At 40.6% G+C, this 144,179-nt stretch overlaps 4 protein-coding genes across 5 annotated transcripts; 2 read left to right on the top strand and 2 right to left on the bottom strand.

Annotated features, from left to right (window-relative positions):
- Positions 1-8,004: 8,004 nt before the first annotated feature.
- METTL9 (methyltransferase 9, His-X-His N1(pi)-histidine) lies at positions 8,005-55,351 on the bottom strand. Of its 2 annotated transcripts, none has more exons than XM_061153000.1 (5): positions 54,980-55,351; positions 43,054-43,244; positions 38,831-39,040; positions 30,817-31,001; positions 8,005-10,270 (listed from the first exon to the last, which is right to left on the bottom strand). In XM_061153000.1, the coding sequence occupies exons 1-5, from the start codon at positions 55,142-55,144 to the stop codon at positions 10,068-10,070; spliced, it is 954 nt and encodes a 317-aa protein (XP_061008983.1). In that variant the 5' UTR covers positions 55,145-55,351; the 3' UTR covers positions 8,005-10,067. The 2 variants fall into 2 exon arrangements, with proteins under 2 accessions (XP_061008983.1, XP_061008982.1); XM_061152999.1 differs by having other exon boundaries at positions 8,005-10,273; positions 54,980-55,296.
- On the top strand, positions 10,319-23,847 carry IGSF6 (immunoglobulin superfamily member 6). The gene is made up of 6 exons (XM_061153001.1): positions 10,319-12,820; positions 17,025-17,381; positions 19,444-19,550; positions 20,378-20,425; positions 20,780-20,860; positions 22,028-23,847. Exons 1-6 carry the CDS (start codon positions 12,754-12,756, stop codon positions 22,082-22,084), a joined length of 717 nt encoding a protein of 238 aa, XP_061008984.1. The 5' UTR covers positions 10,319-12,753; the 3' UTR covers positions 22,085-23,847.
- Positions 55,352-78,376: 23,025 nt separating the features above from the next.
- On the bottom strand, positions 78,377-117,507 carry LOC133063218 (transmembrane protein 180-like). The gene is made up of 7 exons (XM_061152340.1): positions 117,416-117,507; positions 111,942-112,116; positions 109,660-110,385; positions 103,722-103,876; positions 100,808-100,891; positions 96,715-96,837; positions 78,377-78,509 (listed from the first exon to the last, which is right to left on the bottom strand). The coding sequence occupies exons 2-7, from the start codon at positions 112,089-112,091 to the stop codon at positions 78,377-78,379; spliced, it is 1,371 nt and encodes a 456-aa protein (XP_061008323.1). The 5' UTR covers positions 112,092-112,116; positions 117,416-117,507.
- CDR2 (cerebellar degeneration related protein 2) lies at positions 116,876-141,321 on the top strand. Its single transcript, XM_061152998.1, has 5 exons — positions 116,876-117,056; positions 127,584-127,696; positions 137,766-137,914; positions 138,172-138,336; positions 139,392-141,321. Exons 1-5 carry the CDS (start codon positions 116,978-116,980, stop codon positions 140,254-140,256), a joined length of 1,371 nt encoding a protein of 456 aa, XP_061008981.1. The 5' UTR covers positions 116,876-116,977; the 3' UTR covers positions 140,257-141,321.
- Positions 141,322-144,179: the final 2,858 nt, after the last annotated feature.

Genomic DNA, 144,179 nt, shown 5'->3' with positions numbered 1-144,179 from the left:
TGATACTAGCTGCCTCCTGAGCAGAGGTTATTATTATCTATTTTCTTCTTTTTCATGTGTTTGGAATTTTCCATAATGCAACGGTAAAAAACAAACAGAAGAACTGTAAAGATATTCGGACACCTTGGTCAGTAAATGTGACCAAATTTATATAAAGGGGAAAAAAATCCTCAGAAGTAAAAAAAAGTTTGTGCACCAAAATATTTAATGCAGCAGCACTGCATGTAAATGCAAAAGGAGAGTCAGGTAGGAAAAGAGCCAACTCGTGTTCCCATTAAGGAAATGGTTACATGAACTATACTATATCAACTTCATGGATTATACAGCTATTTAAATGGGTATGAACAAAGACTGTGTAATAGACACACAAGGAAATAATTTTATATCTAAAAATGTCAAACATGAAGTCATATGTGTTTATGTAAGGGCTTCCCAGGTGGCTCAGTGATAATGAATCTGGCTGCCAATGCAGGAGACACAGGTTCCATCCCTGGGTTGGGTAGATCCCCTGGAGGAGGAAATGGCAACCCACTCCAGCAATCTTGCCTGGAAAATTCCATGGACAGAGGAGCCTGGAAGGCTACAGTCCATGGAGTTGCAAAGAGTCAGACATGACTGAGCATGCACACGTGCAACATATATGCATGTGTGCATAACTTGTATTAAAACAGGAAATACATTGAAGTGTTAGGTGTGCGTGGTGGAATTATGCATAACTATCTTTTCTATCTTTTCTAAGCTCTACACAGTCAACAAAAACAAGACCAGGAGCTGACAGTGGCTCAGATCTTGAACTCCTTATTACAAAATTCATACTTACACTGAAGAAAGTAGGGAAAACCACTAGGCCATTCAGGTATGGCCTAAATCAAATCCCTAACAATTATACAGTGGAAGTGACAAATAGATTCAAGGGATTAGATCTGATAGACCCAGTGCCTGAAGAGCTATGGACGGAAGTTCGTAACATTGTACAGGAGACAGTGATCAAAACCATCCCCAAGGAAAAGAAATGCACAAAAGCAAAATGGTTGTCTGAGGAGGGCTTACAAATAGCTGAGAAAAGAAGAGAAGTGAAAGCAAAGGAGAAAAGGAAAGATATACCCATCTGAATGCAGAGTTTCAAAGAATAGCAAGGAGAGATAAGAAAGCTTTCCTCAGTGATCAATGCGGGGGCGGGGGGGTGGGGGGACAATAGAATGGGCAAGACTAGAGATCTCGTCAAGAAAATTAGAGCTACCAAGGGAACATTTCATGCAAAGATGGATACAATAAAGGACAGAAACAGTATGGACCTAATAGAAGCAGAAGATATTAAGAAGAGGTGGCAAGAATACACAGAAGAACTATACAAAAAAGATCTTAATGACCCAGATAACCACATGGTGTGATAACTCATCTAGAACCAGACATCCTGGAATGCAAAGTCAAGTGGGCCTTAGGAAGCATCACTCCGAACAAAGCTAGTGGAGGTGATGGAATTCCAACTGAGCTATTTCAAATCCAAAGAAATGATGCTGTGAAAGTGCTGCCCTCAGTATGCCAGCAAATTTGGAAAACTCAGCAGTGGCCACAGGACTGGAAAAGATCAGTTTTCATTCCAATCACAAAGAAAGGCAATGCCAAAGAATGTTCAAACTACCACACAATTGCACTCATTTCACATGCTAGCAAAGTAATGCTCAAAATTCTCTAAGCCAGGCTTCAATAGTACATGAACTGAGAATTTCCTGATGTTCAAGCTGGATTCAGAAAAGACAGAGGAACCAGAAATCAAATCGCCAACATTCGTTGAATCACAGAAAAAGCAAGAGAATTCCAGAAAAACATCCACTTTTTCTTCATTGACTATGCTAAAGCCTTTGATTGTGTGGATCAAAACAAACTGTGGAAAATTAAAGAGACGGGAACAGCAGACCACCTTACCTGTCTGCTGTGAAACCTGTATGCAGGCCAAGAAGCAACAGTTAGAACTGGACATGGATCAACGGACGATTCCAAATTGGGAAAGGATAACATCAAGGCTGTATATTGAAACCCTGCTTATTTAACTTATATGCAGAGTACATGATGCGAAATGCTGGGCTGGATGAAGCACAAGCTGGAATCAACATTGCCAGGAGAAATACCAATCACCTCAGATATACAGATAACACCATCTTGATGGCAGAAAGTGAAGAGGAATTAAAGAGCCTCTTGATGAAGGTGCCTTTTCATACTGTTCATGGGATTCTCAAGGCAAGAATACTGAAGTGGTTTGGCATTCCCTTCGCCCATCACTTCATGGCAAATAGATGGGGAAACAGTGGAAATAGTGACAGACTTTATTTTTCGGGGCTCCAAAATCAGTGCAGATGGTTACTGCAGCCATGAAATTAAAAGATGCTTACTCCTTGGAAGAAAAGTTATGACCAACTGACTCATTTGAAAAGACCCTGATGCTAGGAAATATTGAAGTGGGAGAAGGGGACAATAGAGGATGAAATGGTTGGATGGCATCACCAACTCAATGGACATGAGTTTGAGTGAACCGGGAGTTGGTGATGGACAGGGAGGCCTGGCATGCTGCGGTTCATGGGGTCGCAAAGAGTTGGACATGACTCACCGACTGAACTGAACTGATGAAGGTGAAAGTGGAGAGTGAAAAAGCTGACTTAAAACTCAACATTCAGAAAACTAAGAGCACGGCATTCAGTCCCATCACTTCATGGCAAATAGGGAAATAATGGAAACAGTGACAGACTTTATTTTGTTTTGCTCCAAAATCACTGCAGATGGTGACTACATCCATGAAATTAAAAGATGCTTGCTCCTTGGAAGAAAAGCTATGACAAAACTAGACAGCATATTAAGAAGCGGAGACATTACTTTGCCAACAAAGGTCCGTCTAGTCAAAGGTATGGTTTTTCTAGTAGTCATGTATGGATGTGAGAGTTGGACCATAAAGAACGCTGAGCATTGAAGAATTGATGCTTTTGAACTCTGGTGTTGGAGAAGCCTCTTGAGAGTTCCTTGGACTGCAAAGAGATCAAAGCAGTCAATACTAACAGAAATCAGTCCTGAATATTAATTGGAAGGACTGATGCTAAAGCTGAAGCTCCAATACTTTGGCCACCTGATGCGAAGAACCGACTCACTGGAAAAGACCCTGATGCTCGGAACGATTGAAGGCAGGAGGAGAAGGGGATGACAGAGGACAAGATGGTTGGATGGCATCGCTGACTCAATGGACATGAGTTTGAGCAAGCTCCGGGAGTTGGTGATGGACAGGGAAGTCCCTGGGATCTGCAAAGAGTCGGACACAACCGAGCAATTGAACAAATCTTTTCTAATGAAAATATAATTGTGAACTCTAGAGATTTCCTCGCAATCCTTTACATTTAATGAAGCACATCTCAATGCCTGAAATGTTTTGAAAAACTGACATGTATAATGCTGACATTACTTTGTTGGTGGCAGAATTACATATACTCTTCAGAAATGACCGACTCTGCTGCTCTGTTGCTCAGTTGATGGTTATTTATAAAAATTTATTAAAGTTATTTATAAATAGTTATAATATTTGTCAGCATTCTCAAAAACATCCTTTTATTCCTAGGCTCCTGGTTTAATCCTTCAAACAAGAAGCTTACTCTCAAGCACTAGATGATAGAAAATGTCTTCCATCTTTTGTCAATTTTTGATTTAGAAAATAAGTGTCTATGAGTTTCACATGATTCATCTTGGAAGAATAAAAGTATCTTTTATTGTCAAAATTTTTAATGTTAAAAATTTATAAATACGTATGTGTGGGCACATACATGTATGTAAAATGTCCAGAAGGGTATATGCTGCTCCTGAGGCTGCTAAGTCGCTTCAGTCGTGTCCGACTCTGTGCGACCCCATAGACAGCAGCCCACCAGGCTCCCCCATCCCTGGAATTCTCCAGGCAAGAACACTGGAGTGGGCTGCCATTTCCTTCTCCAATGCATGAAAGTGAAAAGTGAAAGTGAAGTTGCTCAGTCATGTCCAACTCTTCGCGACCCCATGGACTGCAACCCACCAGGCTCCTCTGCCCATGGGATTTTCCAGGCAAGGGTACTGGAGTGGGTTGCCATTGCCTTCTCCAAGGGTATATACCAAAATGTTAATAGTGGTCCTCTAAGGGTTATGGTTCAGCTAAAATCTACTTGCATGCTCTTTACACCTGTCTGTATTTTCTACTTTTTCTGTAACAAATATGCTACTTATAATGCCCAACCCAGTAGTGCTTTATGATCAGTCACAGCCACCTTATAAATAATAAATAATAAAAACAAGGTGGTAAAATCAAGTGTAGGGAAAACTGTTTTGTTCTGCTCAGTATAAAATGGACTGCCAACATATTCTCAAACATTTCAACTCTACCATTTGAAAAGCATTGAGGGTTCCAAGTTTAAAACCAGTGTTCTGCATCTTGGTTCCTGGGTTTCCATACCAAAAAAAAATAACAAGAAAAATGACTTGAGAACAAACTTACGGTTGCCGGTACACAATGCTCTATATAAAATGGATAACCAACAAAGACCTACTGTATAGTACATGGAACTCAGCTCATTGCTATGTGGCAGCCTGGATGGGAGTTTGGGAGAGAACAGATACATGTATATGTGTGGCCGAGTCCCTCCACTGTTCACCTTAAACTAACACAACATTGTTCATCAGCTATTTGTTGCTGTTCAGTCGCTAAGTCATGTCTCTTTGTGACCCCATGGACTCCACGGCCTGCAACACACCAGGCTTCCTCATCCTTCATTATCTCTCAGTTTGCTCAAACTCATGTCCAGTGAGTCGGTGTATTGGCTATACCTGAATACAAAATAGTTTTAAAAAGTGAAAAAAGATGAAAATACAAAATAAAAGTACTATGCTGATTCCTGAAGAGGATAGAAGAAAACAGCATTTGGGCATCCTATCTGTTCTTAATTATTTTCCACAACTTAAGAAATGCAGGTGTATAAGACACTCCAGATTTACATGGTCATTTATTTGGGGGTGTAAAGAGGGGATCTTTATAGTTTTCATTTTATACTTACTGAAAGTAATTTTTAAATGGTCCTGCACAAAAAATAGACTAGTATTTAATTCATGTGAATACAGCATATTGACTCTAAAATTCAGAGGGAAATCTTAAGTTCTAGTTATGGAATAATGATTCTAATTCTCCAGAAGTATGAAATTTCATAATGAAAAAGTACTTTCGTATCAGTGTACACTGATTCCAATTCTTTGATATCAATATAGATAGCAAGCTATAAAGTACAGGTTACTACTAGTAAATGAAACCCAATGCCATACAAGTACTACAAAAACAAACCACCAAGAGAAATGCAAATCAAAACCACTGCATACCACCTCACATCTATTGAATGGCTACTATCAAGAAAAATACAAAAGAACAAATGTTAGGGAGGATGTGGAGAAATTAGAACCCTTGTGCACTGTTGGCGGGAATGTAAAATGGTGCAGCCACTGTGAAAAACAATATGGCAATTCCTCAAAAAATTAAACATAGAATGAGTGTCTGATCCAGAAATTCCACTTCTGGGTATAGACCCAGAAGTGAAAACAGCAACTCAAACAGATTATTCATTCACCCATGTTCATAGTCGCATTATTCTCAATAACAAAAGTAATGCAGGTGTCCATTGACAGATGAATGGATAAGCAAAACACACAAATTATTCAGGGTTAGAAAGGGAAGAAACTTTGACACATATTGTAACATGGATGAACTCTGAGATCATTGTGCTAAATGAAATAAGCCAGTCATAGAGAAAATAATGTTGTAAGATTCTACTTATATGAGGTACCTAGAATAGCCAAAGTCAAAGAAAGTAGAATGGTGATTGCCAGGACTGGGGGTGGGGGAAGGGGGAAAGGAACAGGGAGTTAGTGTTAATGGCTACAGAGTTTCAGTTTTGCAAAATGTGAAAACAGTAAAAATGGATTATAGTGATGGTTGCACAATTTGAATGTACTAAATACCATTGAATTGAACACCTAGAAGTGGTTAAGATGGTAAATTTCATATGATGTTACAATAAAAATTTGGAAGAAAAATATAAATAATGGTACTATGTCAATAAACAGTAAATAATTTTAAATGTAAGCAACTAAATGGGATGTAGTATGCTGAATTGGCTCCTAGAACAGAGGAAAAGGTCATTAATGGAAAAATGGGCAAAACTGCACTAGTCAGTAGTTTATTAATAGGGTATCGATGTTAATTTCTTAGTTTAGACAAACATAACATGGCTACTATGCAAGACAATGTTGGGGGGTTAAGGGTATACAGTAGCTCTCTGTACTATCTTTGCAAGGTTTCTCGAAGTCTGTTATTCCAAAATAAAAGTAACAACTAAAAAGAAATTAGAATCAACTCCTACGTAGAAGACAGGAGTGCATGTGCTCAGCAGTGTCTGACTCTTCACAACTGTATGGACTGTAGCCCCGCCAAGCTCCTCTGTCCATGGAACTTCCCAGGCAAGAGTACTGGAGTGGGTTGCCATTTCCTCCCGCAGGGGATCTTCCCGACCCAGGGATCGAAACCATGTCTCCTTCCTCTCCTGCATTGGCAGGTGGCTTCTTTACCACTGAGCCACCTGGGAAGCCCACATAGACCAAGACAATACAAATATATTAGAATTGATAAAGTAGACACCAAAATATGAACACCTATACAGATAGCTACAGGAGACGTGAAATCAGTTTTACTGTGTTGTTCACTATTGCCTAGCTACTGTCTTATCATACAATTGCAAAAGGGCAGGCTATTGAATTTTATATTGTGGTAATATTTCCTTCATGATACTGGGTGCATTTTCTCAATTAAATCTTGGCATGGATAGTGTGATCTTCCTTCTGCCAATTCATGATTTTATATCTTTGATAATTTGTTACTTGGTGAGCATCTTGGTTGTTTCAAGTCAATGATAAGCCCAGTTTTGTGCTCAGCGGATTCCTAGGCAGCACAACTCAGTCTGGACGGCCCTGGCTCAGGGCACTGGCTTCCAGCTGTAACACAGGTGCATTGGATATAAGCCTATTTGAGGAGAACTTAGGTATCTGCACAAACGTGCTAAGTCACTTTAGCCACTGGAAGCCCAAGTGGACGGACGGTACTGTAGCTTTTAGACAAAAAAAGATCATGAAATGCTTTTTTTTTTTTTCCATGAAATGCTTTTATCAGTAACTAAGCAGCAGCACGGTGAAGTCAATGGCACCCCACTCCAGTACTCTTGCCTGGAAAATCCCACGGACGGAGGAGCCTAATGGGCTGCAGTCCATGGGGTCGCTGAGTTGGACACGACTGAGTGACTTCATTTTCACTTTTCACTTTCATGCATTGGAGAAGGAAATGGCAACCCACTCCAGTGTTCTTGCCTGGAGAATCCCAGGGACAGCGGAGCCTGGTAGGCTGTCGTCTCTGGGGTCACACAGAGTCGGACATGACTGACACGACTTAGCAGCAGCAAGCAGTAGGAAACAACTGGTAAAAACATCTTGCTTCATTATGAGTCTGCTTGAATACTCTGCTCTGAAGAGTAGATTTCAAAGTTAATGAAACATGTTGGAGCAGAACTAAGTGAAAACAAAGCTTTACTCAGAAAGACAATTTGAAACAACTAAGTTTTATTTTATTTCCCAGCCCAGCTGCTTTTCTGTTAAAGGTCAATTATGTAAAAACTGATGTGACATAAGAGAAGGGTAGAAAATACACTGTCTCTCTTAACAGCTCTGCACAAGAGAGAAACGACTAAGGCTATTCTGTCTTCTTCTCTTCCATTCTCCGACATCAGTGGTCTCAACACTCCAGGGGCTTACAGCTGCAGGTGCAAAGAGCTTTGACCCACAGGTGCAGCTTGCATTTCCTTTCTCTGTGACCTTTAAGGTCAACTGGTTAGCTTGCTTTGACTGCAAATAGAGGTCTTCTTAATTCCTCCAGTACAACCTTAACTTGATATGAAACACTTACACAAGGAATGGTGCAGACAAGAAGGCAGTTTATTGTATCAATACTTTGGGGAGAAAAAAGAAAAAACATGATTCCATTTAAGAGGAAATAAACAGTCACTGACACTCAGTAAGCAACACTGCCATCTAGTGGAATGACGACATACCACCAAGACTTTCAAGACCAGGCATGAAATGTGAGTGGATTTGTCAGTTTAAATTTTCACCAAAAAAACGGCACTTTTGAGAAGATGATTTTCAGAGAACCTCAGATTTTGAGAAAGTATTTTCTTTAAAATGCACAAATGTATGTGCTTTCTGATTTGGGGGGTAAGAAGGAGGTTTGTTTCTTTTTTTTCCCAAATAGACTACCAAATTAATTCTCAATTTCAAACTAAATGAAACACTTTGGAGCAACCTGCCTCTTTAAGCATCTGTCACTCTTGCACTCTGGTTCAGCAGTCTAAACAGCAACCCCTGATGATGACAATTTATAAAGAAGCAAAACTCAACTGTACAAGAACTACATTAAGTTTACTCATTTCCTCTATTTTTACAATCTAAGGTGCTAAGTATTTGCACTTCACTTATTTGAATTCCTGGGGGGGGAAAAAGCATTAGAACGCACCAATAATGCTTTTGCATAAATCACATAACCCAACTCTTATTATGACTACACAATAACGGTGGAAGATACTGGTGTGAGGACGTGGGAATGCTGTTCTTAATGAATAATAAAGTCATTCTTCTCAAGGCTTTAATTCTCCTTTATAGCCAGGTGCTGTAGTAAATGTGATTTGATGACTTCTATGAGCATATAGATGAGAATATTTAATGAAACACCTGGCTGACAAAAGCAAGTTGTGAGAATAACATTGTTAATAGGCATGATCTCAAATTGGCACCTCTATGATTACTGATATTTTAGATTCTGGGTTAAGTGCTCTGCTCTTTGGAACATCCACAATGGTTATCGATCTTGGTAATGAGCTCCTCGTTGCAACATTTCTGGATATATGGTTGGAGGCACTCACGGATTCTAGAATGCATGAGTCTGATATGGTTTTCTTAAACCATACTCCTGGCAAACTATAAACTCAGTTAAGGATTTCGAGAAGAGCCAAGTTCTATGAAAGAGGTATACAAGGACAGGGTTAAGAAGCGGAATTAAAACAATTTTAGGTTGTGTTCTTGTCAGCAGACAAAACCGAATGTTCTAGTTCTGAGAACCTGAGATTCTCCAGAAAAGCAAAATTCTGAGTGTAGGACACAAGTTACCACAAAGTCAGAACCCAGTGCTCTGTATTTCAAAAAAAAAAAAAAATATATATATATATATATATATGTATGAGTTGGGGAGTGAGGGTAGTCCCTGAAGTACATCTGAACGAGGTGGTTCTTTTGAGAGTTAGTCTGGGTTGCCTGTGTTCACCACAATTTGCAATAATCACCCCACCCCAGTCTAAAGCCTTCCTTTACCATATATTCTAGTCTACTTCATCTTTCTTTCATATATGCTACTACTTGGGCACCCCTGAAGCAAAGCAATTAAAGATGCTTGGGAAGCCTTATAGTAACTCCAACATGATGCCAAAGTCACCTCCAAAAAAAGTTTATTAGCACGATTAAAAACATTTTCTGGAATAATGACAGAATTTCTAAACATGAAAGAGGATCAGTGGCTATACTTTATAACCAATATTTGCAACGGGAAAGACAGCTTTATGGCCCAGTCTTCATTTTATTACAAACAACCCCCATTTACTGGTTCCCTGTGAAGTCATGACTATTGCTTTGGGAATGAGGCCCTACTGCAATTAAGTATAAAAAATATCTTCCATAATTGGAGTGTGACCTGCATTATTGAGTAAACAGTTGATAAAAATCCTCGAAGAGTTGGTTTTTTTGTTTTTTAAAAAACATTCCTTTTACACACTACAAAGCAATAATTAGTATTTTGGCTTTTAAAATTCCTACATGATATTTAGAATGGCAGTCCCCAAAGGTCCTCCCTTCATATAACTGAACTCGCAGACCCTCTTCCGGAGTGTACATTCTTGGGGTGGACTCTGAAGACTTCAACATCCACATGTTTATACGGGTTTGAGAACAAAGACAGCATCATCCAGAACGTAGTAGTCATTATACATGTCGCCTTCACACAGGTATGGCAGTCTGGTGAAAGCTTCGATAACAAAACCAGCTTTTCTGAAAACTTCAGGCAGACTATTCACTTGTTCTTCCCAATTCTGTCCCTTGATTTCCAAAATTTCCGATGGTTTATCCCACTTGCCACCTACTAAAACAAAAACATGAAGTTAAATTCTTGAACAAGCAGATTATTCAAAAGAGGGAAGAGGGGAAGAACAATATTTGCTAAGGACTTGGTATGTGCCAAGCACTGGGTGCCTTGATGAATGATCTCCCAGGGGACCCAGCATTAGGACAAAGAGGAAGTAGAGGCTTAGGAAGACTGAGAACGTGCCCCAGCTTGCAAGGTTAATGAACACTGGGGCAGAAATGTAATCCCTCATTAAACCAGACCCAAAGCCCGCATTACTCCTTTCTCTGACAGTTTCTTGATATCACCCTCCCTTACACTGACTGGTGTGTAATGGTTAACAGGTTTGGAAAACTGCTTATTAAACACTGGAATATTGAAGCAGAGTGTAACAAAGTTTGAAAGAGTGCTTTGAATAAAGGTAAGAAAATGCCACTAGTGTAGTAAAATTATGCCACATATTAACTAAAGAGGTTTATCAGGCTGAAGTAAAAATAGGTTAACAGAGGGTTTTAATTTCTAACAACAGATCATTTGGTGTGCTTTTCAAGGGAGGTCAATCCACTCTAACTTTTCAGAAGAATTTCATACAAGTTAACCTCCAGAACCAGAAAGAGGATAACACACTAGAATGGATGAATCAACCTAGCATTTTTTGGAACAGTGACTGAAGTCTGTGTTACATTAGTCATTTCCAAACCCATGAGTGTCAGATGCCCAGGTACTGGAGGGCTAGAAAAAGTCTTCAGGTTTACATACATACCAAGCACTGACTACAGACACACACACACACACACATACAGTGGTATATATAAATCTGGGGGGTGCTTTCAGACGCAACAATGATGTAAAAAAAATTTAAAAATACACAGTAATGTTAAAAGTATTACTAAATACAGAGACTAACTTTCTGGAAATGACAAAATACATAATCAACAGGAGCCAAGCATACAAACAGTACAGAGGAGAGGCTTTTCATGGTTTCCGGCAGTGAGCACCCCTCTTCCCCGTGGAAGGCAAAGCCTAGGGAAGCAGCTTCCCCCTCCTCTTTCTTGCAGCTCAGGCAATGGCTCATGACCTAAGCTCAGAAACACTCGCCTGGGACCTGGAATGAGGAGCGAGTGGCCCAGAGAAGTGGGGACGTGAGGCTCCTTCTCTGGGAGCAGTGGCGTGAGTCCAAGCAGCTGGGGCAGCATGCAGGGGTACTCCTAACAGGCTATGGTCCACGCCAAGGCAGCAATGCTTGCCGGTGGCAGTGTGCTCTTCAGATCAGCTTTATAGCAGATTTCAGGGCAACGTGTTTTGCATGTAGACTCCAACACATGATTCTCCAGTCCTTCCAGGTACTCACTGAGCTATCCTCAAATCCTTTCAATAAACTCCCTTTGCTTACTAAGTCAGCCCAAGTCACTTTCTGCTGCTTACAAAGAACCTGACTGATGGCTCCCAAGGGACTAGGGTGGGGGTTCTGGATGACAGAGATTCCACACATTTATTTCACAATAAAAGCAGTCACACAAAACTGGGGCACAAGGGCTTCCCAGGTGACTTAGTGGTAAAGAATCTCCTGCCAATGCAGGAGATGCAGATTCGAACACTGGGTTGGGAAGATCCCCTAGAGAAGGAAATGGTAACACACTCCTGTATTCTTGCCTGGGAAATTCCAGGGACAGGGGAGCCTGGCAGGTTATAGTCCATGGGGTCACAAAGAGTTGGACATGACTTAGCGACTAAAAAAAACTGGGGTACAATTAGTTAATGGCACCCAACTTATTTATTCATTGTTCACTGATTTTTCGCTTGTCTCTACATGAAGATGGACTTCCCAAGTGGCGCTAGTGGTAAAGAACCCATCTGCCAATGCAGAAGATGGAAGAGATGTGAGTTCGATCCCTGGGTTGGGAAGAGCCCTTGGAGGTTGGGAAGAGCCCCTGGAGGAGGGCATGGCAACCCACTCCAGTATTCTTGCCTGGAGAATCCCATGGACAGAGGAGCCTGGTGGGTTACAGTCCACAGGGTCGCAGAAAGTCGGACACAACTGAAGTGACTTAGCACACTACATGAAGATATTTCCTTCTGCTTCTCCTCAATTTCCAGCAGTTATCAGTCCAGCACCAAGAACAAATTAGATGCCCAAGAGCAGAGACTGAACTGCTCTAGAAAATTTAAGTATGAGTTATCTGTCAAACAATACTTTCTAGGAATATGCACCAAGGTAAATAAAAAAATCTCACCCAAAGCATCTAACATCTTTGAGGATTTGTAAAACCCAAGAAAAATGTGACCATATTAACATTTAGAAATGTGCTCTAAGTTAAAATCTCAACTTTAAATGGTGAAACTGGATTACAAGCAATCTTTACACAATTTCAAAAAGTTCCCAATTATGGTTCCTCAATAAGAGTTCCTCTCTTTGGTTCTTCCTTTCTTAGAAAAAAAAAAAAAAGCCGAAACTCTCTTCAAATACACATTCCCACACCTCACACATACACACAGAAATGGAGACTGTGAACAGAGGCAAGATCATTCTCGGTCTGGAACTCAATCTGATTCTGTTTTATGTCGGTAAGGTTCTTTTTTTTTCCCTTCATTTAAATTAACTGCTACTTTTCATCTTAAAATTCATTTATATTTTAAGCCCCTACAGATTTTTAAATGTATAACATTATGGAAACTGTCTAGGCGACAAATTTCCTTTTTCTCAGAGAAATAGGTAATAAAAGAACAGCTGAGAAAAAAATTAATATTAACATTGAAAATTTCCTTTGCTATCATGCTGCTTTAGAGAAGAGTACTTCACCAAACAAAGGCTTGAAAATATTCATAAAATCACGTTAATCATCAACAATTCAGTTCCCATACAGGCAAACTGACTGTGCACTAAATACTTGAATATTTTTAAAGAACAGTGTTTCAGAAAAAGCTGAATTTCTATAAATTGAAGTACCTGTCATTTAAAAAAACTGCAATGGCTCCTTCCTTGAAAAATAACCATATCACAAATACATGGATATTTCTGCCTGTTTTTTCTCTATGAGAGAGTTTCCTATATCACAGTTCTAATAATTTCATCATCATTCTAGAAAATCTAATAATCTCAGATTTGCTCACAAAGTTTGGGTCATAGACCAGGAAAGGGAACAAAAGCTCTTATTTTTTTCTCATCTGTAAAGCAATATTTTTAAATGTTAACAGTGATTTGGTGGGGGCGGAGTGGTGAAAGGACTATGGGTGACTTTTTTGCTTCTACTTTCAGTAATAAGTTTATTTATTCCCTAGTAAGTATATATATTACTTTATAAGAGTATTCTAATTAATATTATTTTTAAAAAGAATTCTATCTTTCAAAGATATATACTGAAAGCTGTGCAGACAAATTATCTGGAATTTGCCCTAAAATAACACGAGAGTAAAGGCACAAGTAGGGAGAAGAGCTGAAACAAGACTGGGCTGCAGTCAGGTGATGGTGGAGAAGTTACTGTGCTGGTCAACTACTTCTGCATACGTTCGAAATTTTCCATAAAGCTGTTTTTTAGAAAGATTGAAAATTACTTTTCTATGGATTTTCTAGCTTGGTCTTCAAAAAGAGTAATCTTTTTTAATTCCCTCCACTAAGAAGATAAACTTTCAACCTTTTCAGAGGGTACTGTGTTTAAAAAGAAACCCTACAGAATTTGAGAGTTGTTAAAGCGCAGCTCTTCACAGGAGTGGGCTGCAGGCTGACACACTGTCCAGACTTCCCTTTCGCGCTCAGCTGCTGCCTCACTTCGGGGCGGGGGAGGGAGCAGCCGTCTCCTCACAGCCTGGGCTCTCCTCACAGCCTGGGCTCGCCTCACAGCCTGGGCTCGCCTCACAGCCTGGGCTCGCCTCACAGCCTGGGCTCGCCTCACAGCCTGGGCTCTCCTCACAGCCTGGGCTCTCCTCACAGCCTGGGCTCGCCTCACAGCCTGGGCTCGCCTCACAGCCTGGGCTCGCCTCACAGCCTGGGCTCTCCTCACAGCCTGGGCTCGCCTCACAGCCTGGGCTCTCCTCACAGCCTGGGCTCGCCTCACAGCCTGGGCTCGCCTCACAGCCTGGGCTCTCCTCACAGCCTGGGCTCTCCTCACAGCCTGGGCTCTCCTCACAGCCTGGGCTCTCCTCACAGCCTGGGCTCACCTCACAGCCTGGGCTCTCCTCACAGCCTGGGCTCTCCTCACAGCCTGGGCTCTCCTCACAGCCTGGGCTCGCCTCACAGCCTGGGCTCTCCTCACAGCCTGGGCTCTCCTCACAGCCTGGGCTCGCCTCACAGCCTGGGCTCGCCTCACAGCCTGGGCTCTCCTCACAGCCTGGGCTCTCCTCACAGCCTGGGCTCTCCTCACAGCCTGGGCTCGCCTCACAGCCTGGGCTCTCCTCACAGCCTGGGCTCTCCTCACAGCCTGGGCTCTCCTCACAGCCTGGGCTCACCTCACAGCCTGGGCTCTCCTCACAGCCTGGGCTCTCCTCACAGCCTGGGCTCGCCTCACAGCCTGGGCTCTCCTCACAGCCTGGGCTCTCACAGGAAACCACCGTGCGCGGGTCCCTCCCTTCTGAGGCAGTCAGGAGCAGAGATATGAAATTCCAAAGCTGCAACTATTTATTTTACCCTGGAACACTAGTTCTCCAAGAAAAACGTTAAAAGATAGCTTCCCTTTTAAAAACTACCTGAGGGAGGACTTGACACTGGGACTTTGCTGATTAACTTCATGACTCTGGCAGGCCTACTTCCACTTCAAGTTCCCACACTTAACAATCACTATACTTATAAAGCCGTTTCTCTACTTCTAAGGTGACGAAGTCTGGGTAGGAGACCTGCGGTCGCAGTTACCAGCCCTAGGAGTGAAGCAAAGTCCCTTGGCTGAAGACGCAGGAAGCCTGGTCTTCTCCAGTGACTTGACTTTACCCTCTAGTCTGGTTTATCTTTACTGGGTTGTTAAAAAGCTCCCAGTTCATCTCCAATTGTACAAATACAAAAATTACAACACAGTGAGAACAGATTTGGGTCACAAACACCATGATTCTAGTTTTAATTCTTCTGTTCTGGATCAGGACCTATAAGAAAAATGTTAAGTGACAAAAAGCCTGTATGAAACTTTTATCAGACAATTTGGATTATTTTTTAATTTTGTGTACAATAGCAAAGGGAAAAGTCAGACAAATAAGACCATGTGGAAACATATAACCACACAAAGTCAGAGTGAAAACAGGCACAAATTCCAATTTGCCTCAACCAAAAGTATTTCACAGAGCCTCCCTGCCCCCAAAACAGCTAAGGGCAGGTTTTCCCAGTAATAAATACCTGAGCAGCGTTCCAGCTTCACGAACCTGGGATTAGATAGGAGGCCACATGAGGACCCACCCCCCACGACAGGGAAGCAGCATGACGTGGTGGTGGAGAGAGCGCTGGATGGGGTGTCTAGTCTTGGCCCTGCTGACATGATACTGTGAAGTCAAGTGAAAGTCGCTCAGTCATGTCCGATTCTTTGTGACCCCATGGACTGTATAGTCCATGGAATTCTCCAGGCCAGAATACTGGAGTGGGTAGCCCTTTCCTTCTCCAGAGGATCTTCCCAACCCAGGGATCAAACTCAGGTCTCCCACATTACGGGTGGATTCTTTCCAAGCTGAGCCACAAGGGAAGCCCAAGAATACTGGAGTGGGTAGCCTATCCCTTCTTCAGCGGATTTTCCCAACCAAGGAATCGAACCAGGGTCTCTTGCATTACAGGCAGATTCTTTACCAGCTGAGCTATCAGGGATAGCTATCTCTATTTAGAGCTCTATTTAGAGCTATCTCTAAAATGGGCATATGATACTGTGGGGACAGGAGTAGCCATGGCAGTAGAAATAGTTCCTTTCATTAAATACTTACTAAGACCCAGGTAAGTAAATACTCCTTGTGCACTGATGGCCTCAATGAAACTTCCTGCTAACCTCATGATACTCACACTATCCCCCTTTTGCTAATGAGGAAACAGACCAGAGAGCTAGGAACTAGCAAGAGCTAGGATCCGAACTCAAACGTCTGCTCCTAATCACAATACTGCTCAAGTAAATTAGAGCTACAAGAGGCTACAAAGCAACGCACAAGAGCCAGGAAAGAAACTAACCTGCTGGGTAGTGGCATGGCCAGCTCATCAGGCCTCTGCTCAGCAGCGAAAGGCTGGCTAAGCCAGGGCTGCAATTTCCTAGAGGTACATCTTGCCTTTTATAATGTTTCCCTCTGGGACAACTAGACTCCCTGAAGAACAACTGTAAACTGTCATGAATTCCTAGCAATCACAACCTTAAAAGGACCCCGAACCTCTGACTCCCGACCTGCTGTCACCTCCAGTGATGGAGACCTCCACCCCAGCCCAGGGCTGCCCCTTAAGCACCAGACATCACCGCGCTCCAGAAGCCTGAGGTCAGGGAACTCAGAGGGTCAAGAAAAGTGAGGAACACCGGCGTCTACCTTTTTTTTAAGTCTCAATTTTTTGGATTGACATTAATGTACAAGTTAAAAAAAAGGTTACAGGTGTGCTGTAACTTTATAATAGTGATTCACAATTTTAAAGGTTATATTCCATTCATAGTTGTCATAAAATATTGGCACCAGTGTCTACTTTTATAGTCTTGTCCATGCTGAGTGAGGTAAAAACAAGAAAGTCATGGTTTTCAGTGGATTCTTCACCCCAAAATGTCAATAAAACCGGAGCAAAGGACAAAGGGAGGTGAGAAGCCCACTGAACAAGCTCATCTGCTTCCTCCTACAGGGGTCGCGGACGACTGCACCGTCTCAGTGTCTCAATTACCTGAACTTGAAGTGGACTACAGGCAAAAGGTCGTAACCTTGACCTGCTCCTTCTCCACCGTGGGGTGCCCTGCAGAGAAACCAACACGCCTGTGGTTTCGCTACGGGACTCACGAGCCTGAGAACCTGTGCTCGAATGGATGCAGCAGTGAGACAGACAAGTACACCCTTAAGTATCCAGCACAAAACCAGGTTTCCCTCACCGTGAACAGGCTGACTTTCAATGACAGTGCAATCTACATCTGTGGAATAGCCTTTCGCAGCTCAAAGCAACCGAGAGCTAAGCAAACGGGAGGAGGGACTGTGCTTGTGGTGAGAGGTCAGTCAAAGCTTTATTCCCATACACTGTGTTCTGCTTGGCCCCTTAAATGCATCACTTACTTCTATGCAGAGATTAGGAGATAAATCTGATAACTTAATAGCTGAGCCAATGAAAAGTGTGACCTACTCACTAGCCAACATGCAGTTTGGATTGAAGAACTACTCCAATCCCATCTTTCAGCCTCTGCAGACAGAGTCAGGGTTATGTCGGGTGCTATATTCTCTATGTCCAGACTTCTGGCAAAGGCTGACCAACTATGTCCTCCTTTCTCCATGTTACATGGATTGAAATATGATGTTTAACTGACAGCCTTGTTAGGATCTGGTCTGGTATGGCACCATCTAGAACAAAACACTGGAGAAGCATAAGCAATCAATAAATTGAACCCATTAAAAAAATATGCATTATGGAGAATAAACACAAATTTTAGGTAAAGCCACTGGGGGACCCCTGACCTTACCCCCTTGTGCATAGATAATGAACAGAAAAAGGGTCGGTGTGGTTGTGGTTTCCTGAGATTTCCTAAAATCCATGATAATTTCCTCACGTGAGTGAGGACACTGAGCCTAGCTAAGTCCTAATAAATTAAGACATTTCTGAGGAAAAGCTTCGCACACTTCTGGGGAAAGGAAGAGAAGAGCAGCAACTCCATGCTTCTCTCACACCTCTCCCCTTTAAAGAAACTCTACTATGATGAATTCTGAGATCATTAAAACATAAACTCAAATTGACCAGGCTTTTGGTTTTAAAACAGGACTTCAAGGAGTCCAGATTGCACTATATTACAATCCCTACTTTGGTGTTCTAATGAACTTTTGCTATTCCACCATCATTTAATATTAGTTAATACTCACCTGTAGGGGTAAATTATAAATGAGTTAATGCACATAAAGAACTTTTAATGGTTCCTGGTTTATAGCAAATAATTAATGTCAGCTAAGGATATCAACTCTGAATAGTCACTGGAAGGACTGATGCTAAAGCTCCAGTACTTTGGCCACCTGATGTGAAGAGGTGACTCACTGGAAATGACCCTGATGCTGGGAAAGATTGAGGGCAGGAGGAGAAGGGGGCAACAGAGGATGAGATGGCTGGATGGCATCACGGACTCAATGGACTTGAGTTGGAGCAAACTCCGGGAGATAGTGAAGGACAGGGAAGCCAGGCGCACTGCAGTCTATGAGATCGGAAAGGGTCAGACATGACTTAGCGACTAAACAACAACAGATATTAAAACACACACACAACAGCTGTGGCGATTTGTATCTCTCACTGCATGCATTTGTCTTCTATAAAAAATAACAGCCAGAAGAAAAACGGTTTGTACAAGTTATTCAGATAACAATTACAAATTTAATTGGATTCTGTACTTCAAATAATTGCGTACTTGAAGACGCAGTGTGTTACTTCATCACTACCTAGAGAACAGGACACTTCCTTCAGGAAGGGAGAAATTCAGAATGTACAAATGGATTCAATAATTCTACTTCCAGCTTTATTAGAAAGAAGAAACACACAACACCGCACATACAAGCGTGCAGTGAGCACCACAATCTCGGTGTATGGCCTTCTCAGGTTCTTCAAAGATTGCACTGTTTACCTATGTGTACAGTTCAAGGTTATAAACATATGTGGGAAAGAATTCTAACTCCATAGACTCTTGGTAACACTTGTTCAGTGTATCTACTAAAAGAAACTTAAAACACTCTTGAACAACCTGTCTTGAAATGTTTATGTCACTTTAGGCAACATTTTATATAAAAAGTGATTCTTAGCATCATGACAAATAATTAATTGAATTTACCAGAATTTTAAGTTTTAAAAATGAGTAACATTTCGGGCATAAATACACTTAAAGAACAAATGAACTGGCTTTAACTCTATCATATACTTGAGTGCCTTCTAAATCAAGAGCCCCTGAATAAATTTTTATATGTATAGCCAAAGAGCATAAGGTCATGTGTCCCCCTTAACATTTAGTTTCAATTACAGTTTATACATATATTTCCAATAATATGTTTCAGTAGTGACTGTGGCTCTTTCTCTGTAATTAACAAAGAGACGAAGGTTCTCAGCAAGGAACTGCAGTCCGTCCTGATAGCCCTCTTAGTCCTGTTCTCCATCTACATCATCAGTGTGCTCGTGATCCTCATCGTCCTCACTGAAGTAAGTCAAACGTCTTGCGTTAGATATCCCTATGGCCTTGAAAATTATCCTAAGGAAATAATTTCCATCTCTCCACATATTGGGAGCCTCAGAAATAGCTCACCTAATTAATGTCTCCCTTTGCATCTGCAGGAAATACCTACTGCAGAGGAGGTCTGCAGAAAAGAGCAAAAAGTTTCATCACTGAAAATTACTAACCAGAGTATACAATTTATATGGTTTTCTTTCCGTAAATGGAAATAAGAGATCCTTCTTTATAACCATCAGACACACGCTGCTTTTGCACTGGTGGGGGAGGTATGAAAGGCCTAAGAATGATCTTTAAGAGTAAAAAAGGTTAACGAAAAAGACCAAAGGAACTTTCCCGGTGATACAGTGGCTAGGACTCCATGTTCCCAATGCAGGGTGCCCGGATTCAATTCCTGATCAGGGAACTAGATCCCACACGATACTTCTAAAAGTCATGCATGATGCAATTAAGACCCAGAACAGCTAAACAAATATTTAAAAAGAGAGAGAGAGAGATTAGACACTGCCTTAAAATATCTTTAAGAGGCCTAAAGTTTTTGAGAAAGACTATACTTCTCATTGTACACATGCTATAAGAGGGGGAATGTATGTGTTATATTAAGATTACCATAAATCCTATTATCAATATCAGCTTGAGCTATTAATAAAAACATCTCAGAAGTGACATGAAAATTACTAACTCTTACTGCATATTACTTAAATATTAAGTTTGTTTAACCTTATTATGGTATGAGATATCTGCCATGATTGTTCTGAGTACATAACACGTCTTATGATTTTCCTTTTCTTCCTGACAGTTAAAATCTAACACTCAAAGAAAGAAAGAAACAGAAGAGTCACAAAAGGTACAGACCAATGCTGGTAAAACATCTTCAGAACTGTGGTTATTAACTATTTTACATTGAAAATAATTTACGAAATACAGAACATCACCATAGAACAACTTTCATACTGTTTCCTATTGTTGAGAAAAATTATACTCTCAAGTGGTAGAATATGTGGCAAATTGATAGTTCTCAATCATAAATTCTACTTAATATACTCAAAATACAAGAGTTAACTAACTTTACATACAGATGTGTTGGGTAGGATAGTTTCTAGGACTGGTGGCCAATGCAGAAAGAAAAGGCTCAGATAACGTGCAATAAGCATTGCTTTTAATCATAAGACAACTTTTTTTTTCTTATTTGTATTTATAGAAAAAGAGTGCTCGGCGTATTTTTCAGGAAATTGCTCAAGAGCTATATAATAAGAGACATGCGGAAACAAGCCAACCAACTGTAAGTGTAAAATATCAAAAAGATGTAAAACTAAAAAGCATGTTTAACTAAAAAGATATAAAACATGTTTAACTAAAAAAAACTTAGCTGCCAGCAAGCTGTCAATAATCAAGTTTTTCTTTAAAAAGCGTCTGAAAGAGAACTTTCATAAAATGCATTTGTTTTGATAAATACATAAGAAAGGACATCTGATGGAGTATCAAATAGACACCAGGTTGGCATCTTAGTGACATGAAATCTTTCTGAAACACACTGGATACAGGTAATGTTTTCAATACAGACAAGGATGCTTTTGTGGATTGAAGGCTTCTTTGGACTGTATCGTGCATCAGTAGTAACCATTAAGCAAATGTTGCAAACATCTGTGATCAAATTATACAGAAAACTTACTTGTTCACATTAGAAAAGACAGATAATAAGAATAAAAAATGAGTATTTCTTCAGCTTTTGATGTTTAGTGATAGGAAGAATGTATATGTTGACTATAATACATTCTGATAGTCCTTATACAGTCTTAAAGTCCTATAATAACAGGTTTTCCAAACAAAACATTGTTTTAGAGCTAGTAGAGCAGACAGTTTCCATGACACCTCATCAAACTGCTCAGATTTAGATTAAAATGTATGCAAAATAAAGAATTTAGACACTAGCAGAGATACCTTCCTCTTCAACAGCAGTCACGAGGGCAAACGAAACAGAATTCTGATACGAGATGTGGTTTTTCTAAATCTAATTTCTAAAAAGGATCTTCATCCAGGAAATAATATCATCTAAGTAGTCACTTCATTCTTCAATGTATATACAAATACATAAAGAAGTGGTTTAATTATAAATACCTAAGATGCCACTCTGAATAATTATAAATGCGTGTTCACACTCTTCTTTTATTGACACAGGCACCTTTTCAGCAAAGAGGCCAAATTAAACGGCTAGAAGACAAGCCTGGAAGTAGGAATTTTAAAGCCCTCAGTCAGGGCTTTGACAATGGCATGTAAATAAGAAAGTTATTCTTCAGTTCCCACATCTTACTCCAAATAAAGGGGAAGTAGAAACTAGACCTTTATGGTTACTGGGGAATGCAGGACAGCACTGTAATTAATATGTGGCTCTTAGTGTGGTGTTACTGGTTACAAAACTTAAAATGTGGCTTGTTATTTACTATTGCAGGAAAAAGACAACACTTATGAAAATAGAACAGCCCTTTCTAACTATGAAAGACCATAGAAGTCTTCTGACTTTCAATGAAGTCACCGAAAATCCAACTCCAGATGTTATGAAAGTATTAGTGGATATTCACCCATCAGGTTTTTTTTAGAAAACAATTTAAGGTAAATGGAATAGTCAACCAGCTACAAGAAGGACGCCAGAGAATACAAGGAAATTATTACTAATGAAAATTACCAAAATACTAAAACCTAACAAAATGCAACTGAAAAGTACTTTCCTAATTTGCTACGTAGGAGAATTCTAAGCAGTCAAGCATCTTCAAAAACTTCCGATTAAAGCATATGTCCTCCTGTATTTCCTCCATTTGACATAACCACACGATGACTGATACCCTGAAGATGATCTGAAGTCATACCAAGTGCCTCAGTCTTGCCTAGAAGAACTGTCTTTATGGTTTCTAGACGTGCTGGGCCAACTAGATCAAGTTGGCAGGGGAAGAGGAACGGAGGGAGGAAGGAATGTGTCAAAATCTGAGTTAGAAAAAAATCATCTTGAACAGTATTTTGCAGCAAATATTATTTCCTCTAGTATTGCAATGGGCCGGTGGTACAGTACACATTTTCCGGCCAGGGTATGCAAAATAACTTACATCATGCTACCAACAGAAAGTGAGAGCACAGTAGAATACAATAACATTTTGGTTATTGTAACATTTAATTATTTTAACAAAAAATCCAAAGCATAAGGTTCAGCCAGAGAAAACCTCAGAATAAATAAGCCACGATGGACTCTAGGTGTCAGTCTTGTACCAAATAACAGCACCAGGGAAGGCTTTGGCAAAGCATTGGAACTGATCAAGACTGCAATATTTTTTCTTCTCTTTTAGTAAGTCATTGCATTACACACACACATACACACAAAAATATACGTATGTACACACACGTTTATATAAACCTACACCTTATACATAGTTGGGGTCATACAGAGTATATAGTTTTGTATTATACATTGCAGTGTGATTTTTAACCAACTAAGGAGGGAAATGTCAGACAAGGGGCAGTGTACAGCAGGGAGGCTTATGGCACTTACTACCATCTCACTAAGAAAACATGTTATAGAATTGCTCTCTGAAAGTTACTTCTGTGTAACAAAAAATCTATTTGAAGTACCTGCAAGTATATATTTGCTATTAAATCTGAATTACAATCCATTATGTTTATTTAAAGTGTTTCTCTTAAACTGGTATAAAATGAGATGGATTCTTATTTTTAAAACCCAGATTAAATTTTCAAATATTTTAAGATCCCTTTAAAAGTATTTTGTACTGATGGCTTAAATCAGGGACCTCTAACCTTTCCATCTGGGTGGGGGAGGCACATAACCTCATTTTGTGTGTAAATACATGTGAAAACACATGTGAATACACATGTGCTTTGTGTAGTTTATGCATATACATGTACATGTATATATGTGTATACACAAAAGCAGAATTAAACAACAGGCGTTAAAAGCAATATAAATAAAAATGTTAACATTTCCCTCCTGTACCCCAACATAAAAAGTCTTGCATACTCCCTCAACTTTGAGAGCACTGGCCTGACTGAAATAAATGAACTTCTAAACCAGATGGCAGAAGAGGTAAGTACTACCACCATCTAGGTGAATAGAAGGGATCTAATCATTTCCTTTTGATTTCTGAAAGTCACTACCTTTTGGTCCTTTCAGGGCTGAAAATATGCCATTCTTCATGTAACTAATGAGGAAACAAGATCTCTAAGACAAACTTGTATTTGATTCAGAATAAACCTTTCCCAATACAAGCAAGGACTGTGTTTAAGAGACGAATTTTTAAGCTAAATTTTGGAACATACTTTCCCCCAAGTAGTTATATTCCTTGAGGTCATATATGAGTGCCTGATATATATAATATTCATTCTTTTATTCATCCAACAGGCCAATAATACTGACTGACCGCTATACTGTTATACAACCGAAGGCTTCTTTTGCATGCTACCCTTGGGTCTCACCGAAGTGGGAGCCCCAGCCGGGAACCACACCTTGTTCACATCTTATTGCTGTTGCACATGCTGCTTCCTCTGCTTGGTGAAACACTCCGTAGGTGCAAACACAGGTCAAATACCTCCACATGAAAACTTCCCTAACTCCTCCAGCAGTTAATGGAACTTTCCTTCTCTAAACTTACGGTACTTCATGTTTCTTTTCAGATTATCCTGCCACTGTCTGTTTACATCTTCTGAGCTATTCTCTAAGTATCTTAAAACTAGAAGCACATGTCTCATTTCTTTTTACTTCCACTGCTTAGCACTGCCTGGTACATAAGTCTTTTAAATACCCTTACATGAATGCAACTGAACGATGTTTCTACAGAACAATATTTTTTCGGCCCTTCAACTGAGATACGAAGCACAGTTCACTCCTTAGGCATTGACCCTCATGCCTTGTCATAAGGACCATTCACTGAATCCCTAACATTAATTTTCCTGCTATCTGAGCATCCAGAATTTCCACTGGAAAGGATTAAGCTATAGCTTTCTATTTAAATCTACACCTCCCAAGACAATCAGAAGAGAATAAATTGAAAATAACTTGAGGACGAAAAAGAACAGACATGGTTCTAGTGTCTATACTCTACCCTCTAGTCTAGAGCAGTGACACCACATACCAAAAGGTGTTAATGAAATTTTCAGAATAAGTCATGTCTTTCTCTCTACTATATAAGTGCTAAGAGAGTTTGAAACCCTGGGCTAATAGGCATATAGTTCAGTGTGTGTGAAGTCGAGTCACATAAACTGACTTTAAGGCACAGATTTTGAGACCAAGCTAAAATGCAAAAATATTGACAAATACTTCAAAGTGAAGGACTATGAACAAATCTGATCTAAGAAGTCACAAATAAAAATAAAGGAACAGAACAAGATGGAATGAAACAAACCTAACATGTATCAAACACCAACACTGAGACAGACATGGTTGGGCACTATCCTATACACTATATTATTTCATCTTCACAACAAACCTCAAGGTAAATATCGGTCCCATTTTTACAGATAAAACACTAAGCTTCATGACAGGCTCAGGCAATAAGGACTGACCCATATTTCAAAACAGGTTAGCCCTCAAAAGCCCATACTCTTTCCACAAAGCAGTCCTGCCAGAGTCTTGCTTATTTCTATTAAGACTGATGGGAGCTTTAAGACTGAACATGTCTAGTTTAACCCAAACAATCACCCTGGAAGAAAGTGAGAAAGTTGCCAAGGGCTACGCCTCAAAATGCACAGGTTTATTTAGCTGGTTTCAGAGAATTCTACCAAATATTCAAAAACAATAATCACAATGCTATTTAAACTGTTCCAGAGCATTAGAAGGAATTCAGAAATTATTTTTCACAAAATCAGCAGAACATGAGAAAGATAACATCTTCCAAATGAAAGATTAGATCAGACCATCATTTATCAATAATATTGTTAATATTTTTATTTAGAGTTTTTATAAATACAATCTAGTGATACATAGAAGAAGACTATCCTGCATAAGTGCAGAGATGTATGAGTGGATATGTATTAGAAAAGTGCCATTGATTTAATAAGACAATAGAGAAAAAACCCTGTCACCATAGAGGCTGAAAACAAAGGTGACAAAATTCAACATTGACCCCTGACTTTTTTACTCTTAATAAAATAGGATTTTTGAAAAATACTGTATCTCTAGCCAAACAGCCATCTCAGGCCAAAAGACAGAATCATATTTTTCATTGAAGTAAAAACCAAAGGTTTCCACCATTTTTTAAAACATTTTCTGGAAGTAACTACAAATTAACTTGGACCCAAAAAAAAAGGCTAAAAATAAGAAGTAGCAAAACCATCTGCAGATGTTATAACTGTGTTTTTTAAAAACCCCAAGAGAATCAATGGAGGAAACTACTGGAAACACTAAAATAATCCAATAAATAATTACAAAACTGGTACAAACACAAACACACACACACAAAATTGCTTTCCTTGTGTTATGCATAATATCCGGAGGGCCATTTGAGACAACATGGATAAAACCACAGGACATTATGCTACGTGAAATAAACCAGATACAGAAAAAGAAATACTACATGATCTCACTCACACTTGAAATTGAAACAAGTCAAACTAGTAGAACCAGAGAACAGAATGGTGGTTGCCAGGAACTGGTGGGTGGGGGAACTCAGATGTTAGTCAAAGGATACAAGCTTTCAGGTTTAAGAGAAACAAATTCTGAGGACCTAGTGTACAACCTGGTGGCTATAGTTAATAATGCTAAACTGTATACTTCAAATTTGCTAAAAGAATAGATCTTAAGCATTCTGCAGACACACACACAAAAGGTAACTAGGTAATGAATGTGCTGACTGCAGTCATCATTTTACAATGTATATGTATACTAAATCATCATGTTGAACACCTTAAATACAAAAAAAAACTTGTCAATTATATAAAGCAGGGAAGTTTTTATAGTTTACACAATGAAGAAAAATCCTATTTATAATATCACACACACCATTAGAATAAATCTAACAAAGCTTGGGCAGGATCTTTATGAAGAAAATTTTGTTATGAAAGAACATAACTGAGCAAATTAAAAGACATACTATTATCAGCTAGAAGACTCAATACTCCCTAAATTAACCTATAAATTTAATATAGGGGAACTAGGCAAGCTAGTGCTAAAATTGATCTGCTAAATAAATAAGCCAAGAAAAATCTAAAAGGAACTGATGAGGAAAGACTAGTGCTATGATATTAACATGCATGATATAGTTACAGTAATTAAAATAGTTTGGTATTGGCAATAAATTTTCAGAGAATAGAGACAAACGTAGGACTTCATGATAGAAGGGCTTCCCAGGTGGCACTGTGGTAAAGCACCTACCTGCCAACAGAGCAGACATAAGAGGCCTGCCAATGCAGCAGATGTAAGAGATGTAGGTTTGATCCCTGGGTCAGGAAGATCCCCTGGAGGAGGGCACAGCAACCCACTCCAGTATTCCTGCCTGGAGAATCCCATGGACAGAGGAGCATGGTGGGCTACAGTCCATAGGTCTCCAAGAGTCAGACACAACTGAAGTGACTTAACACACACAATACATGATAAAGGTGGCATTTCAAAGCATTAGGGAAAGATGAATCATTCAGTAAATGGTGTTAGGATCACAAAGTGGCTATTTGGAAAACTAACTCTTTAACAAAGAGTTCCACTCCTAGAAATGTATCATCCAGACAACCTTAAACATTACTTCCTTCAGTCTTTTCGCTACATCACCCTCTCAGTGAGGCCTTTCCCTGAGCATCCTAATTACACCACCTAATTACACCACCTAAACCCAACTCCCAATTCCAAGAAGTCCCTTTCTTACCTTTATTGTTTATTTTTCTTCATAACACCTATCACCAACAACATGCCGTTTGTTTACCATCCGTCTTCCTCACTAGAACTAAGCTCCATGAAGACAAAAATACTTGTATGTTTTTCCGCTCACTTATCTCCAGCATCACTCAGTAAATGCTTTTTTAATGATATTCTGTAGCACAGAAGTATCCCTTTCACCTTCACTGCAAGTTCAGTGCCTATGAGCATGCTCAATCACACAATCATGTCCAACTCTTTGAGACCCTGTGGACTATAGTCTGCCAAGCTTCTCTGTCTGTGGAATTTTCCAAGAAAGAATACTGGAGTAGGTTGTCATTTCCTACTCCAAGGGTTCTTCCTGGCCCAGGGATCAATGGGACCTAAAGTGTAATGTACCAGGGAGACTTCTAGAAAAGGTTTCCCTCACTTAAAAAAAAAAAAAATGTATGGGAGAAAATGCTTCTTTCTTTCCAAGGCTGTCATGCCTACACATGATGCCTGGCGCTGCATCAGCCGTTTTGTAACTTCGGGGGATGTCAACACACGGAAGATGAAGAAATGAAAGCAAGTTCTGAACTTCAATGGGTGCTTTCATCACTGAATTAACCAACCTTGGAATCACTCTTCTAAAATAAACTCTTATTTTTTAGTTGTTCCTTCTGTTTTTTATAACATCCCGATATCTACTTAAACGTGTGTGCAAGACTTGCCTAAGAATATTCATTTCTCTTGTCTTTACAAAGCAAACTGCCAGGATCTATAAGTACGTCAACAGAGGCCTCATCAAGTAGTTACCGATGCCCAGTGGTGTTCTGGTAAATGTTTACCAATGAGCTAGAAGAAGGGAGAGTCTATCTGTAGAGTTTGCCCATGTCCATGGTTTAAGTACTCCCATCGAGGTCAACTTCAATAATGGCCAAGTTTAACAACCAGCTCACTAAATTCCTGCCAATACAACAGTCAGCTCTCCTGAGCCCGTAAAACCAGCTCCAGCACACCAATGCTTACATGCAGACAAGGATATAGATACTTATGAATAATATCCTAGATATACTTAAGTGAAAAAGGGCAACAAAACTATTTATAATGGGCTTGGATTATAGAATCAGTTTTTTTCATGTCCAAGCATAGTTGTACAGGCTATCTTTAGAAAAATAGTCAAGAAACCTGAACAAGATTGTGGAACTGGAGTGGATGAGAAAATTCATTATATACTCTCTAGGAAGCTGCTTAACACTTTTTTTTTTTTTACCATGAATTACCTTTTTATAAAAATCACAATTTTTAAAAATTAAACACCACTAAATTTTCATTTTTGCAATATAAGTCTCCTTTTCTTAATTACAAACTTTCCCCCTTTTTGATGCTTGAAATAATTCTAGTGAGATTTAACCCCTAACCAGAACTGGGTCAGTACACCAAACAAACTGAAATTAGAAAGATATATTTTGCATTTTTCCCCCAAATTCATCTAAGCAATAAAACTGCTGTTGTTCAACTTTAAGACCAATGAAAAAAACTATACCAGTAATTACTTCATCTACAATTGCTTTTGTTAAAATAAACTGAGTCAAGAATGCAAAGCATACTCAGATATCCTTAAACCAGCCCTGTATTCATGAACTCACATAGCAAGATCACTTTGTACCTCATGAGTCTTCACACGGGGTCACATGGAAATCACCAGGATCTAACGCAGAGAAAGGAAGCAATAACAGCACCACAAGCAGCCTACAAAACCTACAGGTCACCAAAGGTCACCCACGGCAACAAGGCTCTGCACCTCAGGCGTGCTCCATGCCACACACCAGACCCCTTCAATCAACAGGCAACTCGGCGCATCCACAAGCAAGGGGTCTCTTTTCAGTCCTTGACTAGAGTCTGCCCTCTTGTCCAGTTTAACGTCCTCTCAATTTTTAGTGTCAGAAACACAAGGAAATAGATTTCATGTTTAGACTGATGCTTCTTCCCCTGCTCGTGTCCACCTCCTGCTATGCCAGGAAATAGCATTAAAGTTCCATCGTGTGGTTGCCCAACAGGACACGGGAAGCCCGGACCTGCCAGCTGATGACTGGTGATGGCAATGCAGTGAGGTGGAGGCGTGGTATAATTACAGAGGGAACAGCACTTAAGCGAGGTCAGGCCACTGAACTATCAAGGATGACATTACCAGGTTTTCCCTACACAACAAACACATGCGTGGTATGGCACTCACACGTTCAAGCATTTTTCTTTACCATGATAAAATGGCACAACAAAGGAATGCAAAAATGGAGATGCTAGATTGGAGGGGCGGGGGGGACATCTATTCTATCTATTCTCCTTCCTACCCTCCTATGTCTAAAGAATTCTCCATTTTCCCCACCATCAACAACAAATCTACAGCACTTGGTAAACGTTAAAGACAAGCATTGAATCAGAAGGGACTAAGACCTGAGGGGGGAAAAATAAGAACAAGAAGAAACAAAGGAGCAAGTGAGTGGCACCACAAACCCATGGTCATAAGCAAACTAGAGCATTATTCCTCAGGATGAAGATTTTTACAGGTATTTGATAACTATGATGCTAGCAAAATATTACTGGACTTCTCAAGAATGTCAGCAAGTTCTTAAAGACGTTTTTGAATCCAAAGTTGAACAAGGCAGTAAAAGAGAAAAAGATTTTCAAATATTAACGTGTGTTACATAATAAATAAATTTTACATTATTGTACAATAACTTACAAAAATGCAAACGAGGCTTAAAGTCAAAACTTTCAACATGATCTAAAATGCAAATCACATAAGCTAAAGCCAAGTGTGAATTAATGTGACTATGGCCAAAAGTCATAGTAAATATGAAGCAGCATAAAATCTAACCATTTCTTCTGAGATAGTCTTCATTCAGTATTGTTAGAGAGTAAGACCATGCGACTGAAAAACCAAACGTCAAAGAAATGATACATGTTGGGACACAAATGGTCTTCAAAAGGGAAAATGGATAACAATAGCATTTATCATTTTAGGGACAAGAGATGTAAAATACAAGATAGCTATGACATTTAACAAGTATATTCAGGTAGATTAAAAGGCATCATTTACGGCTTGACTCAGCTCAAAAAGCTAATAAGTTAGTAGTGAAGGCTCCATTTAAAAGTATTTTAGGCTTTTAATCTTGAGTGGGCAAATCCAACTCAGTATTAATTATTACCACTGCAAAGAGAGTGCAAAGAGAGCACTATAAAATCCACATTAAGACAAACATTAACTGAGGCGATATTTTACATGGGTTAACTGTACTTTGTTAAATTTCAGGGTATTCTAAGAAATACCAGATTGCATCTAATTGTGCACAGCACAGAATCACAAACACCAATGCTGGATAATAGGCCTACTAAGTGGTGTCCACACTTACCGTTCTCCACATAGGGATGAAAAGGTAAGACCAGAGCAAGGATGACCCTGCCTCTGGTTGGCTCCAAGACACTTCTGATATCTTTTAACAAAGTCAGAGGCTGATCACAGCGGTCCAGCAAATTTAAGCAGCTGATGACATCATACTGGAATCCTGTCTTCTGCCACTCATTTATACCAAGCACTCTGGAAAAATCAGAAAGATACAAAAACCTTTAAAGACATCTTTAAAAATATTTAGATGCCAGTAAAGACTTTAATTTTGTCTTCCAAATCAAAGTAAGTTCAAAATCATTTATAATTTATATTTGCAGTAATAAAATGGCCACGCAAAAGTAAAGAACCATATTTCTTTAAATTCGGCATTTTACCTATTTCCAAAACATACAAAGTTTCCTTTGTAAGAATTAGTATGTTGAGTAAGTACCAAGATAAAGGTGATAGAAATGTTTATGAGACTATGGCATCAAATTCTTGAACATCAATTAATGAACGAAGAATTCTACTTTTACATTCACTGAGATGTAAGTGTAGAATACATCATATATTCGTGTTTTCTATTCTTAAAATAGGGTGCCTCCTATTTTAAGAATGGCTAGGGTGATATAAGATAATTTCCATTTACAACCTTTGATCTTTTGCGCACATCTATGTTCTAGGAGAGAGATACTATTTCATACTCTAGAATCTTCATATCTAAATAACTATAGAAAAAATAAAGCACGGGACATCCTACTAAAACAGTATGTGAAGACCATGGTTAACACACCTCTCTCAGCGCTTCAGTATCTCATGCACACAGTCACTCTCTCCCCTCTCCTTCCCTCTCTCCCCTCCCTGCCTTCTGTGCCCTAAGAACACTTTCTAGTCCTTTACAGTGTTTTACTCACAGAGCGTAGGAGTCCTGATAGCAAGTCTTTGTCACAGTGTTAAGGCAATTCTATTAATTACTCACTCCTGCTTGGTTACATCAATCAAAATGTGGTAGGTGAGGCATGTTATGACAGAGACAGGAGCAAAAGGAAACAAGAAAAAGGACCTTTTAAACAAGTCTTGGATCACACTGAGCAGGTTATCTTATGACATTTCAGAACATTTTTGCATAGCAGAATAAAAAGAAATGCAAACTACTCAGATGCATCTTCTTCTCAATCTATATTTTTAAAAAAACTAAAGCCTCCTCCAAAACAACACTGACGAACTTCAAGGAGCTAGTCAGATTTCTGTCACTTGAAATAAGTGGGGCATTAGAGCTCCAAAATCACTTTTAAAGGCTGTCTGTATATTAATACCTTAGCCGACCAGCCAGTTTAAATTCATAAACTTGCAGAAGACAAACTATATATCTGATTCAAAAAAACAAATAAACTTAGACCTGATTACAACAAAGCAGAAGCCAAACATCACTGGCATGTTTTAATCTAGAATAAATCTCACCAAATCCATCTCAGAATCACTTGAAGATAGGTAGTTTCCATGTTGGTTATTTTGAAAGATAGAAACACATGCTTATAACAGAAAATTAAAATCTTGATAGCCTTAAAACCAGGACAGTTAAAACTACAGAGTCCCACTTCATCTTTACTTCTATTTTGTGATTTCTATTTGTAAACTCAGTTCCACTGATAAAGACAAATTTACCAGCCCCACTCAAATTGCATGTTAGCCCAGGAATCCTAACAATATGTTTGAATTTTCCTCTCTTATAAGAGGAAATTTCCTCTTATAAGAAAAATGAAAGACGTGACTTGTCCAAGCTCTTGTAAATCACGAGCAGAGTAGAAATTACAGCTTGGGAACTCTCCTAGTAGGTTATTCAAGACAATGAACCTAACTCTCTCCATACAGGTCAGAAAGAACCTAACAATCAGTCTTTGTAGAAATGCTTCTAGGGTGGTGGGCTGAGAGTGAATGGCTAGCCATTCAGTTTCCAGTATCTTTCCATTTAAAAAAAAGAAGAGTCTGAACATAAGGAATAGAATTAACTACAATGTTTTCCTTTCTTTTTAAGAAAGATCCTTAACTTACAGATAATGCATTAAAGTCAAGCATCTTTAAAATTTACATTAAAGATCTTTGTTCTCTGGTGTCAAAAATGTACACACAACTCCTTTTGAACTACCCATGTATGACCTACTCATGCAGATGTAATTCCAAGCCCATCCAAGCCCACTGCCAGTCTGCATCTTGCCATACAGTGGTATCCTCCACCATCTATAAAACACCATTCAGATCACATAAACTAACACGCACATTAACTTTTGGTAAAAGCAGTCTGAGGAACTAACCATGCTGCCAAAATTATTTTCCTGCCAAAGAACAGTTTTTATTTACTGTCATTTGAATTGTGCGATTCCTTGTTAGTGTACATAATCAAAACGTTATTAGGTTGGTTCAAAAGTAATTGCAGGTTTTCACTGTTGAACTCTGCCATTTGATATTTGAATTCATTCTTAAATAAATGTAGTTATGTTATACATCATTTTAATGTGCACTTCTCACTTTATGTTTTTTTTTTGCTAATGACTTATTACTTGCTGTTTATATTTATTTTAGATTGCAGAAATGGTGTTAGATAGAAAGCAAATTTGAGTGATTTTTTTATTCATCATGAAGCTGCAGAGACAATTTGCAACATCAACAACGCATCTGGCCCAGCAACTGCTAATGAACATACAGTGCAGTGCTGGTTCAAGAAGTTTTGCAAAGGAGACGAGAGCCTTGAAGAGGAGGAGTGCAGTGGTCGCCAATGGAAGTTGACAATGACCAGTTGAGAGGATCACTGAAGTTGATCCTCTTACAACTACACAAGAAGTTGCCGAAGAACTCGATGTCAACTATTCTAGTCATTCACCACTTGAAGCAAATTGGAAAAGTGAAAAAGTTCAATGAGTGGATGCCTCGTGAGCTGACATAAAATAAAAAAAATCGTTTTGAAGTGTCTTCTCTTATTGTACACAAGAACAATGAACCATTTCTCGATCAGACTGTGACGTTTGACAAAAAGTGGATTTTATATGACAGCCAGCTATGACCAGATCAGTGGCTGGACCAAGAAGAAGCTCCAAAGCACTTCCCAAAGCTAAACGTGCACCAAAAAATAGGTCATGGTCACTGGTGGTCCACTGCCAGTCTGATCCACTATAGTTTTCTGAATCCCAGCAAAATCACTACATCTGAGAAGTATGCTCAGCAAATCAATGAGATGCACTGAAAACTGCAATGCCTGCAGCCAGCATTGGTCAATAGAACAGGCCCAATTCTTCTCCACACCAATGCCCAACTTGTATGTCACACAACCAACACGTGAAAAGTTGAAAGAATTGGACTACGAAGTTTTGCCTCATCCGCCATATTCACCTGACTTCTTGCCAACCAATTACCACTTCTTTCAGCATCTCGACAACTTTCTGCAGGGAAAACGCTTCCACAACCATCAGGAGGCAGAAAATGCTTTTCAAGAGTTCATCAAATCCTGAAGCACAGACATTTATGCTACAGGAAAAAACTCATTTTTTCATTGGCAAAAATGTGTTGATTGCAATGGTTCCTTTTTGATTAATAAAGGTGTGTTTGAGCTCAGTTATAATGATTTAAAACCCACAGTCTAAAACCGCAATTACTTATATACCAACCTGATAACTGTATAGGACTTCCCTGGCGATGCAGTGTATACGAATCCGCCTGTCAATGCAGGGACACAGCTTCTATCCCTGGTCCCGGAAGACTCCACATACCGTAGGGCAACTAAGCCCGTGCACAACTACTGGAGCCCACAGGGTGCGCACACTAGGGCCCACGAGTCGCCACTGCTGAGTCTGTGTACCCTGACTGAGTCTGTGTGCCCTGACTGAGTATGCCCTAACTGAGTCTGTGTACCCTGAGTCTGTGTGCCCTAACTGAGTCTGTGTGCCCTAACTGATCTGTGTGCCCTAACTGATCTGTGTGCCCTGAGTCTGTGTGCCCTGAGTCTGTGTGCCCTGAGTCTGAGTACCCTGACTGATCTGTGTACCCTGACTGAGTCTGTGTACCCTGACTGAGTCTGTGTGCCCTAACTGAGTCTGTGTACCCTGAGTCTGTGTGCCCTAACTGATCTGTGTGCCCTGACTGAGTCTGTGTACCCTGACTGAGTCTGTGTGCCCTAACTGAGTCTGTGTGCCCTAACTGAGTCTGTGTGCCCTAACTGATCTGTGTGTCCTAACTGAGTCTGTGTGCCCTAACTGATCTGTGTGTCCTGAGTCTGTGTGCCCTAACTGATCTGTGTGCCCTAACTGAGTCTGTGTGCCCTGAGTCTGTGTGCCCTGAGTCTGTGTGCCCTAACTGAGTCTGTGTGCCCTAACTGATCTGTGTGTCCTAACAGTCTGTGTGCCCTAACTGATCTGTGTACCCTAACTACTGAAGCCCGCTCACCTAGAGCCTGTGCTCCACAAAAAAAGGAGCCGCCACAATGAGAAGCCCATGCACCGAAAGAGTAGGAGCCCCTGCTCGCTGCAACCAGAGAAAGTCCATGCAAAGCAATAAAGACCCAGTGAAGACAAAAATAAATTTTTTAAAAAACTTAAAATTAAAAAAAAGTAATTGTATAATCCATTCCTAAATATCTATGACTCTTACAAAACAGCATTTCTAACCCAAGAAGAAAGGTGTCTGTTCAGGGAGTTATTATTTTCAAGAAAGTGAGTTAAGTAATAGCTTGCCTTCGAGGAGGATTTAAAGTACACCTTCCTTAGAGAAGTAACAAAGCAATCAGTATTGTGATAGATCCTAAATAAAAAACCAAAACACCAACAATGTAAAGAAAAGTTTTATTTTTGTTTTAAAAATCAAAACCACATCCTTAAATTTTATGATCAGGCTTTCTGGCATAAACAATAGTCAGTGCAGAGGGAAATCTGGCCATTTTCTGTTTTACTGATTTATTTCAAAACAAAACCCAGAACCTTTGTTAAAAAGCCAGGTTTTCGTGGGCCCATATACTGAAGAGAAACAAAAAATAGCTACCTCCCAAAAAGAAAGACAGAAAGAAAGAAAAAAAACAAAACGTGGAAGTAAGCTAAAAGTCTGCCCTGCCATCATGGATTAGACGAACTCTACCACTTGTCCATTAAAACCTCAAACTGCACCAAAAGTTGCCACTTTTGTGAATATGCTTTTATTTCATAGTAACAACATCATGGAGGGAGTGTCAACCAGTATGAATTCCCTATCTAGGTCAAACTGCAAAAACATTTTGGCATGTGTGTTAGGGGGGAAGGTCAGCTTTTGTCGTCGTTTCATTTTGTTTTTGGCTGCTCCATGCAGCTTGTGGGATCTTAGATCCCTGACCAGGGGTTGAACCTGGATCACAGCCGTGAAAAAGTGTTGAGTCCTAACCACTGGACCACCAGGGAATTCTCCCAAATTAAGTATTTTTTACATGGTGTACAAGTTCATCAGGTAACATAACATGCAAACTCTACATGTACTGAATCACTAATGTGAACATCTGAAGTCTCACTTAAAATTCCATTTGGCCACTCAGTCTCTAGAAAGGTTTAAATGGCAGGCAGGCAAGCAAGCAAAGACATGGCTCAGGGTAGGTGGGAGAAAAATCACTGGAAGACATATTTTTAATATCTTCCTCCCCATATTCACTTCAAAACATGGAAGAGAGTCAAATTAGAAATTGGGCATGATTTAAGTCACTGTTATAACAAAGGTCAAAGCCTTGACATGGTGAATTAATTTCTAATTGAAGGAATATATTTCAAGTACCACCACACAGACCCACAAGGATCTAATCTGAGACAGACTACTGGATTTTACAAATCAACCTCACACAGATAAGTCTGCTATAACATCCCTAAGAGCCACTTAAACACTGACAGTGACAAGGACTGGAATGCTCAAGCTCTTAGGAAGGTCCATCTCCCTTACCTTTAACTCAACTTCTCAGGCTTTTGTTGTGCTTGATTACACCACAGACTACACCCTCTTCCTCCTTTCACTTGGTAAGGAACCCGCCTGCCAGTGCAGGAGACATGATTTAATCCCTGGGCCGAGAAGATTCCCTGAAGGAGGAAATGGCAAACGACTCCAGTATTCTTGCCAGGAGCATCCCCATGGACAGAGGAGCCTGACATCCATACGGTTGCAAAGAGCTGGACACTACTGAAGCGACTTAGCATGCAAAACCCCACTTACAGTAATCCTTCCCCCTCCTTCCTACTTGGTATTCTCTTCCTCAGGCTAAAAAAAATCTGTTTTCCAAAGTTGAAAACTAATCCTGCTCCAAGAGCTATGCTAACATGTTCTGTCTCTAGGGTTAGTCTGTTCCTAAATTAATCTCTTACTTACAAACTTAGATGGGTCGGAAAGTGAGGGAGGATGTAATTGTTCTTAGTCTAACGCCGGCTTCCAAAATATCAAAGGAGGCAGGTTATATACCTCTACCTCTCACATTCTATACTCAGCACCTTCTTCCATTCAACAGAATCCATACTGAATAAAGAATAACCTTCTTCCTAAGTCTCTCAAGCAGTGGATGGTCTGAAAACCAAGAGTTCTCAATTCACATCCATCTGGAAGAATATTATTTAAAAAAAAAAGAAAGATCAGAAAATAGCAAGTATGACAAAGATGTAGAGAAACTAGAACCCTTGTACACTCCAAGTGGGATGTAAAATGGTGCGGTTGCTGTGGAAAGGTATGGCAATTCATCAAAAAATTAAACACCAACTTACCATACGATCAAGCAACTCCACTTCTGGGTACGTACCCCAAAGAAGGGAAAGCAGTGACTCAAACAACCATCTGTACACCCATGTTCATAGCAGCATTATTCACAATAGCTAAAAGGTAGAAGCAACCCAAGTGTCTATTGACAAATGAATGGATAAACAAAATCTGGTATACATAAAATGGAATATTACTCGGGCTTAAAAAGAAAGGAGATTTTGACACATGCTACCACATGGATGAACTTTAAGACATTATGCTCAGTGAAATAAGCCAGTCACAAAAGGACAAATACTGTACAATTCTTCAAGGTTTCTAGAGTAGTCAAATTCACAGAGACAGAAAGTAGAACAGTGTCTTCCAGACAAGACTAGGGAATCAGTTTAATGAGTATAAAGTTTTAGTTGGGAAAGATAAAAAGGTTCTAGAGATGAATGGTGATAGTGGTTATACTGCAATGTAAATATACTTAATACTACTGTACACTTGAAAATTGTTAAAGTGGTAATTTTTTGTCATAGATTTTTATCACAAATTTTTTAAAAGTTTTTTTAATTAAAAAAATAAATAAACAAAAAACAAGATTTGAGAACGTCAGGTTCAAATTAGGGAACAAGTCCCTACATTTGATCTCTCTTTTCCAAACTGTCTCTCACCTGCCTTTTTCCTCTGTGTATGTGTTAGTCGCTTAGTCATGTCCAACTCTTTGCGACCCCATGGACTGTAACCCGCCAGGCCCTGCTGTCCATGGAATTCTCCAGGCAAAAATACTAGAGGGAGTAGCTATTCCCTTCTCCAGGGGATCTTCCCGACCCAGGCAATGAACCTGGTTCTCCTGCATTGCAGGCAGATTCTTTACCATTTGAGCCACCAGGGAAGCCCTCTTCTTCCCTACAGTGCCAAAACCTCAAGTTCAGAAAAACACTGCCAAGGAAAGAGGATTTCTCTCTCAATTTCTACTTAATTGTAAGCTGACCCTTGAACAATGTGGTTTTGAACTGCCTGGATCCACTTACACATGACCCATATTTTTCAAAGGTAAATACTACAATACTACATGGTCTGGTGCTGGCTGAATCCATGGACATGCAGTAACTGCAGATACAGAGGGCTGACTATAATAATATGTGAATTAACCCCTGCGCTATTCAAGGGTCAGCTGTAACATGGAAAAATTTTTTTAAAATTCCTCATCATGGAAAATTGTTTCTGATTTGTATCATTTAAATAAAATAATATTAAGAAGAAACACATCTAAAACCAAGAAATATACTCTAAACCATGTCTAAAAACTATACCTGTATTTCTTCTTCTGCAGCTGCCATATCATAGTTTCAGACAGCTCAGTGGCATAAATTTCTTCAAAATGAGGGCTCATGATTTTTGTGACTTCTCCATCTCCAGCACCTAAATCAAGAAGTCTATGGGTTTTCCAGTCTGGATTAATTTTAAGCAGTCTCTGAAACTGATCTGGTGAAAACACAAACATTGAGCCTCTTCCTAGCAACCTGGAAAAGAGAAAAAGGACAAGAATGGATGACTCTGTATGAAATAAGCACTCCCACCCAACATCCACACAAAACAGTGACATGGCCCCAACAGCCTCCTGAACTTACAAAATGCTTATTTTATAAGATTATATGATTAAAATAGTCATCGTCTATATGATTCATGGTTAAAAAGCAAAGTTAACAAAGTAAGAAAACACCTCCAAGTATCATCATCTGTGTCTGAGGCTGCCAACAGTACACCCAAAAGAGTGGGGACAGGGAGAGGAATAAAAGGGGTGAAGGCAAGAAGGAAAATATAAGAAAAGAGGACTGTGAAAAATTGAAGTCAAAATAGGAAGGAGTAATAGAAAACATGTATATCAGTTTAAAAAAATGTCAGGCCAACAGAATCAGACCACAACACTAGCCAATAACTCTGAGCAGAAAAAGCAAATTGGCGGCAGGGGCGGGCGGGGGAAGCCACTTACAATATGAAACTGAACAATGAGTATAAAAAAATAGGTCTAGATAATAGATTTTAAAGAGACACTAGAGAAAAGAGGAAGAGTGGTCCTTGTGATATCAGTTAATTTGCATTTAAAAGTAGATTCATACTTGGGTCAGTTTGTATGTTATACAATTGGCTAGGTCCTGTTATTTCTAAAAATCCTAAAAAATCTCTAAAACTTAGTAATGTCTTTGAAAATAGAGGAATTAAAATAGAGATCAAAGAGTGCTCTAAGAAAAGCAGCTACAGATCACACCAACTCTCAAGGAAGCATCGTCTCAGGAAATAAAATGTGTCCCCACTTAGAACTTGTTTTCTAGCTCCGAAATCCTAGTCTGTCCAGGGCAGGGATTCCAAACTTCCTGTAAGCAGCAGCAGCATTTCTTTAAGTGAAGCAGATGTTACTCAGACAACATAAAATGTAACAGGAGAGCGGAGAGCGCCAGCACTGCTGCCAGCCCGCTTCTACCCTTTCTCTGCAACCTGAAGCAGCTCCAAAGGCACTTCCTCTTCAGACCCAAGAAAAGTCTGAAAACCACTGGTCTAGGAAATGGCAGGGAAATCAGTACTGTTCTGCTGCTTTCTGGAAACAATCATAAGGTACAATAAGCTTGTTATGCAGTGACTGGAAGGATGTGTGCAACTGGGTGTTCCTGGTAAGACTGGTTTCAGAAAAAAATTAAAATTATGGAGCGAGTTCCTCCTCTTCTTTCCCTTAGGAGAGGTCAACCAACTCTAACAATGTGTTTGCAGTAAATCTTTCTGCCCCACAGAAATGCTAAAAAAAATGGGAGAGGGAAACCCTCAGAGATTTTCACCAATGCAACCACCTCCCATAGAAAACTTCATCTCCTAAACTTTGTCTTTAACTCTCAATTGCTCCTATCTTCTAATGGGAAAACAGGATGAAAAAGAAATCTGAGAAAAGGAACTGAACTTTCTGAAATAGCTATGTAAAACTTCACAGAGGAACCACAATCAGAATAAGAAGAGGTAAAGAGAAGTTACAAGCTTGGGGGAGCTTAGGGGATGCATGTTTCAAATGTTGGTGCCCACCTGCCATAGAACCAAAAGTAAACTGCCAAACAGTTACATGGCTTAAGCTTTCCCAATTATAAAATAACACGCTTCCCTAGCCGTATCTTTTGGAATCTAAGGACCCGTGATATGATAATCATAAAATCCTAGAGCTAGAGGTCACCTGAGGTCAAAGCTCATGTCGAAAGGGCACCAGAGAAAGAAGCATTGTCCTATATCCAAAGATCATGAGCAACAGAGGCTACACCAAAAGATTTAAACAAAACCTCACAACAACAAAAAAATCTAACTTCATTGAGCCCAAATGACCTCTGCCCTCTAGAGAGCACTGGGGGTAAGTGGGGAGGGTTTGGGTGGCCACAAAGATTGGAGGGTGCTACGGTCACTCAGCGGGCAAGGAATGCCAAGATAATGACTTTGCTCAATACAGGTTTCTGGCAAACACATACCATGGAAAGGCACAGCTCTCTAATTTGTCCTGAAGTCCCAACGTTAGTGATGTCCATGTATGCATGTGTGTGTGTGTGAGAGAGAGAGAGAGAGAGAGAGAGAGAACCATTCTAGATTCTCTGGCCTAAATTCTCTCTAGATTTGGAATCTACAGAGGAAGTATGCCTCCCTCCCCACTCCCACCCCCACCCAACCCCCATCCACATGCTCAGTTATGTCTGACTCTTGTGACTCCATGGATTGTAGCCAACCAGACTCCTTTGTCCATGTATTTCCCAGGTAGGAATACTGGAGTCGCTGCCATTTTCTGCCTTAGGAGATCTTCCTGACCCAGGCATCGAATACCATGTCCCCTGTGTCTCCTACCTTGCAGGTGGATTCTCTACCACTGATCCATCAGGGAAGCCCAGAGGAGCTATACCTCCTTACAAACATCTTTATAAAAGAACACAGGTATCAAGTCTCTCCTTTCTTGGTTTGCCCCTTTCCCACAAAAAGGAAGTCTAATATGTATCTTACTTTTTTAATTCAAGAAGGTTACCACACTAATTATTTCTGTAAGAGATAGCCACTCATGATAATAAGCTACCACCACCATGGAGAGAAAGTACCAATGGGCTCAAAACTAAGCTTTCAGCTGAGAAGAGGGTACAGGGCAGGAGATGTTTTTGTTCTATTGCGGGAGGGGGCATTGAGGGTGGATGGAAGGGGTGAGGATGGGGGTTATTTAAAAAAGAAAAGCAGAAGAACTGTAGATGAGGGAAGCCAAAGGGAACTTAGTATTGCCCCTCTGACCAAAATGTGAAATCCCAGAGCAGAGAATTTTAACCAGGGGCCAACAGGGGAGAGGTAGGAGGAAGGGTCAGAGTTTGAAATCTCCCCAAATTATATACAAAATGTTGAATGTAAGGACTATTTGAACAGAGAATTTCTACCTTATATCACTTTCAAAGAGGTACAGAACCCCAAAAAGGCTAAAAATCACTGCTGTGGTGACTAGCCTGGTCCTCTCCCCCAACAAAAAAGGTATAGAACAGAAATTCAATGCAGTGAATTTTAGAAACAAAATGGCAGACCAAGTTGTATAAATTCAACTACCAACACAAAAATAACAACTGTTTGCTGAAGTCAATTTAAGGCAACTTCATATAAACAATGAAGAAAGTTAAGTAAGAAATCTTGAGAAATGGCTCATGGTGCCTGAACACATATTTAAGGACCAGATGACAGACTGGGAGCCAGACAAGACATTCAGTAGAAGCTGGCTCCAAACCTGCAGAGAAGAGAAAGTGGACCTGGCCAGTAGCTGTAAGTGGCCCAACAGGCTTTTCAAGCACTGAGCCCCGCTGCTTCTCTCTTTGGAGTTGGATTCTTAGGCTTTGGGGTTTGAAAAGTTGGATGAGAAAGGATAAAAATATTCCTACAGTGTTTTCCATAGATTTAGGTGAGCAAACCACTTGAGGGACAGAGAATTTCACAAGTTTACAAAATCCTGGTGAGTCTAGACATTACATAAGAACTGAGGGAGAATCCGTCACTCGAACAAGCCACCATTTACTGCTGGGCTGAAGTAAATTAGATCCTTCCCCAGAACACCTGCTTCTGGGAAGTGTGCTTATGGCAAAGATCTTAACTCTTTGACCTATAGCTTGGTTCCAAGTATCCTGTTCCTCTCTAACAGATCAGCAGCAGGATAGGCATTACCTGGGAATGGGTTAAAAACTGGGACCACAGAAAGTGTGGTCCCACCCCAGACCTACTGAGTCAGACTCTGTACTTTAACCAGATGCCCAGATGATTTCTGTGCACATCAAAGTTAGGAAGCACTGTAACTCCCATCACAGAAATACAGAACAATGAGGCTGTTTATCAAGTTATAGGGAATTTTAAAAGCAACCTGCCAAGGCTGAGACACAGGGCCAAGGATTCTGACTGCAAGTGTTGTAGCTGTGGAGATGGTCAACATCTCAGTGAGGTAACTTTTCTTTTTTCCTAGACCTAAGGATAAAGAAAAAATTATCCAAGATTCACTTACCCATTGATAGATGTTCTAGACATAAACAGGCTAAAAACAGATGACACAAAAGAGTGATATAATTGGATAAATAGCCAGCCCGATTTCTCAATGCTGTTGTTTAAGAAGATCTGTGTTCCTTGATCAAGGTAACTCTGAACAAAGACAGCCTGGAGTGACTCGCATAATTTCTCTCTGTTGCACACATACCACTAAAAAGAAAGAAGAATAAGAAAAATGAAAACATAGAACTGAAGCATCATCTAAAAAATCCAAAAATGAAAAACAGAAGACTAAATTGAATCTAAGATTTCCAAATACCATAAATCTCATGGCACTTTGAGAATAATCAACTCTTATATGACCCCTATAAGGTATAAAATACTTCCTCCTACCTAGTTTCTGGTTTAACCCTCATTACCTTCAGGGCAGGTAAGAGAGTGGAGGAAGGGTGAAGAGGCTTGCGAGTCATGCAGCTTGGTAGGTGACAGAGCCAGGCAAGTGCGTTGACTCCTGGCTCAAAACTTCTAGCACTACGCCCCGCTGTACCCCGAGATCAGGAGAGCTCTGGCGGCCTCTCCTTCACGGAGATTCAACGCAAGAAGGCAGTAACTACTAACATTAACCTTATTTTTTATCTAAAAACACTCAATGCAGTGATTTAACTCGAAGCCACCAAACAAACCAATAAGTAGCAGCATTTAATATTCTAGTGACCAGGGACTTCCCTGTGGTCCAGTGGCTAAGATTCCATGTTCCCAAAGCAGGGGGGTCCTGGTTCGATCCTAGTCAGGCAACTAGATCCCACATGCTGCATCTGAGAGTTCTCATGATGCTATGAAGATTCAAGATGCTGAGGGCTGCAACTATGACCTGGTGCAGCCAAATAAGTAAATTAAATAATTTAAAAAAAAATTCCAGTGACCATATTTAGCTATCCTTTTTATTCTGGGCTATAAAGAGACCTGTAGAAATACTGGTGTGCTTTACCAGATCATTTAACACTCTAACAAACAGGAGCCAAATGTGCTTGAGAAAGGTTAAGATCTTACTTAAGGTCATATGCAAACAATAAGAAAACAAAGTAATAACATGCTAAGAAGCAGATTGCCAGGAACAGGCAATACCCAGAACATACTTTTTAGAACAAAATTCAAGGACCTCAATTGTGGCTAAAGTGTGACCTTGTGTGATAAATGTTTCTCATTTTCACTCAGAGTTAGTACACCAAGGGGGGAAGCAGCCTGTGGGGTGCAGCAGCTTCAGAGTGAGCCCACCATCAAGTCCTGGCTCAGCCATTCCTGTGTGGGAGCTCAAAGAATCACTTAAATCTCTGAGACTCTGTAAATTCATCACTGGTTTCTGTCTATCCTGGTAGGTTATTCTGAGGATTAAACAAGTTAATGCAGGCTTATCCTCAATACGGGGCCAGACACGAGACTCTTATAAGAATAGCAATGAGATAAGGGTCCTCTAACACGGCCTGATAAATAAAAGTCAGTCCATTAAGTATATGATGAAACTGCAGAGTAGATCAGTTACTATTAATCTGTTATCAACTAAGAAACAATTTCCCCCAATGAAGAGACAAAAGTAACCTGCTTAGCCTGACAAGTATGACCATTCAGCAGCAGCAGGTTTCCCGTAACTGCTAACGTAACTGATGGACCAATTTTACAGTCATCCTAAGCTTGCTAAATATTGGAAGAAATCTTGGGTAACATTCCCAACACTAACGCTGTTATAACCAAACAAGCACATTAAAGTTTCAAAGATTAACTAATATTTTTTACAAACTCTGTGCCCTGACTTGATAAACCAAATCTTTCAAACTGCTGATGGTTTTGTGTTAATTTACCATTCAAAACACTTGTACCAAAACTTCTTGAACTTGATACTCTTTTATTTTTCCCACTATATGACAAGCTATGAAGCTTCTTACATTCACTGCCTACATTTTTTATCTTCGTCTGAAGATGTTCGTGCTTAACCATTAACTAATTCTTAATACTCATTGTGCCTGAAGTTATGCCCCAGTGCCGGTCATAAACCATTTTTTTATTACACTCCTGACCTCCTGGTTCACATTCTAAACTGTAATACTGAAGCCATCCTAACTTTTATTTTCTCTTAATCCTCTGAAATGACTAATCAGGATGAAACCCATCACCTGGGTAATAGGCAATCAGGTACATTCTATTACTGCGGACAAGAAGTCATTCACGTGGAACAGAGGAGCTAAGAATTCCTTGGCACCCACTTGTAAGTGGACAACCAGAACAATAATGAACTCTGACTTCCAGAACTAAGGAAGAACTGGCACCATTAACTGCAAATAATGCTTACAAATGCTCCCCTCCCCCCAAAAACGTCTCAAGTTTTTAACAGCATTTCTCTCAATTCATCAATATTAACACATGTGGTTGAACCTTTACTGCCAGACATATCTTTCAGAAAAGAAAATGCTTACTGATCAAAATATGCTACTGAATAAAAAGGAGTAATGCTCTTCTCTTTAAGATGAAGGTTGAAATATATGTTCCTCCCAACAATTTGTATGAAACAAATGTCAATTCCACGGCATTATTCATAATTACCAAAAAGTGGAACAATTCCAATGTCCATCAACTGATGAATGGATAAACAAGATGTAATTGATCCATACAACAGAATATCAATCAAACACAGAAAGGAATGAGGCACTGATTCCTGAAATTTGAACTATGAATATTATGTTAAATGAAATAAGCCAGTCACAAAAGGCCACAGATTACACGATTTCATTTACACAAACTGTCCAGAATGGGCAGATTCAGAGACAGAAAGTAGATCATGGTTGCCAAGGGTTTGGGGATAGGAGACAATGGGGAGTGTCTTCATGATAATGAATATGGGATTTCGTTACCAAGTGATGAAAATGTTCTAAAATTAAGACAGTGGTGATGGCGGTACAACTTTGTGAAGTCTACTACTAACCATTGTACACTTCAAAAGATGAATTTTACAGTCATGAATTATATCTTGATAAAACTTTAAAAAACACACACACACACAAACATCAAAATGTGGGTGGCATTTTGATCTTCCAGAAACTAAAAATGGTTTGAAAATTTAAGGAACTAAGCATATTTCTTTGAAACTGTAAATTTTTAAATGTAAATCTTATGTCACAACCCTGCTTCACAGAAGTTATCTTAAAATAACATTCAAAATACTTAATATGGCTTACGAGGCCCTACAAGATTTGTCCATTCTGTATCCACAGCCTCACCTCATGACACTCCCTATCAACCCATAACAACCAGTCAGTCACTATGTCACAACACTGTACCCTTCTTTCCTTTTCTGGAAGGCTCATTTCCCAAAGCTGTTTCACCTGGTATTTGCTGGCTCCTACATTTCCCACTACCCCCAAATGACCAAAGCCTAAATATATCCCTTGAACTTCCAGACTAGGATGGATCCCCTGTTCTAATAATCTCTCAAGTCTCATGTCTCCTCAGTAACATTTATAACCACTGACCTGAATCAGTTCAGTTCATTTCAGTCACTCAGTCGTGTCTGACTCTTTGCAACCCCATAGACTGCAGCACACTAGAACTCCCTGTCCATCACCAACTTCCAGAGTTTACTCAAACTCATATCCATTGAGTTGGTGATGCCATCCAACCATCTCAGCCTGTCGCCCCTTCTCCTCCCGCCCTCAATCTTTCCCAGCATCAGGGTCTTTTCAAATGAGTCAGCTCTTCACTTCAGGTGGCTAAAGTACTGGCGTTTCAGCATCAGCATCAGTCCTTCCAATGAATGCTCAGAATTGATCTCCTTTAGGATGGACTGGTTGGATCTCCTTGCAGTCCAAGGGACTCTCAAGAGTCTTCTCCAACACCACAGTTCAAAAGCATCAATTCTTCGGGGTTCAGCTTTCTTTATAGGCCAACTCTCACATCCAGGCATGACTACTGGAAAAACCATAGCCTTGACTAGACAGACCCTTGTTGGCAAAGTAATGTCTCTGCTTTTTAATATGCTGTCGAGGTTGGTCGTAACTTTTCTTCCAAGGAGTAAGCATATTTTAATTTCATGGCTGCAGTCGCCATCTGCAGTGATTTTGGAGCCCCCCAAAATAAAAGTCTGCCATTGTTTCTACTGTTTCCCCATCTATTTCCCATGAAGTGATGGGACCAGATGCCATGATCTTAGTTTTCTGAAAGTTGAGTTTTAAGCCAACTTTTTCACCCTCCTCTTTCACTTTCATCAAGAGGCTCTTTAGTTCTTCTTTGCTTTCTGCCATAAGGGTGGTGTCATCTGCATATCTGAGGTTATTGATATTTCTCCCAGCAATCTGGATTCCAGCTTGTGCTTCATCCAGCCCAGGATTTCTCATGACATACTCTGCATATAAGTTAAATAAACAGGGTGACAATATATAGCTTTGACCTACTCCTTTCCTGATTTGGAACCAGTCTGTTGTTTCATGTCCAGTTCTATCCGTTGCTTCCTGAACTGCATATAGATTTCTCAAAAGGCAGGTCAGGTGGTCTGGTATTCCCACCTGTGTAAGAATTTTCCAGTTTGTTGTGATCCACACAGTCAAAGGCTTTGGCATAGTCAATAAAGCAGAAGTAGATGTTTTTCTGGAACTCTCTTGCTTTTTTGATGATCCAGTGGATGTTGGCAATTTGATCTCTGGTTCCTCTGCCTTTTCTAAATCCAGCTTGAACATCTGGAAGTTCACAGTTCACATACTTTGAAGCCTGGCTTGGAGAATTTTGAGCATTACTTTACTAGTGTGCAAGATGAGTCCAATTATGCAGTAGTTTGAGCATTCTTCGGCATTCCCTTTCTTTGGGATTAGAATGAAAACTGATCTATTCCAGTCCTGTGACCACTGCTGAGTTTTCCAAATTAGCTGGTATATTGAGTGCAGCACTTTCACAGCATCATCTTTTAGGATTTGAAATAGTTCAACTGGAATACCTGTATATAAACTGCATGTTTGGGGTCTGTCTTCCCCAGTAGACACAAAGCTCCATAAAAGGTCAGAGACAATGACTGACTTCAGTGGCTGGTACGGTTACAGATGAACAACAAAATGTCCATCTATTTAACAATTACTGTTAAAAAAAAATCACGGGCAATCTAACAGAGAGAATTTAGGGTTTCTAGTAAAATCCTGAAGAGAACACAAGGATAACCATGGAGACAGCTGTCACTGGGTTTTGACACTTTCTAAAACTTGAATGTTTTTGCAAGGCCTTGTTTAAACCCAATTCTGCAAATAGTGGGTAGCTCCTCACCCACCGCAGAATTATATCAGCACAGCAGGCAGTGAAGGAAGACACAGAGTGCCCACCTTACACCAGGCACCTGGCAAAGCACTGCATGTTTCACATCCTACCTCACAGTGCCAAATAAATGGGCTGCTGAGCACTCCCGACGGGTTCAAACTCCTGTTCGAGGTGCACGTGGTTTTTCAGGAGAAGTTTTTTTTCAAAGAAGCTTCTCTTTGCTTCGTTCTTTCCAGTGTGTCTGTCTGTGAGATTCAATTCTAGAAAAGAAAGCAGGACTATTCTGCCCAATTAAGACTGGATAAATAGGTCTAAAGATAATCTGATCTAGATAGTAACAGAATTACACTAAGCCTGCGTTTCTCAACCTCAGCACTATTGACATTTGGAGCCAGATAATCCTTGATCTGGGTTGTAGGATGTTTAGCAGCATCACAAGCCAGTGCCCATCAGATGCCAGCAACACTCCCCCACCCCCAGTCATGACAAACTAAAATGTCCCAGACATTGCCACGTTTCTCTGAGGGTGAAAAATCACCATTGCTTAAGAACCCCTACATGGGCTTACCCAATTCCTTTAAAGTAGAAACGCAATGTTCCTATAAAATTGTATTTGCTTATCAGACTGAGGGACAGAGTTAAAAGTTTTTCTGAAATTACTTTGAGTTCCTCAACTAGTCAGACACATGGCATATAATAATCTTTTCTTCCAAAATACAAAAGATTTGAGCCCATTAGGAAAATTAGGATTAGAAAGTTATTTTAGAAAATGAACTTTCTGATTTTAGGTAATGTCAGTTCAGTTCAGTTGCTCAGTTGTATCTGACTCTTTGTGAGTGTCTTAGGTAGTGTGGTTCAATAATAAATAAATATTTGGTCTTTATCCCCAGTTCCCAGAACAGAGCTCCTAAAAACTTGGGGAAACTCCAGAGTGAGTGTATGGTCATGTGATGACCAAGAGGGCAAGATGGAACTTTCAGTCCCACCTCTAACATCCAGGGAGGGGAGAGAAGCTAGAGATTGAGTTTAACCAACACTGGCCAAAGAGTTCATCAATCACACCTTGGTAACGAAACCTCCAGAAACCCCTAAAAGACAGGGTTCTGGGTGCTTCCAGGTGGCTGAACACACGGACGTGCTGGGAGGATGGCTTACCTGGACAGGGCTTGGGAGCTCTGTGACACCCTCCACCTTCCCCCGACAGCCCCTTGCCCTATGCCTCTGTTCCATTTGGCTGTTCCCAAGTTGTATCCTCTATAATAAACTGTAAACAGAAACCAAGTGTTTTCCTAAGCTCTGTGAATCGTTATCTAACTTGATGGGGGATTGTGGAAACCCCAGAATTTGTAACCAAGTCGGACAGAAGCATGGGTAGGCTGTGGACCCTCAACCTGCAGCTGGCATGTGAGACACATGGGAGACACAAGTGAGGACAATCTTGAGGAGGGAGCCCTTAAATCTCTGGGCTGTTAACTCCGGGTAGCGTCAAATAGACGTGAATCACAGAACACCTAGCTGGTGTCAGAGAACTGGTTGGTGTCACAAGAAAGACACCACAGTTAAGACTCCCCCCCACCCCAGTGTTAAATGTGACCAAAGCATGCACAAACTGTATAAAGGCCAGAACTTCAAGCACTTGTTTTCATCTTTATCTACTCACAAACTGCAAAAACAACTTGTATTGTTACATAATTTCAGTGTCTATACAGAGCTGCACTAGAGTGGGTACAGCTTGCTATTGAGAAGGCAACCTACTTTCACAGCCCCTCAGGCAACAAGGCTTCCTAAGAGGGATGCCATGAAACAGTGGTGAAAGCCTGGGCCTTGAAACCAGACAGAGCAGGATTCAAAATTCCAACTCTGCTATCTACTAACTGTGCTCTTAAACAAGTTTCATCGCTCTTAGCCTGTTTGTAAAATGGGGATGTACCACCTACCTCCAAGAATTGTTTTAAGGATTAGAGAAGATAATATATATACACAGTGCCTGACACTTAATAGAAGCACAATAACTTGATTTTCTTTCCCTTCCTGGTCAAGGTTCACAAAAGCCAGTCAGAGAACTGACGTTCAAGAGAATGCCCAAAACCACACTGTAGGTCTGGGCACTCTGCCATTCTCAAAAGAAGTGAGCAACCAAAGAAAGATCTGAGATAGTCAATACCACTAAAGGCAACCAGAGAGGCTCCGCTAACAGAGTACAGGAGAATCTTAGCTACTACAGTGGGTGGTGAGACCAACCTGAGGACACTCACCTTGACAATAAGGATTCAAAAATCACACTCAAAGTTCTACAAGCAATCATATCAGTCCAGGCATTTAATCACTGATGCCTTGTATATCAGATACACTGATACCCTGTATAAGGGCTTCCCTAGTAGTTCAGACGGTAAAGAAACCACCTGCAATGCAGGAGACCCGGATTTGATCCCAAGGTCAGGAAGATCCCCAGGAGAAGGGAATGGCAACCCACTCCAGTATTCTTGCCTGGAGAATTCCATGGACAGAGCAGCCTGGCGGGCTACAATCCATGGGGTGGCAAAGAGTCAAACACAACTGGGCAACTACCACACATATACCTTGTATATATGCACAGCACAGGTGTAAATATTCAAATCATTCTTTCTCTACAAATGACACAAACCTAAACCAACAACCTCTTTATAGGAGCCTTGAAAGTGCAGAGTAACAGGACACCCTCACTTCCATGAAGGGAAAGATTAGATTAAATCCCTTCAATTTTGATTTAATAAACAAATTACTGGCAATCTTCATTTCAAATATCACTAGCTGTTAGTATTTTATAATCCCAAGACTTTAACAAAGCTTCAGGGGATCTGAAACAGTCTTTTACAGGAAGTATCAGGGTCCCAAGGGCACCTTCACAGGGGAACATAATAAAGGCTTCTGGTATACCCCTAAGAAGAGACCTTCCTTGTACTCTGTAAAACTGAAGCTAACACTTGTTCAGGGTTTCAACACAGATTATAAGGAAGGAGAGAAAACTCTTCAAAATCTCTTTGGTATTCAGCTGCAAAGGACTCCGGACTTTCAAAGGCAGTTCAGAGGACACAAATCTATCTATCAGCATCTGTCTGGCTAGCTGGCTGACCCCTCTGGGCACTGTTAACTCATACCTAACTTTGGTCCACCTCCACAAGGTAGCTGGGAAGTGAGGAGCAGGAGACGGAACCTGTACTTTAGCACAACCTTTACCTCTGGCTGTGATGTCCAAGTACTGATATTTTTTCATCTGAAAGAAAATCCAAATTGTTTCAATTCTATCTTAAATCCATCATTGCTTATGCCAGAGCACATTTCTGAGTTTACACAAGAAGGTGAAAAGAAAAAACTCAGATATATACATATTTGCAATTTTAAGTTACCATATATATTTATTATTTTTTATTGAAGGATAACTGCTTTACACAATTTTGCTGTTTTCTGTCAAACCTCAACATGAATCAGCCATAGGTACACATATATCCCCTCCCTTTTGAAACTCCCTCCCATCTCCCTCCCCAAGTTACCTTATTAATTTCAGATAATGTTATCTGTGCTCTTAAAAAACCTGGCAGTGTATCAACTGGAGAAACAGTCCTGGCCTGCTTCCAAGGAGTTCTATAACAATTCTTTTGTCACTCCATCAATCGAGAAGCTGTTGAATGACTCTTATTATCAAGAACCTAGTTAGTGTGGCCTAAGAGTTCTTTCAAGTTTCAATAGCTCTTTAACAGTTGCATTAACTAGCAGGTGCAATGACTCAAAAAGGCTAGATTCAAAGCTATTGTCGTTACTACTTTCTTTGTAAGTTCCGGGTCAGCCAATATCGAAAAGTCATGTATCTAGTTTCTCACTACCTGCCTCAATTTCTTCCCAATAAGTCAAACTACACAGCTTCCAATCTGTGATGAAGAATGTGCTGCTGATTAAGAAAACTGGAAGTTTTCTCTGAAGCAAACATCTTAAAAAATTTTTTTCCCTCACTTTACAGTCTGTACAAAAAAGTCGGTGATGCCTATTTGGCCGGCAAGCCATATCCATCTATGCTGAGAAACCCCTTCCCGTCCTTCTCACTTTCCCAAAATGAAACACAAATCCCAGTTGTGAAACTAGCACACCAAACCAAGGTATTAAAATGGTGCTGTGACTGGTTTAGAGCTGCTTTAGCCCAAAGGAGCCTTGCCTCTCCAGGATTCAGTAACTAAATAGCTAATTTTAATGAACAAACATTGCCTAAGATCTCTCTTTTAAACACAGAATCCACCACCATAATTTTTTAATCAAACATAAGGAAAACTTGTAAGTAGAGTTCAATCAAATCCATACTTCCATGCAACCGCAAAAGAACCAGATGGCTGGCTATGGAAGCCACACACCCAAATGAACACCAGAAGACCTAGCATGAACTATTAACTTGAAGGGAGGGAAAGCATTTAGAGTTAAGTTACTTCACAGCAACAAAGTTTATAAGCATCCTGGAATACAAAGCAGATAACAAATAATCAACTCAGCCAGGGCAGAGAGAACAGTCTCCTATTTCATTTATTTCACTGTGGTTTCCATAAACATCTCTTTTGTTCACTTTAATCTTTTACTCATGGACAATATTTTCATAATGCGAATGCATCAACTCAAAATAACGTCTTGAGTGACAGTTCTAAGGAAAAGAGCCAATCTTCCCCCTTCCACTCAACAGTCAAAAAGCACCAAATCAGTCTTCATTTGGAGAAACTAGCTGACAAATTGTTATGTGCAACTGGTTAAAATACACACTTATTACACATACTTGAGTGTCTTAGAAACATAATGAAGCAAAGGAGGTATTGGAAACCAGTATTAATTTTCCTTAGAACTTGACAGATCCAACTTTTAAAAAGTACACAATTAAAAGACATTATGAGATGTATTGTTAGGACATCGTCTGAAGCTGTGTCTGCAACTATAATTTCTACCTAGGCCCCATAAAAATCAAGTGACTTAAACAGTTTTTCAGTTTTTATAATATGTCCATTTCTTTTATGAGCACTGAAAACATCAAGTATACCGAAGTAGCAGTAATCTCAAGTGTTATAATAAACATCTACAGTCAAGAGACTCTACTATAATTCCATGTCAATGGAAATAAGCCTCCTTTTTATCCTACCCAGAACTTTATTTCTACCAGCTATTAAAGATGACATTTCTATTCACTGTTTTACATCATTATCCATGTTACTTCGAGATATGTATCTTAGTAACTGAACATTATCACTACAGTACAACTCTAAAAATGACTAATCCATTGCAGAGAATGTGGTTTTACAGGTTAAGGTCACCTACTAAGTTTACCTACACCCCTAACAATATCATAGGAGTGATTAACAAAGTATTAGTACAATAGCTGTGGGATTACCAAGAAATTTTATGGACATTTATAATTTCCTTTAAAAATAGAAAAAGCCCACTACAAATATTTTCTAAATAAAAACTGAATACTACTTCTCTGAATGAATTGTTTTATCTACTTAGATAATTCCTTTAGTTTCATTAGAACACATGAAATCAACTTCAGGGTAAACACCTGGCATCACAAGAAAAGTAATATATGAAAATGAGAAAACTGAAAATGATGAGACACAAGATGGGGAGTAATTAGCTACCGCTCTCTGGGAAAGCAAAATGTACTATAACTGCTAGCTATTATAAACCAATACTCCGGCCGAGTTCAAAAACCAAGAGGCTTTCTTCTCAATGTCATGTTAACCGCAAACTACATTATAATCAAACACGAAAGACCTCACTCTTAATTCTGCAAGTGCACATACACTTAAGCCACAAAACTAAGATAATGAAGACTATCCAGCCAGCCACATCGCCATCGTTCACGGTGCATAACTACAACTCTTTTAAAGCATTCGCTCCTGCCCAATTCTTATAACCCTTTCAGTGAAAGCTTTCATCACCTTTCTTGTTACCACATCTCTCCGGTCAGATACCAAAATCAAAGTTTGAAGGAGATAATCTCTCTTAAGTAGGAGGGGGAAGGTTCGACAGGAAAGGAGTGGCCACTTATCAAACACATTTTTAAGTGCTTGGGGAAAATGTCACCCGAACGAGCCCAGAGAGTTAAGCGGCTCACGCTGCACGGTTGAATTTCTTTATGGAACCTTTGTACGTTCAGAGATTCAACCAGACAAAAAGAGAGACCGGCTTTTCGGCGTGATACTCTGGGCTGATAGAAGCTGTCGGGGGTAATGGGTCTGGTCGGGTCATTCAGTTCTCAGGCCTCGGTGCCAGATGGGTCGCCACGCACCGGCCCGAAAGTTCCTCCGGCCGGCCGCCGGGAGCGGACGCCAAAGTGGCCGAGCGTCCGCAATCACCCGCCGGGACCCGGGAACAATGAGGGTCTCCGGGGCGCTCGCGCAGGGGCCCGGGAGGAAAACCGGAGGTCGTCCTCCTTCTGAGCCGCCGAACAAAAGGAGCTGCGGGGCGCGGACCGGGCGCCCGGCCCAGAAGACGGGGGGAAACTTTGCGAGGGCCCGGAGCGGCGGGGCGAGGCCCGGGGGGGTGCCTCACGCCGCAACGCCCCGCACAATAGCCGGGCCGAGCGCGGGAAGGCTGGCCGCCCCGCCCCTGCCCCGCCGGGCCCGGGTTCGGGTTCGGCCCCGGCCCCGTACCTGGTGGTTCTCCTTCCTGCCGCCCGCGGCCGCCGCCGGCCCGCCCGGGCCGCTCGTCATGTTCACGTACAGGGAGCGGGTGAGCGGGCTCCGCAGGGTCCACATTCTCCGCGCCAGCCACACGGACGCCAGGCTCAGGCACAGCCAGCCCGCGAGCAGTCTCATCGGGGGCCTGCGGCCGCTCGCTCCGATCACCGCCGGGGCGAGGAGGAGGACGCGCCGCCGCCTCCAGCCGCTGCCGCCGCCGCCGCCCAGGCTCGAGCCATCGCGCCCGACTCGCCGCCCATCCAGCCCCTTCAGGGCCGAGGCAGGGGGTGGGGAGGAGCGGGCGGCGCTCAACCTTCCCGCCTACCCGGTCTTCTCCGCCCCCGGAACGCCGCCGCCGCGGAAGGCAGTTTCCACCCGGAGCACAAACGCAACGCCTGCGGCGCGTTCTCTCCGAAGCGCGTTCCCTCGGCTCAAAGAGCCCGCGGGCTGGGAGGCGGGACAAAGGGAGCGCGCATCCGCCTGGTGCGCGTCCCCGCCTCTCGTCTCGTTGCGACTCCTTATGATGGCGGAAATGATTTTAATATAAATACTTCTAGGCCAGGGATAATCGTTCCGAAGGCGGTAACTGAAGCCTCCCCGTCCCTCCAAGGTAGTGTCCGCAGTTCTTCTGGTCTCTCGTCGCCTTAGTCTTTTCCTCTGGGCCCCTCATCCACCCAAGGGCGGGACTTTTCTCCAGGTTGTGCAGATTGACCCCGGGGTGACCCTCATCCCCTTCGTACATTCAGAGGAAGTCCTTGCCAGAAACAGAGATTGCCAGTTTTAACATAATTGCCAAGCTACATGGCTTCCTATTCACATTTGGAGCCGACCAGCCAGACCTCCACCCCAAGGACCTACACCCTGCTTCGCAGGAGCCGCAAAGTAGACGTAAATCTAAGTGCAAAATGTTACTGCCAACCCCTCCCCACCTACCTGCCCAATTCCTCAAGCCTGGCAGGTTGCTGGCTACCTGTTCCTAAGAGGCATCGGCGAAAACTCTGCCTCTGTTGGAAGCTTCTGCAGTTGGGGCACCTGCAAGTTATGTTCTGGTGTATTGATGACCCTGTCCAAGAATGAAGACCCCAAATTCGAGTCCCTGCGTGCTGTTTCCTTGAATTAACAAACGGAAGTTGGATTCAGTACTCTTCAAGCCAACTAAGATTTGCCGGCCATATTTACCCGGATGTGTCTTTGATCATTTATAGCACAGGAAGACCTAGTAACGTTTCAAAACTGAAAGGTTACACTGTGTTCCTGTGTCTGAAGCTCTTCCTGTTGCCACCAAAGCTACAAGTAATGGGTCAAACCTTTCATGGGTCCTATCCCTTTAACACCTTACTAGGTTTGTTTAGAAAATGCTTCTAACTTAACTGCACTAGACATCATGTAATACATTTTATTTTAATTCAAAACAAAAGAAATCTTTCTGTTAACTCCGTTTGTGCACTTCAGAGATTAAGTTAAAGTGTCAGTGGTGATCCACTCGAGGAACAAAACCCTTCCTTATCCACAAGCATTTTTATTAGCTTCTAAGAACCTCAGCTTGGCACCTTTCACTAACAGGGACGTCTTGTTGCCAAATGTAACACAGGCTATAACAAACAAACAAACAAACCAAAAAGGCAGAGAGGGCGAGGGTAGTTTGTGTTCTCTTTCCAGCATACTCCCTAACTGCTTCCTGCCAAAATCCCAAAGAGCCTGCACCTTTAAATCTAGTTCAAACCTTTAGTGGTCCTGACCCAAACCATCAAAAAGGAACTAGAGTAGCAAGCTCAGATAATTCAGTTTGTTTGCCATGTCATCTCTCTCCACGGTCTCTTGGGATCAGTGTCACAGGTAAAGCAACTCTGTGCCAAAGAAAGCCTTCATCTTTTTAGAGGGGTTGAGGGGGGTTGGGCAGGGGGCTGTAAAAGCAGCATGAAGGTAATGAATGACATATTTCATTTCTGCAAACAAAGGAGACCACAAGATAAGCCCCTCAACTATAGAGTAAGCCTGATGAGCTGAGAAGCAGCAACACGATGGGCTGCTGTTGTCGGAAGGGTTTGAAGCCCAGCATCTCAAAGAAGCAGATTTTCACTTCAGACCTCAGCAGGTGGCCTGGAAAAATAAATCAGTCTCACATTTAAATACTCTCCAACAATTACAGAATATTCAACTACATGTTGTTTACACTTAGCAAGCACAGGACAAAACCAAAGCACAGCATGATCAAATGATTTGCCTAAAGGTAGCAGAACAAATTCAATAGCAGACCTTTTCATAGAACCTGGTATCCCAGCTCACAGTCCTTCGATCCATCTAAGAGGCCTTGCTGTCTCTCCCTTCTCGGAGAGCCTCCTGAATTACAAATGAGGAGGAAGGAAAACAGCAAGAGTAAATATACTAAGCAGAAGTTCAGATTGCCCTCAGGGACTGCCCCTTTCCTACATCGACTAGAATGTCACTGCTGTATATTAAAACCTCAGTTATCCATCACGGAGCGGGGAAGAGGCACAGATAACACAAAAAGCCAGCTAAGAGCCAGTGTTCTTTCTGGCCTTGAAATGCAGTGATATTCAAAGGACACATAAATGACACCCTCTGTGCTGGGCTCCGCTCAGAGCCCCCTGACCAGGGCTCAGGTGTCTGGCTTGGGTCACAGCTCTGTGCATAGGTCCCAAATCTTGGCTGGATCACTTTCCTATCTAGAGCTCTAGGCAGGGCGCTTTTTGTTGTAACTGTTCTTATCGGCTGCAATTTACAGCGTCTTCATGTTCTCTTTTCAATTAGGAAGAGAACCTATAGAGAGCTGGATCTGTAGAGAAACACAAATTGTACTGCCACTGTTGTTCATTGTCATCTCGTTGAAGAGAGAACGATCTAAAAAGAGTAGAGTCACATGTTTTCATAGACGTAGATTGTTTTTATGCTTCTTAATATTTTGCAGAGTATAAGAAAGGCGCAAGTTTTCCCCAGTGTATTCAGTAGATGTTCCTTGTGGTTATTAAGCAATGAGCATCTCTAAAAAAATAAAATTAGTAAATCTATTCAATGAATTTTTATATTGGTAAATGTAACGGATTTTTTCTGAAATTTGTTGATATGATCTTAGGCCTATGCGATGACATTACTATGGTCTCTGATAAAGTGTAAGCTAAGGCGAAATTGCAAACAGAAACAGAAAAACAAATATTATATATTAACACATACAGATTCTGAAAAAATGGTACTGACGAACATATCTGCAGGGCAAGAATAGAGACACAGGCATAGAAAACAGACTTGTGGACACAGTGGGGAGAGGAGAGGATGGGACAAATTGAGAGAGAAGCAATGAAACCTATACATTACCATGTGTAAAACGGATAGCTAGTGGGAAGTCACTGTGTAACACAGTCAGCTCAACCTGGGGCTCTGTGACCACCTAGAGGAGTGGGATGGAGTGGGGGTGGGAGGGAAGTTCAAGAGGGAGGGGACATATGTATACCTATGACTGAATCACGTTGTTGTACTGCAGAAGCCAACACAACTTTGTAAAGCAATTATCCTCCAACTAAAAGTAAAAAAAATACAGAGAGTGATTAGTATAGTGCCTCAGGACATAGTAAGTTCTCAAACAAATGTTAATTTTCTCTTGCTTTCACTATAACTTGGATAATTCACCCTCTCCTGAACCTCCCTTTCCTCATCTGTAAACTGGGGGCCATGATTTTGAGAGCTTCCCTGGTGGCTCAGTGGTAAAGAATCCACCTGCCAATGCATGAGATGCAGGAAACGCAGGTTTGATCCCTGGCTTAGGAAGATCCCCTGGAGGAGGAAATAGGAACCCACTCCAGGATTCTTGCCTGAAAAACCCCATGGACAGAGGAGCCTGGCGGGCTGCGGTCCACGGAGTCACAAAGAGTCAGACACGACTGAGCGCACGCACACATGATTCTGAACCGCTTAATTCACAACACATCTGTGAGAATCAGATGTTCTGAATGCCTTGTACACTGTAAAAACTCAGCCAAGGTTATCATCATAACGATGCTCATTCCCAATGTGACTGGTCTCTGCAAAGTTACCCTCCATGAGACATTCCCTTAGAGCCTAGGATGTTAGCTCCTCCTCCGGTGTCTATTCCCAGACCTGTTCCTGAGACTCTGAACTAAGAAAGTGAAGATGAAAGTGGCTGAAAGGAACATGAAACACAAAACTACTTAACATTCAAGCCGAAGAATCACAAAATCAGGCAGCAAACTCAAGTTTATGTACTTGTCAGGCATGCCTGTCTTCTTAGCAGGAAAACCTCTGCCCTTCTTCCCGGCTGGCTCGTTTGCATCACCTCTGTGCCAGCCACAGCACTTCACCTACTTAGAATCTTCTGGACCCCACAGCCTCCCTCCCATGGCAATCTCATACCTGTTTCAATTTATGTCAGGGATAAAATTGGAAAGACAAAGAACTACCACTTTCACATTGGCAAAGATTTATTTAATACGTGCAAGACATGAGGCCCTGGACTAGATGGAGAGGAAAGCAAAATAAATACAATGACATCCTCAGAGCTTACTATTTAGGAGGGAAGATTACTTTGTGGGTCCAAGTAATCACAAAATGAATAGTTCACTACAGTCTGCTGAGTGCTACAAAAGAAGTGTACATTGTTAGGAAAATGAAAGCTGTCCAGAGGAAGTGTGGCTTTGCAGCCCTCGTTTTGACATCTCCTTGCTAAGCCTGAGCGCTTCCGAGTTGCCCAAGTTCCTCTGGACTACAGGTGCACCCAGTAATTGGGGGATAAAAACGTGAGGTACCTCTGAGAGTCCTCTGGGCTGTGAACATCACAGTAAGCCACCTATGTACTTATGTTGTAAATGTATGCTACTGCTTCTAGGATCCCTAAAAGAAATTTGCCCATGTAATAATTTGATCCACTTAAAAGGAAAAATATGTTATTTCTTTAAATGTATATTTCAACCCAGCAAGGTCTTTCTAGCAACAGGTCTGAGACAGAGCTCTGATAAAAGAGAAGGCTTGTTTTTATTCACTTTCTGGGGCATTTTCAAAGGTCCAGAACTCTTCTTTCATCTTGTTTTAAGTATATTTTCGAAACATCCCTATCCTTGGCCTCTTTAATTGCAGCCTTCTGCATGTATGTGGGTTTGATCCTGTGAAAGGCTGCTTCCTCTCCACCCAGCTCACCCTGTAACTTCATGCCGCTGTGTTTTCATAGTCTGATTTTGAAAATATAAAGCCTTCTTATTTTGTGACTCGAAAATATTCAAACATATGGTTTATATGAAGTGCATGAAAAAATTGCATGGTATGTTAAGAAAGCTTTTAAAACTTAAAATCTAAATATTTTATGGTAGACAAGTCATGTATGTATGTATGTACGTACATAAACATGTGCTAAGTCGCTTCAGTCATGTCCGACTTTGTGCGACCCTGTGGACTGTAGCCCCCCAGGCTCCTCTGTCCATGGGATTCTCCAGGTAAAAATACTGAAGTGGTTTGCCCTGCCCTCCTCCAGGGGATCTTCCTGACCCAGGGATGGAACCTGTGTCTCTTATGTCTCCTGCATTGGCAACTGGGTTCTTTTCCGCTAGCGCCACCTGGGAAGCCCGTACATAAACCTAAGTATCTTAAATAGTTTGTGTAACATACCACAGAACCACATCTCTGCTGGCATGAGAGAAGACCACTATTTTATCTTTGCACAACCACAAACTGGTCTAAAAATGAGAAAAAATAGGTTTATGAAAGATGATACTTGAGCAATCAATCAGCCTGAAAATCAGACAGAACCATCTCCCTTCTCTGTGAGAACTGTGATTGGTTTGTTAGTAGCCACAACTAATGTGAGTTTGTCTTACGACTTAGCCTGGGATCTTCCTTAAACTTACTGTGTGCACAGATCATTAAATCCAGGCGAAAGGCATTCAGTTATTAGATAACCAAAACCTTAGATTTTGAAAACCCTGCAATTGTTCCATATACTTCCCTAAAATTGACAAAGTAAATACTGAAAGCAGCTATTAAGCTCTTCTACAGTTGTTGTGTTAGGTGCTCAGTCGTGTATGACTCTTTGCGATCCCATGGAATGTAGCCTGCCAGACTCCTTTGTCCATGGGATTTCCCAGGCAAGGACAGGGGAGTGGGTTGCCGTTCTCTTCTCCAGGGTATCTTCCTGACCCAGGGATTGAACCAGGCCTCCAGTTTTGCTCAGGAAGCTAACTAAAGTGAAGTTTGGTATTTGTCAATGTAGAACAGGCTGTTCTTCCTCCAGGAATGGTCTGTTTCATAACCAAAACTATAAATGATACTGGAGCCAAATTTGTTACTTTTTGGACATCTCACAATTTAAACAAATTGCCTTGGGTTAGTGAAATGCACGGAGAAGGCAATGGCACCCCACTGCAGTACTCTTAACTGGAAAATCCCATGGACGGAGGAGCCTGGTAGGCTGCAGTCCATGGGGTCGAGAAGAGTCAGACACGACAGAGCGACTTCACTTTCACTTTTCACTTTCATGCATTGGAGAAGGAAATGGCGACCCACTCCAGTGTTCTTGCCTGGAGAATCCCAGGGACAGCGGAGCCTGGTGGGCTGCCGTCTATGGGGTCACACAGAGTCAGACACGACTGAAGTGACCTTAGCAGCAGCAGCAGCAGTGAAATGCACCTTTTTTTGCTCTCATTAGGAGATATTTATAGATTATTTCCACCACATCTACAATGCTCATCATGATTATTCAGTGGAGTAAGTCTTTAGGAAAATAAGTCTAAGTTATTCCTGTAGGGTTTGATAGTACGATGGATTCATTTTTAGAATCTCCAACCCCCTGTTTGATTCATGGACTGGAATTTCTCCACTGTTGTCTATAAATGGCAGCCCATGTCTGTAAATACATGAGTGTATTTTCATCTTGACACTTGGTAACTCACATCATATTTAAGGACATCTAACATTTGTTAGCTTTTCTAATTTTGAACTTGTGTGTCTGTTTGGACACAAACATCAGGAATAAGTTATTTTTTGACATATGTTTAAGGATGTTTCAAGAAAAAAAAACTCAGATTTTTTTTTTTGACATGGTTGGTGGTACATGGAGTCAATCATAAAATTGCATTCAAAAATTCTGGAAACTGGAAAATAAAATTGCTGAGAATCACACATTGGGTTATGTGCCCTAACCCAATGCACATAATGGGATAGAGCAAAGTGATGGAAAGTCAGGTTTACAAAGGCAGGTCCCCAAGCCAAGACTTGACTGCACATTGACTGAAGGAGGGCAATAATGTACTAAGAATTAACAACTCATTATAGGTGGAAGATGGAGAGGATTGGATCAGCCTTAGGAAGTGGAGAGGCAGGTTGATTTCGCAGTGGCGCTCCACCATAAGTCCAGGAGACCAAAAGTCTTGTCTGCTTTGCTCCAAGCAGCAGGTGCCACTCTGTAGCTGGAGATGGGCACATTCATTTTATCAAGCGCCCTGGCTCCATCCATTAACATCATCCTCAATTGCCATGTCCCTCATTCCTACATGTCGTATTTCTTATATAGCATGAAAATGTACTGATGGAGAAACATAGCCATCTATCCCATGGATGGTTTTGTGTCAGAGTATAAATTAATAAATAAATAAATAGGTTTGGGGCTTTTTTTTTCTGCATTGGTCTGAGTTTTATCCATGCTAACTTCCTGTTAGAGATGATTTTCATTCTCAATGTACCAATGTATTAAGTTTCTATAACAATAAAACCTTAGACAGTGATGAATTTACCTACATCATACTGGTTACCTGCCTCCTATGAAACCTGTATGCAGGTCAAGAAGCAAAAGTTAGAACTGGACATGTAACAGTGGACTGGATCCAAACTGGGAAAAGAGTACATCAAGGCTATATATTGTCACCCTGCTTATTTAACTTACCATGCGAAACGCTGGGCTGGATGAAGCGCAAGGTGGAGTCAAGATTGCCGGGAGAAATATCAATAACCTCAGATAGGCAGATGACACCACCCTTGAGGCAGAAAGCAAAGAAGACCCCTAAAGAGCTTCTTGAAGAAAGTGAAAGAGGAGAGTGAAAAAGCTGGCTTAAAACTCAACACTCAAAAAACGAAGATCTTGGCATCCAGTCCCATCACTTCATGGCATATAGATGGGGAAACAATGGAAACAGTGACAGACTTTATTTTCTTGGGCTCCAGAATCACTGCAGATGGTGACTGCAGCCATGAAATTAAAAGATGCTTGTTCCTTGGAAGAAAAGCAATGACAAACCTAGACAACATATTAAAAAATCAGAGATATTACTTTGCCTACAAAGGTCTGTATAGTCAAAGCTATGGTTTTTTCAGTAGTCATGTGTGGATGTGACAGCTGGACAATAAAAAAGACTGAGGGCCAAAGAACTGATGCCTTCAAACTGTGGTGCTCGAGAAGACTCTTGAACTGCAAGATCAAGTCGGTCAGTCCTAAAGGAAATCAACCCTGAATATTCATTGGAAGGACTGATGCTGAAGCTGAAGCTCCAATACTTTGGCCACCTGATGCAAAGAACTGACTCATTGGAAAAGACCTGATGCTGGGAAAGATTGAAGGCAGGAGGAGAAGGGGAGGACAGAGGATGAGATGGTTGGATGGCATCACCGACTGGATGGACCTGAATTTGTGCAAACTCCAGGAGATGGTGAAGTACGGGGAAGCCTGGCATGCTGCGGTCCATGGGGTCACAGAGTCAGACACGACTGAGCGACTAAACAACAGCATACTCCTTATGGGAATGATGGTGACTGGTCAGCCTTCCCTCACCCGACAAGTACCAGCCCTCACTTGCCTGAAACACATGATGTATGGGAATGAGGCTTTCTCAGATGCCTGTGGTTCTTATTCAGTCTTTTCTAGCCCACCACAGACTCCCTCCCAGTCCCTCGTCCCCATGTCAGTTTGTTCAGCCCTCATCTTTACCATCAAAACACAGGATGAATATTTACTGCAGGAGGCAGGAAGTTAAAATTCTGTTTAAAATCCTGATACTTTCTGCGTGATATTGGAAAATCGTATAACCTTAATCATTTTGTCTGTAAAATTGGAGATTAATAAAGACCACCCGTACATAAGGTCATGGACTTGGATCAGAGACTCTTAAAGTCTCTGCCAGTTACAGGATCTGCTCCTTTATCTGCTTACTTTCTTTTGTGAATTATAAATTCTGTGGATTTCCCCCAAAGGCTAATATAAACATAACTATACTTATATAGTATACAAGAGGAGTGGTATAATTTTCTGTGTTTCCCCACACACTTTAAAAACAGCTCTCATAAATTCAGAGTTGCATAACACTCTATAAGATAAATGAGAAACAATTTCTGCAAATAGTACATAACTGTGACAAAGTTTAGAAATGGAGGTATTTTTTGTTTTGAGAGTGATGTGCTTGACTAATTGTCAGCTCCTTATGACCTGAAACCAAAGTCCTTGCATTTCTGATTCCTCCCACCCCATATTCATCAGCCTCTCCTTTACCTCCACCTGCTGTTTCACTGTGTGAGACTTCCTAGTTGCCTAGAAAGTTCCTGGAGGAAAAGCACTCTGGAATGGTGGTAGAACCACATGAAATTCTCCGTCTGAACCACAGCCTTACTATTCAAGAAAAGGGGCCTCCTACAACAGCACTGCCAGAGGATCACACATGCTGCTAACAAAGACAGCATGTACCAGACAGCAGGCTTTGTGCTAACACTTTTAATCCTCACTACAATTTAATAAGGTTGATACTATTGTTATCTTTTTTTTTTTTTTACAGGAAAGAATCTAAGACACAGAAAGCTTCCAGTGCATAGCAGATGAGCAACTGAAGCATGGCCTGAAAGCAGGCAGTCTGGTCTCAGAACCCACATTCTTCACACAAAGCTCTACTGCCTCCTAGTGGTAATTAACCATCCTTAGACCACGAGCTTCAGGCTCCCTGGTGATACTGATTAAATGCAGTTTCTTGAGCCATTCCAGGTGTGTTGATTCAGAATCCTGCTGTAGAGAGTTTTCAACATGCTTCACCAGGGAGAAGTCAGAGATGAGATCCTTAGCAGAAGCAATATGCACTTTAATTAAAAGTATTCAAAAGTCATGGTATTATTTAATTTTTGACTGTGTTGGGTCTTCATTGCTGCACGCTGGCTGTCTTTCTGTCAGTAGTTATGGCACACAGGCTTAGTTGCTCCACAACATGTGAGATCTTCCTGATGTCAGGACAGGGATCAAACCCATGTCCCCTGCATTGGCAGGCAGATTCTTAACCTCTAGGCCACCAGGGAAGTCCATGAAATTATCCTTTAATGAAGCAATTATTTTTTTAAGTGGGCAGATAACCCAAAAAAGGAAAATAGCATTTCTAAATAGCAAGTTAAATGGTACTTGTGTAATTGCTTCAGGGCAATCTTCCCCAAATAAAATGAAAACAAATGCTATGGTCTGTAAATTTTTTCCAGCCACCCTATGTGGTGTACAATTCATGAGTCTTGACAAATGCATACAATTCTGTGTGGGTGTTAGTCGCTCAGTTGTGTCCAACTCTGCGATCCCATGGACTGTAGCCCACCAGGCTCCTCTGTCCATGGAATTCTCCAGGCAAGAATACCGGAGTGGGTAGCTATCCCCTTCTCCAGGGGATCTTCCCGACCCAGAAATCGAACCCGAGTCTCCTGCTTGGCAGGCGGATTCTTTACCTCTGAGCCCCACCCCACCCCACCCCCAACCCCAGAAGCATCACTTAGAATATAACACATCCTTTTTCACCAGGAAATGCTAGTTCTGGGTGTGGGGATCAGGGAGGGTCTGCAGGCCACCAATTCTGGTCAGAGGCTTGGTTAGGTAGCCAAGGTAGAAGGGAAACAGAAAGCTCATCTCACACATTCCAAGCTCTTGAATAGTCCAGTGACCTCAACTGTACTAAGAGAAGCAATTTCAACATTCAGCTAGGCTAAGGCTCATTAGAAATCAATATGATCTGAAAAACCAAACATAAAAACTAAGGAATTCAGTATACAATTTTTTTTTTTTTTACAATTGCCCTTGTGTACCTTTTCATTATATTCACTGACACTTCACTGCATTTAACAAAGGTAATCCCAGGTAAATTTCTTGTTGATGCTTATATTTCCAAATTCTCAACTTTTCCAGCATTTGTAGAAAAAGCAAGTGAATTCCAGAAAAACATCTATTTCTGCTTCATGGACTATGCTAAAGCCTTTGACTGTGTGGATCACAACAAACTGGAAAATTCTGAAAGAGATGGGAATACCAGACCACCTCCTGACAAACCTGTATTCAGGTCAAGAAGCAACAGTTAGAACCAGACATGAAACAACAGACTGGATCAAGGCTGTATATTGTCACCCTGCTTATTTAACTTATATGTAGAGCACATCAGGCGAAATGCCAGGCTAGATGAAGCACAAGGTGAAATCAAGATTGCCGGGAGAAATATCAATAACCTCAGATAGGCAGATGACACCACCCTTATGGCAGAAAATGAAGAGAAACTAAAGAGCCTCTTGATAAGGGTGAAAGAGGAGAATGAAAAAGCTAGCTTAAAACTCAGCATTCAAAAAATTAAGATCATGGCATTTGGCCCATTCAATTCATGGCAAATAGATGGGGAAACAATGGAAACAGTGACAGACTTTATTTTCTTGGGCTCCAAAATCACTGCAGATGATGACTGCAACCAAGAAGTTAAAAGATGCTTGCTCTGTGGAAGAAAAACAATGACCAACCTAGACAGCATATTAAAAAGCAGAGACATTACTTTGCCTACAAATGTTCATACAGTAAGTTATGGTTTTTCCAGTAGTCATGTATGAATATGAGAGTTGGACCATGAAGAAGGCTGAGAGGGGTAGGGGGAAAAAAAAAGGCTGAGTGCCAAAGAATTGATGCTTTTGAATTATGGTTGGAGAAAACCCTTGAGAGTCCCTTGGACTGCAAGCAGATCAAATCAGCCAATCTTAAAGGAAATCAATCCTGAATATTCATTGGAAGGACTGATGCTGAAGCTGAAGTTCCAATACTTTGGCCACCTGATGCGAAGAGCTGACTCATTGGAAAAGACCCTGATGCTGGGAAAGATTGAAGGCAGGAGGAGAAGAGACGACAGAGGATGAGATGGTTGGATGGCATCACTGACTCAATGGACATGAGTTTGAGCAAAGTCCGGGAGATGGTGAAGGACAGGGAAGCCTGGTGTGCTGCAGTCCATGGGGTGTCAAAGAATCGGACACAACTGAGCAACAACCAGAATTTATAACCTTTATACAACTTTTCAGTGTGGTATCACTGATGTTCTGTAAATAATGAAGTTAAAGAAACATTTTATCTCAATTAAAAGGTATTCTGAACTCTACTTGAAGTTGTCTCCAAATACCTCGGCAAGGAGTCATTTCAGTGTTTTCTCTGGGGCCTAATCAGGACCGAGCTTCTACTGCAAGCTTCACTTCATTCACGCCACTGCTGGGGCTTAACAGGATTTGGCCTCTCTGATGCTGGATCAGTGTTGCTCTCTGCCTGTAACCTTCCCACAATATTTATCTGTATAGGATTTTTCCTCAGAGTGGACCCTCTTATGCTTATTGAGATTTGAAGCTGAAGGCTTGCCCACATGCAGAACATTTGAAAGGTTTCTCTCCTGTGTGGATTTTGAGATGATGACTAAGACCTGACTTCTGACTGAAGGCTTTCCCACACTCTTTACCTTGATAACGCTTCTCCTTGTTGTGAATCCCCTCATGTTCAGTATGTTCTCCCCTTCTGAAGGGGCTTCCCCAGTGGCTCAGTAGGTAAAGAATATTCCTGCAATGCAGGAGACCTGAGTTGGGAAGATCCCCTGGAGGAGAGGGCATGGCAACCCACTCCAGTATTCTTGCCTGGAGAATCCCATGGACAGAGGAGGCTGGTGGGCTATAGTCCATAGGGGTCCCAAAGAGTCAGACATGACTGAACGACTAACATGCACATACACCCTTGTGAAGGCCTTGCCACATTCAGGACACCAGTAGGTCTTATCCCGTGTGTGGATTCTTTTGTGATTTCTCAGGCCAGTTAATTGTGTGAAGGTCTCCCCACACTCATCACACATATGTTTTCTTGGTCTAGGAGGGTTTCCATGCTTCCCTCCTAACTTGTATTTGTTAAGCCTGAGTGCTGACTGAAGGCTTCACCATACTCATCACATTTATGGGGCTTCTCCCCAGGGTGACTTCTCTGAGGAATGATCAGGGTTGAGTTCAATCAAAAGGTTTTTCCATACTCACCACATTTGTAAGGTTTCTCCTCTGAGTGAATTCTGCGATATATTACAGGTTCTGAGCTCTGACTAAGAGTTCACCCGCATACAGGTCATCATTCAAAAAGTTTCTCTCCAGTGTGGATTCTCCGGAGTTGGTTAAGTCCTGCATACTGAGTGAAGGCGTTTGCACATACTTTACATTCATAGAGTTTTTCTTTACTGTGAATTCATTGATGTTCATTAAGATTTGAACATCATAATCAAAATGCAGAATATTTCCATTGCCTAAAATCCCTGTGTCCCTTTGTAGTCAACCTGTCTCCCTGCCTTCAGGCCCTGGCAACCACTCATGTGTTTGCTGCCCTGAGAGTTTTGCCTTTTCCAGAATGTCATGTAAATGGAATCATACAGTAGATAATCTTTTAAGTATAACTTCTTTCACTTAGCATAATGCATCTGACATTCATTTATGCTGTTGGTGGGATTAGCAGTATCGCTTTTTCATTGACATGTAGCATTCCATTGAGTAGACGGACCACAGCTTGTGTGCCAGTTAACCAACCGGAGGGCACTTGTTTCTAGTTTGGAGGGGGGTAATTATAAAGCCATAAACTGGCTTTTTGTGTTCATAGTTGGAGTGAACACAGTTTTTCTTTCTTCTGGGCAAATAGCTTGCAGTGGGAATTCTGCAGTACATGTCAAGTGTATATTTAATTTTATGAGAAGCTGCCAAAACTGTTTTCCAAAGCAGCTGGACCATTTTAATTCTACCAGGAAGCATGAGAGTTCTGGATGCTCCACCATCTTGTCAATGCAGTATTATTAGCTTGTTTTTTAAAATTCTGTTCATTGAAATGTGGATTTTCTTTTCTTTTTTTTTTCCATGCCATGCAGCTTGCAGGATCCTTTTCCCTGACCAGGGATCAAACCCAGGCCCACAGTGGTGAAAGTACAGGGTCCTAACCACTGGACTGCCAGGGAATTCTCATATTATTATCTTTTATTTTAGCCATTCTAATAGTTACATAGTGATATCTCACTGTGGTTTTTAATTTGGATTTTCCTAATGACCAATAATGTTAAACATCTTTTCTAATACTTATTTTCCATCTGTGTATCTCCTTTGGTGGAATGTCTGTTTAAGTATTTGTCCATTTTTAAAATTAGGTTGTTTGTTATCTGTTCATTAGTTGTGAGAGTTATTATCCTACCTGCAAGTCCTTTAAAAAAGATGAACTTTGAAAATATTTTTTCCCAGTCTATGGCTTACCGTTTCTTTTTCTTAACAGTTTCTTTCAATGGGGCTTCCCTGGTGGCTCAGTGATAAAGAACCTGCCCACCAATGCAGGAGATGTGGTTTCAGTCCCTGGATAGGGGAGATCCCCTGGAGAAGAGCATGGCAACACACTTCGGTATTCTTGCCTGGCAAGTTCCATGAACAGAGGAGCCTGGCTGGTTACAGTCCATAGGATCACAAAGAGTTGGACACAACTGAAGCGACTTAGCATGCATGCAGCTGGAGGTTTGTACCTTTTGACCACCTTCATCCAATCCCCACTTCCCCGTCCCCTCCACCATCTCTGATAACCACAAATCTGATCTCTTTTTCCATGAGCTTGTTTGTTGCTTTTGAATTATACTTGATATGCCAGATACGTCAGTTCCTGGTATACAGCCTAGTGATTCAGTATTTCTATACACTTCAAAATGATCACCATGGTAAATCTAATTACCATATGTCACCATACAAAGATATTACATAATTATTGACTTATATTCCCCACACTGTACATTTCATATCCAACACTATTTTGCAATTGAAAGTTTTTAAGTTTATATCTTTCAATCTCCACCTATTTCTCTCCTCCTACATCTCCCTGCTCTGGCAAACACCCATAGATTGTTTTGACTGTTCAGGGTCTTGTGTGTTTCCATACAAATTTTAGAATTATTTGTTCTAACTCTGTAGAAAATACCACTGGTATTTTGATAGGGATTGCAATGAATCTTGATAACTTTGGTTTGGTCATTTTAACAGTATTAAGTCTTCTAAGCTATGACCACGGTATTATCTTTCAACTGTTTGTGTGCATTTTCCTCCTTTTCTGCATGCTGTTTAAGTTGAGTAATTCTTATTATTGTATCTCCACTATTGGCTTTTATTTGTGTCTCACTTTAAAAATATATATTTAAAAAAAAATAAAAATATATATTTAATAATTGCCCTAGAGTTTAGAATTGACATCTTTAATTAATTACATTCTACCTTAAAATATTATATCTCTTCCCACCTAGCTTAAGAGTCTTATGACACCCAATTCCTCCCATATTTTAGGGTATTTTTGTCCTACATTTTATTTTTGCATATTCTGTAATTCTGTAATACATTATATACATTACTGCTCTATTTACTTCAGATGGTCAGTCATCTTTTATTGAAAATGTTATTGAAGTAATTGTAGATTCACATGCTGTGGTAAGAAATAATACAGAGAGATTTCATGTGCCCTGACCCTGTTCACTCTAATGGTAACACCTTGCAAGCTGTAGTATAATATCACAGCCAGACTCGACACTGATGTTCATACAATCTACTGATTTTATTCTGATTTCCAGTCTCACTTGTATGTCTGTGTGTATGTTTAGTTCCATACGATTTTGCCACACGTAGGTTCATGTATTCGCCACCACAGTCAACACTCAGAGCAGTTTCATCACCACAAAGATTGCTCATGTTGTCCTTTTGTAACCACACCAGTTTCTCTACTTCCTCACCCTGTCCCAAACACCATAAATCTATTCTCCATTTCTAAAACTCTGTTTTTAAAACTGTTACATAAACTAGTCATAGAGTATGCAACATTCTGTGACTGACTTTTCTCGCTCAACATAATTCCCTGGAGAGTCATCCAAGTTGTACCATTTTTACTGTAGTATTTGATGGGTTTTGTCTATCACAGCTTATTTATTTTCCTGTTGGAGGACATCAGAGCTGTTCAGTTTTGGGCTATTGTGAATAAAGCTGCTATGAATAGTCATTCACAGGTTATTGTCTAAACATAAGGTTTTTGTTTCTCTGGGATAAATGCGCAAGAGTGCAATTGCTGGTTTGCATGACAATTGCATGTTTAGTTTTAATAAGAAACTGCCATTAAAAAGAATTCATTTGAATCAGTTCTAATGAGATGGATGAAAACTGGAGCCCATTATACAGAGTGAAGTAAGCCAGAAAGATAAACACCAATACAGTATACTAATGCATATATATGGAATTTAGAAAGATGGTAACGATAACCCAATATGCAAAACAGAAAAAGAGACACAGATGTACAGAACAGACTTTTGGACTCTGTGGGAGAAGGCGAGGGTGGGATGTTCAGAGAGAACAGCATTGAAACAAGTATACTATCAAGGGTGAAACAGATCACCAGCCCAGGTTGGATGCATGAGACAAGTGCTCAGGGCTGGTGCACTGGGAAGACCCAGAGGGATGGGATGGAGAAGGAGGCGGGAGGGGGGATCGGGATGGGGAACACATGTAAATCCATGGCTGATTCATGTCAATGTATGGCAAAAACCACTACAATATTGTAAAGTAATTAGCCTTCAACTAATAAAAATAAATGAAAAAAAAAAATAAAGAAAGAAACTGTAAAACTGAATTCCAGACTGGCATTACCCACTTTACAGTCCTACATAAATGTATGAGGGATCCTCATTTACCTTTTAAAGTGATTGAAAATAAGAAAAAAATGTCTTTTATACTTATCTTCATTTCAATCATTTTCAGAGATTTTCATTTCTTAGTAGAGATCCAAGTTTCTACCTGGTCACTTTCTTGAGCATTTCATATAATGCAGGTCTGTTGGTACTGAATTCTCTCAGCTTTTGTTTGTTTGAAAAGTCTTTATTTCACCTTAACTTTTAAAGACGTTTACACTGTGTATAAAATTCTAGGTTAACAGGTTTTTTTTTTTCAAAATTTTCAAGATGTCATTCCATTGTCCTAAATAGTTATAAATACTTAATCTTACATAGCTTCTGACTTACAGTCTGCAGTTATTAATTCTGATTTTTGTTCCTCTATATGTAACATGTCTTATTTCTCTAGCTGCCTTCAGTAATTCATCCTTATCTTTGGTTTTTATCAGTTTGAATATGATGTGTCCCTCATATTGATGTGTCCATCATATGATATGATTTTGCCTTATAAGTTTGTTTGTTTTGATATTTATCCTGGTATTTTATTTATCCTGGTTCTCTGAGCTACTTGGATCTTGAGTTTCTTGGTTTGCTGTCTTTCATTATGTAAAAACAACAAGCAAATAACAAACTCTTGATTATTGTTTCTTTAAATATTTTTTGTAACCTGGTCTCTTTTTCTTCTTTTCTTTGGCATTTCATTCAAATGTACGTTTGACTGCTCCATATTGTCCCAAATATCTTGGGTATTCTATTTTCTCTCTCTCCTCTTTCTGTGTCTGTGTTTCAGCTTGAATACAGGTATATCTTGGTGATCTTGTGGCTTTAGTTCCAGATCACCATAATAATGTGAATATCACATGAATTTTTTGGTTCCCCAGTGAATAGAAGTTATGTCTACACTATGTGAAAGTGAAAGTGTTAATCACTCAGTCCTGTCCGACTCTTGGTGACCCCGTGGACTGAAGCCCTCCAGGCTCCTCTGTCCATGGAATTCTCCAAACATACTGGAGTGGATTGCCATTTCCTTTTTCACGGAATCTTCCCAACCTGGGGATTGAACCAAGGTCTCCTGCATTGCAGGCAGATTCTTTACTGTCTGAGCTACCAGAGAAACCCACTATACCGTAGTCTCTTAAATGTGCACTAACATTATGTCAAAAACTCAATGTGAACAGAAAAAGAGACACAGATGTACAGAACAGACTTTTGGACTCTGTGGGAGAAGGCGAGGGTGGGATGTTTCGAGAGAACAGCATCGAAACATGTATATTATCTAGGGTGAAACAGATCACCTGCCCAGGTTGGATGCATGAGACAAGTGCTCGGGCCTGGTGCACTGGGAAGACCCAGAGGGATCGGGTAGAGAGGGAGGTGGGTGGGGGGATCGGGATGGGGAACACATGTAAATCCATGGCTGATTCGTGTCAATGTATGGCAAAAACCACTACAATATTGTAAAGTAATTAGCCTCCAACTAATAAAAATAAATGAAAAAAAAAAAAACTCAATGTGTCAAACTCATTATGTCAAAAACTACTATATATAAAATAGATAACTAATAAGAACCTACTGTATTACAGAGAGAACTCCACTCAATACTCTGTAATGACCTATATGGGAAAAGAATCTTAAAAAGAATGGATATATGTAACTGATTGACTTCACTGTACGCCTGCAACTAACACAACATTGTAAATCAACTATATGTATGCATGCTAAGTCACTTCAGTCGTGTCCGACTCTTTGTGATCCTATCTACCATAGCCCCCCGGGCTCCTCTGTCCATGGGATTCTCCAGACAAGAATACTGGAGTGAAAAAAAAAAAAAGAATACTGGAGTGGGTTGCCATGCCCTCCTCTGTAAATCAACTATACTCCAATACAAATTGTTTTTTAAATCCTATGTACATAATTTTAAAACACTTCATTGCTAAAAAATGCTAACCTTTATCTGAGGCTTCAGAGAATTATAATCTTTTCACATAGTAACATCAAAGATCACTGATCACAGATCACTATAACAAATACAATAATGAAAAATTTATAAATATTGTAAGAATTTCCAAGATGTGAGCAAATGCTGCTGGGAAAATGATGCTGATAGACTTGCTTGTCGCAGGGTTGCCACAAAACTTCAGTTTGTAAAAAGAGCAATATCTGTGGAATACAATAAAGTGAAGCACAGTAGACTGAAGTATGCCTGTACTTTCCACTGATGTATCTTCAAGTTCACTGATTCTCTCCTCACAGGATATGCTGCACATTACAGTTTGCACAAATACAAATTTCTTCACAATCTTTAGCTTCCCTTTTAAGATTAAGTGTGTTAATTTATGATTAACAAACCTTACTGGAAGATAATGCCATCGACATCACCATCTCTGGCCTTCCCCATCTCCAGGCCCTGATAGAACTTTGCTGATTTCAGGGAAAGCAAAAAGAAAACAAATTCAGGAACTGTACCATTTTGCACTCTCTTACTGCAATGCCCTGGCTTGAATCAGAGAACTCAGAATATGAATCAGGTCTACTCCACCTACACCCCTTATACTTCTCATTGAACATGCCCACCCACAGACCAAGTAGCAGCAACATAGACAGTACTTTTGTGAAGTACACCAGTGGTAAGCTAGCTGGTGAGAGCCATTGCTAACTTTTCAGGAATTCTCAAGCTGGATTTTAAACATGGCCATTATTTCAAAATTATATATAAACTTATGCATGGATGCATGCTTAGTCACTCAGACATGTCCAACTCTTTGCAACCCCATGGACTGGAGCCTCCCAGGCTCCTCTGTCCATGGAATTCTCCAGGCAAGAATAGTAGAGTGGGTAGCCATATCCTTCTCCAGAGGATCTTGCCGACCCAGGGATCAAACTCTGGTTTCCTGCATTGCAGGCAGATTCTTTACTGTCTGAGCCAACAGGGAAGTCTATATATACATATTGCTGTTCAGTAGCTCAACTGTGTCCGTCTCTTTGTGACCCCATGGACTGAAGCATGCCAGGTTGCCCTGTCCTTCACTACCTCCCAGAGCTTGTTCAAACCCATGTCCATTGAGTAGATGATGCCATCCAACCATCTCATCTTCTGTTGCCCCCTTCTCCTTCTGCCCTCAGTCTTTCTCAACAGCAGGGTCTTTGCCAGTGAGTCAACTCTTGGCATCAGGTGGCCAAAGTACTGGAGCTTCAGCTTCAGCATCAGTCCTTCCAATGAATATTCAGGGTTGATTTCCTTTAGGATTGATTGGTCTCCTTGCAGTCAAAGGGACCCTCAAGAGTCTTCTCCAGCACCACCATTAGAAAATATCAATTCTTCAGCACTCGGCCTTCTTTATGGTCCAACCTTCACATCCATACATGACTACTGGAAAAACCATAGCTTTGACTATCTGGACCTTGGTTGGCAAAGTGATGTCTCTGCTTTTTAATATGCTGCCTAGGTTTGTCATAACTTTCCTTCCAAGGAGCAAGCATCTTTTAATTTCATGGCTGCAGTCACCATTCACAGTGATTTTATATATATATATATATATTTATCATGTCTGTTTTTAATATATATATATTATATTAAAAACAGGTGATAAAACACTACTCATTTTTTATTTTTATTCTTTATTTTTTTCACCATACCTTGCAGCATGTGAGATCTTAGTTCCCCAACTAGGGATTGAACCCACACTCCTTGCAGTAGAAGCATGGGGTCTTAACCACTGGACAACCAAGGAAGTCTCTCTGTAATGTTTTTAATGCCTATTCTATCTGTGATAGAATGTGTATATGTGATATGACATGTGATATGACTTGTGTATATGGAATTACGATTTTTGTTTTGCTTTCTAATTTTACAATGGTATGCTACTTAGCACTTCTCAAATATGTATTCACTGCTATTACATTTGTAGCTTGAAATTAGCCATGTTAGATGTATTTACACCATGAAAATTAGTGTAAACTGCTGCTTTGTTTTGTTGATTGTCTCATCCAGGGGTCAGCAAACTTCTTCCGTGAAGAGCCAATAGTATTTTAAGCTTTGCAACCACAGGCAGTTTCTGTTGCATAGTTTTAATTATAAGCCTTTAAAATGTAAAAATTATGCTTAGATCTCATGCATGCATGCATGCTCAGTCATGTCCAACTCTTTGTGACCCCCATGGACTACAGCCTGCCAGGCTCCTCTGCCCATGGAATTTTTCCAGGCAAGAATACTGGAGTGGGATTCCACTTTCCTTCACCAGGGAATCTTCCTGATCCAGGGGTCGATCTCCTGCATTAGCAGGAAGATTCTTTACCACTGCACCACTTGTGAAGCCTGTTACTATACAAAAATAGGCCAAAGGTTGGATTTGGCCCAGTAGTGATAGTTTGCTAGATAGTTTGCTGGACTAGATTTAAGGAAGCAATAAAATGTTAATAATGCAGATTAACCCAAAATAATGCAGATTAAACCCAAAATTGTCATGTCTGTAGCTGTCCCACTGTGAAAAATATAAGAAATTCAGAACATATTCTTTCCAGTACTCAGAACCTATCATTCAATTAATCAAAGAGGTTGCTCATGTCATGGCTGACTGAGTGCAGTTCTGAAGTGTGTTTTCATTATTTGCTTTGTCTTACTCATTAACATAAACAAAATGTAAAAAAAATATTTAGGTTGGAACTACACTCCTTGGTTAATGACATGGGTGACTTTTTTTGGAACTGAATGATAATCAAGCATTTATTCATAATTTTGATTTCATGACTATTGTTGCCAATTATGGAAACTTCTAATGGAATATGGAATTTGTAAGAAATAGCAAGTTATGGGACTTCCCTAACAGTGCATTGTTCAGACTCAGTTCTCCCATTGCAGGGAATACAGGTTCAATCCCTGGTGAGGGAACTGAGATCCTCCATGACTCACCCTGTGGCCAAAAAATAAGGCAAAAGAAAAAGAAATAGCAAGTCATGCTGAAATTACAGGTATACGGAATTTCCAAAAAAGGAGCCATGTTTTATTATGATTTGTAAGTCACATACTGTACAGATTTTTATCAGTAAAATTTATAATAAAATTGCACATGTATATATGCTTACTTTTTTCCCACACAGCCAACCATTAAGCATTTCTATCACATCACTGTGTCTCAATGTCTCATGCCGGGCCAGTTATCACTCCTGGGTAAGAGAATCTGGACAGGTTCACAGAGTTCGAGTCAGTTAGATGAAAGTGGGTGACTGAACTGAAATTTCTGGTTCTCAGCCAGTTTAGAGAGAGAAGAGAAGAGAGAGAGACATTGAGAGAGAAAAGACTGAAGGTGACAGAAACAAAGGCGCCCTGACTCTCCCCTCTGCTGCCGCTGCTGCTAAGTCGCTTTAGTCGTGTCTGACTCTGTGCAACCCCATAGATGGCAGCCCACCAGGCTCCCCCGTCCCTGGGATTCTCCAGGCAAGAACACTGGAGTGGGTTGCCATTTCCTGCTCCATTGCATAAAAGTGAAAAGTGAAAGTGAAGTCGCTCAGTCATGTCCGACTCTTCGTGACTCCATGGACTGTAGCCTACCAGGCTCCTCTGTCCATGGGATTTTCCAGGCAAGAGCTCTAGTCCTGTTTTATTTCCTGTCCCAGATGCCCATGAATTTATCTACTGCATCCTTACCAGAAACTTCTCTTTAAGACAGCTGAAATTGAATTCCTGCTTCTTCACAACCAAAAGCTCTGCAACCAAGACAGTGAACCACATAAATCTGGACTGTATGAGTCCTCTTATCCTCGTCCCTGAGTTTCCCAAATCTGATGACTATTAGTCACAGGGAATCTACATACAATGGTGATAAAGTATTACTTAATGAAAAGGGGGGGGGGTGTATCACTAATAAAATCAGTCAAATAAACAATATGGGGCTTAAAAAAAAATAAAAGAAAGTGGCCCACACAGTCAGGTGAGTTCTGGGAAGCCAAAAGCAACTCACATAGCAATTCAGGGGTAAGGAATGAAAGGTTGTATTCAGGCTGTGAAACCACTTGGAAACACCCAGCTTAATTCATATTTAATGTTCTTTTTAAAAAATATTTATTTATTTGGCTATGCTGGGTCTTAGCTGTGGCATGCAAAATTTTTTAGTTGTGGCACGTGGAATCTTTAGTTGCAGGATATAGAATCTACTTCCCTGACCAGGGATCAAACCCAGGCCCCCTGCATTGGGAGCACAGAGTCTTAGCCATTGGACCACCCGGGAAGTCCACATATTTAACATTCTTATTATGGAGTCAAAAACTTCTACATTTGATAGACTTTTTTTTTGTTGTTTATTTTTTTTCTAAACAAATCCGAGGTTATAAAGAACAGTTTTGCCCTCTGGCATGATGTAAACTTTATGAGAACACACAACTGAAGTTCATTTGACTCCTGTAATGGCTGGTGTTAGACTTAGAAGACCCCTGTGTAGTCTGTCTTCTTCCTGATGGAGAAGGGGCTCCAAACCAGGATCTGAATTGCTGCGATGCCCAATGGGACCAGGCAAATCAAATTAAACATGGCGTCATGAAGGTCTAAGATTGTACTGAGAGGGAAAAAAATATTGAAACAGTTATTTTCTCCAGTGGCTTCTTTTCTTATTAACTCAAAGCTATACAACAAGAAGTTTCAGAAAAGTTTTGATATCTACTGAGCCCCATTTAAAGAGTAAATGAAATTTTATTAAATAATTTTGATTCTTTCAAATAACTGAATAAGTAAATAATCCCTACCTCCCAGGTGGTTATACCAGGGGAGGCTGATACGTACTCCTTTGATCACAATGCCTGGGGAGAAGTGCTGTGGCCACAGTGAAGGACCCCACATCGGGCGCGGGAGGACAGAGGTGGAGGTGGGTACAATGTATACATATATTTATCTACATACTCGTAACACTTTAGTCTTGAAATCACCATCCAGAGAGTTTCAGACAAAGAGGCAGGAGCTGGGCATTCATTGTTATTACTAAACTGACTTCCATTCTACACAATTTGAGATTATGAGAGAAAACCAAGCTTAATGATAATATTAAGAAATGACAGAACTTTTTCTGACAAGAACTTCATTAACCCCAAGATGCCTATGGCTCTCCATTATATTTAGTAGATCATATTTTTTTCATTTAAATCATACACAGTAAAGAGGCCTCCTAGTTATTTGGGGGCTGATTATCTGGTGCAGCTTCTCTTTGGTTACTTGGGCTATCTAAAAACAGCACCTCGTTAATTCAGCCAATTGAGGAGATAAGTGGAAAGGTCAAACTATATGATACAAGAAAAGGAGCTGTTTTGTTACATCTTCATACCAGAATCAGTTGCTATTACCAGAACCTATGTATCATTCACTCATCTAAAAAATAGGTATTGTGTGATTATTAATGTGCCAGGCACTGGGTTAAGGACTGGTTATCCAGCGGTGGCAAAGCTGACAGAGTTCCTGCTTCATGGAGCTCATCTCCCAGTTCTGGAGGTAGACCTTAATCAAGTCATCATAAATAAGATTGACTTACCCATGATTACATATGAAGAAAGAATGCTGAGATGGAAAAAAGCAACGCTTTAGATGGGAGCTCATAGCCAGCGTGTTTGCAGGTAGAGTCTGGAGAAGTTTCCCCCAGGAAAGTGGGATTTGAGCTGAGTCCTGAAGGATAAGTAGATATTAACTAGAAGAGCTCTGACTAGAACCATGGGGAAATATCCAAGCATTGCTACCTCCTCCTCTAAAGGCCACAGGCAGGAAAGTCTTGGGTGCTCTGGACTGGATGCGTTTGCTTCCAATTACTGCTTCACAAAACCACTCTTCACCTTGAGTCCTACCCAATCCAAAAATTGATGACTATGACTTTCCCATTCTTTGCTCCCCTGCTGTTACTTTCTGGGCTCTGAGACAATCACAAAGGCATGGGCCATCAGCTGGACTTGCCAACACAGGCTGACTGTAGCCTCCAGAAGTAACAGAGGATCCAAGAATGCTGTCAGGATGCAGTTACATTTCTGCTCCACCCAAACTATCGATAGAAAACTTCATTTCCAGGTGCACATGGTGTTTTGTCTTCCTAGCATTTGTTCCTTTAAGAAAAATCTTCTGGGGAGAAGGAAATGGCAACCCACTCCAGTACTCTTGCTTGGAAAATCCCATGGATGGAGGAGCCTGGTAGGCTACAGTCGATGGGGTAGCAAAGAATCAGACACAACTGAGCGACTTCACTTTCACTTTGAGCCATCTTCTCGTTGGCCGGGGGAGGTGGGGCGAATCGGAAGGTGCTATGCTGGTGGTTGTCACACTTACCCAGACAGAGGAGTGAAGTGGGGAGCTCGCTAAAAAAAAAAAAAGAAAGAAAAAGAAAAATCTTCTGCCCTCTTCTACAGTAAGCCTGTTTCAGTCCTGAAGATTCAGTGGACATTGACTACCCTGCTCCCACCCCAATGTCAGGCATACACCAAGACGTGGTCAGAGTCGGGCTATAGCTACTATCTCAGGAATGGACATGTGACTCATGCAAAGCCTTTCAGGGTCCTCGGAGCTTTTGCTGTGCTATTGGGACAAATGTTTCCTCTAGGGTCTGAGTCTGTAAGCCCAGGTAAACCTGGGGTTACCTTGTTGCCACGTGGTAAAAGTTTGCACTCAACCCAGAGGGAAAGTCACGGGCAGAGAAACAGATTCCTAACACCATTCGAGTACTACCTACACAGAGCCCAGCTTTGTCTGACTTTTCAGTTACATGAGCTGTGAAGTTCCTTTTTCATTTGAGCTTACTTCCATTGAGTTTCTGCCACTTGCAGCTAAACTGGCCTGAAAATTGTATCTTTACCATTGGCACTTATGTCCAAATTTGCCATAATTTGGCCTCTGACCACTATAGGGATGGGGTTCAGTGATTTCTAATTGGCCTTTACTAAGAAAGACACAGGAGATTTGAAAGAGCTGATCATAGATTTTGAGAATGAGAAGACAAGGTCATGACTATACTTTTGAACTTGACGTTGTAGGTATGTAGACACATGATGGTTCTCTCCCCACCTTTGAGTACTCACTGACTGGAACCATGAGACAGACCAGATCAGGGGACTGGGTCAACAATGGGTGCAAGAAGCCAACAGGTAAGGGAAAATCAAGTTCCACTTTGTTGGTGGTGTTGTTGTTCAGTCACGAAGTCGTGTCCGCCTTTTTTCAACTCCACAGACTATAGCCAGCCAGGCTCCTCTAGCCGAAAGATTTCCCAAGCAAGAATATTGAAGTGGGTTGTCATTTGCTTCACCAGGGGAATCTTCCAGAACCAGGAACTGAACTTGCATCTTCTGCCTTCACAGGCAGATTCTTTACCACTGAAGCCACCGGGAAGACACCCCCCCTCCAAGTTCCACTCTGTCACAGCCTAAATCACACACTTCTTAAACACACAGAAAAGGAAAGGAAGTGGCCTAATCAAGACCTTTAAAGGACAAAAACAGCACAAAGCCATGACCATGAACTGCTAGTCAAGGAATTACACAGTATGTGCTCAAAGCCCAGTGTTTCATGAAAAGACCGGTTTCTGGTTGGCTGAGGCACCTGTGTGCTTTTTATCTGAGGAGCCCATTGTCCTTCTGCATTCTCTAGTTACAGCAGATTCCAGTTTCAGAAATATCAAGAAAGTGGATTCCAGCTGATACAGGTTCTCTCAGGGAGATTTCTGATCTCAAAGACAGAACTGTCTTTTTCTCTTTTTTCCAGGGTGAGAGGAGGCATAGAAAACATCTGTGACAATCTGCAGGCGCAAAGCCTCCAGTGAGCATGCTGACAACATTACAGAGAGGGAGCTTTAGGCTGGACGTTCAAGGGAAGGCAGCAGAATGAACACTTAAATGACTAAGGCAGTTTGATAAATACCATGTTGTGGTCTAACCCCCAATGCTCTCATGGGTGACACCATTATTACTGAAGATGCAACCATTTTCATTTCCATATTACTTCACTGAATCACTTGACGCTCTTCAAAAATTTCCTTGATCTTCCTGCTCTTTTCTTAAGATTTCCTCTTTCTTTAAAGATGTTATTCTAATCTGGGAGAGATGCCCTTGATTTAGAGAATTTCTTTTCCTCTTTCACATTGCATCCCCTCTACTGGGATGTGGATGAACTTAGATAATAGCAAGGAGAGATAAGAAGAGCTTCTTATGCCAATGCAAAGAAATAGAGGGAAACAATAGAATGGGGGGAAAAAAGAGATCTCTTCAAGAAAATTGGAGATACCAAGGAAATATTTCATGCAAAGATAAGCACCATAAAGGATGGAAACAGTAAGGACCTAACAGATGAGGAAGAGATTAAGAAGAGGTGGCAAGAATACACAGAACTATACAAAAAAGGTTTTAATGACCTGGATAACCACAATGGTGTGGTCATTCATCTAGAGTCCAGATAGCCTCGAATGTGAAGTCAAGTGGGTCTTTAGGAAGCATAACCACGAACAAAGCCGGTGGACATTATGGAATTCTAGCTGAACTATTTCAAATCCTAAATGATGATGCTGTTAAACTGCTGCCCTCAATATGCCAGCAAATTTGGAAAACTCGGCAGTGGCCACAGGACTGGAAAAGATCCGTTTTCATTCCAACCCCAAGGAAGGACAATACCAAAGAATGTTCAAACTACCATACAACCGGGCTCATTTCACATGCTAGCAAGGTAATGCTCAAAATCCTTCAAGCTAGGCTTCAACAGTATGTGAGCCAAGAACTTCAGATGTTCAAGCTGGATTTAGAAAAGGCAGAGGAACCAGAGATCAAATTGCCAAGAGAAAGCAAGGGAATTCCAGAAAAATATCTACTCTTGCTTCATTGACTATGCTAAATCCTTTGACTGTGTGGATCACAACAAACTGTGGGAAATTCTTAAAGAGATGGGAATATCAGACTACCTTACCTGTCTCCTGAGAAACCTGTATGCAGGACAAGAAACAACCAGATTTGGAACAATGGACTGGTCCAAAATTAGGAAAGGAGCACGTCAAGACTATATTGTCACCCTGCTTATTTAACATACATGCAGAGTTTATCATTCGAAATACCAGCCTGGATGAATCACAAGCCAGAATCAAGGTTGCTGGGAGAAATATCAACAACCTCAGATATGCAGATGATAGTACTTTAATGGCAAAAAGTGAGGAGGAAAGAGCCTCTTGATGAAAGTGAAAGAGGAGAGGGGAAAAGCTGGCTTAAAACTCAGCATTCAAAAAACTAAGATCATGACATCTGGTCCCATCACTTCATGGCAAATAGAAGGGGAAAAAGTTGAAACAGAAACAAATTTTATTTTCCTGGACTCCAAAGAAGGCTGATGGCGACTGCAGACAGTGACTGCAGCCATGAAATTAAAAGACACTTGCTCCTTGGAAGGAAAGCTACGACAAACCTGAAAGTGAAAATTAGTCGCACAGTCATGTCTGACTCTTTGACACCCCATGGACTGTAGCCCACCAGGCTCCTTTCTGTCCATGGAATTCTCCAGGCAAGAATACTGGAGTGGGTTGCCATTTCCTTCTCCAGAGGATCTTCCCGACCCAGGGATTGAACCTGGGTCTCGTGCATTGAAGGCAGATTCTTTGCCAACTAAGCTACTAGGGAAACCTAGACAGTGTATTAAAAACAGAGACATCACTTTTCCAACAGCAGTCTGTATAGTCAAAGCTATGGCTTTTCCAGTAGTCATGTACGGATGTGAGAGTTGGACCATAAAGAAGGCTGAGTGCCGAAGAACTGATGCTTTCAAATTGTAGTGCTGGAGAAGACTCTTGAGAAAGAGATCAAACCAGTAAATCCTAAAGGAAATCAACCCTGAATATTCATTAAAAGGACTGATGCTGAAGCTGACGCTCCAGTACTTTGGCCACCTGATGCAAAGAGCTGACTCATTGGAAAAGACCCTGCTGCTGGGAAAGATTGAGGGCAGGAGGAGAAGGGGTCAACAGAGGATGAGATGATTGGATGGCATCACTGACTCAACGGACATGAGTTGGAGCAAACTCTGGGAGATAGTGATGGACAGAGAAGCCTGGCATGCTGCAGTTTATGGGGTTGCAAAGAGTCAGACATGACTTAGTGACTAAATAGCAACAGAGTGACCAGTTGTCCTTTTCATGCTTTCAGAATGTCAATTCCAGCCTTAATAACATTTTTAAATGAACCTCTGGTAGAAAAATAATGCCGAAGCTCTGCTTATAATTTCACTCACTCAAATATTTATTGCCAACTTATTGATTTAGGTTCTTACAATGTAGAGTAAATAAATCAACAATGATTCTTACCTTCAACAAAGTTTATGTTCTAGTGGAGGCAAAGAGATGATAAATATATTTAATTTTATCTTATAATAAGAACCTTTGCTTATGGAAAAATGTTTGCACCCAATTTTCTCTCACAATGCCCTACTTTTAAAAGAAAAATATCTACCTGCAGCTTATTACATTTTAAAATATTTCTGTCTAGTATCTTTTTCTTCATTCTCTTAGTTTATTTTCTTAGCTTACTTTCTTAGCTTAGCTTACCTTGCTAAACAACTTGTAAATTCAGCTCTATAGGTAAAGGGGTCCACAAAAATCATCCTGTCACCTCCAAACCTATCACCCTGGGGCTCTTCCACATCTGAAAACTAAAGCAAAGTTGGTCTCCTTTCCACTCTCCTTTTCTGCTATCAATATAAGCTCAAAAATGTATAAAATTAGTAATGTTGCTTCCTAATTGGATCAATGAAATATGTTGATGGCTAGTATTGTAGAAAGAGACATCTCTTGTCAAAGAAGTTGATGTCAAAAGCAGTATTGTGAGCACTCCTGCAGAGAAATAGGAGCCCAGGATGGAAAAGACCAAAGAAACCTAAATATGGTTTTCTGTGGCCATACGGTCTCCTTTGAATTAGGGTCCAGAATACCTGAGTCCACGTGAGCTATTACTACCTCAAGAAGAAATTTCTCCTTTCTAGGGTGATTCATAGGGTCGCAAAGAGTCGGACACAGCTGAAGCAACTTAGCACACCCACAGGGTCAGCCTGATGGGCCCCTTGTAAGAAAAGTGATGACATAACACGTAAGGCAGACTTTTGATGTGCCAGGCCCTGTTTGACATTTTTCTCTTGTTGCTACTGATTTTCACAATAACCCTGAAGAAGATACTAAGGCTTAGCCAGGTTTACTACATCACCCAACATTCCACAGCTGTTTGGAGCTGAGATTTTTACATAGATTTAAACTAAAACTCTCTCCAAGGGGGAAAAAAAAGGTATTTATAATATAAATTTATTAGAAGGGGGAAAAAAAATCCTCATTTTTGAAGGAGAAAGTCATATACTCTCTGCAGAAATGAATTCAGAAACTCTTGTGAAGAGGCAACTGTCTACAGCAAATATCAAGAGCAAGCAAGAATAGCTCGATCAGGATTTCCCTAGTGGTCCAGTAGTTAAGAATCTGCCTTCCAATGTGAGGGACGCAGGTTCAATCCCTGGTTGGGGAACTAAGATCCCACATGCCATGGGGCAACTAAGCTCATGCACTGCAACTAGAGAAGCCAGCATGCTGCAGCTACTGAGCCTGTGTGCTCTAGAGCCCACACTCCTCAACAAGAGAAGGCCAGAGACCACAAGAGAAGCTCAAGCACTGCAATAAGAAGCCTTTGAGTCACAACAACAGAAGTCTGTGCACCACAGAAAAGACCCAGCACAGCCAAACAGTTAAAAAAACAAAAAAAGAATAACTTGGTAAATCACACTGCTGACATGGAACTGTAAGGATTTAACTTCCAATACACCGATTGGAGGCTATTGTTAACGTTTCCAACTGTAAAGACTAAATGGAAAAAAATAAGATCATACTATTTCTCCAAAGAAAACTCTTTAGTGTTGGTTATATCCTCCTTAGGACATAATCTTGTCTCAGGCAGCACCTTTGCAATGAAACATTATGACCCTATTTACAGAGGAAGAGAAGTGAGCCACAGGGAAGAAATCAACACAACATTGATATTTCCATGGCAAAACACAGGATATATGTTATTATGGTCCTATGAAATTCCAGATAGAATTTCCTACACACAAATTTTCACATCACAGCCTCATTTCTGACACTATTAATAGTTATTCAGCTTTAATTAGAATCTTTTGGGCAAAATATTACTAATAATTTAGAATACTACACATGCTCATATGTTCATCACACTTGGAATATGGACTTACTACAAGAATCTTGTTAAAAACTGATTATCCCAGGACTTCCCTTGGTGGTCCAGTGGCTAAGACTCTGCACTCTCAATGCAGGGGGCCCAGGTGTGATCCCGGGTAAGGGAACTAGATTCCATATGCTGCAACTAAGAGTTCACATGCCGCAAGTAAAAAGTGTTCCCACATGCTGCTTCAAGGATCCCGTGTGTAGCAAGTAATACCTGGTGCAGCCAAATAAATAAATAACCATTTCTTACATTCTAAAAAAAAAGACTGATTATCCCAATATTCATTCTGGCAACCCCAACGAACGTACATACTTACATGTGTGTGCATGCTCAGTCATGTCTGACTCTTTGCGACCCCACGGACTGTAGCCCACCAGGCTCCTCTGTCCATGGGATTATCCTGGCAAGAACACTGGAGTGGGTTGCTATTTCCTTTTTCAGGGGATCTTCCCCACCCGGGGATCGAGCCCATATCTCCTGCAGCTCCTACATTGCCAGGTGGATTCTTTACCACTGACCTGAACTTATATGTACACAGTTCATATCCACAACTGTAAGATATTTTGTGTATATTTTAATCTTTTGTTCCCAACAGACAGTGATGGGGACGGTGAAAGTCATGTCTCACCAAGTACAAAATCTGAGGCTCTGAATACATGGAGAGTTCTAAATTGCTGAGTATTTCTATCTCGCCTCGTGATCCTATAGCAGGGTGCATGAACTCCTCAGAGAAAGGGCTATTTTTTTCCTTTTTAGTCCTCTATGGTTCAATAGCCTCATAAAGCAAAAATATGTAAAACTTTAATAAAGAAATTCACAATAAGCATGTCATAACTACAACAGAATCGACAGTATAACACAGTTTTGATACTTTGAGAGAACAAAATCCACCAGAACCAAGTATAATACATAAGACTAGTTCAGTTCTAGCCGAGGTAAATTAATCTTTAACACTAAATAAAACTACTGATTTCATCCTACTGTGAAACAGAAGTCAGGAGAGATTCTTGCCTAAAGATCTCCAGGCTGTCGCTATGGTAAATCTCTGTGGCAAGAACTTGTTTTCAAAAAACAGTTTTAAAATTTATTCTAATGATTAACTATAGTTAAATACCAAGAATGCTTTCATTGTTTAAAAAACATAGGGCTGAGACGCAGATATAGAGAATAGACTTGTGGCCATAGTGGGGGAAGGAGAGAGTGAGACAAGAGGAGAAATTAGCATAGACATATATACACTAAAGTGAAGTGAAGTGAAGTTGCTCAGTCGCGTCCGACTCTTTGCGACCCCATGGACTGTAGCCCCCAGGCTCCTCAGTCCACGGGATTTTCCAGGCATGAATACTGGAGTGGGTTGCTATTTCCTTCTCCAGGGAAATCTTCCCGACCCAGGGATCGAACCCGGGTCTCCTGCACTGTAGGCAGACGCTTTACCGTCTGAGCCACCAGGGAAGCCCCATAGATATACACTCCCATGTGTAAAACAGATAGCTTGCGAGAAGCTGCTATAACACAGGGAGCCCAGGTGCCTTCTGATGATCTAAGGGTGGGTTGGTGGGAGGGGAGGGAGGCTCAAGAGGGAGGTGACATATGTATAATTATGGCTGATTTGCACTGTTGTATGCCAGAAACCACCACAACATTGTAAAGCAATTTTCCAGCAATTAAAATTTGCTTTTAAAAAAAAGCAAGAGTTGAGGTTATTCTTCGGTCAGATATTCACCCTGAAGCAACTCATCTTGGTTCTGCTTCTTTGCTAGAGTTGAAGACAATACTGTTTACTCTGTTATTAAGAGAAAAGTCATTTCCTAAACTTTTGTTGCAAGTATAATTTGGGAAGTATCTATTGTGAGGCTTCCAGAACAAAAGACAAGAAAAAGGAAGGCTGCACATATAATATTTAAAAACACACTTGTATGTATGGCAGATTGATCTAGAAGACTCTATTTGGGTATGTGAAGGATTTTATTTACATTTCCTGTAAAGTCTTTACAGATGACAAGCTGTAATTCAGCAAAGAAATGGACAGACTTTGACCATTGGGAAAATGTATGTTTCTATTGCAGAATATGAAGCAAGCAGCAGGAATTTGGCCAGGGCTACAAAGACAGTGCTACCACACGCAGGCAGTCCAGTGCCAAGCCACCGAGGGCCAAGTCTGTGCTCTTCCTGCACTATGTACTCCTCGTAACCTTGGACTTGGCTCACTGCCCTGGACTTTCCGGTCCGCCTCCCCCACTAACACCACGTGAACTTCTAAAAGGCGAAAAGGCAGCATGTCGTACGACTCCTTTATCTCGGCTTCCAGCTCAGTGCTAACATCTAGGAGGTACCCTGCAAATGTCTGCTGATAAAAGCATGCAAGCACAATTAATTGACCAAATGGACAGAGTAGTTCTTTTTCTATAATACACTAGAATTTCACTGTTGTTTATTTTGTATGAAAAGTGTGGACTTTCTTGCAATTTTTAAATAGAGACTGCATGTATAAACTAATTAGGCAATCAATTTCTAATATTACTACATGAAATACCTTATCCCCTATAATTAGAAGAGAATACATGTTGCTTTTCTTGCCTAAGTACCTCTCTTATGAATCTCCAATAGTAATAAGTTGAACCATTACATTTACAGGGACTGCATAGATTTACTAAACTTAGAAAAACAATCTACCCCCTGCAGAACAAACATTTCCCTAACTATAACAAAGAGTCACAGGTCATCTTTCAAAAATCACCGTTGAGAGAATAATATCCCTGAACCAAAGAGCTCTGTGTATTGTAAGAGTAAAATATTAATCAGATAGTAGAAAACTCACTTGCAAGTAGGAAATTTATGTCAAATAGACATTTTTGCTAACTTTGTCACACTGGTGACTCTCATAGCACTCTCTGATCATCAGCCCATTTCCTGCTAAGTATACAGTTGCCTCTGGACTTCAGTCGGACACTTTCAGATTGGCAATAACTATGTGAGGCCACGAGATGCCAAATGTCAAATTATCAAAGATAAATGATACTTGAGTGCCCTGAACAAGTTTATAACTCTAAAAATGCTTATGATATCACAAAACTAGACTGCCAACGTGTCTGGTTGTCAACATATCTATGCCTGCGTCAACAAGAATTAGTCTCCAGGGCCTCTGTTTTCAAGGAAGTCAGTCTACAGGTCCTCCATATCGACTGCACACTAGAACAAACGAGGGAGCTTTTACAAGTACTGATGCCCAGATCTCACCCCCAGAGAGTCCAAGGTCACTGGTCAAAGGTGTGACCTGGGTATCAGGACTTTTTCAAGCTCCAAGTGATTCCAGTGTGCAACATGGTTGAGAACCATTACTTTAGAGCTTGTGTTTCTCAAAGAAAATTTGGAGGAACACAAGGTAAGTGCACTCTTTTTCTCTCCATTGCTCTCACATCCACCAGCAAATGAGCTTTGAGTCCTTTCTACCCCAGAGTCTATTCCTCTCCCCCTCTTTTTTTTTTTCCTCTCCCCTTTTATTAATAGTCACCATGGTTTTCTTCTGCAACATGGTTTGAGGCTTTTAATGCTACTGGGATTTCAAGCAGCCTCCCTATTGCCGGTAGAAAACATTCACTTGCTTGATGGAGAAGCTGAGACTGAGAGTTTCTTCAAGTTCTACCAAAAAATGTGCTCCAGAACAGTCCACATTCAATTCTTTCATATACGCCACTCATCGTTTAACACACTTACCTAATTATCAGTCATGCCTCCAAATTCAAGGATCATTAAATTCTGTTGATTCTGATGCCATAATCTCTCTTGGGTCAGGGTTCTCCTCACCTTCCAAGTGACAGTGCTTTAGCTCAGGCCCTCATCAGCATTTCTCATATAAAACCAACTCTGGCCTTCAAATTATTCTTTCTCTAGGATTTGGCTAACCTCACTTCAAACCATTCTCCACATCTCCAGGGTGATTTATTCAAAGGCAAGTATAACGTTATTACCCCTTGGTTTAACAATAATATTTCATTCCTTTAAGGATCAAATCCACACTTCTCAAACTCCACTGAACCATGTGCAGTTCCTTCAAGCGTCTCACACGATCTCTCTTTACCTACGCAGACTCCTGCTACATTTTCACAATTCATCTGAGATCATCTTTTTGCTACCCAGTCTGAATTACGTGCTCAGATAATGCATTCTTCCACAGCATCGCACACTTATACCGATAACACCTAACACATAGCATTATGATTTTCACTATCAGTAACTGTGAGCTTTCTCAGAGAAGGGTCTGCATCTCGTCTCTTTGTTCTTTGGGCTCAGCAAAGGAGCTGGTATACAGGTAAGTGTTCAGTAAATATTTGTTGAATGAATGTCCCATCATTTCACATGTCCATGCTTTGCAATATTCATTCTCTTCCCTGGTTACTTCGTCTTCATTTGTAATATTAATGTCTTCATTATAGTATTACTGTCTCCTCTGAAATGACTGAGGCATCTTTTCCTGTGTACAGTCTTCCTGGACTTGGTTTCTGAAGCAGTGTCTATCACACCCACAGTTTAGCCACTCTTATACGCGGCATGCACTTCTAATTATGGCACCTACCACCCTGTTCTGAAATTGCCTGTTCTCATAATCTATCACCTTTACTAGACTGTAGGCTCCTTAGTGGCAGCAACCTATTCATCTTTGTATCCTGAGCACTTTTTCTATAGTAGGTGACTGGTAACTAAGGTCTGATTCCCTCCCCCCTCTAGTCCTTTACAGAATACTTTAAAACAAAATTCAGATTATGTCTTGCCCAGGTTTAAAAATCTTCAGTGACTTCCCTTACCTACGGTAGTCTTTCCCAAAGTACAGTGTCTGTACTCCCGGCAGTACCTGTGATAATCTTCAGATGGTACACAATAGTTCTTTCCAAGTATTTAAATTTGTTAGGAAAGTGAAACCCACCAAATGAATGATTCCATGTATACTTTTTAAGTAATTTAATTTAATTTTTATTCAAGTATAGTTGACCTACAATGTTGTGTTAGTTTCAGGTATATAGCAAAATGATTCAGTTTTACATGTATATCATGTATCCTTTTGCTTATGATTTTTAAGTTTATGATTTAAAATAAATTTGAAGAAAAATGTTAAATAAATAATAATACATAGAGGACTCACATAACCAAAGTTTAAAAGTCATCACATTTGGGACACGCTGATGAATATGATGGAGAAAATTTAAATGCAGCATCAGCCCCTGACCTTTCCCATCTCACCTCCCTCGCCATCAAGCACAACAATATATCATGTGTTACTAAACTGCAGGTTCCCCATGTTTTACTGCTCTCATTCATCTATTTCTCACAGCAGCCAGAAGGATGCTATTAAAAGATAAGTCCAATCAGGTCATTACGGTGCTCAAAACTCTTCAAGCAAGATGCTTTTATTTTTAGGACATGTAAGCTAAACTATAAGATGTACATAATCTAGACGATACATGACATGCTACTCTATTTGCAACATAACCAAATACATATTATGCATGTATGCATGCATGCTAAATTGCTTTAGTTGTGTCCGACTCTATGCAATCCTGTGGACTATAACCTGCCAGGTTCCTCTGTCTATTGGATTCTCCAGGCAATAATACTGGAGTGGGTTGCTGTGCCTTTCTCCAGAAATACCTATTATATACACATAAACACAGATAAAGCTGATAGGGCACAGTTTCAAAACTGTTGAATCTAAGGAGTGGGTGCCTGGATCTTCTCAAAATTTTTCTTTCAATTTGTGTTTAAAATTTTTCATAATAAACAGTTATGAAGAAAAACAGGGGCGGGAGATAGGGGGTATGTTCAAAAGGGAGGGGATATATGTGTACCTATGGCTGATTCATGTTGAGGTTTGACAGAAAACAACAAAATTCTGTGAAGCAATTATCCTTCAATTAAAAAATAAATAAATTTTCAAAAATGTTCTGAAGAAAAACAAAATGACCTGATATACACAGACAGAAGGATGGATACTTTTATCTATATGTGCTAAAATCAATATAGTAAGATATAGTTGAATTTAGGTGGTGAGTATATGTTTTCACTGTACAATTTTTTCAACCTTTTTGTATATTTGAAAATATTTATAATAGAGATACGAGGAGTATAAGGAAAACTTTAAAAAATCAATTCCTGTCTGTAGAAAATCCAAAAGAACCAACAACTAAAAACAAAAAAGCAACCTCTGAAACTAACAAGCATGTATAGCAAGGTTGCAGATTAAATGGTTAACATACAAAAGTCAATTGCTTTCCTACTTCCCTGGTGGTTCAGGTAAAGAATCTGCCTGCAATGCAGGAGACCTAGGTTCAAACCCTCAGTCGGGAAGATCCCCTGGAGAAGTAAACGCAAACCCACTCCAGTGTTCTTGCCTGGAGAATTCCATGGACAGAGGATCCTGGTGGACTACAGTACATGGGGTCACAAAGATTCAGACTCTACTGAGTGGCTAACACTTTCACTTTTCACTTTCATACCAGCAATGAAACTTAAACCTAAAAGTATTATACCATTTATATTAGCACCCCCCAAATGAAACACTTAGGTACAAATATAACAAGATATGAAGGAAATCAAAGATAAACTAAATAAACAGAGATATTCCATGTTCATGGATAGGAAAACTCAGTACTGTCAAGATGTTAGTTCTTCCTAACTTGATCTATAAGTTCAACACAAGCTGTAACAAAATTCCAGAAGGTTATCTTGTGGGTATCAACAAACTGATCATAAGTTTTATACGAGAAAGATGAAAAATAGCCAATGCAATACTGAAAAGGAATAAAGTCAATGGATTGATATTACTTGACATCATGACTTACTATAAATCTACAGTAATAAGACACTGTGTTGTGTCTATCAATATGTGAGATGATGGATATTCACAAAAGTTGTGACAGTCATTTCCTGTTGTATGTAAGACAAATCACGCTTTGCACCTTAAACTTATTCAGTGCTGTATGTCAATTATATTTCAGTAAAACTGGAAGAGAAAAAATACACTGTGATATTTACAGAAGAGTAGACAATCAGATCAGTGGAGTAGAATGGAGAGGCCAGAAACAGTCCCACATAAATACAATCAGCTGATCTTTGACAAAGGAGCAAAGGCAATAAAATGAGGAACAGGTATTCTTTTCAACAAATGATATTAGAACAATTAGACATCTATATGCCAAAAATTAACCTAGATATAGATCTTTTACCTTTTACAAAAAGGAACACAGAATGGATCACAGGAGTAAATGTAAAATGCAGAACGATAAATTCCTAAAAGAAAGAATAGAAAATCTAGGTGGCAATGACTTTTTAGATACATCATGAAAGGCACAGTACATGAAAGAATCATTGATAGGCTGGATTTCATTAAAAGTAAAAATTTCTGTTCTGCCAAAGACACTGTCAAGAGAATGAGAAGACAGGTCATACATGGGAGAAAATATTTGCAAAAGGCATATCAAACAAAGGACTGATATCCAAAATGTACAAAGAGATCTTAAAACTCAGCAATAAGAAAACTAACAACCTGATTTAAATATGGGCAAAAGACCTGAACAGATACCTCACCAAAGACATACAGTTGGCAACCATGTGAAAAGATGTTCCAGATAATACGTCATTAGAGAGTTGCAGGTTAAAATAATATACCACTATACACCTATTGGAATGGCCAAAATCCAGAACACTGACAATACCAAATGTTGATAAGGATGTGGAGAAACAAAAACTCCCATTTCTTTGCCAGTGTGAAATTAAAATGGTATAGTCACTTTGGAAAACAGGTTGGCAGTTTCTTAGAAAATGAAACATACATTTATAATATTATCCAGCAATTGTGTTCCTTGGTCTTTACCCAAAGGAGTTGAAAACTTATGTCCACACAAAAACCTGCACATGATGTTTATAGCTGCTGTCTTTGTAATTGCCAAAACCCGGAAGCAACCAAGATGTCTTTCAGTAGGTGAATGAATAAACAAGCTAGGGTACATCTACACAATGGGATATTTATTCAGTGCTAAAAAGAAATTAGGGCTTTCCTGGTGGCTCGGGCAGTAAAAAATCTGCCTGCAATACAGAAGACCCAGGTTCAATCAGCTGTCAAACCATGAAAAGAAATGGAGGGATCTTAAATGTGTACTACTAAGTGAAAGAAGCCAGTATGAAAAGTATGACCCCAACTGTATGACATTCTGGAAAAGGTAAAACTATGGAGACAGTAAAAAGATCAGTAGCTATTAGTGCTGGGGGGAAGGAGGGATGGATATACAGAACATAGACGAATTTTAGGGCAGTAAAACTATTCTGTATGATACTGTAATGGTGGACACATGTCATTGTCCATATGTCATTATTCTATGGGTTACTTGTCAAAATCCATAGAGTGTGTAACACCAAGCACAAACTCTAACGTAAACTATGGACCTTGGTGATAAGGATGTAGGCTCATGGGTTACGTACCACTCCGGCTTGGAATGCTGATAGTGTGGGATGGCAGAGAATTTATAGAAACTCTGTGTACTTTCTGCCCAATGTTGTTGTGACCCTAAAACTGCTCCAGGACTTCCGTGGTGGTGCAGAGGATAAGAATCTGCCTGTCAATGCAGGGGACTCGGAATCGATTCCTGGTCTGGGAAGATTCCACATACCAAGGAGCAAGCCTGTGCTCCACAACTGCTAAACCAATGCTCTAGAGCCTGTGAGCCACAACTACTGAAGCTGATGAGCCCCAGAGCCCACATGTGGCAACGGCGGAAGCCGGAGCAGCCTAGAGCCTGTGCTCCTCAACCAGAGAAGCCACCACAATGAGAAGCCTGTGTACTACAAGGAATAGTAGCCCACGCTCACTGCAGCTAGAGAAAGACCAAACAAAAGCAAAGAAGAGCCAGGGCAGCCAACAATAATAATAAGCAAAGTGAAAAGTGAGGTCGCTCAGTCATGTCCGACTCTTTGTGACCCCGTGGACTGTAGCCTACCAGGCTCCTCCGTCCATGGGATTCTCCAGACAAGAATACTGGAGTGCGTTGTCATGCCCTCTTCCAGGGGATCTTCCCGACCCAGAGATCGAACCCAGGTCTCCTGCATTGTGGGTAGACGCTTTACCCTCTGAGCCATCAGGGAAGCCCAATAATAATAAAGAATCCTTTTAAAAAAACTGCTCTAAAAAATGTCAGATAAACAAATGAATAAATCCTCCGCTATCTCACCATCACCATTTACCTCGTAGTGAAACCAGAGCAGTAGAGAAGGGCTGCAAGGACCAGTGGGTTTGGTCTCCACCTGCTGACTCTGCTCCAGCCACACAGGGAGCCTCCTCATCAGACCGAATGCCAGACCTGCTGCACTTCAGTGTGTCTGCACTCGCTGTTCTTTCCGCTGGGAACACTCCTACCCGAGAGCACCCTGCTTCCCTCCCACCTTCCTTCAGGTCTTTATTCAAATGTCATCTACTTAGTCGTGAGACTTCCCCATCACCTTATGTAAAAATGCAGCTTTCCCCAAGCCTTCCCGTCCTTCTTGTTTTATTTTTCGCCAGAGGACTTCTCGCCAACTAACACACTATGTATTTTACTTAGCTAAATTCTTGTCTGCCTCCCTCACGCTAGAACATAAGCTCTGTGAGGGCAGAGGCTTCTGTTGTTTTGTTCCCTGCTGTTCACTGCCTTATCACGGAGCCTAGGATGTGGCAGGCTCTGGACAATGTTTGTCAACTGAATACATGAATACCTTCATGAGCGTTCTCTCATGCTTCCAGATATTTGCCACACTGTTTTCTCTGCCTGGAATGACATTCCTCTGGGTTCAGAAGAGAAAATCCACTCAACCTCCAAAATTCAGCTCAAGAAACCTTTCTTTTGCAAAGGGCTCCCTGACTTTAGGCAGACAGAAGTAGGTAGGAACCTCTTCCCTGCATTTCCACAGTGTCCCGTTATCACCAAAGGCTGCTGGGGCTTTAGATAGTGTTTTGCAAGCTGTAGGGCTCCATGGAGACTCCTTAATTATCTTGTATCCCCAGCACCTTTGAACCTGGCAGATAACAGCAGGCCCTCAGAAACATTTGTGGAATGAAATGATAAATGAGTGAATGATGTAGAAAAGCAATCCGTATGTAGCTTAGTGTGAATTATGTAGACATTTGTAGCATACATAATTTAAAGAATACCCTTAAAGGCTTCCATGATAGTTCAGTTGGTGAAGAATCCACCTGCACTGCAGGAGACCCCAGTTTGATTCCTGGGTCAGGAAGATCCGCTGGAGAAGGGCTAGGCTACCCACTCCGGTATTCTGGCCTGGAGAATTCCATGGACTGTATAGTCCATGGGATCCCATCAGACACGACTGAGCAACTTTCATTTCACTTCACTTCAAAGGTATTCCTACTGAAGGTTGTTTGACATTAATATTTTTTATTATAGCTTACTCACAACCTGTAAGTTAATGACTTATACTGTCCAAAGTCTGAGATATCACCCAGTCATCAATGTAAAAGGTTGAGTTTGCACTCATATTTCTATTACATTATTCCAAAGTGTTTTTTTACTCTACCTTTTGTTTGGGTTTCCGTATCCAAACTGGTTTAGCCTTGAGAGTATCACCATGGGAGCTAAAGACTGAGCAGGTTTGGTAAATAAAGCATTGATGCCAAAGACCATGGAGGAAAGGGGTGACCTGGAACAGAAAAAAGTAGCATAAGTCTACATCACACACCAATTACTTGTATGTATATATGTATGTGTATACACACTATGTATATGTGTACAAGTATCAAGGACCTTTCTGACTATTAAGTCCTCCTTGAGCCTAAATAGACAAGAATAGAAACAATCTATAAAATGCTGACCATCATCTGATAATGCACAGTTGTCATAAACCTCCATTGAACAAGTCTGTTTTTCCAACAGAATTTTCTCACTTTCTGCCTCTGAGTCACATTTTGATAATTCTTGCCATATACCAAAGGTTATCATTACTATTCTATTTGTTACAGTGATCTGTAATCAACAATCCCTGATGTTACTATTGTAGTTGTTTGGACATTTCACTTTCATTAGCAAGAAGGAATTTTTAAATTAAGGTATGTACATTCTTAGACGCAATGCTATTGCATACTTTAAATACTACAGTATAGTATAAACATAACTTTTATATGCATTGGAAAAACAAGAAGTTTGTCACTTTCCTTAGTGCCATATTTGCTTTATTGCACTGGTCTGCAACTGAACCCACAATACCTCCAGCAACAACATGCATTATTTCACATAAGCCCCACTACAATCCTGTGAGGAAGGTATTATCACTCCTGTTGTAGGGCTGGGAGGACAGACTAGCTTCTCCACAGACTCACAGCTAGCAACTAATAGAACTGGGATTCACACCTAAGTCTTCCTCCTCAAATTTTATAAAGGATTACTTTAATACATTCTCAGTGAGAATCCTGCCATATCACTTTTTGATAATTAAGTTACAGAATATAAAATAAATCAAGGGCATTGCCTGAATAAACTGAAATTTTGTCCATGTTTCAACCAATGATGGAAAACTTGCAAAAAAAGGAAGAAGAAGAGAAAAAAAAGGGGGAGGTGAAGAAAGGGAAGAAAAAAAGAAAAGGAAAGAGAAAAGATGAGGCCAGAGAATTGGAAGAAGATGGATCTGACCATAAGAGCTTGAGTTTCATCCCTAGTTCTTCAATCTGTGCTTACATTACCCCGGGAAAGTTAACTCCTCAAGAGTTTTAGTTTTCTAAAAATGAGGATAAGTATGATTTCATGATAATATAAGAAGATAACTGCCATCAGTATCCTCCATTAGACCATCAAAGTCACAAGGACAAGGGTTATATCTGCTTTGGCTCTCTGACTAAGTTTTTATCTGACATGATCAGGACAACAGTTGACTGAAGCGAAAAAAAAATCATTTTCAGAAGACGAGACATTGACCATTCTATTTCAACTTAACTATATTCATTTATCTTTTTTTTTTTTTTTTGAGTACAGATCCACTGATCAAAGTGCTGTGCTATCTTTCTGGCACGTACACTATCCAAACAAGAGGATCTATGGTTTCTACCATCAGTTATAGAGAGAACCTAAAGTTGTTTACAAGGCATTCTGAATACAGAATACTTTTAGATTTTTCTATTTCCCTAAACATTTAAAGTTCTCAAGACATCAGATTTGGTAGTAATTTTTTTTATACTTTATGAAGTCCTTCTAAAGCATTCAACTTAGTTTTCATAGAAATGTTTAATTTCATACATAGATTTCCTAAGTTCATAAAATATAAGTGTAACTACATGTAATTATGGGGCTTCCCAGGTGGAGCTAGTGGTAAAGAACCTGACTGGAACACAGGAGACATAAGAGACCTGGGTTCGATCCCTGGGTTGGGAAGGTCCCCCAGAGGAGGAAATGGCAACCCACTCCAGTACTCTTGCCTGGAAAACTCCATGGACAGAGGAGCCTAGCAGGCTCCAGTCCATAGGGTCGCAAAGATCTGGACACGACTGAAGCGACTTAGAACGGCACAAATGGAATTATAATAACAATTGCATCTGACATTAACCAATTTGAAACAAAAAGTACTGACTCTTGATAAGGACACAACTTATGGGAGCAGAAAAGCATATGTCTCTTCAAGAATAGCCATTCAGTCAGAAGAATCCAGCATGTGCATAGGAGAGTGTGTTTTTAGAAGGGATTTGCTACTACAAAACCTGCTGTCTTGTATCCCTAGCATTGACCACAGGGCCTGACATACAGGAGGCAATCAATAAATATTTTTTGAGTCAGTAATATCCATCACACACAGCTGGTATGAGACTTGAATGAGCAAAAGCCATACAGTGCTTGTACACCCTGGCATTTGGTAAATATCGGTGCCCTTCCCTTTCCAACTGTTTGAGGCATTTTATTCATGAGTACCCAGTTTCATTCAAAAAGAATTTGAGTGTTAAAAGATGTTTACTGACATTTCTTCTTGTTAATTTATTTTTTTAAAACTGATTTAAGTATGTCATTTTTCTAGGCATCAGGGACATAGTTCTGAAACATAAGGAGCTCACCTTCTTGCTCATCACTCCAAATATGACTTAGCAACAAACTCTGAAACATGGAAGAAATTATTTAAAGGAGAAATCACCAAGTTGGCAAAGCTCCCTTCAATTTAAGTACATTAAGAGACATTACTTTGTCAACAAAGGTTCATCTAGTCAAGGCTATGGTTTTCCCAGTAGTCATGTATGAATGTGAGAGCTGGACTCTAAAGAAAGCTGAGCGCCAAAGAATTGATGCTTTTGAACTGTGGTGTTGGAGAAGACTCTTGAGAGTCCCTTGGACTGCAAGGAGATCCAACCAGTCCATCCTAAAGATCAGTCCTGGGTGTTCATTGGAAGGACTGATGCTGAAGTTGAAACTCCAATACTTTGGCCACCTCATGCGAAGAACTGACTCATTTGAAAAGACCCTGATGTTGGGAAAGATTGAGGGCAGGAGGAGAAGGGGACAACAGAGGTTGAGATGGTTGGATGGCATCACTGACTCAATGGACATAAGTTTGGGTAAACTCCGGGAGTTGGTGATGGACAGGGAGACCTGGCATGCTGCAGTTTGTGGGGTCGCAAAGAGTCGGACACAACTGAGCGACTGAACTGAAGAAAAAAAAAAGGCCATGCGGTTTCTACAAAGCTAATATAGACTGTGCTGGTCTTAAAATAACACATTCTTCTCTAATCCATAAAATAGGGCACATATCAGAAAATATGTGCCAGTCAAGTGAATTTTATGGCTGATCTAAAGCATTTATAATAACCTTACTGAAGAACAAAACCTCTCATCATCAGCTTACACTTTTTCAAGTAAAAAAAAGGATAAGATGGACCTTGATTTTCAATTTCAATTCTTGTGATGCTACAGAGTAAAGGTCACTTTGCCCGATCATCCAGTGCAGTACAGTAAGTCCCCTACATACGAATGAACTATGTTCCAAGAATGCATTCATAAGTCCAACAAAGTTAGCCTAGGTACCCAACTAACACAGTTGGTTATATAAGACTGTACTATAATAGTTTATAATACCTTTCATACAAATAATACATAAAAAACAAACACAAAACATAAAGAAAGCATTTTTAATCTTACAGTATGACAGCTGGCATTGAGTGAACAGGCAAGAAGAGTTACTAACTGGAGGAGAAAGAAGAAATGAGACAAGATAGAGATGAAGGATTGTCAGCAATAGGAGGGCAAGCTGAAATTTCACTTAGCCTGAAGTTGATGGAATACATGCACATCTTTGAAAGTTCGCAACTTGAAGGTTTATACATAGGGGACTTACTATATTATAAAATAAAGCTATTTGAGATTTCACTTTGGTTTCTGAGATTTAACCTTGTTGTAGCACCAGCCATATGAAACTTTGGGATGAAAAATTACCATGTCCTTTCGAAAGCAGGGAAAAGTTGCCCAGGGTGAACAATTATGAATATCTTATTATGTTCTGCTCTCTGACTTCCAATGCTGCTTCTTATGACCATCTCTCAGTTATGTGATTTATAGTGGCAATATAACTGAGATACGGAGATACTAATATGTTCTCCCTCCATGTGATATCTGTATAGCTAATATTTGAAAAATATACTTACTGCCGATTGAACTTCAGTAAGTCTGCATCGACCATGTCAGCCAGTGGCAGGTTAAATAAGCAAAAAGAAGCTTGCACAATCACCCTAGAAACAATTTTAAAGCACACATATGAGAAAAAAAAAAAAAAAGCACACATATGAAAATTCTATAACTAGGAGACACAAATTTGTTTAAAAATCAAACATCAAAGTTGACATTTGGTTTGCAGAAAAAGAAAAATGAAATAATATGCTATAAAAATAAAAATACATTAGGCACACACTTCTATCCTCCCAGAATGTATCTATGAATATATAATTCTATTTTTAAAATAAAATAAATACATTTTGAAAATTTTACTATGCTTTTTACTCATTCTCAGTTGACTACCTGTTCATTAAATCTGCTTAAATCTTTGATAACAGAAGTACAGGAGATATTTTAAACTTTTTCTCGGTTTAACTTTTAAATCTACTGCTTATGTTAGCTAACTGTTTATCATAAGCTAAGGAAAGGTATATTATCTTCTTTTATTTCTTTTGCACAATATTTGTCCCATGCAAAAAAATAATGAGCTAACTAAAATATTGTATATGCAGTTTTTAATAACATAAATTCCAGGGCTTCTCTGGTGGCTCGGTGGTAAAGAATCCTCCTGCCAGTGCAGGAGACTCGGGTTCAATCCCTGGTCTGGGAAGATCCCATACACCACACAGAGAAGCCAAGACTGTGTACCACAGCTATTGAACCTGTGCTCTATAGCCCGGGAGCCACAGTGACTGAGCCCCCGAACTGCAACTACTGAAGCCTGAGAGCCCTAGAGCCTGTGTCCTGCAACAAGAGAAACCACCGCAATGAGAAGCCCATGTATGGCAGGTAAGAGTAGCCCCTGCTTGCCGGAACTAGGGAAAAGCTTGGGAAGCAACAAAGATTCAGCACAGCCCAAAAATAAATAAATAAATATATATATTTAAATTCCAATATATTTTAAGTGGAGAAGCCTTTAGAAAGTCTTCTAGTTCAGCATCACACCCAACACAGAAATCTTTTGGTATCAAGAGGAAAATTAAGAACTATTAAGGGACATAAAACATTTTAATTATGATAGAAGAAAGAAAATGGGGGAATGGTTTAAGTAAAAAAAGAAAAAGCAAACAAAAATTTTCATTCTAAAAATTACTATTAAAACGTCTTTTAAATATGACATAACCAGAGCTACCACGGTAGATTTACAGAATAGTTATCTATAGGGGGTTCTAAATCTTCAGGTTTTACAGAGATCAATACTTTGAGTTAATTACTGTTGCCACTTCTGATTTACTCAAAATGCAGTTAAATCTTCTCAAGTTGTTCCATCAGGGACCTGGAGTTAGATTTATTAGTTCATTCACCCAAAACACATTTTCTAAGGACCAACTATTTGTAGGAACTGTAGTAGATGATGGGGCCACAGTAATAAGAAACTAGATCTTATTCATAATAAAGCTCAGTCCAGTGGGGGCCAAAGATAGTCACAGACAGGAGGATCAATGCTACAGAGAGAAGCATGGGGCACTGGGGTCATGTAGGAGGGACATCTAATCCAGGTGAGGAAACTGAGGAAGGCCTTCCAGAAAGCACATCCCTGCACTGCAGCCCAAAGAAACACTAGGAGAGAGGCAGGTGAGAATGGTGAAAGCTTCTCAGGCATAGAGTGGTGCACGTTAGACACGGAGGTGTTTGAACCTGACACTGCAAAGTGCTTCTCTAGGGCAGGAGTTCGTTGTTAAGTGGAGGAGTAACAAGAAATGAAGATGTCGAGGTAAACAGGGCCTGTATAACAAAGGGCCTCATATGTTATCATTTTGCATTATATCCTGAAAGCAGGGAGAAGCCACTTCAGATTGTTAAGCAAAGGAATGACATGCTATTCTAGAAGCAACTGGGGACTAGGGGCAAGGGGACCATGTAGGAGGTTATATGGAAATCCAGGTAAGAGATGACGAGGACCTGAGCTAAAGGAATTGCGATGGGAACAGAGAAGGGATGGATTCAGGACATATTAGGGAGCTAAAACTACTAATAACTGGTAGCTTATTAGATTCAGGAGACAAGAAAGGGATGGCAAAGACAACTTCTCAGTCTCCGACCCGGGAAACTAGATAGACGGTAGAGCCATTTCCCAAGATGGCAAAGAACATCTTTGGGGGATAAGATCTTTATTTGGCAGCAGGATTTACTAAATGATGTACTTTAACAGGTTAGAAAGAGGAACTTAACTTTACTACAAAGCTTAGCATTAGAAATCTCTGCAGAATTGAAACATGTAAATTATCATATGTGAAACGAATCGCCAGTCCAGGTTCGATGCATGAGACAGGGTGCTCGGGGCTGGTGCACTGGGATGACCCAGAGAGATGGGATGGGAAGGGAGGTGGGAAGGGGTTTCAGGATAGGGAACACATGTACACCCATGGCAGATTCATGTCAATGTGTGGCAAAGCCAATACAACATTGTAAAGTAAATAAATAAATAAAACTGAAAAAAGAAAGAAAGAAAGAAAGAAATCTCCTAAAAAATGAAGACAGAAAGATGGGCTTCCCTGGTGGCCCAGTGGCTAAGTCTTCACCTTCGAGTTCAGGAGGTATGGGTTCAATCCCTGATCAGGGAGCTAAGATTCCCATATACTTCCTGGCCAAAAAACCCAAAACATAAAACAGAAGCAATATTGTAACCAATTCAACAAAGACTATTTTTGGTTAAAAAAGGAAAGAAAAAAAAAAAAAGACTCCACATTAAAAAAAAAAAGTCCCCCCCCCAATAAGAAGACAGAAAAGTATAATGACTGCCTAGAAATGAATACTAAACACATTTCGGATCAAAGATGTTTCACTGCTTAAAAGGAAATGGCACGATCTATTGTAACTTGGGGATTGACACTGGCATTTACTTACATGATAACAGTGAGATACAGAGCCAAAAAGTAATAGTACTGCTGTCCAAGAAGCAGCATGACGATGGAGGCTGTTCCTTCTAGGTAGAATGAAAATAAGATAATCTTATAGTAACCAAACTTCCTCAGCCAGGACTGGCTGATAAGTACAAGGCACTGAAATGGAAACAGATTGACAACATTAAGATGGAATCCAGTGAAACAGGTTTACTCTTCCTGATAACAAAACAAACATTCTCAGCAAAAAATAAACTTGCTTCTGAATCAAAGTATCAGTTGAAACACACAACTAATACTACCTATCATGGTTAGAAGTGTTATTATCCGTTTATACCCATAAAAGTTGACTAATATACTACAGAAAAGCAAAGAAACAGCTATTATTTCCTATAAAATGGACAAAGTGGGAAATAGTTTCATACATTTTTATTTTCACACTAACATGAGGAGGTTTTACTAAAACCAACTATGCATCACTTTGAAACAACCAGCATTGCTTCATTGTAATGTGAAAAGGCCAACTCAAATCTAAAATAAATTCAGATTTTAAAATTTGGGTTTAAAGCCCAGAATTCACCTCGCACACAGTAGTGAACAGTAAAATAAACATTTTACTATTCTTCTTAGTAAGAATTTCAGATATATCTGAAATGTAATTTTTTATCCTAAAATCAAGCACCAGAAAGGAACAATAGTTTATGATTGTATCGACATTTCTTCTGTTTGTGTTTCCTGTCTAATCTTATGTATTTTCATCTTTCTAATAGATTCATGTTGAGAGTTCAATCACATTTTTGCCTGCATTTCTTGCAACCAATGAAAAAGTTCATTGTTCTAGACCAAAAAGTTAGTGCTAAATATACATATGTACATTAACAAAGATTAGAAGATACTTTTTGGTTTCAATAAAAAAGTACACTGTTTAGCCCTGAATCACTTTCACTAACTAAATGTGCATAAAATTAGAAAAGAATTTTTAATGATCTAAGTATAATAACAATATTCTTTAACAAACATAAGGGTTTCCCCCTCTGACTGATTTTTTGGTTTACTTCTCTACTTTCAAGGAACAAGAGCACTTTTTTCTGGATAGTAAAACGGTGATTGAGAGGATCCATGCCATTTCTCAGAGTTCTATAAGATAAAGTATGTAAAACGGACCAAGTCCCCTTATATTCCTATATATAATAATACTGTAAATTTACACAGTTCCACATTTTGAAATGAAGCTTCTTGTTCTCAATCTCCAACACATAAAATACCACACAAGATATGAGAGTAATACTCTAAGAAACATGCGACAAAGTGGAAAGTGCAAGATTTTGAAACCAGATTCCCTAGTGTCAACCACAAATTGGCACTTGCCGTGGGTGCTCACCATCTACCTCTAAAAGGATTAAATCAGGTTCTCCGGAAGCTGCTGACCTCCAACACCCCCCTGCAAGGTTTAGAGTGGAGAGCAGAAATGAGGCACTCTATGCTCCCAGGAAACTGGCAGGACAAGTCTTCAGAAGTTAGACATTCTCAGAAGCTGATTTTATGAGTCAAATTCTTGTATCTTCTCATACCTAGAAAAGCACTAAAATCCTTCATGGTGATGACTGTTTTTTGTGACTAGCAGAAGATTCATGAGACCAGCAGAAACTTTCTAAAAAATAAGCATGCCTGACTGTATGTACTCCCCCTTTACCAAAATCACATATATACTGTCCTCTACCTCTTCGGAACAGTTTCTCAGAGAGCTACCTGAGGTGTTGTCTCCTGGGCAGCAGTCCTCACATTGCCCCCAATAAAACTTAACTCGCACCTCTCATGCTGTGCATTTTTCTTAAAGTCCACACTGGCTTTGCCACTTTTACCAGCTTACTTTACCTAAGAGGCATTTCCTCCCTCTAGCACTCCCTCTCTGTCTCTGTCTCTCTCATCATACAAAGTACTTAATAATTGGTAGCTGTTATAATTCTGTCCAGTGTAAAAATACATGAGCCAACGAGGAGTAATATAACAACACAAAAAGAGACTACTTTTGCTTGTACTAAAATACAGCTTTCCACAGACTGAGGGTTTTGGCTCTCCATTCATGTGTTTATTAAGTAGAAGCTCGTGAATAACGTGTCCCAGCACAAGTGTTGGCAAACAGATGCCAAAGAAGCTTAAATCGAAACAAAGACAAAGGCAGTGCTGTGTTTACAGTGAACATTTAATAAATATTTGCTGTACTGAGATTTAATAATAAAAGTTAACATTTCTAGAGTGTTTATTTTGTGCCAGGAACTGTTTCAAGAACTTTGTATGCCTTACAAAGTTAATTCATTTAATTCTCATTATAATCTTTAGGCACCATTTTTATTCCCATTTTACAGAGAAGGAAACTGAGACACAGAAATCTTCAATAACTTAGCCAGGGTCACACAGCTAACAAGAGGGGAGGCAGACTTCTCCCTGGGCAGTCTCCATGCTCCTAACCCATTTACTATTCTGCCTCCTGGAGGTGAGTGGGATGTGGAAGAGTCACAAGCCTATTAAAACAGTTATTACAGAGAAAGAACACTTCCTCATTCTTCTTTCCTTTCATTTATTCAACTCCTTAAAAGAAAGCTATGGGGAAGACACTCTGAGAAAATGAAAATACAGCGCCTAGCCTTCATTACCAGAACCAACAGGCAGTGTGTTAAAGTGACCTAGCCAAAAAACAACAGCAAATTCCAAAGAGCTGTCTTTTTTGCCCCCAATAATTTATAGGTGTCACTTTTCTAGAAATCAAGAATAAAATTTAAGGCAATTTTGGATTTCCATTTTATAATGATTTTTTTATTGAGATCAACAGAAACACATATGTTAGTATGAAGGTTTGAGAAAAGAATCATTGAAATCTTTTGGTTATACTTCTCTTAAAATTTAGTAGCCAAGAGAGACTGGAAGAAAATATTGCTGAACACACATCTAAAAAAGCACTTTTACTGGGGCTACATAATATATCGAATATATAAAGTACTCTTACAATTCAACATTATACAATCCAATTTTTAAAAATTTGAACAAATAATTTATCAAAAAGACATGTGTGTGGCAAGTAAGCATATTAAAAGATACTCAACATCATTAGCAGTCATCAGGAAAATGCAAATCAAAACCATAGTAAGATACTGCTGCTTCACACCTACTAATATGGCCAGAACTAAACAGCCTGATATAGTACTGAAGAGAAGGTGGAACAACTGGAAAACTTTATATTATTGGGAGGAATGTAAATGGTATAACCACTTTGGAAGACAGGTTGTCAGTGTCTTCGGTAAACATACACCTACCATGCAGACCAACCATTCTACTTCAAGGGGTTTATCCAAGAGAAAGAAAAGAATGCATCCATACAAAGACATGAATGTTCATAGCAGCTTTGTTTATAATAGCCAAAAACTGGAAACCCAAATGCCCATCAAAAAGTGAATAGGTAAACAAACTGTTGTATATTCATACAGTGGAATATTATTCAGCAATAAAAAGGAGTGAAATATTGATAACCACAACAAGGCGACAGAAGAATCCAGGCCAAAAAATAGTACATATTATATTATTCCATGTATATAAAAATCTAGAAAATAGATAGAATTAAAGGGACAGACTACCGAGAGGCACAAAGACAATTTGGAGAGCAATGGGTATGTCTACTACTTTGATTGTGGTGATAGCTTCATGGTGCAGACATAGGTCAAAATGTACCAAGTCATACAGTTTAAATACATGTAGTTCATGGAGAGTCAATCATACCTCAGAGAAACCATAACCAAAAAACTACCTTATTTCAACACAAACATATTTATTTTTTAAAAAATGTAATGTACTAAAATTGACTGTAGTGGGCGTTCCATGGTGCCCTAGTGGTTAGGATTTCTGGCGTTCACTGCTGCAATCTGGGCCCAGTCTCTGGTTAGGGAATTGAAATCCTGCAAGTTGCATAGCACAACCAAAAAGTTTCAATTTTTTAAAAAAGTAAAACTGACTGTGGTAATGGCTGTACATGTCTGTGAATATACTAAAACCCACTGAATTGTATACTTTAAATGGGTGAATTAGTAAGTATGGTATGTGAGTTACATCTCAACGAAGCTGCTTAAAAATACCCATGTGTGTGTGTGCTCAGTCGCCCAGTCTTGATTTTTGTGACCCTATGGACTGTAGCTTGCCAGGCTCTTCTGTCCATGGGGATTCTCCAGGCAAGAATAGTGGCGTGGGGTGCCATTTCCTTATCCAGGAGATCTTCTTCCCAGGGATCTAACCCATGTCTCTTGTGTCTCCTGAATTGGCAGGCAGATTCTTTACCACTGTGCCACCTGGGAAGCCTCCAAATAGCTATCTACTCTTTAAAAAAAAAAAAAAAATTAGGTAAGAGTTTAACAAACTTGTTTTTGCCTGGAGAAGAGCAGATACTATAGGCAAGTACATGATTAAAAGTGAGAATGTATATATAGCCTAGAATCTGACAATAACTAATAGAGACAAGAATTCAAGCAGCTCCCCATTCTGGGTCATTGAACACAGCAACAAACAGCTTGAAAACTCTCAAACTGCCATTGAGGAAGAGTATCATTTTATTATGTACACACAGTACCTGAGATTATATCGCTAAGCCAAAACTGATACTTTATTTGGTAATCTCTGCTAAACAGACCATGACAGAATCTTAAAGTACACAACTTTAAGGCCTCTGAACCTCCCTTTTCTCATTTGGAAGGTCTTTCTCTCAAAGGTATTTGTCAGGATTGCACAAGATAATGGTAGTTAGGATTACACAAGATAATGTATACGATGTACTTGGCATAGTCCCTGGCACACAGTAACCACTCAAAAAATGTGAGTTTTTTGAGTGGTTACTCAATATTATGGTATATACAGTAACCAAACTATGATAAAGGCCTTGAGCTAATGGCAGAAAGGCAAATTCTATTTCTATTCCACAGGGCTTAAATCTTTGTAAAAGTTAGTAAATAGTAAAAACTCGTCTATCTAAGTTATTCAACTTACTCTCTGAAGAGTACAGATTACAGATTTTAATCGTGAAAACAGGAAAAATCTATATCATAGGCTAGGTCAAGTCATATTTTTGGAGGATAGATTTAGGTTAAGGGAAGCAATTTTATTCATGAGTTCTTCAAATCGTGTAAAAAAACAACAGGCTAGTATATTTTTTGAAGAAAGACACACCCTCTACAATAACGATCATGGTCATGGAATTTTACTAACACTCTGGAATTCTAGGACTCCGTTTTTTAGCCAAGTGCTTTTGAAACCTGGCTTCAGGAATCCATGATCAAATAACTCTTCTTCCTTCTAACAGTCACAGGAATCTTAAATATCAGGATAAAGCAAAATGACATGTTCACAGGAAGCCATGCATTTTCTTCTGTAGCTCTGCAGAGGTTTAAATGAGGAAGCTCAAGAGAACAAAATTCAAAAGCTAAAATATTAAAAATATCACAGTGCTCAGCTTTTATTGGGTTTTCCTTCCTTTCTTCTTTGCATCTCTTGTTTCCATCATATTCCTACTGAATCTTGTCTAATGCAGGGAATCTGAAGCTTTGGGCCTCTTAATAAATCTGAATCATTTTTTCATTACTGATACAATCAGGTTTTTAACTCTCAGCCAGGTAAGTTCTTGTTTATTTGCTAGGTCATGTCCGACTCTTTTGCGATCCCATGGACTGTAGCCCACCAGGCTACATCCTTGGTCCATGGGATTTCCTGGGCAAGAGTACTGGAGCGGGTGACCTGAAAATTGCCATTTCCTCCTCCAGGGGATCTTCCTGACCCAAGGATTGAATCTGCATCTCCTGAAATGGCAGGTGGATTCTTTACCACTGAACCACCAGGGAAGGCCCTAGCCTAGGTAAGAGTTATATCTTTAATCCCTTTAGGAAGATACATGAAGAATCATCACATACCTGTGGGCAGATAAAGCCTGCCCCATACATGATGCTCCTTATGGAAGAAGGAAGAACATCCGTGGGAATGAGGTTATCAACAAATATCATCATGAAGTTACTGAAGAAGGTTAAATGGAAGACTTGGAAGAAATTCACTATCAGAAAAAGGCGAAAGTTTTTCTGGGTCAAGATTTGTCTCATCAGTGAGACGACGGAAGTCCAGGGGAGATCCTGTACAGTTTCTGAGAAAAGGTTTTCCTCGGGGCTTCTTTTAGGTTCTAAGTGACTCAGGTGGCACATGCCAGTATAAAGGCTGGCGGTGGCCAAAATGGCAACAACAACAGCGATGACCTGAAAATTGAGCAAAATTTCCATGTTATCAGAGATGAGGCCACAGAAAAGGATACTGGTAGATCCTACCAATGACGCCACTTGGTTGATTTTAATAAGCTGAAGCCGACTTTCGTATCTAGTGAAAATTTCTGCAAACAGTACACACTGGGCTTGCTGAACAAAGGTAAGCGTGCTGTCAAAAGCACATAATGATACCACCAGGTGAAGCCCACTAAGCCAGTCACCTTCATGATAGTATTTCCAGGGGAACCAAGGAAGCAGGAAGGCTGCCGCATATAAAGGGGCACCATACAAAACAGAACTGTGACGATTGGAACAGCAGTCTGCCTTAGAGTTGTTGTGAAAATACCCCGTCAGGTCGTTAAGAGCATTCCAAATCATTAAAATCATCTAGGAAAAAAAAAAACAAAAACCACAAGATTATTTTAGTGTAGTTTATACCAATGAAAGTAACTTGAATTTTTAACTAATATGAAGTAACCAAAGTTGATCAGTTGGAAAAAAAAAAAAGTCACTGCTTCCAGAATCAGCAGGAAGTATACACACTGAAATAATGATGACAGCTAAGTGAAGTTGCTCAGTCGTGTCTGACTCTTTCCAACCCCATGGACTGTAGCCTACCAGGATCCTCAGTCCATGGGATTTTCCAGGCAAGAATACTGGAGTGGGTTGCCATTTCCTTCTCCAGGGGATCTTCCGGACCCAGGGATCGAACCCAGGTCTCCCACATTGTAGGCAGACGCTTTACTGTCTGAGCCACCAGGGAAATCCAATGACAGCAAATACTACCCCCAAGCCAGAGTGCATTCACTTTGTGTTTAGGCACTGAATACGTTTTTACACGAATTATTTCATTAAATCCTTAAAACAACCCTACGAAGCAGGGACTATTCTTATCCTTTCTTTATAAGGAAACTGAGGGTCAGAGAAGTTAAGCAACTTTCTCGGCTAATAAATGACTGAGCCAGGGCCTGAGCCAAGGCAGATGACCCTGGAGTCCCTGCTTTCAATCATTATGCTACACTGTCTCCCCACAAGGCACATGGCCATGCCTTCGCAAAGAATGATGGCCTGTTTACAGACCATGGCATGGTTTTACATAATTTCATTAGGAAAGGTTAAAATATTAGTGTTTGCTATCTCAAAATGGAAAAAAAAAAAACACTTAGTAGATCAAGGATGTTGTTGTTAGTAATAAACAAGTAACATTATAAACCATATGGGTTTTTAAGACCATGAACTCTATTCATCCTGACCACCTAATTGGTAATGAGTTACAATACAATTTGTGAATATATGGGCCATTTCAAAACACAGAATATCTTAATAACAATTCTAATTTTTCCACATAAGGAATTTTTCCAGGTAACCAAAAATGTACCCGTTAAACTCTAGGCTGTCATTGTTTACTATAATTGGGATATAGTTGCTTTGCAATGTTGTGATAGTTTCTGCTGTACAAGGAAATGAATAGCTATATGTATACATATATCCCCTCCCTCTTATCCACCTCCATCCCACCCATCTACATCCCCAGAGAGCGCTGCGCTGAGCTCCCTGTGCTATACGGCAGGTTCCCATCAGTTATGTTTTACACATGGCACTGCACATACGTCAGTCTAAATCTTCCCATTCATCCCAACGCCACCCGCCCCCTGTTGTGTCTACACGTCTGTTCTCCACATCTGCATCTCTATTCTTCCCCTGCAAGTATCTGCAAGTTCATCTGTATCATTTCTCTAGATTTAACACATATGCATTAAAGCTGTTATAAGTGACCATCTTTTAAAAGTCTCTTTGCCCTTAAACAGAGGATCTTGGACGTGGATAACCTTTTCTTAAGAACTCTTTCAACTTGTGAAGAATCAGCTTTTTGGAAAATCACAAGGCACAACTAGAAGGAGAAGCTTTCCTAAAGTAAAAGGACGACAAGGGCTCCATCTCACCTGGGCTTGGTAAAAGGCCACTTCGGAAACCTTGTACAGATGTAAAAAAAGCTTTACATAGTAGAAACTGAAGACAGAATTTAGCATTTCAGTCCCTAAGGTTATTAGAGAGAATGCCCAAGCAATGGGTTTGATATTTAAAAATGTCATTTTCCATGCAGAGGAATTCTTCTTCCTTTAGTTTAAGAAAAAAAGAAATGGTTAACATTCACTACTTGTGTACAAGAGCTGATTTAGCTGATGGGTGACAAAATTCCACCAGATACTAGTTAACTTTAGTTACATCAAAGTCCAAAAGCACTAGGTGTGAATATGCAACCAGATTTAACACTTTACTTTCTTAATACACATATTCGACAATTTTTGAGACGTTGCCAGGAACACTATTTTGCATAGAGTGTGGCTTTACTTGAATATATATTTTAATATCTCTTCTAATTTATGAAAGTGAAATATATCAAAGAGTTTAGAAACGTTTAACTAGTGACCAGGGAGATATGTTTATGGCATTATTATCCTCCCTACTTGGGAGGGCGCAACAGAAAAAAACAATGAGGTGACATCCTTAAGTAGTGTCTGAGAGAAAGAAGCAAGCCTTTCATCTTAGTATAAAGTTGTCCATTCAGTAGTACAGACTTGCGTTGGGAGATTCATTTTTGATCTTCTCTTGTTGATCTTTTGATTCTCTTTTGATCTTACAGCCTATGTAACTTTGGCCCAAAAGACACAGCGAACAGGGGTATAGAAAGGACCCATTTGGTCTTGCTCTCATGTAAACCTTCCTCTTAAATCCAGCCTACTGTTTTACCCGTCCATGGATTTGATTTATCCAACTGGAAAGCAGGAAAAAGTTAACCAAGCACGAGGTAGGTATAGACTCATCTTGCTTTTTTAATCTTGACTATAGTTTTAAGATAACACCAGAATTCTCCTGTTTTATAATGGTGTGTGCGTATTAAGTCACTTCAGTCATGTCCAACTCTGTGTGACCCTATGGACTGCAATCTGCCAGGCTCCTCCATCTGTGGGATTCTCCAGGCAAGAATACTGGAGTGGGATCCCTTCTCCGGGGGATCTTCCCAACCCAGGGATCAAACCCATGTCTCTGACGTCCACCTGCATTGTCAGGTGGGTTCTTTAAAAGGCAGGTCTCCAAAATCTTACTCAGGCAGAAAACACAAATATTCAGATAATTCAAGAGATGCTGCTTGCTTAAATAATCCTTGGGAATTAATCAGGCACCTCAGTCTATACTACCAATTTCTTGGGGATGCGGAGAGCAAGTTTTAAGGGTGAAGCGGACATTTGGCTCAAATGATCAAATTACCTAAGTCCCTGCGCTTCATTCAGAGAAGGAAATGGCAACCCCCTCCAGTACTCTTGCCTGGAAAATTTCATGGATGGAGCCTGGTAGGCTACAGTCCATGGGGTTGCAAAGACTGAGCAACTTCACTGGTTCACTGAGCTTCATTTTGCATCATGTAGATGCAAGAATGATTTTAATTCTATAGGAATTGGAGAATTATCAAAAAGGGTTAATAAATCTATTTGTAGATCAAACATTGTCTATAAACAAAATACAGACTATCTGCCTGTTTGTGTACTCAGTTCAGTTCAGTTGTCACGTCCGACTCTTTGCAACCCCAGGGACTGCAGCGCACCAGGCTTCCCTGTCCATCACCAACTCCTGAAGCCAGCTCAAACTCATGTCCTTCTAGTACTCACTAGTGTACTAGCTTTCTTAAAATGTCTATAGATTCTGCTGTAATGATAAGATACATATACATGAACTTCTTTGTTACTATGCATGCTCAAACCTTTGAAGAATACAAGTACTATTATGTGGAGATGAACCAACATTTTTGGCTATGAAGGTAATTCTCCAGTTTGAAAAAGCTGGGAACTACTGCTGAAGACCTCACTCAAGGAACTTACTTTTGGCATAAGTGAGAATGAAGACTGAAGCCGAGGCCACTGGTTACTAAGAGAGCCCAAAACAAGGAAGTCAGTAGGACCAAAAGCCAAGATATAAATTTGTTGTTGTTTAGTCACTAAGTTGTGTCCAGCTCTTTTGTGATCCATGGACTGTTGCCTGCCAGGCTCCTCTGTCTATGGGATTTCCCAGGGAAGAATAGTGGAGTGGGTTTCCATTGCCTTCTCCAGGAGATCTTCTCATTGAACCCACATCTCCTGCATTGGCAGGTGGATTCTTTACCACTGAGCACCAGAGAAGCCCTAAGACACAAATTCAGCCCACCAAAATCTAGGCACTCTTCCTTTTCTTAGTTTTATTTTAGGCATGCTAAAACAAGAAGTGTGCCACGCCTTCTGAACTGATCTATCATTAAGTCAGAAGGCAGGTATTTATAAACTCCGAATTTTGCAAGGAGTCATACGCTTGCTTAGCTGAGTTCAAATTTTTTAAAAGGATTTTGAGTTAAGCACCCATCTTGTCTGAAACAAAGCACCCACCTTGTCTGAAACATAAAGTTAATGTCATATATATACATAAATATATACATATATATGGTGGATACAAAGTTTTGATAACATTATAAAAAATTCCATAGCCTTAACTTCTGTTTATATATACTGACAAAAGGAAGTAAAAATCTTCCTTATTCCCATCTGCAAAAGGAACTATTGATATTTTGCTTTAGATTATTTTCATCATAATAAACACATTTCAGTAGGTATCAAACTGAAAACCACCACTTACAATCACTTTAAAGTCAACACTACTTAAAACTCTCACTTGACTTTACTATAGCAACAAAACACCAAAGAACAAGAATAGTGTATCTTTACAAGCAGGAACAAAGGATTTCTGAACCTGATTCTTCTTTAATACAAAGCGTTTAATATTAAAGAGTTTAAAAGTAGCAAAATGGTGTAATGATTAGGCTGGGAACATGCACTAAATCCTGGTGAATTATTAAATGAAAACCCAAAACCCTCCTTTCAGAATCAACTTGGGTTGTTATTGTTAACCTATTGCTAAACCAAATAATAATGTTGCTGAAGAGGCTGCTTATGATTGCTTCTCAGCTATGACTACATGGACTCTATTGGAGACCCCTTGAAAGCAGGGCTTTTAAGCACTGAGAGCTAACTTGTCTTTTTCAGTGCAATTTTTGTTCAAGCTTTTCCGGGGTGGAAAAAGAAGTTCCCCCAAACGGTGTCCTTAAAAAGAACACACTAATGCTAAAAGGCATAAAGTCTGGTGTGTTGGGTTTTGTGTGGATTTTTTTGCCATTTAAAATCATCAATAACTTTAATTCTTCAGATCGTTCTTTTTTTGTTGCTGTTTTGCATTTGTTTTTTGAAATATGCTAAAGAACATTTCAATACAGTTTCCCCTTTGATTTGGAGTCAAAATAAGCTTTTGCCATGGAGAAAGGGTTAGCACTTTCAGTTACTAGCGGCTGTGAAAGATGAGTTTCTTGAAGGTCAGAGGCGGAATTCTGGCCCTTCAGCTTCAACAAATCACCATCAGCAAATCCTAAATCCAATCATATCTCTTTATCTGCAATGACTTGTAAATTAAGATAGTTTTAATTATTATTATTATTATTTTTTTGGCTCTGGACTAATAATACCTCTACCAGAATAAAGGCAGTTAGGGCAGAACAGTGAACCTAGTTTCTTTCTTAACCTAACAATAAAAATAGATCAGTAACATTTTACTTTTTAGTGTCCCTCGATTTAGAAGAAAAGGATTTGTGAGTTTACGATCCCTCTTTTATCACCTCTGAAACGACTGTTCCCTCTAAGCTTATCGACTGGCATTCTACCATAGCTGTCTTCTGTCAGCTCTACCTTTACGATTACAACAAGGTGAAGAACAATGACTTTCTGATCTGTCACCCTATTTTAGAATTTCTGTGTTTTGTCTGCAGGAAGATGGTAAAAGCCACAACCTACGAGCCGTATTTATTTTGTTGTGTGCGGACAATAGCTTTCACTGTCCTACTGGCCATCAAGTGCAAGGGCTGCATTCTCCTCTCTCCAGGTGTAACGTCATGACTCCAGATGCTTAACTTGTGACCTCTTTTTAAAAAAAGTATGCAAAAACGCTTGCAATGTTTTTCTCAGGAGTCGCTTCAACTGCACCTTCAGGTGGGTCTGAGGCCGACCGTTTCAGGGGCATTACAAATATTTTCAGTGATTTGGAGGTGAGGGCTCAGATATCAAGAAGAAAACAGTTAACTGCCCTGAACTTCCGACCGATCCTCGATTTCCCGGAGTCAAGCAGAGTAAATCTGGGAGTCAGAAGACCGGCAGGGGTCGGCGGAGCAGCGGACCTCAGGGTCCCGGCACGCCTCGCGCCTCCCGCCCGCAACCGTCCGCTGCTCGTAGACCGTACGTCTGACCCTCACGCCCACTTAGCCCGTCCACCGGCCGGGCAGCCGGCCACCCACCACAGGGGCAGCGGAGGCCACCACCTCCTCACCCCAGCTCGCCGAATGCACGCCCAGAAGCTTTTCGAAAAGAGGAGAGGGCGGGACCTTCGGCCGCACCCCTTGGCCTTTTCCCGCCTTCTTTGTTTCCTTCGGAGTCACCATTGGCTGCCTGCCTCTGATAAGGGCGAACCGCGGGCCTGCGGCGGGACGCGATTGGACGACGTCGCCGCCGCTCGGCCTGCGGCCTGCTCGCGATTGGCTGAGGCGCCGCCGGGGGTTTGAATCGCAGCCCCGGTCGGGGAGGGTTCTGCCAAAGTGCCACGTTGGGCCCGGCTGCGGCGTGAGCAGCCGGCTCGGAGAGCCGACTCAGGCGCTCGCGCCCGTGCGCCGGCCGTTGGGGCGGTTGGGCGCGAGGGAAGCCGGTCCGAGGCGTGCGCTGCGGGCCGCCCCGTGGCGGCGCCGGCGGCGGCAGCGGGCGGCTGTGGTCAGGCGTCGCGGTGGAGCCTGGGCGGCGGCGCGTCCCGCCCGAGGGCGGCTCTGGCTGAGGGCGGAGGGGCCGGCGGAGAGCCTGCGGCAGCGGCTGAGGCGGGCCGGCGGCGGCGGGGGCCGCTGCCCCCAGAAGAGCCGTCCGAGATGCTGGCGGAAAACCTGGTGGAGGAGTTTGAGATGAAAGAGGACGAGCCGTGGTACGACCACCAGGACCTCCAGCAAGGTGAGGGTGCTTTCGCCAGGCGGGGCCTGGCCAGGGCAGGGCGGCTGCCAGCTCGAGACTTCACCTCCTGGCCGCGAAACTGTTAAAAAGTTGATTTTGCTTGGGGCCCACCGACGCCAGGATCTGGGAAGATCTGGCGCTCACCTGGCGTTGGGACTGTCGCGTCTGCTGGTCCCGCGCGGGAGGACTCCGCTGCGCGGGCCCGGGCTCCTGCGCGGTCATCAGCATCCCCCATCGTCCCCGCCACTACTGCGTGTCCGGAGCTGACCGGGCGCCAAGCACCGTTTGGAGCTCTCTCCGGGGATTAACTGATTTAATCCCCACGGCGTTCCTCGGAGCGGAGAGGGGTGGCCCCTTACCGGACTGCCCGCGTCGGGGAGGAACCACCGCCGGTGCTCCCAGCCGGCGAGTGTGAGCAGCTGCAGGTGGTGGGCCGGGGGTAGCAGTGCCGTGTGGCCGGAATCGCGCACACATTTGATCCGCACAGTAACTCCGTTGAGAGAGTAACTCATATTGTTCCCCTTTTCCAAATGGGTAACGCGGATGCTACAGCGGCCAAGTGACTTCCCACCAATGTGGGACCAAGTCGTTCTTTTTGTTTTTTGGGTTTTTTTTTTTTTTTTTTTTTTTTGACTGATTTTTATTGGAGTATAGTTGATTTACAATACTGTGTTAGTTTCTGCCGTAGGGCAAAGTATTTTTGAACCCGCACACTCAGAATGAGGAGTCGTCCTAGTCACTGCTCAAACCCCTATCTCTTCTTCGCCACCTGGTTTACAGCTTTTTCAGTTGGTCTTAGACGGGATGGGGGTGGGGGGGGGGGCTACTTATGCGTTATTTACCAGATGCCAAGTGAATGTCTTTCGCTTTGCCCCCTAGCTTTTTAACAACAGGCATCATTCCTATCTTGGCCTGTCGTGGATTTCCTGTCTCCTGAGAAATTTTTTTCAGGCATCTTCTCTTTCAGCAATTCTGTTAAATCAACTTTTTCAGCTCTCATCTGGCATAAAAAATTAACATCTCATTTAGTTGAATATTAAATGACCATGATGTTTGTTCATGCTAACCATTGAACTTAGGGGGGAAAAGAATGTAGGCTTAAAAGACTCAGGAAAGAAACATAAGGAACTCTTTTGGGGGAAGGTGATTTCTTAAATCAATATGTTGTGGCCTGTGGCTTAAATCAGAGTTTATATAGTCTTTGTATAAGTCAAAGTTTATGTAAGTAATTATGCTTACATAGTCTCTAACCTATTCAGTGGCTGCAGCGCAGTATTTGCCATCATATTCACAACATCCACAAGGCAGATTTGTCTTACGTTTTAACCTGTTTTCAGAATGCCCCAGAAGGATTGATGGCCTAGTTTGATACTTTCTCCAGAATTTATGAGGCAACTATTTTGCAATTGCAACCTTTCTCTATAAAGAAATGAAGCAGTTTGCCCTGTAATCAAAACTAAATATTTTTCTTTACTGTATTTAGAAAGTGTAGTTCTGTACAGTTTTTTTTTTTTTTAATCTAGCACAGTACTTAGCACATAATAGAAACTCAATTTTAACATTTGTTGACCTGAACTAAGGCACTCACACAGGATTATTGTTTTCATGGCTCTCTTCCACCAGGCATGTTAGTCTACACTGCACTTTCCCCCTGTGGGAGGTTGTTAGGAACAACCACTTGTAATATTTCAACTTACTGAGGAGCAAATGCAAGATGTTGAAGTTAGACGTGGGACTCTGTAACCTCTGATTGAAACCAAGTCATCAGGTGTGCAAATTTAATGAAATCTTGAAGCGCACAGGTCCAAACTTCCTAGTGCCAGTTTCCATTTGGAATTTGGTCTGTTCTTTTCAGAGGACTTTTACGTCTTTTATCACAATGGACTTTGACATAATCCTGTGTGTCATAACCAAGTGTGTGGGGTAGGAATAGATGTGAAATTCCAACAATCACAACTGTGAATTTGGCCTGTGAAAGACTGAAGGCTACAGTGTGAATAGAAGGGTCTCTTTGTCCCACTTTCATTACATTATATGTTAACTCCTAAACTTCTAATGGATCTTTTGTTAATTTTTGAAAAATTGTGTTTATTCTGTGCGAGGTGTTCATTGAGGCCCTAGGACTGCAGAGCCTGTCCATAGGACAGATGGGATCCTACTCATTTACTAGGAATCTGTTGACTGGAGGTGCTGCCTCCTGGTGTGCCCACTACAGTGCTTGGCAGTGGGTGGGCCCTCACTAGATAATTTTGCTGCTGAGTAAGGTTTGGGAGCAAGTCTGTCCTCTTAGGCTGATAAGCAGATCTGGTGGGATTTTATCAAGTGCAGACACATGTCTGTTCATTTTTTAACATCCTCACTATTAATTTTACTGAGAGCCTTATTTGTAGAGAGTTGCTGAAACAGTTTTCTAAGATCCTGTTCTCAGTCGTAGAACTACAGTTTTTTTTTTTTTTTTCCTTTAGCAATAGAAGCATTACTTAAGTAGGTTGAATCTCTTTACCAGAGTTTGCTTGGGGCATTCTTTGTAAAAATTAAAATTGTTGAATGTTTCTAACCTCAGAAGGCTGTGGCCTACCATTCATACCTTTTTAGAAACATGTGAAACTGTGCAGGCAGAAGAAGAAAACCCGTTGCTTTTATAAAATACTTTGAAGAGAACGTCTTTTGTCAGAGGGCTGAGTTGACAAAGTAAGAATACTGACTATGATCTCTGTGAGTAAGATCCTTTCTGGGACAGCAGGAGCCTTCTCTATAGGTAATGATGGTGCTTGCTTTGAAATGTGCCCCTGAGAACGGGTGGAAAGACTTCAGAGACTGGGTTTTCATTTAGACCAGCTGCTGTTGTAATTGTCGTCTGGCGAGCTGTGCGAACCTAGAATAAGGATTTGGGTGTAGATCAGCAAATGAAATCTTAGTTTAAATTAAGATTTCTGCTTTTTAAGATGAGTACATTTTCCATCTGAGCAACGAATTTGCTGAATCACTGTTTGGAGGGTCATTAAAACTGACACCATCATTTTTCTTGATGTTTATATTCAGTTTTTTTGCTTTCCCAATTATAGTAACATCGGCAACAGGAGTTACACAGCAGCATCACCAGATGACGCGTTTGGTTTTGTAAGAGGAAAAACTTTCAGCCTTAATGTTATTGAATGAATGCTAGAGACTACAGCTAACATGGGAATATGTCATCCTCTTTTCAGAAAAAAACTGAAGAAAAATGTAATAGCAGTGAAATTTAAAGATTTCAGAATTCTGGAAAGAAGATCTTTTAAAAAAATCTCCTGACTACTAGAGTTAATTTTACCTAGGGCATAGGGCTGAGTAGACTATCTGTTTAAAGCTAATAGTTCATATTGTTAAAATAGATTATTATCACTTGCAAAGACTGATTAGTGGAAGAATACTAAACATGAAGTACTGAAAGTTGCAGTTCTCAAGCCTGCAATAAATCTGTGGTATTTTTAGTGGTTGCCTACGCCAGTTCAATAGGATTTAGAAAAGACAACCTCTTAATGAAAATCCTTGTGTAAAGTGAGACGAACAGGTGTATAAGGCTTCAAAACTATATTGTGTCCTTTTCTTTTGTGTGTTAAGTAAGAATAAAGGACATTGAATATTCTCCCATTCCCTCCACAAATTATTTAGAAAACCTTCTTGGGCTTACTGCCAGCTTTTGGCTCCTTTTGGTAATGGAAGCCAGATGCTACACAACAGGAAATAAACTTTTTTTTTTTTTAAAGACCAAAAAAGACTTTTGTCTTTAAACTAACAGATGAAGTAATATCCTATTATACAGTGTGACTTCACAGACGCTTTCTTGTAGCTGAGACTTGTTTTGCCAGAATTCTATCCTACACATTCTATGAAATATTTAGGAGACTAAGACTTCAGGTTACTGAGCCAGGCTGGGGTTTTGTTTAACTCAAAATAAGGATTGCGATAAGGACAAGTCTCAAATTCTTCTCTGTTTGATATTTACTGCAAGAGTGCTATACTTGGCATCTCTTCTGTGGCAACAGGAAAGGTGCCCCTGGCTGATATTTAGTAACATAGGTAGTTTCCTAACTGAAGGAAATAGCTGTAGATGGTCTCAAATTAGTCTTGCTTCTGGAAGAGGTTTTGGCTTAGGTTTTGACTGCTGGGTAAGAATATCTTTGGTGAGTCTCTGGTCTTTCCCACTGAGGAATTACTCACTGCTTTATAGCAGGCCAGGAGAGACTTAAGTAATGTCTAGGTAATGTTTGCTTTGTCCTTAATAATTCAGCATGGTGGTTCCTTTGTGGGGCTGTGTATACACATTACACACCCTATGAGTGTAAAATAATTATTTCTGGAAATCTCAGCTGTATGTAGTTCCTTTTTCATCTAGTGAAAACAAGATAGCAACTTGCCTGGGGTTGTATATGCTTTCCCTGGTGGCGCAGGCAGTAAAAGCCGAAGAGCTCAACTCGAGTTTCTCATTGTCACCTAGGAAAACAAGTAAAAAGACTGAGGTACTCTGTACCTTAAACAGAGAAGTATGGGGACATCTCTGTCAACAGATTTAAAAGTGTGTGGGTATGGATAATAGAGAATTGTGTTGAGGGTGAAAGTTAGAATCTGTTGACAGTGGTTTCTCTTTTGCTTATTATGACTCACCACGTGGAATTGGTCAGATCACTTCTTAGCATCTTTGTGCTTCTCATTTGAAAATCTGGGTTAACTACCTTGAAAAGATATAAAAGATTAATGTCAAATGTTTGCAGTGCTGAACAGTTTGTAAAAGGTTTCGATGTCTTGTGAATACAAGATATTTCATAGACTTGGTGTGAAAATCTTAAGTACATTAATAGACATTGTTAATAATTAAAGCACAAGAGAATGTATTTTAACACCAATCTACCAACAGTATACTGTTTCATTTTAAATGGGTGTAAAATGTTTTAAAATGAGCTGGAGTGGTGTTTCATGGGTTTTGCTGCTTTGTTTTTTTGCTTGTGAAGGAAAACGAACCAACCACAATGTTAATAATGCCCTCAAATGGCCAGGTAACAAAAGTTGCTTTTTAGTAACCACTTATTCTAGGTTAAGTTCTAATATTGGTTTAATGAATTAAATGTTAAACCTTGTTTGTCAACCTCTAAAAATTGTTTTAAAATCATATGTGGTGAGGTTCCCTCTTTTGATAATAAGTGTGATAAGTATATTTTTCAACACTGAGTGAAATGACTTTCCAACATACTTAGAATAAAATCTAAACTTTCCACCATGGCCGATGATACTTCCTGTCACCTGAACCGTACCTGCTCCTCCAGCTCCCACACCACTCTCCCCAGTGAGCTGCTGTCACGCTGGCTTCATGTTGGGCTGCTGTTGTTCAGCCGCTTGGTCGTGTCCAACTCTTTGCGACCCCATGGACTGCAGCACGCCAGGCTTCCCTGTCCCTCACCAACTCCCGAAGCTGGCTCAAACTCATGTCCATCGTTTCGGTGATGCCATCCAACCATCTCATCCTCTGTCATCCCCTTCTCTTCCCACCTTCAATCTTTCCCAGCATCAGGGTCTTTTCAAATGAGTCAGTTCTTCGCATCAGGAGGCCCAAGTATTGGAGTTTCAGCTTCAGCATCAGTCCTTCTATTGAATATTCAGGACTAGTTTCCTTTAGGATGGACTGGTTGGATCTCCTTGCAGTCCAAGGGACTCTCAAGAGTCTTCTCCAACACCACAGTTCAAAACCATCAATTCTTTGGTGCTCAGCTTTCTTTATAGCCCAACTCTCACATTCATACATGACTACTGGAAAAACCATAGCTTTGACTAGACGAACCTTTGTTGGCAAAGTAATGTCTCTGCTTTTTAATATGCTGTTTAGGTTTGTCATAACTTTTCTTCCAAGGAACAGCGTCTTTTAATTTCATGGCTGCAGTCACCATCTGCAGTGATTTTGGAACCTAAAAAAAATAGTCTCTCACTGTTTCCCCATCTATTTGCCATGAAGTGATGGGACCGGATGCCATGATCTTAGTTTTCTGAATGTTGAGTTTTAAGCCAACTTTTTCACTCTCCTCTTTCACTTTCATCAAGAGGTTCTTTAGTTCTTCTTTGCTTTCTGTCATAAGGGTGGTGTCTGCATATCTGAGGTTATTGATATTTCTCCCGGCAATCTTGATTCCAGCTTGTGCTTCATCCAGTACAGCATTTCTCATGATGTATTCTGCATATAAGCTAAATAAGCAGGGTGACAATATACAGCCTTGGCATACTCCTTTCCTGATTTGGAACCAGTCTACTGTTGCTCCTTGATCTGCATACATATTTCTCAATAGGCAGGTCAGGTGGTGTGGTATTCCCATCTCTTGAAGAATTTTTCACAGTTTGTTGTGATTCACACAGTCAGAGGCTTTGGCATAGTCAGTAAAGCAAAAGTAGTTGTTTTTCTGGAACTCTCTTGCTTTTTTGATGATCCAGCGTATGTTGGCAATATGATCCTGGTTTCTCTGCCTTTTCTAAATCCAGCTTGAACATCTGGAATTTCATGGTTCACATACTGTTGAAGCCTGGCTTGGAGAATTTTGAGCATTACTTTGCTAGTGTGTGAGATGAGTACAATTGTGCGGTAGTTTGAACATTCTTTGGCATTGCTTTTCTTTTGGATTGGAATGAAAACTGACCTTTTCCAGTTCTGTGGCCACTGCTGAGTTTTCCAAATTTGCTGGCATATTGAGTGTAGCACTTTCACAGCATCATCTTTTAGGATTTGAAATAGCTCAAATGGAACTCCATCACCTCCACTAGCTTTGTTCATAGTGATGCGTCCTAAGACCCACTTGACTTTACACTCCAAGATGTCTGACTCTAGGTGTGTGATCACACCATTGTGGTTATCTGGATCATGAAGATCTTTTTTGTAGAGTCTGGCCACCTCTTCTTGATATCTTCTGTTTCTGTGCTTCTGTTAGGTCCATACCATTTCTGTCCTTTATTGTGCCCATCTTTGCATGAAATGTTCCCTTGGTATCTAATTTTCTTGAAGAGATTTCTAGTCTTTCCCATTCTATTGTTTTCCTCTATTTCTTTGCTTTGATCACTGAGGAAGGCTTTCTTATCTCTCCTTGCTATTCTTTGGAACTCTGCATTCAAATGGGAGTATCTTTCCTTTTCTCCTTTGCTTTTCGCTTTGCTACTTTTCACAGCTATTTGTAAGGCCTCCTCAGACACTTTGCCTTTTTGTGTTTCTTTTTCTTGGGGATGGTCTTGATCACTGCCTCCTGTACAATGTCATGAACCTCTGTCCATAGTTCTTCAGACACTCTATCAGATCTAATCCCTTGAAACTATTTGTCACTTACACTATATAATCGTAAGGGATTTGATTTAGGTCATACCTGAATGGTCTAGTGGTTTTCCCTACTTTCTTCAATTTAAGTCTGAATTTGGCAATAAGGAGTTCATGACCTGAGTCACAGTCAGCTCCTGGTCTTGTTTTTGCTGACTGTATAGAGCGTCTCCATCTTTGGCTGCAAAGAATATAATCAATCTGATTTCAGTATAGACTATCTGGTGATGGCCATGAGTGGAGTCTTCTCTTATGTTGTTGGAAGAGGGTGTTTGCTATGACCAGTGCGTTCTCTTGGCAAAACTCTGTTAGCCTTTGAGCTGCTTTGTTTTGTACTCCAAGGCCAAATTTGCCTGTTACAGCAGGTGTCTTTTGATTTCCTACTTTTGCATTGTATACTTCCATTGTATAACTCTAAGTGATTTGATTTAAGTCATACCTGCATGGCCTAGTGGTTTTGCCTACTTCAGTTTAAGTCTGAATTTGGCAATAATTGTTCATAATCTGAGCCACTGTCAGCTCTTGGTCTTGTTTTTGCTGACTGCACAGAGCTTCTCCATCTTTGGCTGCAAAGAATATAATTAGTCTGATTTCAGTATTGACCATCTAGTGATGTCCATGAGTAAAGTCATCTCTTGTGTTGTTTTAAGACAGTGTTTGCTATGACCAGTGTGTTATCTTGACACGACTCTGTTAGCCGTTCCCCCTCATTCATTCCTGTACTCCATGACCAAACTTGCCTGTTACTCCAGGTATCTCTTGACTTCCTACTTTTGCATTCCAGGCCCCTATGATGAAAGGGCATCTTTTTTTGGTGTTCATTCTAGAAGATCTTGTAGGTCTTCACGGAACCATTCAACTTTAGCTTTTTGGCATTAGTGGTTGGGGCATAGACTTGGATTACTGTGATGTTGAATGGCTTGCCTTGGAAATGAACAGAGATCATTCTGTCGTTTTTGAGATTGCAACCAAGTACTGCATTTCAGACATGAAACTATGAGCCGTTTTGGGCCGTATAGCGTGCCAATTTCTTTCCCGTCTTAGGGCCTCTTCCTGGCGTTTATGTGGTAAGATCCTCCTCCTTCAAGCTTTAGCTAACACATCTTTTAAGAGAGACTTCCATCGTGACCTCCCTTTCTAAAATAGAAAATCCTTTGTGCCTTATCATAAAACCTGGAGGTGTTCCTTTCTCCTCTTTCACGTAGCACATCCAGTTGATTAACAAATCTATTTAGCTCTACTTTCAAAACACATCCAGTATTTGACTCCTCTACTCATCTCCATCTCTGCCACTCTAATCTACGCCTCCATGATCGCTCGCCCAGGTGACTGCAGTATCCCTGTCACCCTGCCGCCACCTTAGCCCCTATTGGCCAGCTTACCCCACAGCCGGAGTGGAGTGGAGCTGGTCAAAAGCCTTCCCATGGTTCCATTTCCTTCGGTGAAAACCAGCATCTTGATCTCCTTAGTTTGGCTTTAACAAGCTGGCCATCCTTGGAACCCCTCTTTGTCTCCTGCTGCCCCAGCCACAAAATACACACAGACGCACGCAGTGTGCTCAGGCCTCATTGGCTTCAGTCCTTATTATCGCCAGTCATGCTTCCTCCCAGGGTCTTTGCTCTTCTTCTGCCTCTGCCTCGAATGCTGGTCCCCTCAGTAGATCTATGTGAGTCACTTACTCAGTCCTTCACATCTGGAGTCAAATATCACCCTTGTTGCCTGTTCTTAAATTTCAACCTCCCACATCCATACCCTTCCTTCCCTCTTCCTTCCCCCTCTTTTTTTAAGAGCATTTTTTGCTGTCTAGTATACGTTTCTTCCTGCTGTTTCTCCCATGAGAGTATAAGCTCCATGAGGGCAGGGAGTTTGTTAGCTGAGTTCATTTGTATATCCCCAGAATGATGTCTGGTATTATTGAATATATGCGTATGTGTATGGATAAATAGTGTTTATCACAGTTTTCAAGTTTATTTACTTATTCGCTGTCTGACTTCCCCTGTAAATCTGGGAGTGTCAGGAAAGCAGGAACTTAATCCGTTTATTCAGCATTCTAGCCAGATCTTAGGATGGTGTCTAGCAACAGGCAGCAGTACAGTTTGTGTGATAACTCATAGCTCATACTTTCATTGCGCTCATACTTTCATTGCGCTGTGGCAGTCAGCAACGAAGTCATTCACTTGTGAATCAATGAATACTAATAATAACTTTGCCTGCATACTGCTGCTTAGTTCGTAAAGTATTTCCTTGTGTATTATTTCATTTGATTTTCACAATCATATTGACAGGACAGTCATCTCTCTACACAAGAATACTAAATGTAGGGATGCTTAAAGTCACTCTATTTAAAGTGTTCACCTGGTAAATGGCAGTCAGAAGTGAACTCCAGATTTTCCTACTCAGTTCAGTGCATTTTCCACTGTTATCAAAGGACCGCTCCAATTTACTATGCAGAAAAGTGTTTCAGGTACCTATGTTAGAACTATTGTCCTTTTTTGTATCTGTGAATTTTTGTTTCTGGGATTGTGTGTAACAAAGTAATGCTGTCATACACGCACATATGCCTAAGAAGAGAGAGTGTTGGAAAGTGAGGTTTAAAATGGAAATATGGTTCTTATTCTTAAATGAAAGTACGAGCTCTGACTGAGTTATCACACAAACTGTTCGCTGCTTTGCTTAGCTGGTTTGCTCATCTTGCAGAAGGAATGAAAAGAAATAGAAAAAATGAGAGAGACCTGCGGTAGTGTTCTTATCACTGATGTCATTTTCCTTTTTTTGACTTAATTTTTAGTACACTGAGGAGGCCAGGTTCTGTAACACACTTGCTTTGACAGTTGCATTCATAGCAGCCAAATTCATGGGAATTTAGGTTTGCCTGTACTTTGGCAACTAATTATGATCTTGATGTCACAATGCTGAATGATCATTCCTAAACAAATGAATACACCTCCATAAAGTACATCACTATTCTTGACGTCTTGTCAGTAAGGGTACATCGGGAGTACAGAACCTGGTAAAGACCCCATTGTCACTGAACTTTAAGTAGAATCCGGCTTCCTTCTGTGCCATTCCATCTTCCATTGGGATCTGACTTAAACTTTATATGTTGGGTTGGGTTTCGGTTCATTCTTATTTTAGGCCCTGGCTTCTGTAAAATGTTGAACTGAGATCATTTGCACTACCCTAATAAGATTTGCTTGTTGTGCTAGATCTCCAGCTTGCTGCTGAGCTTGGGAAGACATTACTGGATCGAAACACAGAGTTAGAGGATTCTCTTCAGCAGATGTACACAACCAATCAGGAGCAGCTACAGGAGATTGAGGTAATTTACTCAGCACGAGAGTTACTTTTGAGGTATTGGCTGTCTCTGATCTTATACCAATTGTATTCTACTAAAGTAACACTTGCAATTAAAAGTAGTGTTTAATTTATAATGTAGACTTTTTTGGTATGAAGAACCATGGAAAGTGTATAGAGGTTGATTTTTACTGTCTTTAAGCTTTCTCAGCACATAAATCTGCTATGATGAAAGACATTTCTCTCTACCCACTTGAAGTATACTTAGAAATAAATGGTCCAGTATTTACCAATATGTGAAGCAAAGTAAAGCTGTGAATATTACATTTAGTTTTTTATTTTTTTCTTTTAAAAAAGAATTATGCAATTTTTAAGATATGCAAAGAGGTACAAGAGAAAAATACAGTGGGCACCCTTGTACCCACCAACCAGACTGAGAAAGAAAAAACTGTCTGTTGAGACTCCCTCTGTAAACCCTGCCTGGCTGCATCCCCTCCCCTTAACCAAACACCATCCTAAATTTGATGAAAAATTTTAAAATTGTAGTACCTGATTTCATAATACGAAAATGCTAGCTTAAGGCTTTAAAATGGAAGTGCTATCTTGTAAATGGTCCTTTTAATGTAGCCCAACTATGTGTAGGCCAGGTGACTATAAAGATGATAGTTATGGATATTAACCAAACAATTGTCTATCAGAGCATTTCATGGCCCAAACTACGCTCCCCCCTTAAAAAAGTCTTGCACTTAAATTGTAACTCCTTCCCCTCAAATTGATACAGTAGAACCAGGACTCTTATTATAAGTCTATGTGCAGGAAAATGTAGAAGACCTTAGAACACAGAAACCATTCATCATGGTCAGAACTTACTAGGCTCTAATTATATACTGAACCAGGTGTTAGAAATGCAAAGTAGAATGACATAGTCCTGGACTTCAATCGAAATTACAGATTTCAGTTTTTGAATATGAATAAACCTGTCATTAAAACTAAGACAAATTTATCATGTCAGTATTCTTACTGTTATATAGGGATCATAGTTAAGATGCATACAGTAGATTCCCCTACCCCCTTTTCAGGATTTATGAATTTAGCCAATGATGTGACAAAATATGCTTTTATAATTCTAGAAAGGTGTACCTTGTAATGATATTGAAGTCATCAGCTATCATTTTAAGTATTTTCTATATCAGAAGAGCATAGAACTTTCCATACCAAAATTGAATTTATTACCCATAGAATTGCACAAAAACCTAAAAATGCAGGAAAACCAGGCATTTTTAAACTGTGATATCCAAGTGTCATACATGGTCAAGAAACTCATTCCTGTTTTGTTCCATGGACTTTGTTTTTCAACTGACTGGAAGATTTCATAGAGTGGTCCCAGGGCATATACCTGAAGATTATCATGTACTGTGGGGTACATTTATTTGAATTTGGGTAGAAACATAGTCTTAACACCTTGTATTGGTGTTTTCCCTGAAAGCACCTACAAATCACCATAACTAAATATTGTAGTGAATACTTATTTTAGCACGTCTGCCAAAAACAGATTTTAAAAGTCCAAATATTTATATAATTAGGGAATGATGCCTATTTGTTACTGTAAGGATTACAAACACAATTGCTTTATGATCTAAGTTACCTGTCTTTCTACTTTTGTTTTCTGTGGTATTGAAGATGATTAAACAATTAAAAGAGATCATTGACATTCTGAAAAAAATCCAGAGATCTTTGAGATTCTCCAAATCTGTAAATAACACTCCACTATCTAATGTCTTCTGTGAGATTTTTTTTTCTTTAAAAAATGTTTGTGCTCAAGCTTTCACACAGATGTGTTACTGTGGCCCCAGCAGTCACCTCTCACCAACCCCTGATTCTTATAAGATATTGAAAAGGATAATAGAAATGAAGTATCCAGGTCAGACCTTAATGATTAAATAAATATACAGTCAACTATATGTATTAATATAAAGCTAACTGAATAAGTTTAGCCTGGAGTACTTCCAGAAACATTATCATAGATCTCTTGTTTCTGTAATGGAGCACATGGGTCCAGTGGTTCATAGACCAAGTGTTGTAGTGTTCAGCATTTTACTCTTTATCCAAAGCTATTTTTTGAGTAAGAACAAAGATTTCTTCTCTTTAGACATCTTAGATTTCTTCTCTGCCATTATGGTTGACTTTTTTCTTTCTTTCTCTTTATAAATCGCTTCCTGAACATCAGTAAGGAGTGGGATGAAATGGAGATGAAATGGCAATTCTGTCTAAACCCACTTAACAGCCAGGGTCCTCCTACAGACTAGACTTACTGCCTGCTCGATTCATACCTGTGCCCAGGCAGACTTGCAGATCACAACAGACTTCCACGATCTCTATCCAATAGTCTATACCAAGGATGGCCTGAACACGCTTGTAAAAGTAACCAGGCAGCTGAAGAACCTAATTCTCTACTAAATGAAGACCCATGCAGTATGTATAGTGTCTCTTATCGTTATACTCTTGAAGAGCCCCCTAAACTTTAGAAGGACTCTTCCTTTAATTCAAACCTGATGTCTTTTTTTCTCTTTTAAGTAAACTTAAAAAAAAAAAAATATACGTACAGAAAAGAGCACAAATGCTAAGTCTGTAGTTCAGATGATTTTCATAAACATACCCTTGCAGCCAGCAGCCAGACGAGAAATGAGAAAGTGGGCTTCCTGGGGGCTCAGCAGTAAAGAGTCTGCCTGCCAGTGCAGGAGACACGGGTTCGATCCCTGGTCTGGGAAGATCCCACCTACCGTGGAACAACCAAGCCTTGTGCCACAGCTATTGAGCCTGCGCTCTAGAGGCCAGATGCCGCAGCTACTGAGGCCCGCTCACCTAGAGCTTCTCAGGCTCTCGTGCAGCAAGAGAGGCCAGCACAATGAGAAAGCCATGCATTACTGCTCTCTGCAACTAGAGAAAAGCCTGTGCAGCAACGAAGACCCAGTACAGCCAAAAATTTAAAAAATAATAGATAACGTTATATTAAAACAAAATGAGCATGTTATCAGCTCTTCCAGTCACCACCCCCACTAAGCAGCACTCTAATACCCTTAGATTAGTTTAGCCTGTGTTTGAACTTTACATAAATGGAGTCACTTGTACAAGTTTTAAACTAACTTTTTAGAATGTTCATTGGAAATTTTCCTGATTTGAAAAGTAATACATGATCATTTTTTAAATTTAGAAAATATATTGAAAACCAAAAAGGAACCTCTCTACCAACCCAGAGAAATTTTAAATCAGCCAGAAAATAGTCCTGGAACAAACTACTCAAGAGTGGATGAAGAAGGATGAGGAACTGGTGAAAATACTAGGATAAAATCCCCAAAAATGTGACTCATTATGGAAATAGACAACTGGGAAACTGTCAAAGGATATTTTCTCAGTAGAAATACAAGTATGCTTTCAAAAACTGTTCGTGGGTTTCAAATAGTCTTCATAAAAATTGATCAGTATTTTATTAGGCATTGTGTTTTTTTTTTTTTTTAAAAAAAAGATTAAATAAGCTTTGAAAGTAATGATTGGCTCCAGAGAGGCCTATATATCCTGTGTGGCTTCCACTCAGCATCTAATTTTTCAAGATTCCAGAGCAAGTTTTTTTTTCTTGGCTGAAGAGAAGGAGAGAAGCTTTGGAGAATAATGAGATCTGACACCATCAAACACGATTGGATTCTCTTAAAGTTTCTGACAGTTGTGTGAGCAGCCTACAGCCTTGAGTTTTTGTTGCTTCTCTTCTTGGAAACCTGCCTTATCCCCACAGGAGTCAAAGGAGTCTGGCCTTAGGGGCCCTTATTTCAAGAGCTCATGTCTTCCTTGAAAATTTTAAAGCATTTTGTGCTTCCCCTACTACTTTTATCAATATTCTACTGTATATTATACTTATTTCTTGATTAGTTTTATTCTCCTTCTCTCCCCGCCCCACCTTACCTCCCCATTTTCCACTGCAACTTTGAAGGCTGTTGCTGTGTTTATTCATGGTCTTTCAAACATAGTAGATAATCAATGAGTACTTGTTCAAATCAGTATCTTAACAGAGATAAGCAGTTTGCAAAGCACTTCCAATAGTTCCTAAATGTTTCCAACTCCGGAGATTTTGAAAGGAAGTGGAAGGAGCTCTGACCTCAGTGTTAGAAGATTCAGACTTAAACCCTCAATTCCATAGCAAATAGCTAGACTTTCAGTTCAGTTCAGTTGCTCAGTCATGTCCGACTCTTTGCGACCCCATGGACTGCAGCACGCCAGACTTCCCTGTCCATCACCAACTCCCGAAGCTGGCTCAAACTCATGTCCATCGTGTCGGTGATGCCATCCAACCATCTCATCCTCTGTCATCCCCTTCTCCTCCCACCTTCCCTCTTTCCCAGCATCAGGGTCTCTTCAAATGAGTCAGTTCTTCGCATCAGGTAGCCCATGTATTGGAGTTTCAGCTTCAGCATCAGTCCTTCTATTGAATATTCAGGACTAGTTTCCTTTAGGATGGACTGGTTGGATCTCCTTGCAGTCCAAGGGACTCTCAAGACTCTTCTCCAATACCACAGTTCAAAAGCATCAATTCTTTGGTGCTCAGCTTTCTTTATAGTCCAACTTTCACATGCGTACATGACTGCTGGGTAAACCATAGCTTTGACTAGACGGACCTTTGTTGACAAAGCAATGTCTCTGCTTTTTAGTAAGCTGTCTGGGTTGGTCATAACTTTTCTTCTAAGGAGTAAGTGTCTTTTAATTTCATGACTGCAGTCACCATCTGCAGTGATTTTGGAGGCTAAAAAAATAAAGTCTGTCACTGTTTCCACTGTTTCCCCATCTATTTGCCATGAAGTGATGGGACCAGATGCCATGATCTTAGTTTTCTGAATGTTGAGTTTTAAGCCAACTTTTTCACTCTCACTTTCATCAAGAGGCTCTTTAGTTCTTCTTTACTTTCTGCCATAAGGGTGGTGTCATCTGCATATCTGAGGTTACTGATATTTCTCCTGGCAATCTGGATTCCAGCTTGTGCTTCATCCAGTCCAGCGTTTCTCATGATGTACTCTGCATATAAGTTAAATAAGCAGGGTGACAATATACAGCCTTGATGTACTCCTTTCTTGGTTTGGAACCAGTCTGTTCTGGTTCCAGTCAGACTCCTTTGTTAGTCAGACTCCTTTGTTATTCCGTGTCCAGTTCTAACTGTTGCTTCCTGACCTGCATACAGATTTCTCAAGAGGCAGGTCAGGTGGTCTGGTATTCCCATCTCTTGATGAATTTTCCACAGTTTGTTGTGATCCACACAAAGGCTTTGGCATAGTCAATGTTTTTCTGGAACTCTCTTTCTTTTTCGATGATCCAGTGGATGTTGGCAATTTGATATTCTAAATCCAGCTTGAACATCTGGAAGTTCACAGTTCATGTACTATTGAAGCCTGGCTTGGAGAATTTTGAGCATTACTTTGCTAGCATGTGAAATGAGTGCAATTGTGCAGTAGTTTGAACATTCTTTGGCTAGATTTTAGGCAATGAATTACCTCTCAGATCCTGTTTGCTCTGCTGTGTAATGGTGATAAGAATGCTTGCACGACATTGGCACAGGGCTGTTCTGAGGCAATGAGACGATATATACACATATATATGTATATTTTGGACAGTATGAATTGTTGCACTGTTGGTCCGTGTTTCAAGAATTTTAGTAATGAAAGAACCTTAATTCTGAAAAAAAATAAATCCTTTTCAATTACTGGAAAGTAGATCTAAATTAGAACAAGCAAAGCTTTTAATAATGAGATTATAAGTGGCTTTTATTTTCATATTTCATACTTTTTAAATTTTTCCTAAATTTCCTCCAAGGGAAGTGTAATATTTTAATCGGGAGAGAGGTTTTTCAAAGGTAGTGGGAAACATTTCTTCATTGTTGTAGAAGGTCATTTTGATACTAAATTCAGAGGAGTTGGGCTATAATCTTTAATATAAGGATAATCCCAACACTACATAAAAGCCAAATTTCCATTCCATTCTTTATGAGTGTTTGGCTGTGTCTATCTTTTCCAGCATTCCAGGTCAGGGTTCTACAGTTGCAAATAGGTGTTAATGTAATCCTTCTGGCCTTTTTCAAAGATTTGCCTCAATTGTAAAGACCCCCTACTTACAGCTTTTTCATATAACCTGAACCTTACACTCCTAAAAGGCATATACTCCTTGAGGTGACATTCTGTACATATTCTAAGACATTTAGGAGACAACCTACGGAACTTCAACTCTGATACTCTTGCCTATAAGGTAACATTTTTGCCTATGATTTTGCTACCCCCATATTCCCCTTCTGCCACTGTTTTGCTTAAATATCCCCTCATCACTCTCCCCTGTTTAATATGGCAAATACTTGGGTACTCAGGCTCTTTTTTGGCACTTGAATTTTAGGATCTCTGCAGTCCAGGCAGATTCATTTGAGGCTGTGATCAAAGATTCTGAATTGAAAAAACCAGAACTTAGGAAGCATAGCCATGCCTTTAAATGAAGGGTAGAAAATAAGCTAACCCATTTCCTTATAGAATTGGAAAAATTTGATTAAGTACTAATTTGAAGTTTTAGAGGCCAACCTTAAAGCAATGTCTGACTACATGGATTCTGATTCTCTGGTCTCATATCACTGCTTGCTGAGAGGGCTAAACATTTTTCTTAGAAGTTGCTGACGAGTTTAGTCAGACTCCTTTGTTAGGTAACCTATCACAGAGTCTTGGAGAAGTGAAGGACTTTTCTGATTAGCTTTGATTTAATAATAATAATAAGATTAAACTCCTACTACATGAAAACGAGCTCTCTGCCATTCTTCAGATTGTCCTTAAAGCCAAGTCATCAAAGACCAAAATATCACAAGTTCTTCCTAAATGGTTTCATTGTGTTTTCCCACACCCCACAGGTTTTTATATATCAAATAAGGGGGACCTACTGTAGTTTTCTAAACAGTGTCTTTGTACTTATTTACATATTGACTTGATCCTTTTATACTGGCCACAAATCTAATTTAAACATTGTATCTTTAAAAGCGTTCAATATCTTGGGGCCCATGTAAGAGAGACTGGTTAAAAAAAAGTCTGTTTCAGATTACTGGGGCATAGCTGTGCCATGGGGAATAAGTCCAGTAAGTCTGGTCTTTGCGTCAGGTGGCCAAACTATGCTTCAGCTTTAGCATCAGTCCTTCCAATGAATAGTCAGGATTGATTTTCTTTGGGATTGACTGGTTTGATGTCCTTGCCGTCCAAGGGATTCTCAAGAGTCTTTTCCAGCACGATTTGAAAGCATCAGTTCTTTGGCACTCAGCTTTCTTTATGGTCCAACTCTTACATCTGTACAGGACTACTGGAAAAAACCATAGATTGACTATACAGATCTTTGTTGGCAAAATGATGTCTCTGCTTTTTAATATGCTATCTAGGTTTGTCATAGTTTCCTTCCTCAGTCATGTCCAACTCTTTGTGACCTCATGGACTGTAACCCGCCAGGCTCCTCTTTCTTTGGAATTTTCCTGGCAAGAGTACTAGAGTGGGTTGCTCTTGCCTTCTGCAGGGTATCTTCCCAACCCAGGGATCAAACCCAAGTCTCCCACATCTCCTGCATTGCAGGCAAATTTTTTATTGCTGAGCCACAGGGGAAACTCTACTTGAGACCTTATACTTGACATAAAGTAGCCTGCATAATGTCTGCAGCTGTTAAACACATTTCTATATTCTTAATCTTTTTTCCACTCCAGTGCTGAAGAGATTGAACACATTCCCATCAGTGACAGGAATCCACCAGGACATTGCCAGCCAGAAGGAAGGATAAAGGGCACACTTCTAGGAGACGGGATTGAGGGAGTGAAGTAAACAGGCTTTCACAGGGTCTATGCCTTGTGCTCATTCCCTCTCATTTGATACTTTCAGTCCTACAAAGTGAAAGTCCCTCAGCTGTGTCCTACCCTTTGAGACTCCATGGACTATACAGTCCATGGAATTCTCTAGGCCAGAATACTGGAGTGGGTAGCTTTTCCCTTCTCCAGGGGATCTTCCCAACCCAAGGATCAAACCCAGGTCTCCCACATTGTAGGTGGATTCTTTACCAGCTAAGCCACAAGGGAACCCCAAGAATACTGGAATTGGGTAGCCTATCCCTCCTCCAGGGGATCTTCCCGATCCAGGAGTCAACCGGGATCTCCTGCATTGCAGGCGGATTCTTTACCAACTAAGCTATGAGGGAAGCCCCTTCAGTCCTACAAGGTAGGTACTAACTGATCCACAATTCATTTTTAATTCTGAAACCAAAAAGCTCTGTAAAAACAAGATTTTTTTTTTTCCTCAAGTGCAGCAAATTCATTTGACAGCAAACCTTCACCTGAACTCGTATGAGGCTTTCTGTAATCTTTACTCATACTCTTTGATGAGAATATTAAATCTTGATTACAGGGTGTTGCCCAGCCCTCACCGAGGATGGTATAAAGTGTGTGTGGTCTTCCTAAAATTCAAAGAATTTTCCAAAGCATTCTCAGCCGAGAGTTTCAGGGTTATGAAAAGGTATGAGAAAGAAGTGTTTTCTCAACACATTGCTACTGAACTGTGTAACTAGATTTGAAAAAGACCTCATACACTTTTTTCAACTCTGCCACACTGCCATTTAAAGAGCCTGTTGAAAGTCATATAGCCTGTTCTTTGAAAGAAGTCAGTTAGCTTTGCAAATACTTAACAGATGTGTCTGAGAATCCTCGAGAAAGTATTTTTAAAGTTGTGTCTTTGGTCTGTTATCATTTGGTCATTGGTAATGCTTCAGACTTACCTTTTTCTCTTTCTGGTTGTGCCCCAGAGAAATATTATGACTGTTTCATTTGGAATATATACAGTGTTTCATAGTCTTCAAGCAGAGTCCGGTGGCAGCGGGGGTGGGGGGGATGCCGGGGGTAGGGAATCAAAGTAATGTGACAGTGAGGCATTAAAATTGTGATTATTCCCCTTTATCCTCGGCCCGTTGGAAAGCACCCTTAGCAAAATAAATAATCTGGCAGATTTCTCACAAACAAGGAGGATTATGGTGACAGCATTCTCACAGAATTAAAAATATCTTTGAATAATATTAAGTTTTAAAGTATCTTTTTCTGATTAAATCAATATTTTTTTCCCTATTCTTTGTCCAGAATATCTCACCTAGAAGAAAGAAATCAAATATTTTTAAAGCAAAAATCATCTAGAATCCTCCCTTTTAGGCTTTCCTTATTTCTGTAGAAGATATTTTTGCTTAAACTTGGATCGTGTGTTCCAAGCTTTTTCTCTTGTGGGATTATCATGTCTTGCTTAGATTTTCTGTCAAATATTAATTTCATGCGTGTCTTGTGCTTTGTAAGAGTAGACCAGCCTAAAATGTATTGGTGAGCTTTAGGGGAACTAAACATATGAAGGATGGCCTGTACTCATTTCCTTTTAAGAAAAGTAGTTTAATTGAGATTTGAAGTTCTTCATTTCATAAAATAAACTTGTGGTATTATGGTAGAATGAAAAATACATATTACCTTTGTCCCCATGTCCTAAATCCCTTGGAATTTCCTGAATGATAGAATGAGACGGGTCGCCAGAGGAGCCGACACATGATTAGAGGGTTAGGACTTTCAGCCTAGTCCCCAGCCTCCGCAGAGGGGACAGAGGCTGGAATCAAGTTCGTTCACCAGTGGCCCATGATTTAATTAATCATGCCTGTGCCATGAAGCTTCAGTAGAACTCCGAAAGGAGACTAAGGGGTTTCCAGGGAGGGTGGTGCATCTGAGAAGAATAAAGCTGTACTTGTAAGTAAGTCCTTTTCCCAAGCTCTGCGAGTTGTTTTAGCAGATTACTGAACCTGAGGGGAGGTCATGGGAATTCCCAAATTTATAGCTGTTTGGTCGAAAGGACAGGTAGTCCCTAGGACTTACCTCTGGTATCTGAATGGGGGGCGGTTTTGTGGAACTGAGCCCTTATCACTCCAGGTAGTGTCAGAATTGAAGTGAATTGCAGGATACATTCTGTACTATGCCGGGAATACTGCAGGTATCTTGTGTGTTTAATGTGTGACCTGGTCACAATTATCTCTTCCAGTATCTGACCAAGCAGGTGGAGCTTCTGCGGCAGATGAATGAACAGCATGCAAAGGTTTATGAGCAATTAGATGTCACAGCGAGGGAACTGGAAGAAACAAATCAAAAGCTCGTTGCTGACAGCAAGGCCTCACAGCAAAAGATTCTGAGGTAACTTTTTTAGAATCCATTGAAGAAGCCCTAGGGGAAGTTATTTAGTATAAACTAGAATAGAACATGGCTGTAGTGGGTTCAGGTCAGTATGGGGTAAGCTTTAATTTAATTCTCTATGGAGAATAGAGATTAAATAGAAGTCTTTTCCAATTACAAAAGCCCAGTTTGAGTGGTTGGCAACTAAGCTCTCCTCACCGCGTATGCCTTTAATTTAATATGACAAGCTGCAATTGGCTTCTGTCTGTTCCTCACAGTCTGACTGAAACAATTGAATGCCTGCAAATGAACGTTGATCACCTCCAGAGCCAAGTGGAGGAGCTGAAATCATCTAGCCAGAGGAGAAGGAGCCAGGGGAGGCATGACCAGGAGGAATCGGCCCCCAGCGTCTCGTCTCTGAAAGAGCTGTATGACCTCCGCCAGTAAGAGCACCTTCCATTTGCAAGCAGGAGAACACCTCGTGTCACTGGCACGTTCTGGACCCCGTATATTAAAAGTACCCTTTGAGGAAATGCCACTAGGCTATTAGACCTCCAGTGGTTTGAACAAAACCACTTAAACATACAAGTGATAGTTTTTGTCGTTGTTGTTGTTTAGTCCAATTGAAATTTCAGTAAAACAAAATCCAGGCAAACAGAAACGTTTTTTGTTTTTTTTTTTGCCTGCAGAAAAGCCTTTTACAATTTAGACTTTGGAGATTGAATCTTCATTTAAGAACTGTTTTTTGAACACCTGTGGTAAGGCAGATGTATGCCAGATGTAAGGAGTGGTGAGCAAAACAGACACAGTTCCTGCCCTCATGGAGCTTTCGGTCTCAGGAAGAGGCAGGTAGCAAATAAGTACAGTTACAAGTTGCCCAGGACTCTGACCAGGAGACAGACCAGCTCGTGCATTTGGCGGGCCTCAACTTGACAGTTCATCAGATCGCAGTCAGGCCTGATCAGAAGCTCTAGGTGTGAGTAAAAGGCTGTTCAGGTGATTCTGATGTATGTTCTTGGTTTAAAATCACTGCAGCAATGGTTCTTAATCTTAGCTGCATCTTATGAATCGTAGGAAGAGCTTTAAACAAAACAAACCCTGTAGTCCAGGTGGCAGACCCCCTAGGTCAGAGTCTATGGGGGTGGGACCCAGGCATCAGTATGTTTTAGGACTGCCCAGGTGATTCTAATCTGCAGCCAAGACCGAGCACCGCTGGCTGTCCTGATCTCCTTGAACAGCCCCAGTCATAGTCTTTGGGAATGGATGTTCTGTAGCATTTTTAATGTTTTTTAAAAAATTAATTACAAAAGTTGTCTTTTCTTCCATGTGCTAATTTGTCAGCCTCACACATTCATTTTAGCCACTGCTCTAGGGTGGAACAGGCAAAAAATCAGTCACATCACAGCTCCTCAAAAATAGGTAGTTGGAAAAAAGTCATCAGCCTCCCTCTTTGCGTTCTCAGTCGGCCTGTGTAAGAGTCTTTCAATATTTCCCCCAGGCACTTCGTGTACGATCATGTGTTTGCCGAGAAGATCACTTCCTTACCGAGTCAGCAAAGCCCCGATGAGGAAGAAAATGAGCACTTGAAGAAAACAGTGACAATGCTGCAGGCGCAGCTGAGCCTGGAGCGGCAGAAGCGGGTGACCGTGGAGGAGGAGTACGGGCTGGTGCTGAAGGAGAACAGCGAGCTGGAGCAGCAGCTGGGGGCCACGGACGCCTACCGCGCCCGCGCGCTGGAGCTGGAGGCGGAGGTGGCCGAGATGCGGCAGATGTTGCGGGCGGAGCATCCCTTTGTGAACGGGGTGGAGAAGCTGGTGCCCGACTCTCTGTTCGTCCCTTTCAAAGAGCCCGGCCAGAGCCTGCTGGACGAGATGCTCCTGACCGTGCCCGAAGCGCTCAGGAAGCCCCTCAAGCGCAGCAGCAGCGAGACGGTGCTGAGCAGCCTGGCGGGCAGCGACCTGGTGAGGGGCCACGAGGAGACCTGCATCCGCAGGGCGCGGGCGGTGAGGCAGAGGGGCGTCTCCCTGCTGCACGAGGTGGACACCCAATACGGGGCCCTGAAGGCGAAGTACGAGGAGCTGCTGGGGAGGTGCCAGCGGGCGGAGGGCGGCCTGGCCCACAAGGCCGTGCAGACCTCCCGGGCTCCGGCCAAGGACCCGGCTGCCCCGAGCGCCCAGCCCGAGCCCGGCCCCCGCAGCTGGGGCCCGGCCTCTGTCAGCCCAGAGCCCGTCAGCTCCCCCACCACCTCGACGCCGCCAGAATACAGAGCGCTTTTTAAGGAGATCTTTAGTTGCATCAAGAAAACTAAACAGGAAATAGATGAACAGAGAAGCAAATACCGGTCTCTCTCCTCTCATTCCTAAGTGAACCGCCAGCTCCACGACTCACTGGCCTGCTTCCTGTTTGTTACCTCTCTCTCCCACTCACACAAGTGTGTGTCGACCCCAAAGCCTGATGTTGTTCCTGACGTTGGCCTCCTTGCTTTGCTTATTTATTAGCAAATGCACAGAGTGAGGAAGGAAGGTGACTCCTGGTGGCAGCTGTGTAATCCAGTTCGTTTAAGCACCTCAGGAAATCCCATGACAGACTGGCCTCTGGCTAGCGTGATGATTAGGTTGCAGTTCCTCGAAAAGCCCCAGAACCAGTGGAGGGAGGATCTGTGCCCCTGGAGAAGTAGGCCTGGAGTAACTGTAGTATATAGTATATATAATATAGTGTATATTATATAGGGGAAATGGCAAGAGTTGAAACAAAGCTAATGCAATTCCTGCTGCCTTGCTTAACTTCTCAAAACTATGTAGAAGTCAGACGGCTGCCACATGAAAAGGTCTTTCACAAACACTGTTGGATACTGTGAATTCGTGAAGAATGTTCAGGAGAAAGCAGGGGTCTCATCCAAAGCAAATGGCATTAACAAATACTCCAAGCCTTTGAGTTCGTTACATCTACTACCACTGGAACTGTGACTGACAGGTAATCCTAATACATCTCAGTCCAGCTGAATACCAAATTGAAATGGCAGTCTCTGGTTAGCCCAGTTAGCTTGTTAGCAGAGCCCTGGAGGGCCTTCTCCCCACATTCAAATGTTTGTACTCAAAAGCTGTAGTGGATAGGCAAATCATTCTTTTCTTAAATTCACACTAAAGGGGCAAGATGAAACCCTCACCCCCACTGTGTTGTCTGAGCTGGCTAGCCCGCTGGTCTCAAGCTGCTCCTACTCACTTCCTACCATTCCTGTACATGTTTGTGACTTGCTGCAGAAATTCCTATCTGCCACTTTATTAAAGTGTTGATGTCTTGACTGTGGAAATACACTTGTCCTCTCACTTGCATACTTTTAATTTAAAACTATTTAAGAAAACTGAGGTTCCATTTATTGTATATATTTTTCTAAAAACCAAATAAAATTACCTATGAAAATGAACAAATGGATCAATTGCTTGTTATTTCAATCTTAAGCCATCTCACTGTTATTACCAACTGTTTACTTTTCTTCTTTCAACAGAATCTCTCTGGGAAGAATTGATAGTGATTTTTTTTTTTCCATTTCCATTTTTCCCAATCTTTGGGATTGTGTAATAGTACAAATTCTGCTCATATTAATGTTCATTAAAGTTACTATATGATTTAAGAGTTTTATATGCTGTATATAATTTTCACTGTTTTAGAAATGTCAGACTCGGTTCTAAATTAATAGCACTTGGCTAGTTGAGTCTTAAAACATTTGATAATTCAGTTATAGGAAAGACACTTTAGAATGTTCAAATGTTAAAATGAGCATTGAATCTAATTTTGCACAAGGGCAAAGCTGGATTAATGGGTAAAACATTATTTCTTCAAACAGTATAAAGAGTTTATAAAGTGAGCTGTCTCATCTTCCCTGGCCCTCTGACCTCCCAGCCCTGGTCCTGTCCGGTTACCAGTTTATTGGTGTATCATTCCAAACTATTCTGTGCTTAGATTAGTACATGAGTGTGCTTCTATCACCCCATATTTTACAATGAGCGTCTCTTGCATCTTTACTGAACCATGCATATTTAAACTGTGTATTTTTTTTTAATTTATTGTTGTGTCGTTGATTTACAGTTTTGTGCTAGCTTCTGGTGTACAGCAAAGTGATTCAGTTACACATGTACATATTTTTATATTCTTTTCCATTGTGGTTTATTACAGGATATTAAATATAGTTCCCTGTGCTATACAGTAGGACCTTGCTGTTTATGCATTCTGTATATAATAGTTTCCATCTGCTACTCACACTCCTAATCAATCCATCCCTCCTCCATCCCCCCACCTCCTTGGCAACCACAAAGTCTGTTCTCTGTGTCTGTGAATCTGTTTCATAGATAAGTTCATTTGTGTCATATTTTAGATTTCACATGTAAGTGATATGTCTTTCTCTTTGTGACTTAGTTCATTTAGTATGATAATCTAGGTTCATCCAGGTTGTTGCAAATAGCATTATTTCATTCATTTTATGGCTGACTAGTATTCTGTTGTTTACATATATCCACCCCATCTTTATCCATTCATCTGTTGATAGACATTTATGTCTTGGCTATCATAAATAGTGCTGCGCTGAACATAGGGGTACATGTATCTTTGCAAATTAAGAGGTTTCTCCAGATACATGCCCAGGAGTGGGATTGCTGGATCATATGGCAACTCTATTTTTAGTTTTTTGTGGAACCTCCATAGTGACCGCACCAATTTACATTCCCATCAACAATATAGGAATGTTGCCTTTTCTCCACACCCTCTCCAGCATTTATTTGTAGGCTCTTTAATGATGGCCATTCTGACCAGTGTGAAGGTGGTAGCTTATTGTAGTTCTGATTTGCATTTCTCTAATAATTACCAGTGTTGAGCCTCTTTTCATGTGCCTGTTGCCCTACCAATAAACTTTATGACCCTTGCCAAACTAATAGAGGAAAAATGGTGTTTTCCTTATTGTTTAGTGTTGCATTTATTAATAAGGTTGAATAGCTTTTAATCTGTTCAAAGCCATTTTTGCATTGCCCTTTGCCTATTAAAAGAGCTCTAGTATTTAGGAAATTCACTTTTGCAGTTAGATATTACATGCTATTTATCTTTTTACCTTGTTATGGAATTTTGCAAAATAAGATTTTCATGTAGTTATAACAATCTTTAAACTCTTTCTTTTTGTGCTTGACAGTTGTTTGAACCATCTGAACTTCAAGTTTTCTGGTTTTTTTATTGTGGTAAAAATGCACATAATTAATATCTGAACCACTTTTAAGTGTACAGTTCAAACGTGTTAAATACATTCACATTGTTGTGCAACCATCAAGCACCATCCATCCCCGTAATTTTTACTCTTTAAAACTGAAACTCAGACTTCCCTGGTGGTCCAGTGGTGAAGAATCCGCCTGCCCCTGCAGGTGACATGGGTTCAGTCCCTGGTCCAGGAAGATTCCACATGCCTCGGGCAGCTGAGCCAGGGTGCCGCAGCTACTGAGCCCTGTGCCTAGAGCCTGTGTTCCACAACAGGAGAAGCCACCACAAGGAGCCCCCGCACCACAACTAGAGAGTACCCCTGCTTGCTGAAACTAGAGAAAGTCCATGTGCAGCAATAAAGACCCAGCAGAGCCATTAAAAAAACCAAAACTGGAACTCTACCCATCATATAGTAACTCTGGGAGCCAGGATCAAAATGGTGGTGTAGGACCCTGGGCTCGCCTTGCCCAACAAACTCATCATGACTACAACTACATGGGCTTTCCTGGTGACTCAGTGGTAAAGAGTCAGCTTACCAATGCAGGAGACACAGGTTCAATCCCTGATCCAGGAAGATCCTACATGCCAAGGAGCGACTAAGCCCACGTGCCAACCACTGAGCCCAAGTGCCGTCATTACTGAAGCCCACGCACCCTAGAGCCTGTACTCCACAAGCGAAGCCTGTGTACCGCAACTAGAGAAAAGCCCACGCAACAGCAAAGACCCAGCAGAGCCATAAATAAATAAAAATATTCAAAACAACAAACCTACAACTACATATAGGAATAACCAGAAGACAGCAGTGTGGCTCTCCCAGAACCAGGCTGTAAAAAAAAGAGAGAAAATACATATAGTCTTGTAAGAAGGGAAAAGTGATATGGTCTGAACCTGCAACCCCAGCGGGTGACCCAGAAGAGGGGATGTCACAGGGCAAGCCAGGGGTCCGCCCTGGGCAGCAAAGGGTTCAAGCCACATATTAGACACCCCAGCCCTGGGGCCCAACACCAAGAAGATGAGCCTCATTAGGGAACTTGAGGGCTGTGAGTAA

The sequence above is a fragment of the Dama dama genome, chromosome 10 (genome assembly GCF_033118175.1).
Source record: "Dama dama isolate Ldn47 chromosome 10, ASM3311817v1, whole genome shotgun sequence".
NCBI lineage: Eukaryota > Metazoa > Chordata > Mammalia > Artiodactyla > Cervidae > Dama > Dama dama.
The sequence above is the reverse complement of the archived record's forward strand: the minus strand, read 5'-3'. Positions and strand labels throughout refer to the sequence as shown.

Excerpts from the sequence above, each read along its gene's own strand:
- METTL9 (XM_061152999.1), bottom strand. The coding sequence starts at position 55,144 with ATGAGACTGCTCGCGGGCTGGCTGTGCCTGAGCCTGGCGTCCGTGTGG. Across the intron at positions 39,041-43,053 it reads TCTAGAACATCTATCAATGG|GTTGCTAGGAAGAGGCTCAA; the intron begins GTAAGTGAATCT and ends TCTCTTTTCCAG. Across the intron at positions 31,002-38,830 it reads CTGCAGAAGAAGAAATACAG|AGTGCTTGGTATAAATGAGT; the intron begins GTATAGTTTTTA and ends TGATTTTTCCAG.
- CDR2 (XM_061152998.1), top strand. The coding sequence starts at position 116,978 with ATGCTGGCGGAAAACCTGGTGGAGGAGTTTGAGATGAAAGAGGACGAG. Across the intron at positions 127,697-137,765 it reads AGCAGCTACAGGAGATTGAG|TATCTGACCAAGCAGGTGGA; the intron begins GTAATTTACTCA and ends TATCTCTTCCAG. Across the intron at positions 137,915-138,171 it reads TCACAGCAAAAGATTCTGAG|TCTGACTGAAACAATTGAAT; the intron begins GTAACTTTTTTA and ends TGTTCCTCACAG.
- LOC133063218 (XM_061152340.1), bottom strand. The coding sequence starts at position 112,091 with ATGACATTTTTAAATATCAAACCCATTGCTTGGGCATTCTCTCTAATA. Across the intron at positions 100,892-103,721 it reads CTGTATCTCACTGTTATCAT|GGTGATTGTGCAAGCTTCTT; the intron begins GTAAGTAAATGC and ends AATTGTTTCTAG. Across the intron at positions 96,838-100,807 it reads TTACTGAAGTTCAATCGGCA|GTCACCCCTTTCCTCCATGG; the intron begins GTAAGTATATTT and ends TTTCTGTTCCAG.
- IGSF6 (XM_061153001.1), top strand. The coding sequence starts at position 12,754 with ATGGAGACTGTGAACAGAGGCAAGATCATTCTCGGTCTGGAACTCAAT. Across the intron at positions 17,382-19,443 it reads GACTGTGCTTGTGGTGAGAG|AGACGAAGGTTCTCAGCAAG; the intron begins GTCAGTCAAAGC and ends TAATTAACAAAG. Across the intron at positions 19,551-20,377 it reads TCCTCATCGTCCTCACTGAA|TTAAAATCTAACACTCAAAG; the intron begins GTAAGTCAAACG and ends TCTTCCTGACAG.